Here is a 144,179-nt window from a genome sequence, read left to right as displayed (position 1 = left end):
TGTTGGAAATTGAATCTGATTTACTACCCTGGCAATGAAAAAAATATTTGAGAAGGTCGCGTGAATCTCAGTTAATTGGACAACAGTGTGAATCTTTGAACAATCGACAAACTTGTGAAGGTAATTTAACGACGACTTCACGCATCTTTGTTTAAGAACAGGTTTCGGTTTCAAATCTCTTTAGACGGCCTACTATAACGAAGAGACGAGGTCAACAGTTAATACCAAGAATGTCTTCCATTTTATTACATGTTGCTTTTAAATTCGCATTAAAATGACAAAAATCGGGGTATAGCTAGAACAACACGTCTTTACCTTTTTGGTTGTGTTCGAGCCTGCAGTTCAATCCCACTACTGCCAAAATTACAAATAATAAGATTATAGGACATGCAATTATCAATCCTACAAATAAAAATATGTATAGTCAGCATGGGGGCAATGATGTAGTTATTTGCAGCATCAATAGTACCGTGCTGCCATACTATGTGGGTGGGTGGGTAGTCAACGTGCCCGTTGCAGCAGGGACATACCTGCACAACATGTGTTTGCAATTGGAAATGACCCGCGCTGGGTAGTTCTACCGTAATCCAGAGAAAACCATGGCTCAAGGGCAACAGCATGGGACAATTAGTCAATGTAACTTCCACTTTAACATTCTAACGGTGCCTGATTTTCCGGAAGTTTAGAAAAGACCTCTGGTATTAAAGTTCCCCTACTAGTAATAAATAACGTAAACGTATTTACGGTTTTTCAAGAAAACATGCGTTAAAACACTCCGATTTCGATATTGTTTTCCGGATACATTTTATATCCGCACATTGTTGAATCACACCACAGAGGAGACCTTTTACGGTGGAATTGTATGTCTATCTAGTCGCAAATTAAATTCGGTAAAGGCTCCAGTCCGTGCTTTAGTAGCATGCAGAAACCGCAATCTTCTACTGTTTGACGTTCACTTTCTCCCAACCCGCTCGATAGAAATGTAGAAACAGCGGAAAAGCTAACCTATGAATCTTGACGGCGGCTAATCCATGCCACATGTGAAAGCCACAACGGATAAGAATGACTTGTTTCTTTAGAAAGGTGTCCCTCCTCGGGCTCCCGACTTCAGGAGTGGGAAGATAAAGAGAGAATGTCGGTTTGAAAACCGCAGGTATTAATTGTATCTTGAACGTCCCTTTTAATGTGAGAACTCAAGATGATTTCTCTTGTCCCATGGCAGTAACTTGAAATTTTAGGGAAGTGTGCATATAAGCACTGCACCCAAGTAAGAGCCTACAAAGGAAATTACAATTCATTCGTCAGCGGCCAATTTAACATGAGTTTAAATAGTGTTCCAGCTTCTTTCGTTTCACAGTCGTTGACTATTATTTAATAATCTGCTTTGTTTCTGTTTCCCTTGATGACTTCAATTCTGTAAATCTAAATGATTTGGCAATTTTACGCACACCATGAAGTAATGGCTAAGATCTACTTATCTGAACCAGAGTAAAACTGGAAGTATTAAAGTTTTATCAAATGGAACTTGTGCGTAGTTGGGCCTGTAAACATTCCCCATTGTGACGCAAGTCTACTACACAGAGAGAATGCTACCGCCGCTTGGTCCTTGTTGAGACAGCAGCCAGGTTCAGTTACATTGCAGCCTATACTTTCCACTGACTTCAGTTCCGAAGGACACTTCTTACATTCGTACGCAAGTGTCTGCCCATTACGTGGAGATGTATTATAATCAGGAATACATGGGGACATTTTCTTGTCTTCTCGCATGAAAATGTGAGTTTAGGACTCTTCCAGGACAACCCCGCTTCACTTCGGCAGACACAACAGAATCTGCATCCTGTGTGATGTTCCTCGTGTCTCTGCAGCCTCTATATTGTTGTAGCATGGGTTCAAACCTGACCAATGACGGATGCAGAATAAACTTCTTAGCGTCACCTGGATGGCAATCCGAAGTGAGAGGTTATACCTAATAGGAAACGTAGTTCGAGCTAGGGGGTTTCTTCCTCTAAAAAAAAAGGCAGATTGAGATGGTGACCCACTAAAGGACTTCAAGATTACGCAAGGTAAAGAAGATTGCATTTGTGGTCAAGACCGGATGTGGAAGCCATAAATGAGAGTCACAAATACCTGGAATAGGAAATACAAGAGAAACGTGTTTGCCCAGAAAATGCTTAGACCGAGGAATACCACATCACAGGGGTTGAGACGAATAAAATTTTATGAGAGAGAAAGGAAGGAAAGACGAGGACGGGGTGTGAGACGTGGATGTTAAATAGCGGCTTGCACCAGATGGGCCGATTGGATTGCGCCTGTGCTCCAAATATTTCGCAATTTTTTAATATTGCACACGTCTGGTTGGACGCCCCGTTCGCACAGATATGTCCAAAACCTATTCTGAGTTCACTAGGAACGTTTGGCAGCGCGTTACCTCGTGACCTCACAACCCATTCTTCTTTGTTTTGTACCATTTGTAACTACATCCCTCAAACTTTGTCTTCAACTAGAGTGATTCTAGACATTTATTAAAATAATCTTTTGGAGGTAGTAAACGCCTCCCCTATTCACGTCGTTGAGGTCTACAGGTATGCGTCTGAAACCACAAGTGTTAGATTTGAACACGTCGATATGGATACTGTATCAATATGCCAACAATTTGGTTTACTTATCTTTTGCGTTGTTTTACCGCAAAGGGGAGCTACTTCACAGACATGCTAAATAGGGTGTGTAAATGTTCTGTAATTTACTTGAACTAAAAATGTTGCTTGGATGGTTTAGAAAATCTTAGTTGCAGGAATAATAGCGCGGACTCTGTCACCCACTTGAAAACTGTTGAACTTACACAGCCAACGGCGTGTGGTTTACAGGCGGAGGAAAAATAGCGTTGCATTCAGACGGGAGCTAGGAAGTGTCAACGGGATGCAAACTCTCCCGGCCATGTACTGCTAATACTGGTTTGAGATTAAAAGTTGGAATATGAATGTAGTATTGGAGATGTGGAATCGCAAATCATGGTAAAATTATAATACAGTAAAATGTCATTCGATTCATGGAACCCATTACCTCCGATGAGCTGTGCATCATTTAGCTTCTTAACTGTAATTACGGTAGGGAATTTAAACAAGTTAAACCTTCAAGAACCCGGGCCTCCAAAAATAGGACTATCTGAATAATGCGCCTCAGTGTTAGGTAAACTGTTAAGTTACACAAGTCCCACTGTAGCATGACTGGCAAGCCCATGACTATCCACAGAACTATCCAACTCGAATTGGGAATTTTTTGTGAATTACAATTTTGAAGAAAATTATCTTTAAAGTGCTGGTTCAGGAGTTGGTCGGTCACGTGTTTATATGTCCATACAATGTCTGAGGGACATTTTCAAACATAATGCATCCTCTGAGAAAATAAGCCATATTTTAAAACACAGCTTATCAAATGACCAGAATTGACTGCGTTTGATGTGACAAATGGCATTAGATGTCATTAAAATTCTGAATAATTGTATTATAGTTGATAAAAATGACCTCCCGTTCCTGATTCGCTTTTATGCAGGGACCAGAATATCCGTATATTGTTAGAAATGGATTTCCACCACAGGGCCAATATTTACATGGTCGCACAATTTTATGGCAAGGAATTGAAATCCCAATTAATTTGACCATCTCTCTTCGTTCTGTGATTATTAGTAAAGAAGTTTATTGGTGAGTGCCATTAAATTTAAAGATAATATTGGGATTTTTTTGCATTAATATAAATGATCGCTAAACCATAACTCCAAACTCTGAAGCTCCTATGGCCTTTCAATCATTTTTGTTATATAAGATTTCTTTATTAGTCACGTGTACATCGAAACACACAGTGAAATGCATCTTTGCGTAGAGTGTTCTGGGGGCAGCCCGCAAGTGTCGCCACGCTTCCGGCGCCGACATAGCATGCCCACAACTTCCTAACCCGTATGTCTTTGGAATGTGGGAGGAAACCGGAGCACCTGGAGGAAACCCACGCAGACACAGGGAGAACATACAAACTCCTTACAGGCAGCGGAATTGAACCCGAGCACTAACTGCTACACTACGAGACTTTGGCATTCTCTTCCTCCTTAGGCAGTCCCTCGGGATCGAAGAAGACTCGTCCACTCCAGTTCCTGGGTGGCTATGTGGGACCTGCAGCACACATTCTCTCTCTCTCTCTCAGATGGGGCAAGAGATGTCTGAGCTACTTCCACCATTTATGCAGGGCTTCTGTGCAGTCCCAACGAATGGTCTGTGTGTTTCCAATGTCATCCTGAATGGTCCTCCTCCATTTTGAACGGTCTTGGGCCAGGGGCCAGTCGAAGGGGATATTACACCTTTTCAAGGATAGTTTGCGAACATCCTTGAATCATTTCCTTTGTCCATCTGGTGATTGCTTACCTGACAGAGTTCAGAATAGTGTGTCTCAGTAATTAGGCGATGGGAAAGTGAACAATATGACTTGTCCATCTGAGCAGTACCAGTAAGAGTAGGACATTGATGTTGGCCCCAGAGAGGACACTGACATCGATTTGTTTATGCTGCCTGTGGATGTTTGTGGAAAACACATTGGTGCTCCCTCTTCAGTGCCTTGTTGATAATCCATGTCTCCAAAACATACAGGGAGGCAGGAATCTCTGCTGCCGAGTAGAATGAGCTTTGTGCTGGGTTTGAGATATTGATCCTAAAATATTCTTTTCTTAAAATAGCCAAAGGCTGTGCCAGCACAGTGAAGGTGATAGTGAATTTCATTGTCTATATAAGCCTTTATTGAAGGGTGGCTCCTGATATGAGTAGAGGACCCAGTTTTATAGAGTCTTGTCATTGACATTTATTGTTGAGAACCAACGTAGTACAGCGGGGTTGCATTGGGAGAGGACCTTTGTTTTGCAGATGTAACATACAAGAGAAAGTGTAAGATTCATTCTCATTGTTTCAGTAAATGTTGCCACAATGCCTTGAGCTCCAAGTGTGTATAAATGCAAGGGCTACTGGATACTGTAACTTGATGACTGAAGTTGGGGTGACCTTGGTTCGGAGTGGAGATGATGTAAGATGAGCAGTTTACCATATGTCCTGTAGAATAGCTCCGTTTCAGCGGGATGCTTGTTGCAGGTGAGGTATGGCATTTCTGCAAGTAAAATTGAGAAAAATTTTGGAGTGAGGACACAGCCTTGTTCAACAGCTGGTAGAGCTGATGCCTCACAGCTCCAGATGCCCATGTTCAATACTGACTTCCGGTGTTGCTTTTGTGGAGTTTTTCTATGTGATAGTATGGATTTCTGAGTGCTCCAGTTTTCTCTCATATACCAAAGATGTGTGGATTGATATTAATTGGCCACTGTAGATTGACCCTCGTGTGTGGATGGAATCGGGGGAAATTGATAGGAAAGTGGGGAGGATAAAATGGCATTAGTGTAAATAGGTGGTTAGTGATCACCAGCGTTTTGGTGGGCTGAATGGCTCATTTTCATGCTGTATGATTCTATGATATCGAACTTCAATGAGATTAGGACTATTGGGGACCTGTTGGTTAAAACCATGACTTGCCTGTCATCATGTAGCAGATGTAAGATGGAGATTAATTTCACTGGATAGAAAAACTTGAGTTGGATGCTCCACAGTCCCTTAACTGATTAAGTTCAAGGGTTTTCCTATGTGAAATTAAAAAAGGCCATGTACAATGGTTGATCATGCTCTAGGCATTTCTCTTGGAGTTGGCGTGCTGAGTATGTTATGTCCAATATGTCCCTAGATAGTTGTCAGGGTGAGGCCAAACATAAACTAGAGGAACAGCACCTCATATTCTGCCTGGGTAGTCTACAACCCAACGGCATGAATACTGAACCCACACCCCCTCTCTCTCCCTCTAATCCACTTTGATCCTCACACACACACACACACACACACACACACACACACACACACACACACACACACACACACACACACACACACACACACACTTCTTTCCACACAGCCCCCATTACCCAATTTCTTTTCTCCTCCCCCACCTGGTTCCATCTGCCTACCACCCACACATTCAACCCACTGGACATCCTGTCCCCTCCCTTGACCGTTCCATCTGCCCACCATCCCTCCCTTATCTGTTTCCACTCATCATTTTCTTTTCTTATCAGATTTCATAATCTGCAGCCCTCCGTTGTGTCTCCATCACCCCACCAGCCTCTGTTGCTGTCTCTATCCTTCCCTCCCCCACCTGGATCCATTTGTCCATCAACCCCTCCTCACCTGGATCTACCTATCACTTGCCACCTCCTGCCTCACCCCTCCCCTCTTCTCTTTATATTGAAGATCTCCCATTTATACTCTTATTCCTGATGCAGGTTGTCAATCCAGAATGTCGACTATCCCTTTACCTCCACAGATGCTGCTTGACCTGCTGAGTTCTGCCAGCAGCTTTTTTTCTTTGCTCCAGATTCCAGTATCCACAGTCTCTTGTGTCTCCAGATTGTTGGCATCCACATGCAGTTCAGGCAGCAGTGCTTCATTTCCTGGATAGCTGAGGAGGACCCTAATGATAACTTCCCTGCGACAAGCAGTAAGGAGACCTCTCTATAGTTATGCAGTTGTATTTGCTTTCATTCGCAAAGATGGCCAGGATCACAGTGCTCCTGGCATCTCCTCTTCTGAGACATGGGAGATGAGGTTGTGAATTTGCAAATGGGACTTCTCTCCACCAAGCTTTAAGCTTCAGCAGGAATGCCATCTGCTCCTGGGGCTTTTCTTTATTCCAATTGCCAGACGATCTTTGGTACTTTCTGTTTGATTTTTTGCAGCAATGAGGCTGGAATAATTGGCTGTTGTGGAATGGAGGTAGAGAGTGTTCATGTATTGGGCAAAATCGCGGCTGAGGAGCACTTTGAACTGGTCCATCCAGTGGGCACCGAATGCTTCTGTCTGTAATAGATTTGCCTTGATACTTGGGTCTCAGCTGGGTGCTTGAGTGTTTGGAACGTAACTGAGCTTGACAGCACTAAAGAATCAATTGTTGGATCTCCCGTAGTCTTCCACCCACCGTCTGTTCTTTGGGTCAAGTGCTTTCTGTTGGGCTTCACCCTTCAGGTATCTGTAAAGCTGTGACTTTTCCCATGATGCTTGCTGGCTTCCAATCCAAGAATATTTTGTGCGGGTGGGTAATTAGCTCCTGGATCTTTCTCATCTTAAATTCGTTGCAGATTGAGAATGGTGGAGAAGTAGAAAGTTTCCTCACATGTTAATTATGGTGGACTTCAGGGCAGTCTTGATGCATGGACACTCTGCAGCTTCTGCTGCTTGAGGGTGACCAGGTCGACTGTAAGGTCTGCTTTTCTATGTTGCTGTCACATGACAAGAAAAAGCAAGAAAATATTGTTCAAATATAACATTCTATTATGGACTGTCAGTGTGTATGATATAATATAAATCATTTCTTTGTGGCTATTATAATTTGCCTTTGACATTTAGAGCACATTTAAAAACATATTTCTGGTAAATGTTTTTCCTCGGAAGTAACAACTATATGCCATTAACCGTTGTAGACAGTAGAAAATTAACACTGTCAATATGATTTTTATGTTGCAGGGATATGAGGGTCTTTCTTACGCAAATCGATTGCGGCTAGTGGCCTTAAGAAAGGATTTTTTTGTTTGTTATGAATCGTAGTTTTGTTCATTTTTCGATGGTATCTGGTAGATACATGAAAGGTATTAGCGATTTAATACGAAGTTAGCCGGTGGATTCAAAAATGTGTCAGGAATTGTAAATTCAATAGACACCTTGATCTCCAAATTTCTACAGTAAGCCGAAATGTTCGTTCCATTCACAGCAGCAAGTCCACGCCTTGTTCGGATTTTCTAGGAGCAGGGGAAGATCTTACTGAAAGTATTATTACAGTGACACTGCCGTAATGAAGTAACATGGTTAGTTAAATTACTGTTTACTAAACGATACTTAAATGTTGAAGCGCCCTGGGGAAAAATAAATGCAATCCTTCGGAACAGTGGCTAACTATTTAATTATTATAGCAAAATACATCGTGATGTAATAAAATGGCGTTTACTTAAGTTTTCTGCTAGAATATTTATATGGCAAGTTCCCCTCAATCCTTGAACACATGTTTTCTTTGTATTAAGTCATATCGATAAAGTACCTCATGTACTTCCACTAATCTACAAAAACTTACTTCCTGCTGATATAGTTCCCAGGAAAGTCCAATCTCGTGTCCATAAGCTTACCGGTATATTATGAAATTTATGGCTACCAACTAATTCCTTCCTAGCATAGTTTCTCAAAAGCTGGAATCTGTTTGCAGGTAATGGATCATCATTCCATAATGTCTTTCACCCGTCCCTCCTATCCTGAAAATTCTCTTCCGTTGGTTTTATTTTTATTATTAGAATCCGAGTTTTTGTAAGACTGAGACTTCATTTCATTTTTCTCTAAGGTTGAATGATAATCGTATTTCGCGCGGTTATTAAGCAGAACCTGGTTGTTACAAAGATTCCGGAAACTCACTGCACTTCGCGTATTTTTACATGATGATTTTATATCTTTTGTTCTTTGCTGCTAGGTTTAGATATCAAAGCGTCAATCACTTCACCGTGTAATTATATTCAAATATTTCGCGCCTTGCCTACTAATCTCTAAATAGAACACTGTTCGTCATTATTAGCAGATGAATTGCGAATTGGATGCCTGGTAAAAGGGGCTGTAAAATTATTGCGTTTCGGACTAGCTGCCAATTTAAAGGGTATTAGACAATGCAGTCATCCTTAATGATTGACAATGGTATTTCATTTGCGCACTTTTGCTGACGATACCATCTCTACTTAAGCACCAATACTCACCCAAAAGTATGTTGCCTCAGATCAAACTAAACAACCTACAAATAAATGTTTCCAAATCAGTAATTGGGATGCAGCACGGAATATTGATTAGTTACAGTTAAGATTACAATACTTCCGATAAAGGTGAACCTTTGTTCATTGATATTTCATGGAACTACTTTGTTTGCTTCGTGATTCTCCGACCGGATTATCTAATTGAAATAAAACATCGGCTGAGTTTGTTAAACCGTTTAATTTCATTGGTCTAATACACGAATTTCTTTTGTCATTATCAGTTCAGTAATAGTTCTTGCCAATATTGTTATTAAAATCAAACCAATCAGACGATAATAGTAAAATATGTAAAACACGTTTAAAGTGTGCCTTTTATAATCGTATCAATTTGTGTGGACCATATCGACATCCGGAAAATTTAATAATTCTTATTCGGATGATTTAGGATTTCTAAAAATTGAAAATGCCAAAACGTGTATTCACGTTTACTTGATTTGTTTGCTAAATTTGCTAAAATAATGACGCATCATATTAAACACCCAGTATTTAAATGCTCTGCCTTATTTTAATCGCCAAATCCATCGAATTCTTTAAGAATCATTGCATTACAACATTTGGATGTCGGAAGCTCTCGCTCTATTTTCACTCGCACGACTAAAAATAAAACAAGAATTACGATCGCCTCCGATGGGCACCGGTATGCCACGTGTAAACAGTTTCTCATCAACGTTTTCTGGACTTTCTAATTACCGTGCTTCTCACAACCAAATTGCTCAGGAACTGTAATATTTCACAGTAACGAGTTGTTTAACTTTTTTCTTTAGAAAAGCCCCGTTTCTAATGCGCATGCAAATTTCAGCACACGGAGGTTTACCCTAAATGCTAATTTTCTTAGAATATTGAAGAAGCCAGAATTGCCAATCTTTGAGTGACTCATTGGGTGTCGCTGCTGGGATCCGGTTATTATATTCAATTAATCAATTTATTGGGGACTTGGAGAAATCAATAGGCACCAGACAAAAAGAGGCTTCTCTCTAAACGACGCTTCTAGGAAGCGAGCCCTGACCTTGGATGAATACTGACAAGGAAAATAAAGACCATCCCTGTTCTCCAGACTTTTTTTTCCTAAATCTGAAAAGCCCTTAACGAATGAAAATTGAACAAATTTAAAATCATTTTTGAAATTGCTGTTTATTTTCGATGCTCCAGGGAAATCTAGAATTTTTAACTCTGAATCTCTTCATTCAACATCAGATTTGACGAAAACGTATTTTAAATTCCGAATATTCCGCAATAAACCGGAGTTTATTCAGTGCATAATTAACTAAATTAACTAATTAACTGTAACTAAGTCACAAATCAAAGTAATTTGGATAAATAAGAACTTCCTTTGGACAAGGTATTCAATGAATTTTGCTTCTAATCCATAACTTGAAAGAGTCAGTAAAAGAAAAATAACTTGCCTAAACATTTACAAAGTGTTTAGCTATTGGCTGCTGTAATTGTTAGTTTCTGTCCAAAATTTACATTTAAGCACAACATAACTTGGTTGGAAATGATCACATTCTCAGATGGAAGAATGTGTCTTTTGGTACCATTACGTTCACGTCTTTTATGACATACGGAACTGGATGTTTTGAAGCATCTTTGGTCCAACAAGGTAGCAAAACAATCGCTGCTGGTAACTGATCAGAGTGTCTGTTTTAAACCCAAACGGACTTGGGTTAACTGTTGTATATATCATCCCTGTGAAATTGTCCAACTTTGATTCAAACCGATCCTTTAAATACGGAATGAGATTTCAGCGTTACTGCAGGTGGCAGTTGGCACCTTTCATTTTATTTTCTTTAAATAAATAAAGGAACATGTTTACGTATAGCAAATAAAATGGCATTTGAAAATTAAAGTGAATGAATACATCATATAAAACGCATAAGTAGCAAGGTAAACATGAAAATCTGTAACAATATATTTAGGCGTTTACATAACGGTTTAATTCATTCGTTTACCAGTTGTACAGTATGTAGACTATTGTTTGCAGTGCTAATGGTTGCTTACGTTGCTATTAGCCTTTCCGGTTCTAACCCTTTCGGTGAATCACCTCTTCAACGTTTAAGATCGAGATGTCCAGTTAATTGGTTTGTAATCACAAACTATCTGTAATTATTTTGCCCAAACACCCAGGTGGCCCTCTAAAACAATACATCTCTGGCAAAATTAATTGGAGAACCAGATGATGCTACTGTAACAAGAATGAATAGTAATTTCTTATTTCCTTACGACATAGACCGAGGCCATATCAGCCAATCGAGTCTACTCCGGCTCTCGGAGCAACCCCAGCACCCGACTAAATTTTCCTGTAAAAGAACACAGAACATAGAACGGGTTAGCACAGGAACAGGCACTTCGGCCCACGATGTCTGCGCTGAACACGATGCCGAATTAAACTAAATCTCTTCTGCCTTGACATGATCCATATCCCTCCATTCCCTGTAATGGTCAATATGTTTTTCTTTCTACAAAACAAAATCCTAAGTTTCATGATGCGTTTTTTATATATTCCACTTGCAGAAAATATTCTTGTAATCAAAATGAAGCATAGATTAACAACCACGTCCTAAGTACAAATCGTTTTCATATTTTTGGCATTGAACATTCTAAAATAGAATTTACAGAAATATACAGTGAACGTCTTGATTCAGATCATTTCACCGTCAATAACAATAGAGTTTGACATTTTCAAATGTAAACACTTTTGAGTTGGAAAAGTGCTGAAGGCACTGTCTCAAGAAAAATGACTGCTCTGAGCTTTCCAGTGTCATAAACTTTAAATGATTGCAAGTGGTTCAATGATGAGACGTGTATTTCAATATAATGTTGATCACCATCATATAAATCCTGAGTTTTCTAAAAGCATTGTTGGAGGTTGATTTCAGCAAAATATCTAACTTGCCTTTAATTACTTATGGTGTGCATTTTGGAAAGACTCAAAGAATTAAAACCAGCTGTGCTACATTATTAATATTTCATGAACAAAAAATAAAAGGGAATGCTGCAGAGATATCAGAGGTGCTTGGGGCCAGTGAAAACAGAAAATATAGAATCAAACCAGGAGTATGTAGTTGTTTGTGTTTTATAATTTCAACCTTAATTTTAACTTAAGTATGATTTTCTAAAATACTGCAGCATAACTGAAAATATCTATTATGGTTCTGATTTTGGATGATTTAATGATTAAATCCAGCATGCTATCTCAGTCAGTAACTTATTCCTATGCCTGTCTCTTCATCCTCTGCTGTTATGGTGTTGTTAACCAGAATAGAAGTCTGCAGTGTTATTTGGCTAAATGAGGCGGGTCTAATTATGCCAATATTGACAGATCCTCATTGTCAAACAGGGCAACAGCAGGATTTTAGATGGCAGAGAGCTTTCGACTTTATACTGAAAAAAAAATCCTTAATCACAGAAGCATTAAGGAGAAAGGAAAATCCTCAAAATACTCCCAAATTTGTAATCTCAGTTTTGCAGATTTTAACTGCTTTCACTTATTTGAAGCATTTCATTTATTTGTATCATTGGGTCCATTATTATCTTGAAGACTTTGGTTAGGCAGAAAAGAAAATAAGCCCATGTATTGCTAATAAAACAACTTAAGGCACTGAAACAGGTATATAAAATGTGCATTATTATCTTTTGTTGTAGCTGATATTCTTGATACTATTTTCTGAGGCAATGGTTATGCATTAGCTCATGATACTTGACTGGTTACTGTACTACACATTTATATCTGGCAGCACCATTCTAGACACTCCCAAATCATTTAAAGAAGCTCTGTTTATACTTTTATCCTGGAGATCAAATGGGTCTCTCAGATAGCATTGATGTCCAATGAATTATTTGTGCAGTATCAAAATAAAGAATGAAATAGCTCGCAAAAGAGAGATGGAATAACCTGTCACCCTAGAGTCATCCTGCTCACTTCTGAAGTCAGGTTTACTCATCTCATCAGTGGGGACTAATCTGCAGTGATGCAAAAGTAGACATGTAATGGCTTCCTAGGATACACAATATATTTTACCATACAGCCATTCCTTGATTTATGAAAGGGATGCCTTTCTGAAAACATTTTAATCAGCAAAGTTTCATAAATCTAAAATACTGAGCAAAATGCAGTATGGGAAATTTGGTACAATGTATTCCTATGCATGGAGAATGATGTGCCACTGTTTATAGCAAAAAAGATAGCTTTGTAGATCAAAGAGGTCAATGGCATTTTAGCAAATTTGAAAATTGAGGAATACCTGTATAAATATATCACTCTAAGTTGAGTCCAAATGTTATGTAACAATATTACCAACTGTACATTAGATTTTTCCCACCATAATTCATGTCTCCTTCAAAACTAGGTTGCCTTGGGTTACTCTTCATATCTATTAATTCCATTACATTAATCATGTACATAACTCAATGCTTTTAGTGTTTTAATATGTGAAGTGTGCTTTTGGTTTGAAATGAACATAGTCAGAAATATCAACAAACACCCTACGTGATTCCAAATAGTATATTGCCACTTCAGTATTGGTAATAATGATTTATTGTTTGCAGTTTCCTTTTATTGTTGTTAGAAAACATCGTCTTATTCATGTATACAACAATTGGTTCAGTTATTTTAAAGTATGTGTATCATTTTTAAATCAATGACATGCTAATGTATTTTGTGAAATGTAGCACATATTTTCCCCTCATTTCCAATATTGTCTCATTCATGATTTTGTTAATTTCAAAGTTGTCCACTTCAGTTAATTAGTAACACTGTTGTCTTTCAGGTCAGTAAATGCTAGTCTATGATTTCAGAACATAATTTAGGCTTACACTTGAATGTAGTATTGAGGAGTAACTGCAGTCTCGAGGCACTCTATGTTAGCTAAGATATAAAAATGACCCAAAACCTACCTTTCAGAGGAACATAAAAGATCCCACGTCACTGTTAGAGGAAGGGAATTCTGCCAAAGCAAACCTTAACTAAAATAAAAAAAATAACAAATTATCTCGTCATTTACTTCATTGTGTTTGTGGGACACTCTTTAAACACATTGGAAACAAAGTGAGGAGTTGAATGGGACAAAATTCAACTTTCTTTCATATCTTTACTTGTCTTCCAACATCAGGAACAACATTTTTAGAAATGGAGTGGAAAGTTAGAGTTAGCCATATTTGCTGAAAAAGCCAAAGAATGTGCTAAGGAAAAAAAATGTCACATTTTATATTTCAACACAATTTCTTGAAAGCTTTCTCACTGTTTGTTCAGTTTGGAATCTGAGATCAACACATGTGAGCCTGTTCCTCTAATTTATATTACTAAATCAAGCTAGTCACATCATCCTATTTCTCCTCAATCTCCATTTTTCCTTTTGGGACAAAACAGTTGGATTTTCTGCTATAAACTCAAAGGCTAATCGCATAGACATCAGTTCTTAGGAATTTAAACTAAGTGAGTGCCAGCAAAGCAAGGGGCTCAAGTCCCAGTATCCACCAGAGCTAATTTGATATCATGATAATATTAGTTGCAGTCATCTGCACGTAAAGCTTGCCATTATGGAATGGATGAAAACAATTGACTAGTTTTGTTACCACAATGGCCAACTGCAGCAACTTTCATGGAGACACAAGCAAGGTTTCAATTGGCCTTAACAAAAACTCTGTTTTAGTTTTGCTTCTAAAATGAGTATTGTTGAAAATATTAAACATTAATGCATTTGGAACCTCAAATTATCTCAATATTTTGTTTTAAAATACTAGATGACTTTTGCTTGTTCTTTGCTCAGAAGATTGAAAATGCTGACAAGGAAATCAAGGCTTGCCTATTTCAGATTATCTGTAGCTTTATATCAAATAAATGTCCCTCAAAGTTATTTGCTTGAGAACCTTGGGGATGGAATTTCGGGGGCTGGGTCACAAATGACTGGGAGGCGAAAACATAGTTTACATTAAAACTTCTTTTGCAGATTACTAAACCAGTAAACAATGACTTACTGTCAATTAAAGTGATCACTGTGCAACCATTGTATGAAATGAATAATGTTACCTGACTCACAGCTGCATGATCTTGAAAATATCAAATATTTGTTTATAGAGAATAATTGGCAAATCTCACTAAACTCTCGTAATCTTTAAAAGCCCTGCATTTGGAGGAAAAAATGACATCAGTGTGTCAATAAATTATAAATGACATTTTGAGTGCTCGTATGCCTCAAAAGTTTTTTTTGCAGAGTTGCCATTATAAATTGAAGTAAGCCCCAATGATATTTTGTGTTAATGTTATTTGCAGACATTGTGTTAACAGATAATTAATCCCTGAATGTTTATTTTTCCCATATTCAAAATATGTTCCTTATATAACTTTATCCACACTTATAACATTTTTTGTAATTAACAGAGTATTTTAAAAACTGGCACATAAATATTAGTATAGTTCTCAAAATTCTCACAAAGACAGTCCAAAATATAATTGCAAAAAAAAATGTCACACTGCCAATTTATTTTCTCTAATATGGAAGTAACTCTGTAACCATTTCATTCTTCACTTGGTGATGAAATAACAACTCTGGAATGTGAAATTTACCATCTTTAGAATTGTGTGATGCTAACATTTGGGTTAATGTTCATCTTCAGTGCAGCCAGTAGAGATTTATGCATATGTAGTACATTTCAGAATCCAAATGTATACACCTAATGATTTCTGTCCATCAAATATGGTTGGATAGTGTGGGCCTGGAACTTGCTGAAGAGATCATGGTTGCAAGGCATATATTCATGATATGCACTCTGAACAAAGGAGTGGATATGAAAGTCACATACCATAAAAAATTATGAAAAGATTGAATCTAGTTGTTCTTTCTACAAAAATCTCCAACATTCTTTTAGAGTGCTCAATATAATTTTACTGTTAAACAATAGATATATTTCCAGAAAAAAAGATATTACTGGAACAAGATAAGAATTCTTTATCTTGCAAATAGGCTTTCACAGTAAAGTTACATTGCCTTAGTTTAAGGAAAATATCTTCAGAATTCTATCAGTGCTTTATGTAGACTACTGTTAATTAATAGAAATTAATGTTAAGTGTAAAGTGTGTGCAAAAGTATGGAATCTGGTTGATGATACTTATCAGTCCAATTAAAGTGGGAAAGATAACTAAAGGATCTTCTTTCATAACATTTTGCTTTTTCAGATGTCCTATTTCTAAGTGAAAATGTCAGGAAACAGGACAGGACATAATTTATTGACTGTTCTCCCTGTATGCTGCTCTGGATTACCTGGAGCTTCCCTGCAAGAGAGAAGGGAAGAAGGGAATGTTAGACCTGGTACATACCCATTTCAATCTCTGTTCAGAAATTTTCTTGGATGCTAATCATTGTGGGAGGGGAAAGGGGTAGAGTGGTCAAAGGGTGGTTCTGATGTACCACTTGCAGATCATAAACCTGAGTTTACATTTCTACCGAAGATGTTTTCATACAATTATTGGGCTCTAACTGCTTGTCCCCATCATTAGCCAAGAGGCTCCTCAAATTTCTGCACTTCAGTTTAAATGAAGTGCACAAATTTGAGGAGCCTCTAGGCACATCAGTGGCCAAGAACCTGAAAGAAAAGAGCCTATTCACCTGGACAGGCACTCTGGATTCACCCTTTGTGCAGTGCTGGGGTAAGAAATTTCAGGTTATTTCTTCCATTATTTGCCATTAGGGCAATGACCAAACTGATTTTAATACATTCTTTGATCTGTACTTTAATTATAACCCTGATTTCTCAACAACAGCTTTTTAATAAACCTGTATTCTTCTTGATACACACCTTGCACTCATTCTCCTGTCACACTATTGTGTGCCGTTATAATACCTAATCATTATATTTGAAGGACTGGGTAATCTGGGTAAGGAAGATAATTATCTTTGGAGATTTGCATCTGTGGCAACTTTACCTACCCTCGATACTCAATCTTATTGACTGGCATCCTTCAATCTACATGAGAAGTTATATTACACTTCAGTCAATAACTAAATAATGTGAATTTTGAGATGATTGCACGTGCTACAAATAACTGTGTCATTGACCATTGATGTAGAGTAAGTAAAAAACAGAAAAAGTGCTGGGAATATTCAGCAGGTCCAGCAGCATCTGTGGAGACACAAAAAGAGTTAATGTTTCATGTCGATGACCTTTAAAGTAGAATGATCTATATATCCATGACCTGACAGCGCTGGCATCTACTATGGACCTGTTGGAGTCTCTGTTCTCCATGGTGATACATCCCTTCCTACAGCTAATAATGCCATTTGTTTGTCACTAGGTGCAGTTTCTCATGTCGCAATCAATGTTTAAGCTGGTCATATGTCTTTTATTAACATCATTAAAAGGTTGCTTTAAGCACCCACCCTGTTGCGTTTCTGGCTCTGATTACTTTCCATACAGAATATCTTTGGGGATGTAGATATCTGTGCACAAGCCTGAGCCAACAAAGTCTTAGCTTGATGACTAAAGGGATGCTTGGCTTCTGAAAGAAGTAATGTGTTGGAAACTTTTTTTCCTTCCATAGGATGCCAAGAACACACCACAGACATTATAGGTGGAAGCTGTAGAGGTTCCATTATTGGCAGCTTCATGCAACCCCTGTTTCATTATCATGCAGCAATATTGCTAAGAATGCAGGCTTTACTGATTAGCATCTTAGTCCTGAGGGTGAATTTGTTATTTTTCCATGCCTGTTTTGATAATTGGTCAATGTTGGCAGTTGCCTTTCCAATGCAAGTATTGAGTGCTTCATCAAGAGAATTGTCTGTCACTAAGGAGCCAACATTCCAAAGTCTGATGGCTTTTCCAGTGGCAAGTTGTTGAGTCTGGTTGCAGAGAGAGACACACATGGCCATTTGTCCCACAATACAAGAGTGAACAAGACCACTAATAATGAATGAGAAGATGGTGGAGGAATAGGATTAACAATCCGGAAGCTGCTAAAGTGGATCGTCTATCTGGACAACAAGTGCAGCACTCTCAGCATAGAGTTCTCTGATCACTTTTGTCTTAGCCTTCAGTTTGAATAGATTGAAAAGCTTTTCATTTGCTTGTGTAATGTACACTCCATAAATAGGTACTGGGAATGTATAAATCAGGAACACAGAGAAATAAATACCGATGAGAGTTAGGGCCTAATCACAGCCCCTGCTTCACTACATAATTCAGTTCAAATTTATCAAAAGTCAAGCTGCCAAACTATGCGCTGTCATATATGTTGTGATGAAAAGAACAAATGCGTTTTGGGCACAGTATGAGGTCCAAATCACCAACATGCTTCTTTTGAGGTAAACACAAGCAAGTCTACATTGATCACACTCCAGAGTATGAGACTGATCACACTAGCTTTAATAATAGGGTGAGAGTATTGTTATAAAAGCTACATGAATATAATCATGATGCACTGACAAGCATCAAAATTCCACATAAAAGAGATAACAAACGTAAACAGTTTCTAGAAACATTCAAGCAGTCTCTTTCAGCTGAGGGCCCACCAGATAACACTGAAGCAATCATTAAGGTCATTCATTTATGAAGCTGCCATAACTATTTGGTAAAGGAACAAAACAGGAATGAGAATTGGTTAGACACCGACTTAACAGAAATGCCACCTGCCTTTGAAAGGAAAAGCACTGCCTACTCATCACATAATTTAACTCCTAACTCTAGAACACTGTAAGATCCAAATCTAGCCAAGGGAGCTGTGCAAAAGATAGCAAGATACTGTGATAATCAGCATAGGATTGATTTATGCCTGGAAATTCAGATTGCTAACTACAGCAGAACCCTTTGCACCATGTATGATGGCATATAGAGAGCACTTAGCTCTAACTTGCCCCTTTGAAATCTACAGATGGTGAAACTGCTTTGAACTGTACTGGAGTGAGATGGGTATCTCCCAACCATGCTTGATGCTCTCTGCAGCTGGAATAAAAGCAGGAAATGCTGGAAATTCTCAGTAAGTCAGGCAGTTTTTATTCCAGATTTACATCATCTGCATTTTTCTGGGATTTTTTGCTGCTTCAGCTACTGGGTATTTCTAGCATTATCTGTCTTTATGTCAGATTTCAATTGAATGACATTCGAACAGATGCAGCATAGTTTCTGCAACTCCATGAATCCTTAATTCTTATCTTCTCTATCTTTATTAGTCACATGTACATCGAAACACACAATGAAATGCATCTTTTGCGTAGGGTGTTCTGGGGGCAGCCCGCAAGTGTCACCACGCATCCGGCGCCGACATAGCATGCCCACAACTTCCTAACCCGTACGTCTATGGAATGTGGGAGGAAACCAGAGCACCTGGAGGAAACCCACGCAGACACGGGGAGAATGTACAAACTCCTTACAGACAGCGGCTGGAATTGAACCCGGGTCACTGGCACTGTAATAGCGTTATGCTAACCACTACACTACTGTTGTTTAAGTAGAGTTGCACTGAGGTAGAGTATAACAAATATAACATTTAAATGTATAATTCTCCATACATTTTATAACTCATGCATACAAAATTATATACTAAACAGTTGTTTATCCTACTCTGTATCATATTGCACTAAAATGATATTAAGGTAGATGCAGAGACTCATTCTTCATTAATTTAAACACTATTCAGTTTAGCTTTCTCAAGGCCCTTTGTTACCTCTGCTGCAGTCTGGGATTCATCAAGCCAGCAATATAGGCTGTGTATTTCTGGTCCATGTAAGAAGTATTGCCATGGGATAACCGTAGGTAGCAATTGCAGTCAGTGCACCTGAGCTAGCATGATCTGACCTACCATCTCAACGTATTCTATCAGCTTATCATCCAATCTACTTTTTCTTATGATGGAGGATGATTGCATGATAATTTGAGCCACCAAAACCACTGCTTTACTTTTGCTACATTCTTATCTACTTTTTTTGGTTATTTACTTGCAAGATATAGTCACCATCTTAAATGGCCTTGGAATTGGTGGTGAACCACCACCTTGAACTGCTACTACCTTTCTGGTGAAGATGCTTCCATAAAACTGCCAGGCAGGGAGTTCCAGGATTTAGACCCAGTGGTGATGGATCTTTTTCCTGTCTGTCCCAATGCCTTTTTTCCTTTTGGCTTCTCAAAGCCATGAACCATTGAATACTTAATTCCCAATCTTGTTCATTCTATGACCAACTTTAGTGCAAGTAGACACATATCTTTATCTCTGTCTACAATTTATTCATCTACCTTGATACATTTACTTTGTAAGTATTGTTAATTTTAAGATTTTTTATACTTCTGATATGGCCTCAGTCAACATTCATGACTGCTTTCTTACTGTTTTTAACAGAACCTTCTTGAATTTACTTGAGTCACTAGTCTGCTCATCAGCCTTTGTATTTCTATCCAGAAATGAAGATTTACCCTTCTCTGAAACATCCCTTTTAATTTAAATGTCCATCAACTACTTAACTATTTGATTTAACAGAATATTGGTCACTAGTTGGTTGAAGTGGAGTTCATCCCAATGGAATGGCTTCTGGTTTCTCTAGTATTATTAGCAATGCCTCATGACTCCTACTGCTACTGCCATTAATGTAGTTTTTTGATTTACATTCATGCCAAATTCTACATAGTTTGGTTAGTAATCCAGATTATTTCCCTTTGAGATTTGGCATTTTAATTTATACTCTAGTTCCTCAAATTCCCTCAGCAGGACTCATTCCTTATACAATCCTTGTCATTGGTTTGTACACAACTAGGTTCTTTTCCTCCTTCTCCAGCACCATGTAAGTCTTCTTAACCCTGGTAATAGGGTGAGCAAGGAAGCCTTTCTGTATCAAGGTCATGTCTGCAGGAACACTACCTAAACCCTTGATTTATATCATTATGTCTTGAATATATTCAAGACTCTGCTTCCATAGCTGCCTATACACGTGTAAAGGAGACAGAAGAGACTGCAGACGCTGGAATCTTGAGCAAGAAACAAATTGCTGGAGGAGCTCAGCAGGTCAAGCAGCATCTGTGGAGGCAAAGGGATGGTTGACATTTTGCAATGGCCATTTGAGCTTTCAGTTTCATGTCATTTTAACTCCGCCTTGCCATTCCCACACCAATCTGTCTGTCCTCGGCCTTGCCACTGTCATGGTGAGACCAAACACAAACTAGAAAAACAATGCCTCAAGTTCCATTTGGGTAGCCTACAGCCCAATGGTATGAACATTGAATTTTCCAATTTCAGGTGACCCATACCCCCTGTGTCCTTTTTCCCACTCCTACCTGTCCACCTGGGTTCTCTCTCCCTTTGTTCATCTTTTTCATTCCTGCCCCCCTTCCCCAGTTCCTTTGATTCATTACCCTCCACCACCTGGTTCCATCTGCCCATTTGGGTTTCTTCTCCCTTGGTCCACCTTTACTAACCCCATTGTTTTCACCTCAAACTCGCCAGCCTCTATTTCTAAACTAACCCCTCCCTCTCCCGCTCTCCCACCTGGCCATCATCCCTCCCTTATCTGGTTCCACCTGCGACTTTCCAGTCTCTGTCTCTACCTTTCCCCTCCCCTCCCCACACCTGGCTCCATCTGCCTTTATTTTATCCTTGTCTGTTTCCACCTATCACCTACCAGCCACTGTCTCACCCCTCCCTCTCATGTCTTTATATTGGCTATCTTCCCTCTACTCTCTCCATCTTGATGCAGGGTCTTGACACAAAACATTGCCACCACTGATGCTGCTTGACCTGCTGAGTTGCTCCAGCAGTTTGTTTCTCGTGTTAAAGGGATCTGGGAGTCCTAGTGACTGGAACACAAAGGGTTGGCCTGCATATAGTTTGGAATGTCAGTCCTTCTCATGAAGTGGCTGAGCAAGCCATTGACAGTGAAGCCAAGTCCTCAGTTTTGCCATCTGTCAAAGCCGTCAAACTATTGGAATGCTGCTGAATGATTCCGACAGTTAAATAATAAAAAATCTGACTGCAAGATGTAACTTCTCATATTCCTGTTTTCTTTTCCTTGCTGTTACATCAGATATTTGACACTGGATCTGTAAGGAGGTTTCCCTTGTGCAAGTGCTAAAGAATTTCAGCACGTTTGTGCTCTGCTGCTGGGTCCACCACAAACTTCCTTCCATTCACATGGGAAAATGCTGGCAATTCATCAAGAAACTTCTAATATTTACCAGTAAGATTCTGTCCAAAGATTTTCTTAGTATGCATTCTTGTAATCAGCCTGTTGAACAGAGTCCTGCATTATGGAATTGCTTTTGGATGAACCTTGACACACACCACTATATTGTTTCCCATTAATTCTTTGCAACACCCTAGGAGGAGTTGTGTGATAGTCTCTTCCTCACTGTAACACCTCATGGACACCATGCAGTGGAACTAATACTTTTGTGCATGAAGGACCTAATGGCGAAGACCATTCTTTCCATCAGCCATGGAATGTCTTGGTGCTTTTTGAATGCTGGAGCAGTCATGCAAAAGAAGTCGAAGTGCTGATGGGGAACCTTTTGACTATCTGACAAGATTTACCATTAGTTTTCATGATTGGGGCTCAAGAATGTTTCATGCTGACCACTGTTGAATGACGTATGCTGAAAGGTGTTATGGTTCACAAACCTTTCCACCAAAGTGAGGTGGTACAGCACAGTTTAACCAAAGGAAATATTCAATGACAATGTGACCAGCCCCATACTTCACAACACTGAGATAGAATCACAGCACCTCATTTTCATATGCAATGTCTATGCATGGTTTTCTGTAACTGCATCCAAAAGTGCGTATTGGGACAAGGAGACATTAGGTTTTCTGATTTGTCTCCCCCTCCCCTACATCTGGAAATTAAAATATTATGCCATGCAGATGCTTTAAGTTATAGTCACAGTCTGTGAATGGTGAGGGGCCAGTCCTGCATTACACATAGCACCACTAACAGTACTTCATACCTGAGGACTTTTCCAACAGTTTAGAGACATTATTACTCCAAAATTCCCAGCTTTTGCTTCATCTTTGCTTTACTCACTTTGCACTTCTTTGATTCTTGAAAGTACACCATCTAAACAATGTTCTTGGTTCCTTCAGATAATCTGACAAGCCTGCAACAGCCAGTTATCCAAGAACATGCTTTGACTGATACCGACCATGTCCCCTTTACACTCTCAGTTCTGATGCAGGGTCTCAATCTAAAACATCGAATATCCTTTTACCTCCACAGATGCTGCTTGCTGTGCTGAGCTCCTCCAGAAGCCTGTTTTTTTTTGCTCCAGATTCCAGCATCTGCAGACTCTTATGTCTCCTTTTGACTGAAATTAGTCTGAACTATTTGCATGTGATGAGCAATCTTTAAACTAGTAGTGGATTTGAGAAGGGGAGATGCCTCAAATTACAGAGCGGTCATAACATGAGTGCTTCCATAGTTTGCAATCATGAACTCTCTTATGCCCTATTCTTCCTGATGGGCTTCCAGAAAAGGCTCTTGATGTATCACACCAACAAGAGAGAACAGTACATTTCTTCAAATTTGATCAGAAAGCTTTTAGTTAGTATTGATGATAGGGCAGAGTAATTGTATTCAGTTGCAGATTCTCTCTCCAAACCCCATTTTTTTAGAGAGCTTCTCTTTCAAGTGTGTATGTGATGTCTTCTCCTGGTCCAAGCTAATTAATAGTATGTCAATTAAACAAACGTCCACCCCTTTGTAAACATAAACCTGACTAGAGAAATACTATCGGAGATTTTCCTTCTGGCGACAGGGCACGTCTGATTTATGTATCATCGACTTCAGAGGAGACTCGATCTTGAACATAATTTTGTCATCTGTTTTATTAGTGAGATGGATAGGTAATTTCTGAACTCTTTCCTCTCTCCCTGTTACTGGTAGATGGAATTAATGTTGCTGCTCTAATGGATTATAACATGGTGTCAGAAATAAACACCGTTCCACGTGATGTGGAATTTCAGAGTAATTACACACCGAAGACGAATTTATTCTCATTTTTTCCCTGCTAGTTCCAATCTCTTTATTGTATACTTTCCTGCACAGAAGGGGTACTGCACTATCTGAAGTATTGACCTCCGGATGAAATATAAAACCAAGGCCTGATTCGCTTTCGGATGAATGTAAAAGATGCCTCGGGACTTTTTTGGCGAAGAGAAAGGGATTTATCCTCGGTAATAACATATGCTTAGTCTTTAATTATTATTACTAATGCGGATTATGTGGTCATTATTATATTGCTTTTCGTGGGAGGGAAATTTGCTATGCACAAAATATTTGCTCTGTTACCTTCACCTGAGCCTCCAAAGTGCTTTGGAACATTATGAGAGAGACATACAAAACACTGTATAAATGTACACCTTTCCTGTGGGGCTCATTCTTTCTCATGTAACAGTATTTACGAGTATATTTTAATTAGCTGTTTGTATTTACAGATAAATCCTTCCGGATGCGATCATTGTATTTGAATACTTCAGTGGATTATGCAACTATTATGAGAGAGTTCTGGTTTGCATACACATGTATTTAAAAAGCCTTTCGTGGAAAGTGCAAAAAGTTATGCGGTTCCATCCCCCGCCCCTCCCGCCCAAGAGCTTTCCTTGGTCACGTGATCAGATACAGCTCTCAGCCCGGTTGCAGCGGGACCGGTTCCGACAGCGAAGCGGCCGCCATTGCGACCGGTAACAGGGAGGCGGTGAGGGTGGCTGCCGGGTGATCGCCAGCTGCTGTTGAAATAACGGAGCGGTGGCAGGGAGGTAGGTAGGCAGGCAGGCAGGCAGTCTTTAGTGGGGGTGGTCAGAGCCGTCGGCGGCGAGCAGCGGCTGTGGTGTGAAGGCGCAGTCCGCTCAGGATTACACCGGGGCGGCCCCGTCGAAGGGCAGGCTGGCCTGCACCCCCAGGCCCGTCTGCTTGGTTGCTCCTGAGTGGCAGCCTGCTGTGTTTTTGCGCTCCTGCCATTTCTTAATGCAAGCACCTGGGTTACCGCATGTTTAAGACGCTGGCAGTCGTGATTTTTAACCCTCTTTCTCCCCTTTGATTTATCCTTCAAGTTAAATGAACTGTGTGATGATTCTCTGTACCTAAATGACCGCGACAAAGCGATTTTGAATTTCATCTGTTATTTCCCTGTTGAAACTTTGTAAATACCGTCAATAATGTTATGTAAATAGACCCTTTTTTGGTTTCTATCATATTAGAATAAGTGAGATTTTTATTATGGAAATGTAACCCAAAACTGTACAATAGATGGTTGTAAACACGACTGTATTGTATGTACTGATGAAATATTTATGTAAAGGAAATTTGAGAAACTGCGACTGTATTTATGGAGGACGTTAAAAGGTGCATTACTCCAGTATTATATTTCAACTCCTAAAAATAAAACTCAATTTCTTTTAACCTGTGATAAAGCTGAATTCAGTTGCATGCAGGTATCCTGAAATTGATTTTTACTATGGACTTAAATGGCTGTCTGATTGATAAAATTAAATAAACGACATTTTTACAGATCTTATCTCAGCAATTGGAAGCTTGTTTTAAGCCATAAATCATGACTTGGAAGCAGTAAAGTGGCTGTTCATTAACAATTCACATGATGAAAATTCAAGAGTGAAGGAAAAATAACACCATAAAAATTCCCATGATCAATTAAAAAATTATTAATTTACATTATTTCCCTGAGGGAACTAGATGGGGATCAAGAATAGGAAACTTTTTTTGTTTTCCTAACATGGGTTTCTCACATTATCTTTCTCATTGTGGGGAAAGTCTGGTGCCTGGGAGATGAAGCATATGATATTGTCCAAATGGGCAAGGACAATGGGGAATGAGTGAGGATTATGTTAGTTTTCTGCATCTGGTCAGATCTTTTGAACTTTTGTTGTCTGAGAAAAGAAGTAGTTGGCAATGATTGCCAGTGTTGTCTCTCTCCTCTGACTCAGAACTCTTTGTAACCTGAATTTAAGTCAGAAATGAACAAAAACAATGTGCGGGAGAAGATCACAGAAACGGCTGTGATGGGAGAGTGAGCAGGCGCAGGAAGAGAAGCCATCAGATCCTCTCAGACTCGGTGAGTGAGCGAGTGAGTCTGCTCAGCACTCTCAGCTCTGCTCGGCTCAACCCAATCCCCCAGTTGTTGCAGCTCAGGTGGGGGGGGGGGGGTGCGGGTGTCGCATGATTTCGGTGGGGAGAGAAGGCAGGCGGAAATGCCCCATTCCCACTTGGCAGACGCTGCATGCAGCCCCACGGTATCCAGCAAATCCATCCCCATCTATCCCGCCAGACTCCCAAATGCTTGTTCGTGTGTACAGGATGTCCATAAGCCAAGCATTTGTAACCTGGGGAGGACCTATATAAAGGTTTATATAGGAAATTAGCAGCTATCAACAGGAATAGTGGAGCAAGAGCGAGGGCTGGAATGGCCAACCCCTGCTATTTATGTTCTTTCTGAAATTCTCTTGTAGCAATAAGTTGAAAATTCCTTTTAAAAATGCTGTATGATCACATAACCTTCCCTGTAATCAGTTTCATATTTGGCCAATGTTCTGATTCGTCATTTCTCTTCCTGCATTTGTTTTCTGGAGAATTTATTTACTGTTTCTATCATACATCATTATTCACAGAAAGAGGAAGAAATTTACATCTTTGGGGTCTTAAGTTTTCTTCTTCTAAAGCTTCGCATTACTTTATAAAGAAGATTGACCAGGTTTTTCTCCCCCTAGCATTCATTTGTCTTTCAGTTTAATACAGCATTGTGTTCTAAATTCATGATTCTACAACTGAATGCTTGGGAATTAGTGTATAAAACACAAGGATTAAATAGGCAAAATGTGAAACACATTTTCATACAAGGTGCTTGCAGGTATTCATCATGCTAAATCTTTATAAATTGAATCCCAAATTGACCAACTTGTATCTAATACCTTTTTATCAACTCAAGGCATTCTTTAGCACAAATACAGGGATTCAAGATCAATGCCAATTTGTAAATTTGAATTTAATTTTCTTATAGCAATTGAAAGACAGTATCAGAAGTCACAAAGTTGTCAAATTTGAAAAAAACTCATCAGGCTCACTAATGTTCTCTCTAAAAATGGAATCTGACTGTCTTCATCTGCTGGTGCCTATATATGACTCAAGACCTATAGTGATGCAATTTATTTTGGCTTACTGGGCCATTTTAGAGGGCAAGTAAATTAGCTCTATCAAACCACTGAGAGATGTAATAAAACTTAAAACTTTGCATTGGATTTGAAAATAAGGAATTTCCAGTCCAGTTAATCTTTCAGAATATTCTTCACTGTCTAGAGATTTGTGCAAGGTTAAGTGCAATGCCATACAAAGTAGTTAATTAATAGGATGCCCTGGTCATAATTTTGTGGTCTGACCTTTAGCTGGAGTTGCTGGGTGGATGCTGAAGGATGTAACAGTTCCATAAATTATGGATGTTGGTAGAGAGCTATAAACACGATGCATCTCCACAATATTGGAAACCTCCCAGGAACATCTTGTCTGTGAAAATCTGAACAATATCCATATCTGGGCTGACAGGTGGCAGGTATCATTTGTGTCATTCAGGTGCCAAATAATGACCATCATCAATGTAAAAATTCTCAGCATTAGTCATATCCATAATTGCATCACCTTTGTCAATTTACCCAGTATCAACATTCTTCATCCTAATTGACAAGGAACTTAACAGGACCACCCAATCCACTGGCTGCAAGAAAAGGGCAATGGCTAACTTAACACCTCAAGGCCCCTCCACCAGTCTTATGGAGGTTCAACACTTAGTGAATGTACATAAATGAGGTCAATGTTATGTGGAATGTTAGAGTCCATGCAGTTTGTGCCTAGTCACTAAGCTGCAGAAGGATGTAAAAACAACAGGGTTGTAATAGTTGGGATTTTAACTTTTACAATATTGACTGGGATTGCCTTAGTGCAAGGGACTTGAATAGGGAGGAATCTGTAAAATTCATTCAAGAAGGTTTTCTGAAGCAGTATGTAGAGAGTACTACTAGGGAAGGTGCTGTACTTGACCTTGGGGAATGAGGACAGACAACTGATTGAAGTGCCTGTGGAGGAATCCTTTGGAAATGGTTTCCATTGTTTGGTAAGCTTCAAGATAGTCATGGAAAAAGATAAAACTGGCTCTTGAGTTAGGGCCCTAAACTGGGGCAAAGTGAATTTCCATAGTGTAAGATAGGACTTGGGAGAGGTAGATTGGAAACAGCTGCTGGAGGGGAAAACAACATCTGATAATTGGGAGGCAGTTAAAAATGAGATGGTAAGAGTTCAGAATCAGCCTTTCCTGCAAGGGTAAGAGGCAAAGTTAGGGAACTTTGGTTAGTGAAAGATATTGAAGGTTTGATGAAAGAAACAAAGGAAGCATATGTCAGGTATAAGAAATTGGTATTGAATGAGTCACTTGAGATTCAGACCTGATGCAGGGTTTTGACTCAATGTCAACAGTTCCTTTCCTCCTACAGATGCTGCTTGATCCACTGAGTTTCTCCAGCAGATTGTTTGTTGCTCCAGATTCTGGAGCAGTCTATTGTGGAGCCATGAAATAACCTTGGCAAGTCAGATTAAGGAGAATCCTAAAACCTTTCATGTTAGAAGCAAGAGGGTAGCTAAGGAAGGGATAGGACCTCTCAGGAACTAGAAGGGTCATCTATGTGTGGAGCCAGGGTATATGAGAATCAGAATCGGGTTTATTATCACTGACGTATGTCGTGAAATTAGTTGTTTTACAGCAGCAGTACAGTGCAAGATGTAAAAATTACTATAAGTTACAAAAATAAATAGTACAAAAGGGGAATAACGAGGTTGTGTTCATGGACTGTTCAGAAATCTGATGGTGGAGGGGAAGAAGCAGTTCCTAAATCGTTAAGTGTGGGTCTTCAGGCTCCTGTACCACCTCCTCGCTAGTAGTAACGTGAAGAGGGCATGTCCCAGATGGTGAGTGTTCTTAATGATGAATGCTGCCTTCTTGAGTCACTGTCTTTTGAGGCACCACCTCTTGAAGATGGCCTTGATGGCGGGAGGGTTGTGCCTGTGATGGAGCTGGCTGAGTCTACAACCCTCTGCAGCCTCTTTTGATCCTACGCATTGGAGCCTCCATACCAGGTGGTGATGCAACCAGTCAGAATGCTCTCCATTGTACATCTGTTGAAATTTGCAGGAGTCTTTTGTGACATACCAAATCTCCTTGAACTCCTAATGAAGTAGAGCTGCTGGTGTGCCTTTTTTGTGATCAATGTATTGGGCCCAAGGTAGAATCTCTGAGATGTTGATGCTCAGGAACTTGAGGCTGCTCACCCTTTCCATCGCTGACCCCTCAATGAAGACTGGTGTGTGTTCTCCTGACTTCCCCTTGAGTGCAAGGTTGTTGTTGCAACACCACTCAACCAGCTGATCTATCTCACTCCTGTATGCCTCCTCATCGCCATCTGAGATTCTGCCAACAACAGTGGTGTCATTTGTGAATTTATGGATGGCATTTGAGCTGTCCTAGCCACACAGTCATGAGTGTAGAGAGAGTAGAGCAGTGGGCTAAGCACACATACTTGAGGTGTGCCTGTGTTGATCCTCAGCGAGGAGGAGATGTCGCTACCAATCCGCATTGACTGTGGTCTCCCAATAAGGAAGTTGCGGATCCAGTTGCAGTGGCAAGTACAGAGGCCCAGGCTTTGAAGCTTGTTGATTAGTACTGAGGGGTGATGGTGTTGAACACTAAGCTGTAATTGATAAGCAACAGCCTACCGTATGTTTTACTGTTGTCTAGGTGCTCCAAAGCCGAGTGGACAGCCAGTGAGATTGCGTCAGCTGTAAACCTGTTGTGGCAGAAGGCCAATTGCAGTGGGTCCAGGTCCTTGCTCAAGCAGGAGCTAATTCTCGCCATGACCAACCTCTCAAAGCACTTCATCACAGTAGATGTGAGTGCTACAGGTTGATGGTCGTTGAGACAGCTCATCCTGCTCTTCTTGGGCACCAGTATGATTGATGCCCTTTCAAAGCAGGTGGGAACCTCCGACTGCAGCAATGAGAGGTTGAAGATGTCCTTGAACACTCCAGACAGTTGGTCAGCACACATTTTCAGTACCCTGCCAGGTAATGTACAAGATTTGGGGCCTGACGCCTTGCGAGGGTTCACCCTCCTGAAGAATGCTCTAACGTTGGTCTCTGAGACGGAGATCACAGGATTGCCAGATGCTGTAGGGATTCGCATTGGTGTAGTTTTATTCTCTCTTTCAAAGCGTGCATAAAAGGTGTTGAGCTCATCAGGGAGTGAAGCATCACTGCCATTTATGCTGTAAGGTTTTGCCTGATAGGAAGTGATGGCATGCAAGCCCTGCCACAGCTGTCATGAGTTCGATTGTGTCTCTAACTTCACACAAAATTGTGTTTTTGCTCTCACGATGGCCTTCAGTTGGTTGTACCTGGACTTCTTGTAGGTTTCTGGATTGCCAGTCTTGAACGCCCAGATCTAGCCCTCAGCAGACTGCGAATCTCCTGGTTCATCCAGGGCTTCTGGTTTTGAAAACTCAGTATGTCCTCAATGGCACACACTCATCCAAGCAAGTCTTGATGAAGTCGGTGATGGCCATGGCATATTCATTCAGATCTGAAGATGAATCCCTGAATATGGCCCTCACAGTCCTCACCACTGGTGCTGTGGTCCTCAGTCTCTGCCTATGTGCCGGGAGTAGAAGTACAGCCAGGTGATCGGATTTAACAAAGTGCAGGTGCAGGATGGCACAGTAAGCGTTCTTGACGGTGGTGCAACAGTGATTGAGTGTGTTGGCTCCTCTAGTGAGATCCTAAATGAATACTTCTGATTTGTTTTCACCAGGGAGAAAGGTATGGAGGCTTGGAGGATATGGGAGAGTTACAGTGATGTTCTGGCAAACATCTGTAGGAGGAAGGAGGAAGTGCTAAAAATTATTGGAGTTTATTAAGGCGGATGAATCCCTAGGTCCTGAAAAGATCTATCCCAGGATGCTAAGGGAAGCAAGGGAGGAGAGTGCTGGGGCTCTAACTGAGAATTTTGTATCTTCATTAGCCACGGATGAGGTACCAGAGGACTGGAGGATAGCTAATCTTGTCCCCTTGTTCAGAAAGGGCAGCTTTCAACAGGGTCCCTTTGGTGGGCTGATCCAGAAGAATCAGGTTTATTATCACTGATTTGTTGTTTTGCGGCAGCAGTACAGTGCAAGACATAAAGACATGATAATTACTATAAGTTTAAAAAAATAAATAGTGCAAAAGGGGAATAATTAAGGCAAGTGGGATTCATGGAGACTTGGTAGATTGGATTCAAAATTGGCTTGGTCATAGAAGATGGAAGTGGTGGAGGGTGTTATTCTGAATGGAGGTCTGTGACCAGTGGTGTTCTGCAAGTATCAGTGCTGGGACTTCTGTTGTTTGTGATTATATATAAATGATTTGGATGAAAATGTAGGTGGGCTGATTAGTAAGTTTGTAGATGACTCAAAAATTGGTGGAGATGTGGATAGTGAGGAAGGTTGTCAAATGATTCAGCAGTATATAGACCAGTTGGAAATGTTGGACAGTGAGATGACAGATGGAGTTTATTCTGGACAAATGTGAGATGTTGCACTTTGGGAGGTAAAATGTAAGAGGAAAGTATACAGTGAATGGCAGGACCTTTTTTTTTGGAGCATTGGTGTACAGAGGGATCTTGGGTTGCAAGTCCATAGTTCCCTGAAAGTGGCAACACAAATTAGGGTGGTAAAAAAGACATACAGTATACTTGCTTTCATTGGTCAAGCTGTTAAGTATGAAAGTCAGGAAGTCATGTTGCTGTTGTATAAAACTTTGATTGGGCCACATTTGGAGTATTGTGTGCAGTTCTGGTCACCATATTACAGGAAGGATGTGGAGGCTTTGGAGAGGGTGCAGAAGGGATTCACCAGAATGTTGCCTGGAATGGACGTCTTTAGTTAGAAGGATAGATTGGATAGGCTGGGTTTATTCTCAGTGGAATATAGGAGGCTAAGTAGTGACCTTATTGAAGTTTATAAAATTGAGGGGCATAGATAGTTAGAATCTTTTTCTCAGGGCATGAGAATCTAGTAATAGAGGGCACAGGTTTAAGGTAAGGGGGGCAAAACTTAAAGGAGATTTGAGAGGTAAGTTCTTCACACAGAGGGTGGTGATTCTGGAATGAGTTGCAAGAGGAGGAAGTAGAGGCAAATATAATTACAACATTTAAAAGGTGTTGGGTAGGTACTTGGTTAGGAAAGGTTTAAGACACATGGGCCTAATGCAGGTAAATGGGATTAGCATAGATGTGCATCACAGTCGGCATGAATGAGGTGAGCCGAGAGAACCAGTTTCTGTGCTGTTGGTTTGTATGATTCTATGAACTATGTGACTTTGTAATAGGCACCTGTGAGGGACAGCATACCCATAGGTGTGTCGTGGTAATAATGTAGCACACTGTAAGCCTCTCATTTATCTTGTTGGATTGTAAGTCTTCCTCCACCCTGCAGCAATATATGATTAAAAGTGATCAAATCAAAATAGAACGCTCTCAGTATGTCCCTTCTTTAATGCTGCACCAAATTTCAAGGTTGAGTAATGAAAAGAAAACTGAGCATGGAAATATTTTTTCAAATCCACATCATTCTGAAGACAGCAAATAATAATCCCATAACAGCATTTTTTTTCTTTCCCCACTCTCCTCTGTAATATGTGTAAAGCTGAAAATAACATTTATTACAATATTTCACCAAAATAATTGAAGGAAAATTCTCTAAATTTGTTTATAAAATTTGCCATTTTATACTGTTTTGTTTATTTCTTTTAGAAGACTGCCCCAAAGTTTTTGGGGTCTTTCCCACATCAGTACAGTAAAACTCTGGTAATGTGGCATGCTTGCGATTTTGGTGAAGCTGGATTGACAAATTTTCCAGATTATTGGATGTTATTCCCTATTAATACTACATCACACTTTTAATTAACTTTTTTAGATATTATACATTATTAATAAATTTTCTGGTGTACCCTGTGAGTTAAGCTGGAGAATGACAATTATCACTTGGGGAGCCACAAACCCAACCATCAGGATTTTTGAATAGTCGAATTGTGGATTAATGCTGTTTTACTGCATTTACTACTTTAGTTGGACTATAGGAATGGATTTGAAATGTTAAAAAGGTTGTTATCATAAACTGCAGTGGACAAATACTGTATGTGTGTGTCAGATGTTTTGTTATCATAAACTGCAGTGGACAAATACTGGATGTGTGTGTCAGATGCATGATATGTTCCTGTAAAATGGCAATGATAGTATAATATGACAAGTTGGTGAAAATATTACAAATAACCTGGGTAATACAAGTATAACAAAGGAGATCCAATTTTAATTAGTGTTTTCAACAAATAGACTGTGAAACAATTTTGTCCTCAATATCCAAGCCCAATAAGTACTTTAGTCACTGTTTTAATGTACTGAAAGATTCTTGTCTTTCAGAAGAGGCATTTAACTGCGGTCCCAATTGCCCCCTTGAGTGGAAATAAAGGATGCTATGCTATTCAAAGAAAAAACAGTGAAGTTCTTTTGATCTCCTGGTCAACATTTCCTCCTCCATCGACACCAGCTAAACGTTATTTTGGTTGTGCTGTTCACTTGCTGTTTGTGTCTTTGCCCCACTTTCCATTCTCTCTGAATAATACATTTGGATGTTCATTTTGGAACATACTGTGTATCTTTAAGTAGTGCTTGAAAGTAAGTTCAATCATTTTTTTTTCTATTTTGCCTTTTTGAAGGTTTATTGTACATTTTAGCAATTGAATTAGGAATTTTTATTTATTACATATAAAATTGGATGCAATTGCATGTAAAATGTAGGTGCTTGGTTTATTTACAAATGAAACATTCATCACATTGTATAAATGATGCATATCCATTAGGAAAATGCTCAATTTGTATATTGTGCCTTTCTTAACAAGCTGACGATAACCTGTATTCGTATTCATAAAGTTGGCATTCTAAAGTTTGTTGTTAACAGTTTATACAAAGCTATTATTGTCTGGTATATATATATTCTGTTTTTGGTGACATTTTCTACTGCTATATGCCACAATCTGAATGAAGCTGGAGCTTGTTGAACTTAAAGTTGTATAAGGCTTTCTTTGTTAGATTTTGCAGGAATAAATGAGCATTTCCACAAATATATTGGACTGTGTTTCAAGTGTTTAACTAGCACCATTCGCATTGCATTTTAACATATTACTATTTTGGCACTTGGAGATCATGATCCGTTTTCACAGTGTCCTTTCAAATTTTTCTGTGCACGTACCAGTTAGCAGACACTAAGAAAAGCCTTGGTCTCTTTTGTCACTTCTGTCATTTCAAATGGTGTACATTTTCATCCAAGTTAGGAACTTGCTTGCACTTTTTTCTCCTTGGCTTGCTTTTGATGAATGGTTGTTTTTAATCATGTGTCCTTTGCTCTGAACTAGTGCTAGCCAGATTTCCTAATATAGGGAGAATAGAGCAGTTAGAATTTCGGGAGAAGAAAACATCTTTAAATTTGTTGGAGGGAGCTCAGTATATTCAGCTCTGTAAACCTAGCCAAACTTCCAGAATAAAAATAAATCTAATTTTAATGGGAAAGTAACAGTATGGAATTCCAAACCCCCCACCCCAAATGATGCAGATGATGGTTGTGCTGTCTGAGAGGTGGTGGTGAGAGTTTGTTAATTGTAGTTGATCTGTGTGAAGGAGATGCAAATAAGAGATAAATGAACAATGGAGAGGGGTTTAAAATAAAAAAGTTGCTGGCACTTTGTGATATAGACATTGCAGTTTCTGGAAATCTAAAATAAAAAAAACAGAAGTACCTTACAAGTTGGCAGCATCTGCGGAGAAGGGAAAACTGAGTTAACTTTTACAGATTGATCTTTCAATAGAATTGGCCAGTTCTGACAAGAAAAGAAAACAGGAGCAGGAGTATGCTACCTGATCGCTCAAGCCTACCCACCATTCATGGCTGATCTACACTGGCCTCAACTCCCTTTCTGTGTCATTTCCCCAGAGCACTCAGTTCCCTGATTCTTTCCAAAAATTATTTAATAATACAGTTTCCAGAACCCTCTGGGATAGAGAATTCCAGAGATGCATGACTCTCTGCAAAAATAAATTTCTACGCACCTCCATTTTAAGTGACTGCCCCTTATCCCCTCATTTGAGATTCTCCCAATAGAGAAAACATCTCAACATCTACCCTGTCATGCTTCCTCGGGATCTAAAATCTTATTGTAGTCACTCCTCTTTCTTTTAAACTCCAGAGTGTACAGACCCAAACTGTTCAGCCTCTCTTGATAGGGCAACCTCATTATCTCAGGAATTAGCCTGGTTATTCTCCTTTGGGTGGCCTCTAATGCTACTGTAAAACTGGAAAGATTGGTTATCTGAAATTGTTGAATTTGGGGGTTGAATCCTGAGGGGCGTAACATTCCTTGGTTGGAAGATGAGATTCTATTCCTTGAGGAGAACTTTGCTGGAAGAATATAAGAGGCCAAAAACAGGTTGGGTGGGATGGAAAATTAACATGACACATACCAGGAAGCTTCAGAGATGTTCTATGAAGTGATCACTATTTTGAGTTTGGTTTCTCCTATTTGGAAGAGACCACATCAGGAGCAACAGATGCTAAATTTGAAGTGGAACTATAAATGTAGCTACAAGAACTGCTTGGCTCCATGCTTTTACCTGTCTCATTGTGATATAAATGAAACCATCCTACTTGTTGCAAATCCTACTTGGGGGTTGGGGGGCCTGATACGTTGATTGGAAGTATTGGTGCTGCGTCCTGCCTAGTACAGAACTTGAACTTCATCACCTTTTGCTGCCAATTTCCACCATGCTTTCACATGATGCATCCCTGATTCTTCTCTTTTTGATTTCTCCATCTCAAGGAATAGGTAGGTGACCAATATCCATTACAAGCCCATAGATACCTTGACTACATTTCTTGCTTCACATAAGGATTCTCTGGCTCTGTGACATCTAATGATGACACTTTCCACATGGTGTTTCCAATATGTTTTCCTTTTTCCCTCAACTGCATCATCATTTCCATCATAATCAAAGGGGGTCTCAAATGCATCTGTTCCATTTCCTGTAATTCTGCCCTCCTCCTGAGCAAGAACAGGGATTCCCTTATCCTTGCTTTCCACCCACCAGCCTCCACAATGAACAGACCATTTTCCATAAACTCCTCCACATTCAATGTGATGCCAACACCAGGAACATCTTTTCTCCCCTCCCCCTCCCCACCTCCCCTTTCGGCATTCAAAATCTCTGTGACTCCATGATTCATACTTCCATCTCCAACATTTGCCCACCTTCTTGTGGTACTATCTCATGCAGCTGCAAGAGATGCAGCAAATGCCCTTTTTTCTATTTCCATCATGCTGATGCCCATGCAGCCCTTCCAGGTGAAGTACCAATTGTACAACTCTCCATTCAGTGTGCTGCATTCAGTGCTCAGTACGGGGGAAAGAAAGAAACACAGAATGGGTGATTGCTTAGCAGAACACAAGGATGACCCAGAGTTCCCAGTTGTATGTTTAATTCTCCATTCCATTCTCACTCTGACCTGTCTGCCTTTTGATCTCTTACAATGAAGCCCAATATTAGCTTGAAGAACAGCATCTAATCTTCAAAGGGTGTTAACGTGCCTGGTTTGGACTCAGCAAAGTTGTTGAATTCAGCCTTTCTTGTTTGTATCAGAACTGGCCAGTTTTAATAAAAAGATTATCACCTAGTAAAGTTAACGCTATTCTCTCTATTCTGATGCTAGCTGACCTGTTGGATATTTCCAGCATTCTATTATTTTGGATTTCCAAATGCTGCAGTATTCTGTATATATAGCATCTATGGTTTCTGCATGTTTTTCTTTCTCTCTGTTTTCTTTCATTTCCACTAGATAGATCAACTTTGATTAATTGCCTCCATCACTATTTGCATCATAAGTCTCCCTTGGTCTCCACCTTATCACAGACATTCCTTTTGTTCCCTCCACCCTTCTGCTTCTGCAACAGAAAACTGTTAATTTCTATCATCAGAACTAAGGAAAGTTTGTTCACGTGCACAAATGAAGTGCTTGAGATTCATCTCATGGGATCTGTAATATAAAACATTTAATCCAACTCTGTCTGGAGTACCGTACATAGTTTTGGACACAATCATTGGAATAATACATTGGTCTCTGAACAAAGTAAAGTGCAGATTCATGAGGTTAAAATTAGGGCTTACAAGGTTCAGTTATGAAGACAGATTGCTTAAACTTCTATTCCCTTGAGTGAAGATGTTTGAGGGGGGACATAATCAGTATTTTTCAATGATGAAAGGAGGCTATAGATTGGTAGGTACTGAGAAACTATTTCCTCTGTTAGAGTCTAGAATGAAGATTCATACAGGTCCTCCTCAGATTATGAATGCCTGACTTACATAAAATCCCTATGTACGAATGGGTGTTTGGGAGACCACCGGTTTGCCAGCTGCTGCGGGGCTGCAGGCATCTTCTGCTGCCTGGGAACTCAGTTTGCGACCACATTTCTGACCTGCAAACTGTTCTAGTTACCCGGGGACAGCCTGTACTCTTAAAATAGTTCCATTATTTACCGCATAAAGGTGTTGCTCATGAAGGCAACTATTATTCTCCATCTGTAATTATCTTTGAATGGTGAGATGGCTTCTGGAACTGTTCTAGTCCTTTTGGTAAAGGTACTCCCAATGTGCTGCTGGATAGGGAGTTTTAGGATTTGGGCTCAGTTAATATGAAGGAACAGCAGCTTACTTCCAAGTCAGGATGATGTGCAACATGGAGGGAAACATCCAGGTGCTGGTGTGCTCCTGCATCTGCTACTCTTCTTCCAGATAGTAGAGTTTTGGAAGATGTTTCAAAATGGGCTTGGTGAGTAGAGTAGCTACAGTGTATTTGGATGAACTAGACTTTCAGGAATGAACTCTGGAAGCAATTCTTCATATAATGAGTAGTAGACATCTTTGTTATTGCAACTTTGTTCAATCTGCTGTAGAGGAGAAAAGGCTTTACATGATAGGCCAATTTGTGGTACCAAATTTCCTTGATTGTTTTGGCTTGCAGCTAAAATATCAACCTTGTCAATAATTTAAAACGGTATACACTTAAGCAATGAAAAGTGACAAGTCTATTAGAAAGCAAAAGACAGTAATCTGAAATTGAAACAGAAAATGTTGGGGATACCCAGCATTATAAGTACCATCAGTGGAGAGACAAACAATTAATGTTTTGCATCAATGACCAGCATCTGCAGTGTTTTGGTCTTCAGTTGTTGTTTAATTCCAAGAATTCCCACTGGAAAGAAGCACTTGTCTCCCGACAAGATTTCTGTCTGTTTCTTTTGGCTTGCTCACCTTCAATGGTTTCTGTTTCCCTTCTTGATAAGGTATCGCCCAAACTTGCTTCCACAGTCACAATTCTTTCCTTAGCAATGTCTTTATCTCAATTTACTCCACGTAGATTACAACTGAAATCTGACCCTTTACAGTTCAGATCCACTGATGATCGCAGATGCAATCTGATCTGCTGAGTATCAAAAACAAGAGGGTATAGATATAAGGTGAGAGGAAGAAGTTTTAAAAGGGATCTGAGGGATAAGTTTTTTTACACAGAGTGGTTGATATCTAGAACACGCTGCCAGAGGAGATGGTGGAATTGGATACAGTTACTATGTTTAAGAGGCATTTAAACAGGCACTTAAATAGGCAAGGCATAGAAGGATACAACCCTAATGCAGGCAAATGGTATTAGTGTAGATGTGCAAAAAGGTCAGCACGAATGTGATGGGCTGAAGGATCTGCTTCTTTCCTGTATGACTATGCCTAATGATTCTGTGGCTCCATGAGTATTTCCAGCATTCTTTTTTATTTTAGATTTCTGAGATTGTTGTCAGAGTCTGTCATATGTGCAGGTACAATGAAAAACGTACTTGCAGCAGCATCACAGGCACATGGCATGACATAGTATCATATAAGCAGCATTCACAAGCAAATGTAAAGTAAACATAAATTATACAGAATTTTTACAAGAAAGAATACAATTAGAACAAAAAAAGCAAAGTCCATTTTAGTGCAAAGTGATCTAAGTGGCCACAGTGTTGCTAAACTGTAGTGATTAGGGTTGTGCCAGTTGGTTAAAGAACTGAATGGTTGAACGGCAGTGGCTGTTCTTGAACCTGGTGGTGTGGGACTTCAGGCTTCTGTACCTCCTGCCCGATGGTCTGCATTTCACTTTTATTCACTCTAACTTCCCTCATTCATTTTCCTTTCATCACATTCCTCCAGAAAGATCCCTCTTAGACGGCACCAAAAGCAATTAAAAATCTCCCACTTGCCAAATGTTCTTTACCTGATAACAGCCTTTCCTAATCAACCTTTGCAAATTTCTGCCTAATGCCATCAAAATTAATCTTGTCCCAATTTAGGACTTTAACTTGTGGAGCAGTCCTATCTTTTTCCATAACTATATTGAAACTAATAGAATTATGGTTACTTGTCCTGAAGTGCTCCCCCACTGACACATCAACTACTTGTCCAGCCTCCTTTCCTCAGACAATTTTGATCTCCAGAATATCACAGGCATTTCCTTTAGTTCTCGCCGCCTTTCCCCATATCTACAGCTTAAAACATGCTTGTTTTTGTTTCACTTCTCTGGTTCTTATGAAATGTCATTGCTCTGAAATGTTAACTCTGTTTCTCTCTCCATGGATGCTGGCTGACCTGCTGAGTATTTCCAGCATTTTCTTTTCCAATAACTGCAAGCATAAATCTGAAATTGTTAATGGAGTGGCCAGAACCATCTGAGTGGGTGAAGGTAGATGAGTTTGTAATAAAGTCATCGATATTTCATTGTAAAATATATTAAATTTATGAAACTAACTTGCTACAAATTATGTAGCAAATACATTGTTCTGTTGACATTGAACAGGGCTAATATCCTGTCTGTACTAATGAAAAACATGATTCAAATGCATTTTTTGGGAAGGCTAGTTATGGCTATCCATGTGGATGTAAGGATCACTGCTTTTGTGATCCTACACATTGCAAGCTGACAGCTAGTGTTACAAGCATGATGCTGAAATATTGGGTGCCATTTTTGTGTGGGGAAAATTTAAAACACTTAACAAAATTGATTGCACCACTTAGTTCATTTTAAAAATGTAGTTGAATCTTAAAGTAGCTAGTTTGATTGCATTCTCCACAACTTTCTACCAGAGAGGAGCTTGTGTTTTTGACACTGTAAAGATGTCTTCATCACTCTGTATACTTTAACTGTTAACAGCTATACCAACAGGAAACACATGCAAGAACTACCAGTTTCAAGAGACATTGGAGACTATGAAAACAGTGGTAATAAGTCCGAAGCAAATTAATGTCTGGTTTCTTACCTCCTACCTAAACGATCCTCTCTGTTTTCACTGCTATTAGTACTTGTGCTGCAAAATGATAACACTTGCTAATCAATTAACTTTAAGGACAACTAGGTCTAATTATCATTCTGGATAAGGTAGTAGTATCCTCCGTGCAGTTATAGGGTTGATTTATATATTAAAAAAATTATTCTGCTGAAGTATACTTGGCTTTTTGCCAGCAGTTCAGGAGAGAGCAACCGACGGGATTCTACTTGTAGGTCAAAGTGCTCCTGACTTCTGTGCCTGCAAATTGCGCTGGATGTTAATTCAGGGATGGAGTACAAAGGTCCTCGTCTGAGGAGCCAACTCCCTTTGTACCTGACATGTGCCTAGTGTATCTAGCATATACTCTTTTTTAATAGGATCACTGACTGGGATGCAAGAGATAAGTTAATTTTCTTTTACGTTAATTAAAATGTAAAATTTTAAAATTATTTAAACCTATTTCAATTGTTTTGTAAGCATCTTTGAGTAGCTGAAAAGGCCTTTGACAGCATGAGCTGCCAAAAGACCGTCATGACAGTCTGGGAGGCAGGGCCTCATGTTCTGTCAGGAGGCCTAGTCACCAATCATGGACCCCTCTGCTTCGCAGGTCAGCAGCATCAGCCAAGCACTTGAACTCAATGAGAACTGTGAGACTAGAAGAGATGTATGCACTGTGATTTTGGGGTGGTGGTGGGAGTGAATGCGAGACGGGGTCAAGCATTATTGGACTAGTTTTGTTCTTGGCCTTTATCAATAGCTCTGGTTTGCCATTTATATTGATGGACACAAGTAGATTTTTGCTCAATTCAACCCTTAATAAATATGAGGAACTTTTGCTTATATTGTTACAATTTATTTTGTAAAGTGCTACAACATTTCGTGAATTACATCATTCTCAGTGGACGTTTTTGGAATTTGATTCAAACTCAACTGATGGCAAACTAGTTTCTGTAATAGATTAGTAAGTTATCTGTGAACTTTCGTGATGACAATAAGTAAAATTGGAAGGTAGGTTGTGGATGAGCGTTGATGCCTATCTTCAGTTTGTGCATGGCTCTATGTGTTAAAATGATTGGTACTTTGTTGATTTTTTTTTCTGTTACAATGATTCAAAACATGCTTTTCAGTAATATTGCAGGCCAGCCCTGGTTTATGAACACTCAACTTACAGATGTAATGTATGGGTGAACTCCCGTAATACTAAATTCAGAAGTCTGATGTACATACATATGTTTGTTCCTACAAATGACAGAACTAGTTTCCTGTCTCTCTTTCTTATCAGTCTTACTTGTTTTTGGTGCCATTCGTTACAGTACTGTGGAGGTATGGTTACCATATCGAGTGATTTTTGTGTATTTTCCAACTTAAAGATGTCAGTACAAATGGAACCTGCTTGTTACCAGGAGACGGCCAGTATATGTTTCAGTGCCATTCCTTAGAGGGCTTCTCATTCTCTTCGGGAGTGTATTGGGAAGAACAATAAATCTATTTTTCGCTTGTATAATTTGAGCCATTACCTGACGTGAATTTGTTTTTGTTGTTGATCTGATGTTTGACACAAGTGACCTGATGGAAAGTGGAACAGATGACAAAATTACCCTCTCAATTTCTAAGTGCCACATTATTGTCCAAACTAAGAATTATATTAAAGATGTGAAAGATCAAAAACACTTATGGTTGTCTAATAGAGAGGTTTTATGTTTGCTCTTCTGCAGCTTGACTGCAAAATTATCTATTTTACTTAAATGTAGAATAAAGTTAAATGTGAACTGTACATATCCAAAGCACGTGACCTATGCACATGTTCAACATCGAATAAATTGTTCAGACTCTAGTGACACAAAATATGGCTACTTTTTTCATTGATTGTTCACAATAGCCTGGGGTTTTCACTAGTGGGTGCTGTTTTCTTTGGGCTGTAGTTTGACTGAACTTGGCCAAACTAGTGCTGAAGATCAATTAAGTTCAAGTGCAAAATATGTATAGCTGTATTTCAGTTTCAGTAACCTTTTGCATTTGTTTTAACAATAGCATTGTGCTCAAAGCAGTCCTGGGCTCTGGATCGAGTTAGACACAACTGTGAGTTTCTGCTAATTGGGTCTGTGTACAGGCTTTCGGGAAGGTTCATTAAAATTGCTTTTTCAGCCATAAGGCATATTTTTAGTGGGTTTTAATAATAATTTTACTATTTAACTCTGATCATCATATTCCAATAGGACTAGCAAATGATTCTGTGTTTTTTAAACTTGGGTTGCTCACATTTTGTCTACTGTCTGACTAAAAGTGTCCAGTTTTTTGATTAAACAAATGTTCAGTTATATTAATCAAAATGCATGAATTAACTGCTCAAGAATATCAAGTAGAGTAGTTTATATTAAAAGGTTATTGGAATCGTTAATGCTCTTAAATGCTGCTTGATTGTATTAGTGATAAGATTTTAGGTTTGGCCAAATTCAAATTAGTTTAAATAGAAATGGTGGTGACAAGGAAACATCTCAAGCCTATTGCATTTAAGGGGTGATTAAGTTTCCTTTTACGGCCAAAACAAGAACTCTACCCTGTTATATTAAATTCTGTTTAAAGGGGAGATTGCATCACTTCCAGTGAGGTGGTTTCAAATTGTCCAAATAACACTTGACCATGACTTGCTTCAGCAAGAAAAATGCAGCGTTGATAATTTTGGATTTGTTTTGCCAAGATAACCCCAGGCTGTTTTGCTTTGCTTCTAACTGTTTACATTAAGCTCTTTATCTGGGCCTTTCCATCTTCACTGCAAACAAGTTTAATGGGTTCATGTCAAATTTGTGACCATCCGTTCTATTGACTGTACTGTCTTCTCTTCTTCTATCAAGACTAATCTGTGGCCATGAACCTAGTCTAGTCATGAACTGCTTTCTGTTTCACACATAATGTACCCTGTTTAATCATCACTAAGCCCATGTCTGCACCCTGGACTTAATTCTCACTAAATTGATTAATCTGGTTCCCTTTCTGGTTCTGTGCTGATTATATTACAAATGTTTTTATTCTTCTGTAGAGTCCCCAATTGAGCTCTACTAGTTGAAGTGGGTACACTTGACCTCCTCTTAGGAAATGAGGCTGGGCAAGTGTTTGATGTGTTGGTGGGGGAGCACTTTGGGACCAGCAGCCATAATTCTATTGGTTTCAAGACAGTCATGGAAAAAGATAAGACTGGTTCTCATTTTGATGGCATCAGACAGGAACTCTCAAAACTTGATTGGGAGAGGCTGTTTGCAGGTGAAGGGACATCTGGCAGTTGGGAGGCTTTTGAAGAGTTCAGGGCCAGCATGTTCCTGCCAGATTGAAAGGCAAGGCTGGCAAAATTAGGGAACTTTGGTTGATGAGGAACATTGAGGGTCTGGCCAGGAAAAGGAAAGAAGTGTATGTCAGGTATAGGCAGCTGGGATTAAGCAAGTTCCTTGAGTATATAAGGTATAGAGGAGTACACAAGAAGGAGGGCAAAAAGGGGCCATGAGATATCCCTGGCAGATAAGAAAAAGGGGAATCTTAAAAGGTTCTATATTATGCATCATGCTTGGCCCAGACATTGTGAGGTGAAGGGCCTGTTCATGTGCTATATTGTTCTATGTTCTATTTTAAGAATAAAGGGGTAGCTAGGGAAAGAGTAGGTCCCCCAGAATCGGTCTGGTGTTCTATGTGTGGAGCAATGGGAATTGAATACTTTTCTTCTGCATTTACTGAGAGAAGGACATGGAAGCTGGTGAGTTCAGGGGAGGGAACAATGATATCCTGGACTAAATCCATTAAAAAGGTGTTGGAGGTGAGTAAGTCCTCAAGGCCTGACCAGGTGTTATGGGAAACAAAGGTAGAGATTGCTGGGGCCCTGGCAGAGATTTTTGTATCTTCAATAGCCATGGGTGAGGTACCAGAACACTGGAGGATGGCTAATGTTGTGAATGCACAACATTAGAAGGACAGTAGGGATAAGCAGGTGAGCCTTAAATCAGTGGTGGGAAAGTAATTGGAAGGGGTTCTGAGGCACAGGATTTATTTGCATTTGGAAAGGCAAGGACTGATTAGGCAGAATTAACATGCCTTTGTGTGTGCCCTTACTAATCAAGAAGCTATCAGTCTCCGCTTTAAATATACCCAATGACTTGGCCTCCACAGCCGTCTGTGGCAATGAATTACACAGATTCACCACCTTCTGGCTAAAGAAGTTCCTCCTCATCTCTGTTCTAAAGGGACGTCCTTTTATTCTGAAGCTGTGCCCTCTGGTCCTAGGCTCTCCCACTACTGGAAACACCCTATCCACGTTCACTCTATCCAGGCCTTTCAGTATTCGGAAGGATGAGATTCCCCCCTCATCCTTCTACCTTCTAAACTCCAGCAAGTACAGGCCCAGAGCCTTAAAATGCTCCTCATATGTTATCCCTTTCATTCCCAGGATCATTCTTGTAAAACTCCTCTGGACCCTTTCCAACGCCGGCGTATCCTTCCTTAGATATGGGGACCAAAACTGCTCACAGTACTCCAAATGTGGTCTGACCAACACCTCATAACGCCTCAGCATCATATCCTTGCTTTTATATTCTAGTCCTCTCGAAATTAATGCTAACATTGCATTTGCCTTCCTTACTAGCGACTCAGCCTGCAAGTTGACCTCTACGGAATCCTGCATTAGTACTCTCAAGTCTCTTTGCACCTCCGATTTCTGAATTCTCTCCCTGTTTAGAAAATAGTCTACATCTTTATTCCTTCTACCAAAGTGCATGACCATACACTTCCCTACGCTGTATTCCATCTGTCACCTCTTTGCCCATTCTCCCAACCTGTCCAAATCCTTGTGCAGATTTCCTGCTTCCTCAACACTATCTACCCCTGCATCTATCTTTGTATCATCTGCAAACTTGGCCACAATGCCATCAATTTCGTCATCCAGATCATTAACATATAGTGTGTAAAGTCGTGGACCCAACACTGACCCTTGCGGAACACTACCAGTCACCAGAAGCCAACCAGAAAAGGCCCCCTTTATTCCCACTCCTGGCCTTCTGCCAGTCAGCCAATCTTCTATTCATGCTAGTACCTTTCCTGTAATACGATGGGCTCCTATCTTGTTGAGTGATGAAGTTGATTGAGTTTTTTGAAGAGGTAACCAAGAGGATTGATGAGTGCAGGGTAGTACACGTTGTCAATATAGACTATACCAAGGCCTTTGACAAGGTCTTGCATGTACACTGGTCCAGAAGGTTAGAACATATGGAATCCAGGGTAAACTAGCCAATTGGATACAAAATTGGCTTGGTGGTTTTTTCTCAGATTGGAGGCCTGTGACCAATGGTATGTAGCAGGGATTGCTGCTGGGTCCTCTGCTGTTTGTCTTATATATTAATGATTTAGATGAGAACGTAGGTGGCACGATTAGTATGTTTGCAGATGACACTAAAATTGATGGTACATGGGCCACAAAGAAGGTTGATTAAGGTTACAACAGGATATAGATCAACCACGAAAGTGAACAAGGGAATGGCAGATGGAATTTACCTCAGACAATTGTTGGGGAGTTAAACTAGGGCAGGACGTACACAGTGAATGGCAGGGCCCTGGGGACTGAAGTTGAACAGAAAGACCCTGGGTTACAAGTACATAGTTCTCTGAAAGTGGTGACACAGTATTAGCTCATGAGATCTGCCCCATTATTTTGAGATCAGTGATATTATAGCACTGGAATCTAAATGTTCATCACCTGTGGGGACATATATTTACATTAGCTTACATCTTCAATCTATTTGTTCATTCCAATAATTTGATATTTTTTCTCAATTCTGCTCACTCCTAAACTTACTTCTGTTTTATCAGTAAGTTGAGGTGATACTCTTGGTGCCCCTGTCATTTGCAAAAATTACTGGAGCCCATCTAACATTTCTGTTGTCTGAGCAGCATCCATTTGTCTTCATGCCACCCTCTTAAGAATCTATATATATGACTTCTGCATTTTCCTTAGCCACATAAGATTCTACTAGGAGGCCAAATTTGACAAAAGTAACAAATCTAAGTTTGTTGTGCATGATTATCCCATTTATTTCTGAATGTCCACTAATTTTGCCTTGAATTATGGAAAATAAAGGTTTTGGTTATGACTGAAATTGATCTTTAAGTGAAATTGATCCTTTGTTGCAAGGTTGATCCTCAGCAGAGTGGTGCACCGGTTCCAGAGACCCTGTTTGATCTCGACCTCTGGTGCTATCTAAGGGGAGTTTGCATCTTTTCCATGTGATTGCAAGGGTTTCCTCCTGCATTTCAAAGATGTGAGGATTGATAGGCTACTGTAATTTACCTGTAGTACGTGGTAGGAGAACCAAAGAGGTGAAGTTGATGATGAGAGAGAAATAAGTGGGACAGTGGGATTGATGAGATGCTCTGAGAGGCTGCACAGATTTGAATGGCCGAACGGCCTCCTTTATCATAAGGAAATATGATAAATGTCATCATTCATTGGGGGTGCTATGTTTCAGTATATGATAAATCTATCAATTTTGATGCTCTGACTCCCATGTGTTACTTGTAATGCCAATGGCAACATGTCGTTAGAGTACCATATGTTGTGAAGGATTTGCAGGATTGTCTATAGATTAATGCAGAATACCTTGTTTTTTCACCATATCAAATAAAAATTAACTCTTTGTGAAGATAGATTTGTATTTCCTGTTTGCTCTGTGTGCAATAATAAACATGAATTGTTATTCCAAATCACTTTGAAAATTTGTCTCTCCATACATTTAGAATGATGATTGCACTTTCATTGGCTGTAAAATGCTTTAGAATGATATAAAGCTGTGAAAGACGCTGAGTAAATGTGGCAAACTGTTTAGGTTCTGTTTAAGAAAACCTCTATTAACAAGTACTCAGTGAATAAAATTAACCATTGACTTTTTTGGTAATGCACATGTGCACCTAGGCTGTACATTACTGAAACCTGCTATTGAAAAACTTTTTTTTTAAAAAAAGTAGTCTTGTACATGGCTCTGATTTTCTTGTAGCGATCACAAATCTTTTATCCTTGTGGGACAGTGGCCATGGTATGACCTATACAAGCTTAATTAACAGTGTACTTCAGAAGTTCTAATCTATTACTTGGTCTTGATCTTGTTTGCTTTCACATGGCAGAGTTCTTCTCCAAGTTTATTGTAATTGATTTAGATGAGGGAACTAAATGTTCCATAGTTTACAAACTCCATAGTTTGTAAATGACACAAAGGCTGGGAATTTTGAGCTGTGAGGAAGATTCAAAAAAGCTCTAATGTGATTTACACAAGTTGCTTGAATGGTTCTAAAAACAGCAAGGTTTTTATCTGAATGGTGATAGTTTTGGAAAAAGGAAGGTGCAATGAGACCTGGATGTCCTTTTACAGTAGTCACTGAAAGCAATCATTCAGGTACAAGCAATCATTCAGGCATCAGTTGGGAAGGCAAATGGTATGTTAACTTTCTTGCAAGAGGATTTGAGTACAGCAGCAAGGATGTACAGAGCCTTCTGGAGATCCCATCTGGAGTTTTGCATGCAATTTTGGCCTCCTTATCTGAGGAAAGATGATCTTGCCATGGAGGGAATGCAATGAAGATTTACTGGACTGATTCATGCGACGGCAGGACTGACATATGAGAAGAAATGAAGAGTGGAGGCCTACATTCACTATATAGAAGTATGAGAGGGGATCTCAGAGAAACCCATAAAATTCTAACACGACTTTTATGTGGAGAATGTTCCCAATGGCTGGGGAGTTCTGAACCAGGGGATCACAGCTACAGGATACAAGGTGTGCCTTTTAGACATTTCTTCACTCACAGGATGGTGAGCTGTGGAATTCCCTATGCAAAAGGCAATAGAGGCCAAGTCATTAAATATATTCATGAAGGAGGTAGATGTGCTTTTTAATGCTAATGGGATCAAGGGATATGGAAACTGGGTACTGAAGTAGAAGATCAGCTATCATTGTGTTCAAATGTGGAACAGGCCCAAATGGTCGAATGGATCTTCCTGCTCCTGTTTTCAGTTTGTCTGTACCTAATTAGGAACTATTGTATATTTTGGAACATTTTTTTTAAAAAATGGTCCAAACAAAACATTGAAAGAAGTTGGTATGCACATTGAAAACTTTGAAGGTTTGTCACCTCTGTGGTAAAGGGAAAAAAAGGCAGCTGGTAAAATATTTGTAAGGCTGGGGATGGTGTGCGGCTTTACCATCTGGCAGCTTGTATTATCAGAGTTATGTTTCTGCCACTGTGAATTCACCTAGAGCACCTGTCCTGTGTATCACAGATGAAATATGTTCTGAATGATACTTTAATCAAAGTTTTTGGTCTGAACTGGCTAATAGCTTATGATACAGTAAGGATGCATCAATAGTGTCTGCCATTATTTAAATATTAATATACCAGCAAATAATTAAGAAAATAAAGTGTGTCATGAATTGCATCATACTGTTTCCTGTGCCAGCTACTGAGCTGATCTTACTAAATGCCTGCAACTCCTGTCACTGGAACTACGTAAGTGAAGACTACATTACAACAAGGAAGAACTTGGCTTTTTTTGTGAAGCTGTGAAGCTTTTTTTATGAAGACTCTTCCTTACAGTCAGCTCACCGCAGATTTCTTAAGTCAGCGAAGGAGTGTGTGAATCTATTCAAAAAGTGGTTAGGTGTCCAGTTCTGAAGTGTCCTACTTTGTTTTCTTTTTTGATTTGTATTTTGGCATGTGGATACAACAGACAAGACGAACATTTTTGCTCAATCATAATTGCCCTTGAAAAAGAGGTGGTGAGTAACTTGGATCTTGAATTACTGTAGTTCTTCTGGTGAAGGTACTTCCACAATGCAGTTGGATGGGGAGTTTCAGGATTTAGATCCTGTAATGATAAAGGAAAAATGATACATTTCCAAGTCAGAATGATGTCCAACTTGGAGGGGATCCTGCACGTGGTGGGGTTTCCATGCATAGCTGCCCTTGCCATCCTTGGTGGTATAGCTTGTGGCATTGGGAGGTGCTGTTGAAGTAGCCTAGGAGAATAAATGGAATTTATTTTGTGATTAGTACACATTGCTGTCACTGTACACTGGTAAGGGAGGGATTGAACATTTAGGATGGTGGGTAAGGTGTCAGTCAAATTGACTACTTTGTCCCGGATGCCATTGAGCTTCTTGCATATTTTTAGAGTTGCAGTTGTTTAGGCAAGTGGAAAGTATATTGTCACACTACTGACTAGGACTGTTTAGATGGTGGAAAGATTTTGGTCTATAAAGAAATGAATCACTTGTTGTGCAATGCCTAACTAGAGTATTTATGTGGTTGGTTCAGTTGAGTTTCTGGCCGGTGGTGAACCTCAGGATGTTGATGGCATTGGAGATGGTGGCACCATTGAAAATCAGCGGTATGTGGTGAGAATGTCTTCTGTTGGAAATGGTCATTGCCTGGCATTTCCATAGAATGGATAGTATTTGCCACCTATCAACCCATGCCTACTTGGTTTGTACATGATCTTGCATGTAGGCAGGATCAGCTCCATTTCCTAAGGCATTGCAAATGTAGTTGTATGTTGCGCAATCATCAGTAAGAAAAAATTTCCACATCTGACCTTATGACAGGAGGAATGCCATTGATGAAGCAGCTGAATATGGTTGGGTCTAGGATACTGTGCTTTGAAACTCCTGCAGCGATATTTTGGGGCCTCCAGTAACTGCAGCCGTCTTTCTTTGCATGAAAATTATCCCTTGATGCCTATTAACTTTGGTTTTACCAGGGCTCCTTAATGCCACATTCAGTCAAATACTTTCTTAATACCAAGAACAGTGAGCTTCACCATACCTCTGGGGTTCTGTTCTTTGGTTCATATTTAGGCCAAGGCTGTAGTGATGTCTGAAGTCAAGTGTTTTGGCAAAACCAAACTGGATATCATGAGCAGATTATTGGTATGTAATTGTCATTTGATAACACAGCTAATGACACCTTCCATCACTTTGTTGATTGTTGAGAGTAGATTGACTGGGAGGCAATTAGCCTGATTTGGATTTATACTGTATTTTGTGGATAGGACATACTTGGACAATCTTCCACATGGTTGGGTAGATGCCACTGTTATAACTGCATTGGAAGAGCTTGCCTGCATGCATGGCTAATTCAGTGGGGCAAATCTTCCAGTACTACAGCTGAGTTGTTATTGGTTTATTATTGTCACATGTAGCAAAATACAGCAAACAGCTCTTGTTTGTGTGCCATCCGGGCAGATCATTCCATACATAGGTACATTGAAGTAATAAAAAAGGAAAGCAGAATGCAGAATAAAGTGTTATAGTTATAGAAAATGTGCAGTGCAGGTAGACAAATAAAGGGCAAGGGCCATGACGAGGTAGATTGGGAGATCAGGAGTTCATCTTTTAGTTTATGAGAGGTCTGTTCAAGAGTCTGATAACAGAGGGATAGAAGCTGTCCTTGAGCCTGGTGGTATGTGCTCTCAAGCTTTTGTATCTTCTGCTCAATGGGAGATAGGAGAAGAGAGAATGACTGGGGTGGGAGGGGTCCTTGATTATGTTGGCTGTTTTCCTGAGGCAGCGGGAAGTGTAAACAGAGTCAGTGGAGGGGAGGCTGGCTTCTGTGGTGGACTGGGCCATGTTCACAACTCTCTAATTTCTTGCAGTTACCATACCAAGGTATTGCAGTTACCATACCAAGCTGTGACACATCCAGATCTGTAAAAATTGATAAGAGTCATTGGGGTCATGCCGAATTTCCTAAGCCATCTGAGGAAATGGAGGTGCTGGTGTGCTTTCTTGGCTGTAGCATCCATGTGGCTGATCCAGGACAAGTTCCTGGTGATATTTACACCCAGAAACTTTGAAGCTTTCAACTGTCTCCACCTCAGCACCATTGATACAGACAGGGGTGTGTACTCCACCCCGCTTCCTGAAGTCAATGGCCAGCTCCTTCGTTTTGCTGACATTGAGGGAAAGCTTGTTGTTTTGCACCATGCCTCGAAGCTTTCTGTCTCCTTCCTTCACTCTGTCTTATCATTGTTTGAGATCCGGCCCACTATGGTGGTATCATCTGCAAACTTGTAAGTGGAGTTAGAGCAGAATTTGGGCACACAGTCGTGAGTGTATAGGGAGTATGGTAAGGGCTGAGGATGCTGGTGTTGAGAATAATTGTAGGGGAGATGTTGTTGCCTTCTCTTGCTGATTGTGGCCTGTTGGTCAGGAAGTTAAGGATCCAGTTGCGGGGTGGGGGGCGCAGAGTTGTAGGTTTAGGAGTTTGGAGATGAGTTTGTTTGGAATTATGGTGTCGAAGGCAGAGCTGTAGTCAATAAATAGGAGCCTGATGTGGGTGTCTTTGTTACCTAGATGTTCCAGAGGTGAGTGTAGGGCCAGGGAGATGTTGTCTAGTCACCAAGCCTTTGCTATATTCAGTGCTCTCAGCTTTTCTTTTGATGCCTTGTGGAATGAATTGATTTGGCTGAATACTGGCTTCTGTATTGGTGGGGATCTCAGGAAGACTACAAGATGAATCAGCCTGTTGTCAGCTGTTTAATTGCTTACCACCATTCATGACCAGATGTGGCAGGACTGCAGAGCTTTGATCTTATCCATTGGTTATTGGATTGCTTAGTTCTGTTTCTTGGATGCTGATTTTGCTGTTTAGCACACATGTAGTCCTTCTGCTACATCAGCAGGTCGCACCGCATTTTTAGATATGCCATATGCTGCTTTTGGCATACTTCCTGCAATCTTTTCTGAAATATGATTTGTACCCGATGCAGAAAAACAGCTCCATCAACTTTCATGAGATTGCTGGCTTCTCTGCCCTGTAGAAACATGGACAATGAATTTTAACATGCAGTGGTCCATTACTGACCCACCATTTGTCTCATCCTTTTGCATATATTTGCCCAGAAGAGAAAAGAAGAAGCTCTCTAACTTATCCACTTGCAGCATTGTGGTACTTGCCGTGGAGGATTCTTCTGTCCTTCTGGATCAGCTTCTGTGTGCTACACACCAGCTTGCTTGTGGGAAGGAAATAATTAAAATAGTATTTAGCTGCCTCCAGTGAAGCATAAATGTTAATCTGAAGGACTTTTCAGGCATTGAAGTCTTTTCTTTGTCAGCATTTAGACATACAGATGAACAGGCCGGCAATGCCTGTTTTTTTACACAGAGTGGTGGGTGCCTGGAATGCACTGCCGGGGGTGGTGCTAGAGGCTGATACAATAGGAACATTTAAAAGACTCTTAGATAGGAACATGGATGTAAGAAAAATGGAGGGTTTTGGGCTGTGTAGGAGGGGTTAGATTGATCATGGAGTAGGTATTTATATAGGTTGTCACAGCTTTGTGGGCCGAAGCGCCTGTACTGTGCTGTACTGTTCTATGTTCTAATTCAGGTCATGGAGGGATATAGACAATGTTCAGGCAGATGTGCAGTTTAAATTGGCATTGTGGTCAGCACAGATGTCATGGGCTGAAGGGCTTGTTCCTGTGCTGCACTGTTCCATGCAGAATCTGAGGAAGTTGCATTAAATCAGTCAGCCTATTTTTCTAAAAAAAATTGTATCCTTGATGACATTTCTTTTTAATAATTTTCTTCATTTCCACCACATTATCACTTGTACCACACTTTGCTTGTGGAAGGATGACTGTTATCAGTACAGAGAACAGTAAGGTTATGAATTGAAGCAGTGAAGATGCTTATTTAGCCTGATTTGGCTGTTAGGTAAGTTGCATATTATATATGATCTGATCCCCCTGTTGTGGGGCCATGACATGGACTCAGTACTTCTGCCATTTCCATCCATGTTGGCTGGCTTGCCTTCAAAGGGAGCCCCACCCTCTCCATCTGCAATAGTGACTTTCACCTTATCCAAAAGGACTCACAGATCCTTGTTCCCAGAGTAATCCTTCCAAATTTTACTAAGTCCCACATGGTAGGCTGGTCCAGAAGGTTGAGAACAAAGAATCCAAGGCACGTTGGCAAACTAGGTCCAAAGTTGGCTTGGTGATAGGAGGCAGAGGGTAGTGGTGGATGGGTTTTTTTCTGACTGGAAATCTGTAACAAGTGGTATTTCACAGAGATTGGTGCTGGGACCTTTTGTTGTTTGTAATATGTATAACTTAATTGAGAATGTAGGTGGTATGATTAGTAAGTTTGCTGATGACATTAAAAATTGGTGGAGTCCCAGGTAGTGAAGAAAGTTGTTCCAGGATACAGTGAGATGTAGATCAGCTGGAAGTTTGGGCAGAGCAGTAGCATATGGAATTTAATCCAGACAAGTCTAAGGTAATGACTTTGGGAGGTCAAGTTCTGGTAGGACATATACAGTAAATGGCAAGATCATAGGAGCATTGATGTACAGAAACACCTTGGAGTGCAAGTCTATAGCTCTCTGAAAGTGGTGACATAGGTAGATAGGATAGGGAAAAAGACATATGGTATGCTTTGCTTCATAGGCCAAGGCATTGAGTGTAAGAGTTAAGACATCATGTTGCTGTTGTATATAACGTTTGCTAGACCACACCTAGAATATTGTGTATAGTTCTGGTTATCACACTGTAGGAAGAATGTGGTAGCAGTAGAGGGAAGGAAGAAGAGATTCACCAGGATGTTGTCTGGAATGGAGAGCTATAGTTATAAGAAGAGATTGGATAGGCTGGTTTTATTCTCACTGGAATGTAGGAGGCTGAGGGGTGACCTTATAGAGGTTTATATAATTCTGAGGGGCATAGATGGGATAAGTAGTCAGAATCTGTTTCCCAGGGCAGGGGAGCCTTGAACTAGAGTGCAAGAGTTTAAGGTGAGGGAATAAATTTAAAGGAGATCTGAGGGGTAGGTTTTTCACACAGTGTAGTAAATACCTGGAACGAGCTGCCAGAGGAGGTGGTGGAGGCAGATACAATTATGAAGCTTAAAAGACATTTAGGCAAGTACTTGTATAGGGCCTAATATAGGCAAATGGGATTAGCGTAGACAGATATCATGGTTGGCATGAACAAGATAAGCTGAAAGTGCCTATTCTGTATTGTATGTTTCTATGGTTTGACGATTCTAACAGAAAAGGGAACATTGAAACGTGGACAATTGACTTTTTCAGCATTTTGCTAAGCTAATGGATAACTTGTTAAGGTATGTTTACAAATTTTAGCTTGCTTACCTCTTGATGACACCATTCAATCTGAGTTTTGGCATGTGCTCAGGGTATTTTATGGTGTTGTGTGGTTTATCTGTGAGATAGGCGATGGGTCATGCAGTATATGAAGTTCTTGATGCACCATTAACCTCACTACTCTACTGAGTTTCCAGGAAGATGAGGAACTCAGACCTGCTGTGCTAAACATGTAATTCTAGCAATTTTAGGCCCAATCACTTTTCTTATGGTAACTGTTAATGCATATAGGTACAACATCTGTGCATGAACTACAGATGCTCATTAGGAGCTAATAAATATTACAGGCATGAGGCTGACCCACTATTAATCAGCAAAATTCTTCAATTCTTTGGGGATTATGGAACTGGATTTCAGTTTAAATATGACCACAGCTACATTCACAATTGTACTCAGTTCTAAAAGTGTAATCTGACATGCATGGAAGATAAAATGATAGATGCCAAGTTCTAAAGAATTCAGTGCATTTTTTTGTTACTGTGTGAGTATATATAACATGATTTTGTGCTGTGCGTGTGTATTTATAATGCAGTACCTTTTATAGAAAAGTGACATGCTAAAGAAAGGCCATTCTTTTTCCTTGAAATGCTTCCTGTGGAACAGGTTAAGAATCAGAATTGGTGTCGGGGGATACTATGTAAATAATCAGATACTAATAAATAAAACCAAGGTGCTTTGGATACCATTTTCAAGTTCAAAGGTCATTTTGTAATAGCACTGAATATGAACAAGATACTAAGTAACTCCATGGGATACAAAACTTTAGGTAAAAAGGCATTTTGAAACAGAACAAGTATTTGTAAAGCATCTTTAATATAGTAAAATGACCTGAAATGATTCACAACATGCATTCAAATTAATGAGGGCACACATATTGTTCCCAAAAGCAATTTTAATGCTTACAATAATGCTCCTTCATAGAATTTGTGGAGATGCTGTTATTTTCAAGTGCTCAAAAGCAACGGAGGTGCAATGCAGAACTGGGCTTAATGAACCAGGAAAGTTTGTTTTGCATTGAATGACCATTGTGCTGGTAGTGGGAGGAGGGGAAAATATTTCCTGCTCTCTGAGTTTTTTGATTGGTATTCAGTTTTAGAAGTCTGTTTGATTGGTACGAACTTGAAGACAACAAGCTTGGTTTTGATATTCTCATCCCTTTCTTGATCAATGAACTTGCTGGCACTTATTTGGCGTTCTAACATAAAAAATGCTAGGTTGGTTGAATTATTAGATGGCTGCTGGTAAAAGTGTACATTGGCTTTGATTGTTAACCAGAAACAGGGTGGTGGAAAAAATGTTGAGTAGAAAAGAAAATGCATCTGTGTCTTGTATTTTTCACATTTCCACATTTGTTGGCCGAAGTAATGTGCTCCAGTTGTGACTTATAATGTTCTACTTTAGGAAATCAAAGTTGATCTTGCCTATCTTCTCAAAGTCTTTTTATGAATATTTTGCTGCAGTAGTTTCTGATGATAACTAAAAGTAGGAAACTGGTTTTCATTTTTGTCCCTCTATCTCTTCTTTCTGTCCTTGTCTCAAGCCAAGCTGGTTGCAGTTCATTACAACCAATGTTCTGTGGACCTGTTTGAAATTATCTGAATTTACACAATGTTTGAACTTGGGGTATCCTGGTCATTGTTAGTATCTTTATCTACTAAGCCGCCAGGAGATACCGAACAATTCCTACTGGAAATTTCCTCCTATTGGAAGTATGCGATGAGTTGCAGCAAGTAGCAATGAATTAATTTGGACAAATGAAATTTCAACTGAGTATGCTATATAAACAATGCAACATTAACTAGCTGTAAGATTTATTATTAGATTGTAAGGCAATCAAGGCTCTGAAGGGGAAATTGTACGAAGCAAAAATGGCCCTTAAGATACATTTAAAGTACTATATAATTTAATTGAAATGCATTTCTAAGCGTGCATTTTAGTTCAAGTGCTAGAACTGCTGTTGTTAGCTACAGCAAAGTACTAGTACAGTCAATGCCCTGGAAAGAGGAATTCATGTATAATAACTTCATGTGAAAAAAATTATATTGAATAAGTAATCAAGAAACTGTTGTATTGACTGGAGTATTATCACAATGTAGACAATTGGATTAACCATATAATTTGGTCACCAGTTGTACTAAGCCGCAGCCCCATCTTGGAACATGAAGAAACAGAAAATAATTTTCTTAGTAATTGAGCTAAATTGAGACATAAGGTATATGTACTGTGGTGGGCTACTCACCCCTCCTCCACCCTTCCCTCTTGTTTCTGTATTGAAAGGCTGAGACTCCAATTGGACTACAGTTGCATCAACAGCAGCAGTCCACTGGCATATTTTGTACTTGAGCTTGGCAAGTGAACGCCAGAGCTATTGAAACAGGACAGTGTCTCAAATGAGCCTGATCCTGCCATGTGAACAGATGGTTTGGTGTGGGTTGGGGTTGTTAAGGCATGATTGTGAGAGGTATTTGGCCATTTTTCCTTTTAGGTTCGTAGAATGAGGAAGAGGAAAAATGCATTAGTTTTTATAATTTACCGATGTATTGGTACCAGTCATTTAAAGAATATTTTGAGTAATTTTTGATTTATGCTTAGTTTATATGAACAGCAAAGCTGCATCAGGTTTTGCATTGGGAATGTTACAAATATGTTTTAATAATGCATTTAAATAATAATATTGGCATGTCTGTTGTAACATATTATAAGCATTTTGCTGTAAAGGAAAAAAAAGATTTATATCATGAAGTGTAACTAAACTTCACTGGCGAATCAAATTGTTTTGTTCACGTGATCCATACAGCTGTAAAATCCAAAAAGACTGTGCAAAATTTCCAAAAGATTTCAAATGGATGCATATATTCAGTCTAAAAAGTTACATTTTGGAATATTTTGTCAAGGATTTCTGTGTTCTTACAAATATTAATGCCAGAGTGAATTGTAAACCAATTCTTAGGATTGCATTTTAAAGAATAGCACATACGACGAAAAAATAACCACAATTGTTTTTATGTCTTGGTATGAATTATTTGCAGTAGATTGAATATAACCCTTACTGAATTGGGGCTAAAAAGGTGTGGCATAATTATCCACTAAACAGATGCAAGCTCTTTTACTGTCAATCTGTACAAGTAAAAGGAGAGTTTATTTTTTTGGCCAGAGCCATGTGTGGTAATTACTGACTGACCCATTTCAAAACTTTGTATGAATTAAGGTCTTTATGAGAGTCTTAAATACTTCAGTATGGTTGAAAAGCAGGAATAGCTTTGAGCATTGGACCACCTCACTAGATGCTGAAGCAAAACTACAGGTTTTTCCAATTTCAAATTGATTTATACATTGCTAGTAACACAAGAAAGTTGGTTAAAATGTGTATTAGAAGCATAATTAGAATACAAGGTATAAAAACTAAACTTATTCTCAATTTATAAAATAATCTAGAATGCTGTAATAGGGTTGATACTAATATTGTTGCATATGTGTAGTTTAATCAGTAGGGTGTATTTGGATCGATGCTGTATTGAAGAAATGCACAGAGTGTGAATTAATTTTTCCAGGTTATTTTTTTCTGATGTGAATTGGGGTGATTTCATTTTATTCATTTTTTTTCCTGAATTTGATCAATTCAGCTGTTGATATTATAATAGTTAATACACAATGCTGCCTTAACTAGATAACTTGGGCCATTAAATAATCTGAATCAATGTGACCTTCCATATGGATAGAGAAATACTGTCTTAAGGCCAAAGCTTGGGTTTACAGAATATCCAGAGCTTGAAACTTGATGTTACATCTTTAGGGGCTGCTCTACATGTATGATCTGGGAATTTAATACATTTTCAAGTGCTATTGAATATACTTTGGCATTTTAAGTCCAAGTATATGGGATATTTTTTATCAGGCTGCAGCCTATTGAAGAACTATGGAATTAACTAATAGCTAGCTTTCATAATTGAAAACAATTTTGACAGTTAAAAATATAAGGATTCCCCTAGCAGTTATGGCTCAAAATCAGATATAGAATATAATTCGATTGTTAAGTAAGGAATATCTTTCTTGTTCTCTAATGAAAGCGCTTACTACCTATTTGAAGGTACATAACTTTGATATTAAATGTACTGATAAGACAAAGTGATGAAGTCAGATGACAGGCAAAAGAGTAATTCCTAGCATCCATAAATCTGGATTGGTTGACAGACAAAAGAATTCAAATATGTTTCTAATATTGTCAGATAGGCTGGTTTATTTGGATGTAATTGGGCTTTGTCAGTCCATTAAGAATTTTTTTTATAACAAGAAAAATACATCATATTATCAGTTTAAAAAAAACTGAAACTCTTCAGGTTAGAGTTTGAAAGTGCCATCACATTTGACAAGGAATCCATGTTGTGCTGTGTGACCTAATGCAGACGCCTTAAAAAAATGCAGATACCATGTGCCTATGCTTTAGAGTCACTTAAGAGGATATAAATGAAAATTGACCATCTGTTAGAGATGTCCACCAAAAGATATAAACTTTGCCATGCTTGAGAGCAAATCCAGCAGAGGGATTCTTTAACCTCTTGCCTTAAATATGGATAAATGTAAAACAATTTATTTTGAAATGTGAAACCTATTCATGTTTAAAGGCTAGGCAGTAAGAGTGGGGGAAAAGGATTTTGGGGTGACTGTTGGCCAAGTATTTGCTGTATACATGAAGCCATTATTAGCAAGTCTAATTAAATTTTAAGATGTAGTTCAAAAAATTTTGGCTAAACTAACAGGTTAATTTTGAAAATCCAAAAACTGCCGATGCTGGAAATATGAAATAAAATCAGAATATGCTGGGATACCTGGCAGGTCAGGCAGCATTGTGGAAAGAGAAACAAAATTAGGTTTAAAGTTAATGATCCTTTGTCAGAAGAGTCACCTTAACCTCAAATAGATTGCCTTGGGAATGCAGGAATATGCTATGCTATCTATGCTTTTTTGAATGTAGCAACAAAAATCAGTGGGTTGAACTTAATCAAAACAATACTAGTACTGTCACGAACCAGCAACAAAAGAAACACACTGAGCATGATTCAGTGTTAAAACCTATTTTATTAATCACTACTTATGATAATACATAAATTGAAAGTAAAAATGTTAGTATGTCAGAATTCAAAAATGTTAAACCTTGAACGTTAACCCCAAAACTAAACTCTTCGTGTGTGTGTGTGACAAAGTCCCAAACTCCAAGTTCAGGAATGGTTCTTAAAGTTCAGTTCCACAAGCCATAAGGTGAAACATGAGCAAGGGCTTCTTCAACAACCACCGTTGTCTGAAGATAAGACGTAGATGTAGAGAACATAGGGAGAGTAATTACGAAATCCAAATGTTCCAGGATGGAACCCAAACGACACTTCAGTGTTTACTCGGTAGTGACTTCCTCACCCTGAAAAGCATCCAAATCGTGGTCATCCACACACAAATACCTGTTTCCTTCTACAGGTCAGCAACAAAGTGAACTCCACCGGATTACTTCCAACTTCCATACATGGATTTCAGTGGCAGACACAGTTATTGTTTCTCATCCATCGATAGAGAAAACAAGCAGGCTGGTGTCTCTCACCCTTCTCTCTCTTTCTTCTTCTTCTGCTTCTTCAACAACGTCATTACGTCCTTTATCTTCTATTGACGTAAGCACGCCCCATACACACACACACACACACACACACACACACACACACACACACACACACACACACACACACACACACACACACACACACACACACACACACACACACACTCTATCTTAAAGGGACATTCACTGAGTCCGTAACAATACAGAAAAGGGCTCAAAGAAGAGTACCAAGAGATTTTGTGAAGAGGAATAGGGAATTAAACTTTTTAATGGCAGGTGTTGTCAACTGAGGTTTGCTGGGCAGTATGCTCACCTGAATAAGATGGTTGTAGATATAGGTCCCACTCCAGAAACTTGAGAGCAATTATCCAATTTGAAATTCTTGTGTGTTACTGAGAAAGTTGGAGGAGCTAACTTTCAGATGAATTGTTGAACTCAAGTTATGTTAAATCGAGGCCCATTCTGCTCTCTTAAGGTGGACATAAATCAACTAAGAATTTTTCTCATGTGCATCATCAATTTCTTTTCCTTAAAAGAAAGTGTAATAAAATTAGAACAAAAAGAATCCTAAGGCTAATTTTGGACATGTTATTTAAGGAAGCAGAACAACTATTTGGACTGATACCAACTCTTCGTCAAAATCTATTAGTCTGTTTTGGCTTCTGTGGTGTCCTGGCTAATATTTATCCCCCCAGTAACGCCATTGAGAACATTCACACTGCTTTTTCAGGCATCTTGTTTTGTGCAAGTTGATGACCTGCTTTCCAGTGTTGCAACACTTCAAAAGTACTTTGTTGGCTGTAAATTGCTCTGGGATGTGAATAGTGCAGGTATTTCATTCCTTTAATGTAGCCTTTGCATCAAAGTATGTTAAAAGGAGTGTGGGAACCTGATGAGCCAGATGCTGAACCATCATGATTTAAGAACAATCAGATAATGGATTATCAGTTTTACTGTACTTGTATAATTAGGAAGAAAGGGAATGTATTGTTACCTTGGTTCTTTTCTCATTACCACCCCTTCTGTCACTGGAAACATTTGTGCTTTCAAAATTCTTCCTGATTAGAAGTTCTGCTTTCTAAACCATTAACCTTTTCTTAGACTGCTCCCAGTCTTTGTAATTGTTCTGCCTCTTCTGACTCCTTAACTTACTCCAGAATTTGCCAGGAAGTAGTACTTCTCTCATTTTGTTATCCTTTCTTGTTTTTTTAAAAAAATGAATTTGGTGAGCCATGCAGCACAAATGTATTTGGGTATGTGGGCACATCCCCAGAGATCTCATTCTCCAAACTGTACTAGAATAAAAATATGATTTGATGAGGTGGTTTCCCTGCCAACCATGCCCCACCCCCAATGCATACCCCAGTGCAAACATGCTCAGAAGTATATCAAGCAACAATAATGATTGAGCTAATTTATATAACCTAGGACAACCTAGTTTTGTGTAATAATATAAAATTTAAAACGAACCTCTTTCCTACATCATTTTGTCATTTTGCTTGAGATTTTTAATTGCTTTCCTGAATTTTTAAATGTCTCCTCTGATCACTGGCAATTTTTGTTCATTTACAAAAAACTGAATTTGGCAACGTGAATGAAAATCATGAAATGGTCACATCTAAAACCTTCAAACTCCCATAGAATCCTACGATTCATATGAGAGTTTTCTCTGTTGTGGATTCATATAGAAGCCAGTGATGTAAACAGTAAGTGAAACAGGAATCGGGATCCTTCAGTTTAAGATGTGCACCTTTTCTATTATGATCTATGATAGTAATTTATGATCATTAGGCAACATGTTTCTTTGGAGGTTTTGTGCTTCCTAGTAAATGACAACTTGTGAGCATGGCTTGGTATGAACTGTTTATAAATGAACCTCAAGGCACTTGTAAAGTGTCTCTTGTTATTGGCCTATTTATGGCCTAACAAGCTTATTCTAGGCAGGTGATATTGCTGATTTTATATTGATTTATTTTAGTAATGCTACTATTGTCAGTCTATGTAACTCTGTAAATAATCCAGAAGCCTGGACAAATGATTGAGATACAAATCAAGAGTTTAAATTCTGCCAAAGAGCTTGGGAATTTAAATTTAGAACCTGCAATTAAAAATTTGATATTGTCAATAGTGCCAGTGAGCAACATTTTCTCGTCAATATATTTCTCACTGAGTTTTTATCAGGAGCATGTGGCTCCAGACTTCATTATAGCTTTGAATCCAAACATTTCTGAAATTCAGCTCATTTTATCATTGTGATGAGGAGGGCAATGGATCTTGCCATCAAGTATTTTACTAAATGTGGCATGAAGAATCATTAGTAAAATTGAAATCACTGGGTAAATTCTCCATTGTCTGTCATCATTCTGGCATGAAGGAAAATGCTTGTGGTTGTCATGATCAGTTATTTCAACTTCAGGGCTCTGCAGGGCAATATCTTGAGCCCAACCATCTTCTTTTGCCTCAGATATCATCTGCATCCATCATAAAGTCAATAATTTGGATTTTGGTTTCACTTTAAACACCTCAGATAATGAAGTAGTCCATGTCTGTGAAGCAAAACTTGGGCCAATGTTTAAGCATAGATGATAAATAGAAAGCAAAGTTCTTGTTGTGTGACAAAGGCCAGACAATGACATCCCCACAAGAGAGAGCCTGTCACACCTCTCTCTGATATTAAACTGGAATGTTGTTGTTGAAATTTGTACTATAAATGTTCAGGGAGTCATGATTGATCAGAAGCTGAAGTTGACCAACTACATAAATACACTAGCTACAGGAGTCTAGGAATTCTGCAGCAAGTGATTCACCACCTGACTCCCCAAAATCTTTCCACACAAGGCATAAGTCAAGAATGTAATTGTATATTTTCCACATCCGGATGACTTCAGCTCCAACAACTTGACGCCATTCCAAAACACAGCAGTCTACTTGATAGCACCCCACACAGCATCCTACAGTCACTCTGTCCCTCTACCATTTGTACACTGGCTATCACACTAACAATCTGCAAAATGTATTGCCTTAACACCACCTTCTTAAGGGTAAATGTGAATGGGTTTTAAAGGTAAGTCTTGCCAACCACATCTCTGGTATGATTTTGTTTAGTAAGTATTACATTTTCTTTTGAAATGCTGGTGTTAACAATGTTTAACATCAGTTTTAAACTAAAAACTCTCATTTTTATTGCAGAAGTACTCAGCTTTTGTCAGGCCAACTACAGCTGTGTTTTACCCATCAACAGTCTGATCCCATTTCCTAGAAAGTGTTCTGTGTTAGGATTGCTATGAAACCACACACCTGATCCAGAGTCAGCATGGTAAAGATGGATCTGTTGTGTTGGTGGGAAATTTGTAGCTATTAATCATCTTGAGGGGTGTAAAAACATTAAAATTATATTTTAATTATATTCACAAACTCTAAAAGCTTAAGTGGAGAAACTGAAAACTATTTTGTTTTTGTAAGCTGTTATTCCTTTAGTGGATTATACCGAATATGTTTCACTTTAGTCAGCCTAGTAGTTGGCGTCATTCATGTTTTGACCATTTCCTAAAACTATGTTACATGTTGAGTTTTAGTATTGTGATTTTAGCAGTTGAGGTGAACATTCTTTTAATTGCCCTATACCAAAACTTTTCAGTTTTCAGATTCAACAAGCTAAGAGGCACAAACCTTTAGTTCCAGTAGTGGTCAATCATGAAATTAAATGTTCAATGTAGTAATATTACAGCTGTACAGGAATTAGGATGAGGGATGGAGAAATATTGCCATTATCTTTATTGACTTAATAAACCTTTAAGCTTCTGATGTTCCTAAATGTTGATCAAAAAATATTTAATTAGATCATTATGTTGTACACTTCTAATCTAGGCAAAATTGAGCATGCTCACAAGGCATTGAGATGTACATTTTTGTCAAGATGAAGTTAATTTGATATTTGCAAATTGAACCGTTGCAGGTTTAGCCTAAAAACAGTATTTCCCCCATATGTACATTAAAGGGATCTAGTTTTCAAAATCTCTGCCCAATAACAATTACTGTGCTTGTATTTTATGTATTTCTGATGTTGCTGACACAGCCAACGCATATTCCCAATCCTTAATTGTCCTCTATGATATCAGTGACAAGTCTTCATGAACTGCTGTAATCTGTTGAAGGTACCCCTGCAGCATTCTTAGGTGATGAGTTATAGAATTTTAACTGAGCAACAAAAAGGACTAGCAGTATATTTCCAAATTAGGATTGTTTGATTTGGATGGGGACATGTAGGTGGTAGAGTTCCCATGCTGTCCTTGTCCTCCTGAATGGCTAAATAAATAGCTATTTAGTGGCCTTCATTGCCATGTCTCATTTAGTGTCTCAATTCTCATTTTAGGCCTTTCAGCCATGTGAATACAGACAACATTGGATAATAATATTATTTATATGGTGAGTATTATTGTTTTTTTAATTCTTGCATTTATGGCTGGAAACTTTCCAAATTAAGTGTACAACTTTGTTTTTCTCCAGTGAAATTTTAGTGGCATATATATAGATTAATTCTTTATACAGACCAGCTAATCTTGGATTGTATCTATAAATCCGTCATTAACCTCCTCTATCAACTACTTTATTCTGTGAAACATTGTGCTTACATCTGCAAGTATTGATTTCAATCGAATCTTCAATAGCACATCACTGAAATTTCTTCACTGGAAATTAAGGCTTGCTGAATGACTTATTAAAGTCATTTAATTGGAATTAGAATGAATGTTGGATTGGTGCAGGTGGGACAGGACAGAAAAATTGGTTAATCTGAGCTCTATTTTCATTATGACTACAAATCCAAGATTTAAAGAAGCAAACTACTAAGCAACAAATTTATGTGATTTTGAAATGGAATGGTGCAATCCTTGTAGTATGTGAACATGAACAGAGGCTTAATTTTTCCTGTTTCTGATAATGGCTTTTCCTCTAAGGCCTTATTAATTCAGAATTTTACATAATTATAATTGCTTGTTTGACCCTTCTTAATGCTATATCCAAATCTAGAATTGTGCAATAAGTTTCTGACATGCAAACTCACATGATTGACTGAGACCTCCCTGACTGTTAACTGTTTTTACTATTAATGCAGGTTGCAGACCTGAGCAGAAAGGAAATTCTTGCAGTACTGTGGGTAGAGTTAGGTCATTTTAAATTGTTTAATATTAGTAAGTGGCTGACCTGCTCTTCCTGTATGTTAAATTAACACGCTGTCCAGTTAAAGGGAAAGGAACTTGGACAAATAAGTAATAATATCTGGTAGAAAAAGTAATGCATTGTATAATTTGCACATCTGCTACTTGTAATGTCTTAAAACAAGAAACAATTATGGCTGTTTGAGGAAATGTTTTTAATTATTTTTTTCAGATTGGTTGTACCAATCTTGTTTGTAATTCTTAGATCTAAATGTAAAATTTTAATCACTGGATGGGGAAAGAACGGGTAATTTCCTTGAAAAAGGTTCCAATTTAAGATTGAGATTTATAGCTCTTTTTAATGCCGGATATAATACCTTTCTGAAACCAGTTATCCTGATCCATATTGAGTACTCATTTGCCTTTTCTCCTGCCTGTCCCCTTTTGTCCATCCATCCACCCCACCCTGTTGTCCCCTATCTCCTGCCTGCCTTAAATTATGCAGCTTTACTATTTTTATTCTCCTACAATCTAAGGCTTTTAAGCCAAATCTTATCTTAATTTAGTCACTGCCTTCTCATTTATCTCATCCTTTCTATCTTTAAATTTGTTGTCACCGTGTTCTGAACTTTGCCTTTCTGGGTGGATTTATCCAAGAATCCTACTTTCCAATATACTGTAGCACTCTAAGTCCTCTACTATCTTTGTAATTATGTAATCCTACCCCCCCCCCCCCCCCCCCCCCAACTTCATTTCCTTTCTATCACGGCGATAATGGCTTGCTACAGCTGTCAGGAAGCAAAGAAACAGAAGGGTTACTTGTAAAGTGGAACATGACTATATGAATATATTTTGGAAGTTCAGTTTGCCCATAAATCACTAATCGTATGAAGCCCAATATAGGACGTGAACAAATTTGCACTGGCTCAGTGTAGGAATTCCTTTGAAGCTGATGCAGTAGATGTGCTTTAAATGGAATAACCATCATATTTAGGGACACCAGAGACAATGATGTTTAAATTACACCTGTCTTCTGCCCTAACTCTGGCAGTAAACTGGCAAACATCAGGTAGTGCCTGGGGGAAGAGGAATGGAATTGAAGCAACTTGTTAGTACAGGGCAGCACAGTGGTGCAACAGTCACTGTTGCTGCTACACAGCTCCAGCAATTGGAATTCAATCCTGACCTCCGAGGCTGTATCTGTGGAATTTGCACACCCTTATGTGACCATATGGCTTTCTTCCAGATTTTTGGTTTTCTCCCATGTTTTGAAGACATGCCGGTTGGTAGGTTTTTTGGCTAATGTAAATTACCTCCCACTGTAAATGGGTGGCAGCAGAATTGTGGGTACGATGGGGGTGAGATTTACAGTAGTAATAGGGTAGATGGACCTGTGAGAGAAGATAGGTTACAAGAAAATAAGTGGGAAATAAATGGCCTCCTATGTTGTAAATAGATAGTGAATTTTCCAGCATGCCTGCAGTCCATCCATCCACAAAAGGGCACAAGTAATCATGGAAATGGAAACTTGTACTCTGAGAGGTTCTTCTCCCCCAGAGACCAGTGTGGTATTAGAGGAATCTAAACCAAGTGAGATGCACTGCACAAGTGAAGTTAGACACAATTCAAGGGACACTAGAAAAGGAGACAATATTCGTGTGCAGGTAGGAGGGAGAAAGGGCACAAAGGCGGATGAATAACTAAAGTTGAAAATCCACTGTCTTGATTTCAACATGCTGCAGCTTAGAGGGAGGTAAAAGACAGAGGAATGTTATTCAAATTTTGGGTGTCATCCTGATTTGTAGAGAATTGAGATTTTTATAAATGTATTCATTTTCAAGATGTGAGTGTCGCAGACAAGGCCAAAGTTTTGCTCTTGAGGAGTTGATGGTGACTTTCTCGAACTGCTGCAGTTCTTCCAGTGAAGGTTTCCTCCCACTGTGCTATTGAGTAGGATGTTCCATGGTATTGATCAAATGACAATAAAGGAACAGTAATATATTTCTAAGTTAGGATGTTGAGTGAGTTGGAGGGGAACTTGCTGATGGTAGTGTTTCCATGTGCCTCTGCCCTTGGTGGTAGAGATAGCAGCTTTGGGAGTTCCAGTTGAAGTAGACAAGGTGATTAATTGCAGTACATTTTGTAGATGGTGCATACTTCAGCTAAGGTATGCTGACTGTGGAAGAATGACTATTTAAGGTGGTAGATGGGTTTCCAATCGGTAGATGGGTTTCCAATCAAGCAGACTACTTTGTACTGGATAATAATGGGCTTCATGAGTGTTGTTGGAGTGTTAACTCATCTAGACTGTTGGAAAGAATTCCAACGGACTCCTGACTTGGTACTGATGGAAAGGTTTTGAGATATCAGGAGGTGAGTCATTTGTTGCTGCATGTGTAGTGTCTGATCTGTTTCTGTGGACTTGACCTCGATAATGGTCTTGAATGCTAAAGGTAGGCGGTTAGAGTAGTTTTTCGGTGTTGTTTATTGCCTGGCAGTTGTGGGATGAATGTTACTTGCTTACATGTTGTCTAGCACTTCTTGCTTGCAAGAGGGGATTGTTTCATTTGCCGAGGATGGAAATGAACATTGTGTAATCATCAACAAATAGATCCACCTCTAATATTATGGAAGAAGGGTCATTGCAGCAGGGAAGATGATTGGCTCTAGAACCTAGTTCTTAAGAACTAATCCAGTGATGTCCCGAAACAGGAATGATTGACCTCAAACAATCATAATCATCTTCCTTTTTGCAGGGTATGGCTCTAAATTTGGAGTGTCTCCCATTGATGTCCTTTGACTGGTTTTACCATGGCTTCTTGATGCCACTCTCTGTCATATTCTGTTTTGATATGATAGGGAAAGACTCTCACCACACCTCTGGAATTCAACTTGGCCCAGGTTTGGATCAAGACTTTGTCTGGAGCCAACTGGTCCTTAGGAAACCCAGACTGGGCATTGTTGACAACACCTTTCATTGAGAGTACTCTGATGGATTAGGTGTAATTAGCCAGAATAGATTTCATCTGTATTTTGTGAACATGACATACTTGGGCTTCTTATCAATAAAAAAATGATGAAAGGTACTTTTTATCTTGTCAATTACAATGCTTTATTCTGTTGCTGAGAATGTTAATGTGTATCCATACAAGACTACAAAGTCCAACAGATAATTAAATGTGAAATGTGCAGGGAAGGAGCTATTTGCTGTGAAATGGCTATTTGCCATGAAAAGAAAACCTGTTTTTTCTCATATACTCTAACATTGGAAGAGTTGTGAACATTTTTCTTGAAACTGAGAAATAGTGAGGTTATTAAAGTTGACCTTTGAATCAAGTATATCACCTTCAAAAGTAAGAAGTGATGGCTGTGGTAAGGACTTCCAATAAACTTTAAAAAATTTAAAAGAATTGGATTTTTATTTTCCAACAAAAGATGCAATCAGGACGTTATAATTCTGTGATTGCAGTGGGAGAGGATTGGGAATTGTGTTTAAAAACATGCAATGTGTGGAGTTTGTGAATATTGTTGATTAGGATCAAAGCTGTCACAGTTAAAGTTAGCAATTATATTTGATGCGCCTAAATGTGATTATGCAGTTGTAAAATTGAAAATGTAATCAATCTACGAGGATTGCAGTTAATTGCACTTGAACTATAAAACGTGTCTTACATGTCTGCTTTCGTGAAATGTTGGCAAAGCTTATAGTAACATGTAAAATAATAGCTGGAGCATTGACATGGAAAACAATCACATTATATGGAAGAAATTAATGGAGAATGATTTGGTAGAGAGATTTTTCTACTTTTCATTGGAAAATTTATTATTCTTGTTTCTGCCTATAGGCACAAATATTTTGAAAAGTATTATCCATGTAGTAAGTATTTTCTGAACTTTTACTGTATTGTGAATAATTGGTACACAAACAGCTGCATTAATATATGGTTAAATATATCATGCATTTAATATCATAATATGTTATAAATACTGAGCAGATCAGGCAGAATCTGCAGAATCTGTGGAGAGAGAGAGAGAGAGACAGAGTTTTGGGTCAGTGACCTTTTTGTTTGAATTTCAGATTTACAGCATCTGCAGTTTTTTTTGCTTTTTTTTTAATACCTTAAATGATTTTAATACAAACATAGCTACTTGTGATATTTCCCACTCAAGTTTGCAACTCAGTCTGGCAACGCAATATGAAGTTATTTCTGTTTGTATTAATTAATATCTAATTGTCAATCCGACTAAAACCGTTTGCTTCCCATCAAAATAACTTTCAGCTTTCAGAGAGCTCAGAAGCTAATTTTAAAGTTTTGTTTTGTGAACCAGTGGTACCAATGGTTGCTTAGAGGTAATCTGGAGCATGAATATGATGCTGAAGTACCAAACTGCTCTTTCCTTTAATGTGTTGGTCATATATACCTGATATCTTCAGTTAATTATTAGATGAAATAAAATGAAAATAAGATCAGTAAATTCTGATCTTATATTAAAAAACTCCAGGATGAAGTGGTTGACTTTTTTTTTCTCTTTTTCCTCTGTGACATGTGGATCGTAATAATTGGATATTAGACACAATATTTATATATTCCTATCTCCTGGCATGTTGAATCATGTAAATTGAGGATGGCAAAACGTACATTTTATCCGGTAAAATGCAATGCTTTATTCAAGTACTGAAATGCAAATGCATGACCATGTAAGACTGCAAATTCTAGCTGATGATTAAATGCAAGATGATAAAGTTAATTACTGGTCTCACAGAAAACTAGCTTTGTTTGGGGGGGTGTGGATCAGTTGGGGGCTTATAGATTCCCTTTTCTATTGTCCACCAACACAACCTCCCCTCTGTTGACTCCCCCTTCTCATTTAGTGAGACTCCTTATTCATTTCCGAAAAATGCATTTACACTACATCTTGCTGTATTTATCCATCCATCCAATCAAACACTCCTGTTCAGAATTATATTTGTCACATGCTTGTTATTAACTAATATGCTCTTGATTAGCTCATTTTTAACTTAATCAAAGATAATGGATTGAGGTTCATATTAATTGAAGTTGGGCTAGGCAGTAGCCTTGCATTATGCCAACATTCCATATTTATTGAGGAAAGAAAAATTGCGATTAATTTCTATATTTTCCCGATTTTCAACAGCCTCTGTTGCAATTCATTAACATCTGTTTCTGTATGTTTAATTTGCATTTTTTCCAGAATCAGTTTCTTTTCAGCAATTAGTTGACCTATAACCTCCATTAGTACATCTACATCCTTATCTTAAGCATCAGTTTTCCTTTAATTCCCAGAATGTTGCCATAGGGAAGTCTGGCATTTATTTCCATCTTTTGAAAAATGGTGGTGGTTAGCAGTTGGCTCAATTCCTTGAAGGTATTTGATAAGACCTGTCTTGATAAGCAACTTGAGTGGGTATTTAAAATTAACCTTAATGTGGAATTGGAGTTGCATTAAGGATAGTCCAGGAATATTAGGTTTCCTTATTTAATATTTCCACCATACATAAGAGGAAGGTTCAGTGTTTGAGTTGCAAATAGCCCTGTCTTTTTATTTTTGCATACTTTTAAAAGCCCTTTTAATGTTGCGTGCTAGAAATTTTATAAATTTCCTTTAAGCTCATCTAATCTTTAGTTACTTATCAAACACTCTTTCTGTTTCTCTTAAATATAAAAAAACAATGTGGGGCAGTTTATAATTGCAAAGAAACGTGGAAGTGCTAAAAATTATATTTCTATAGATGCTTCTATTTAACTTGTTGACTTGTTCATATGAAACTTTATTTCAAAATTATATAAAAGTGCATCTTCCAGTGTTTTGACCCGATTGGGAAAACTAATATTTAAATTATTGCATTAGTATGCAATAGGTCTTTCACTGATTTTCTTTCCAGCTAAGTTGTTTGTTTTGGATGTTGGGCCCAGGGAGGAGTTTCCTCAGGCCCGGCAGGAATGAAGAGGATGGCTTGAAACTTTGGAGGTACCGTTGGTTGGAATGCCCAATGACAGTAAGAATAAGAAATTGGCTTAGGGATCAAAAAGAGCTGTAGTGATTTTCAGTGTGGAGGATGATATTCTCCAGGAGTCACCGCTGTTTTTCCTTGATGTACATTAATGGCCTGGATTTGCGTTTAGATAATTTCAAAATGACAGATCTTGAAAGTATAGTGCACAATGAAGACATAGATTGGTTGAATGGTTCATCATATTGCAGATGAAATTTAAAGTAGAAAAATTTAAATGGTATATTTTTGGCAGGAAGAATAAGGAGAGGCAAGATAATATACAAGATACAGTTCTGAAGAGATGTGAGAACTGTGAGAATCTGAAGTATATGTGCATAAATCTTGGGACAAGTAAGGCAAGTTGAGAAACTAGTTAAAAATACATATAGGATCCTGGGGAAGGAGTATTAAAACACAGAAGTTATGCACAGGATCAATCATACCTGAAATACTGTATACAATTTAGGACATAAAACTTTAAAAGAACTAGAAGACCTTAGAGGGAATGTAGAAAAGATTTACTGAAATGGTTCTATGAATGAATAACTTAAGTTACAGAGAAAGGCCAGAGAAGCTATGATTTACATTATTTTTCTTTGGAGCGAAGAAGGTTAAGAGGAAACAAGATGGATTAAGGTGGATCTTTTACCTCAGCATGAATTTCCTGTACTAACCCCATATCTTTTGATTCCCTTAATATCTAAAGATTTATCAGTCTCTTATCTTGAATATACTCACTCAAAGGGCTGAGTGGCCTCTTTCTGCATTTTCACTATTCTATGTTTTTATGATTTAATGATAGGGAAGGACTGATTGGAATCGGATTGTAGTGGGGAAGAATCTGTGTGCTGCACCTTTTTAAAGAGTTATTCTTACTTCATTTGGAAGTATTGCAAGTATCCCAGTTCTAATATAATATGATCTGGTTTGGGGCTTCTGATGGGTTTTGTTCTAGTTTTTGGAAATATAAAGGTCCCTAGCCGATAAATTTTCATTGTTTTATAGTATTTTCCAACTGTTTCAAGCTAAAAGTTTTTGTGGCACCTACCCTCCTCCCATTCAAGGAATAAATATTTAAACAAAATACAAATATTTAAACAAAACTTCTAATGTATAGATTTATATTATGCAGACAGGAATGGATGGCAGTACAACTCTAAGTGCTTGCTCTATTGATCTTTTCAGTATTCCTTTAATTGTTGTTAATGCAAATCAGGCTTAAAAAACTTAACATGCAGAGGTTTGTCGTGTCTCGTGTTCTGAGGAATCAGGACATTTATTAGCAACAGTGGACCAGCACGAGTCCAACAGAAGGTTACCAAATTTAATTTTAGAATTGTGATCCATCCTTAATTTTCATTTGTTGTTCTTGAGCCATTATTTGAAATATTCTTAGCACTTTACATGGCAGATTAAATTCTCAGGATCATAGATGCTGTTGAAATCTTCAATCTGAACTGATACAGATTAAAGTCTTTATACATGGTTAGATCTGCCAAAATCACCAGCGGGATTGTATCTAATTTGCCTTTTGCTACATTTTCATGCCCAGGTTCCTAGCTTTATATATAAACTTGTGTAGTTTATCAGTATCAGAGAGAAGGTTTTAGTTTCTTTCTTGAGTTTTCCTGCTTAGAACATTGAAATAGCAGTATACATCACTCAAAGGAGCAAGCTTTGTACACCACGCAATTGAGTCCATGAATACAGGTTGCTTCACATTTGAGGAAATATTTACTCTGATTCTCAGCTAATGGAAAGTCAAAGTTATTCCAAAGTAATCGTGAGAAAGGAAACTGACGTTTATGCTTCCACATCTTCATGTGACAATGAGAAAAAGTGACTTTTCAAGGGCTGTGATTTGAAGTTAGGTATTTTTATTGCAATATTCAACACATTGTTCCTGCAAATCAATCTATCATTGCGCATAAAAGTATTGCATATGAAAATTCCAACCAATTTTTCAGCCAATATCTGATCAGTGGTTGCTTATGGAGCCCAGTTAGCAATAATTTTAGACAATGTTATCAAATTTATTCCTGTCATCCATAAAAAGTAGATGATCATCTTTGTTAAGGATATCATAACTTAGAAAAAAAAGTGGAGGAAGTCCATTGTGTCCATGTGAAAGGCCTGATCTGGTAGTTTGGTGAGCAAGTCTTTCAAAGTTCTGACTGGGATTATGACATTTGGATGAAAATTTGTAAGTAGCCCCTTATTAAGAGCTTATAAGCAATAAGAACAAGTGTATTTGTGAAAAAAGTAAATCAGCAATTCCTACAGTGTAATCCTTCAGCAGTAATAAGGGCAAAGGTCTACATCTCAACTTGTAAATAGAGTAGAAGGCCATAATATGGCTTTGGTGCATTTCTTACTGTAGAGTTTCTGAAAAAAGCTAACCAGGACCTGAAGATAAGACACAGCTTATTCACCAATCAGGGAATTATAGGGATATGCTGGCATAATAATTAAAGACTCCAGACATGTAACTCTGCTAATTTGAAATGTGTACAACTAAAAATACTGGTTTGGAGACCACTTAAAGATTAAAAAAAACCTGATTGCCATTTAAATATATAGATGCTGCAAAGTTTGAGATGAACTTAAACATTAAGAGGCTTTACTTTGAGGTATAATTAGGCACCGGAAAGAACAGACAATAATGTATTTTGGAACTTTATTGCATTTTATTACTTTATTTAATTTATTATTTATTGCTTCCATATTTGCTAATACATTTACATTACCCTGTGTTGCAGAAGAAAAGCCAGAAGTTGGATTAAGGCTTTTGTGCGATTTGGGTCTTGACTACTTCAGGTTGTTTCCAGAGGTGCATGTTATGGACAGATTCTTCTTCAATCCTAAGCATAGCTCCCAAGGCAGTGGGCCAAGAAGTCAGGGTGCTGTTGGGAGGGATGAGCAAACGAAGAGCAGAGAATTCACAGGTTAGGATGCTCATGCATGGCCTGGATATGTTGAGTGGTTGGGATCAGTATAGTTTTCAGTTCAAAACTCAATAATTAATTGTGGTGTGCTTCAAATACAACACACAATTTTGGATGCAGTATATTGAAATACCCTTTGCCTTTTTAATGTTTGTGGGTTGTATTATTTTGTGACTATTCAGGACTTTCTTTTCATGCATAGTCGAGGAGAGCTTAATTTAAATTTAAAAAGTTAGTCATATTGCTGTCATGTAATTACTTGGAGGTTGACTCTTCCTTTTTAAGATATTGCACCAATATCATAAAATGTTTTGACATGGATGTAAAGGTTTAATGTTGGTGTTACAGATCTTATTGTTAACCGTTATTGTAACTAAAGAATAGATGTGCTTTCTATGCCTCTCCACTCATTTTTCTGGGAAACAGATAGATATGTGTGTCTTAAGTACTTATCAAACATCTTACTTTAATGTAGGCATTGCAAGTTCAACGCAGATTTTGTTTAAATATCTATATCATTGGTGCACAAAGGGCTGCAGTTGTGAAATTATATCAACAATTGATGGTTTTCCAGGAATATTAGCTTTCATTGAGATTCAATTTTTTTTAGATCCTTTTAGATTTCATTGCAAACAGCTGACATTGAAATTTTCTTCAAAGCCACGATGAGGTAGATTGTGAGGTCAGGAGTCCATCTTGTTGTATGAGGTCTGTTCAATAGTCTTATAACAGCAGGATAGAAGCTGTCCTTGAGCCTGGTGGTATGTGCTTCCAGGCTTTTGTATCTTCTGCCTGATGGGAGGTGGGAGAAGAAAGAATGGCTGGTGTGGGAGGGGTCTTTGATTACGTTGGCTGCTTTGCTGAGGCCATGGAGAGGAGGCTGGTTTTTGTGATGTGCTGAGCTGTGTCCAGCACATCATGAATACCAGCCTCCCGTCCATGCTTTGTATGCTTTGTCAGGCATATATTGCTACTGTACTGCAACTAATTAATATTGAAAATGGATGGTATACTAGTGAATTGTCTGTTTTAATATGTAGAATTACTAATTACAGTGTAATCAAAATGTTAGATTGTTGTTAAATATTCTGAAGATTAACATCTCATTTTTTAAGTTAGAGATAATTATAGCTTTTCTCATCTGGAAAAAACTGATTACAGAAAATGGTGAAATAAATAATTAAAGAGTAACTCCAAGGCCAACTCCTTTAGTTTTCTCATGTGGTCATATATCTCAAAAGGATAATCCAATGCTTTTTGCCTATTTGCGATATCTGACATTTTATAAATTGTAAGTTTTTCAAAATCTTTACCATGCTGATATTTTGCTGCTGAATTTCTGTGCAGAGCCTAACTACACAGATATTTTGGATTTCATTTTGTATACCATTACTAATCTATGTCATAAAGATGTTTTGAATAAAAACATCTGTTTCATTTAGAATTTGAGCAGTCTTGTTGAATTCATTTTAATTCACTATAATTTGTTAGTGGAGTTCATACTTTTTCCAGTACAGGGACCTGTGACTTCTATACAACAATGAAGTTTCATGCAAGCTGAAATATTTTGCCTTTACTCTTTTCTCACTTTGACCTAAGAAAGCTGGTATATAAGCAGAAGTATTTTTCTTTTTGCCATTTATTTCCCATTCCATTAATTTTCCCTTATCCCTCCACTCTTGACTTTTTTATCTTTGAACTTATTAATATATTTCAAATTAAGATACTTGCTCTGCTGCCTTTGTTTCTGGAAACTTGACATATTGTTGCATTTATAAGTGATTGTTCAGGCCCCTTTATACAGGAAATTTAGCAGGTCAATCAACATTTAGATTTTTGAAGCAAAAGCTATTGCCTTGTGCTATTTCATCATCTATGAGTTTGATTTGATTTCCACTATACTTGAAATGCAATTGATGGAATGCATATTTAAAGTGACCATATTCGTTTGAGATGAAACGTGGAAAATATATGAATTCTTTTGTATTTTGAACTGTAAAGATATTCTAAAGCTGATCTCACATTGGGTGTCTCATTATCATTGGAGATAAATTTAGCAGAAAGAATGCTTAAGGTTTGTATAATCTCACATTATTTTCCCAGCATTGTCATGGAAAAAAGAACATCTCCAAACAGTTAATAAGATAATCTCAATGACCACCAGCTGCTTTATATATGTGGGAGATCACAAAGACAATTTTTAAAATTCATTTCTTGGGATGTGAGCATTGTTGGCAAGATCATCATTAATCGCCTATCCCTAATTGCCCGTGAGAAAGTGGTGATAAATAAGAGACACATGAGACTGCAGATGCTGGAATCTGGAGCAAAACACAAGCTGGTAGAGGAATTTGGTGGGTTAGGCAGCATCTGTGGAAGCTAAGGGATGGTAAACATTGGTCAAGGCCCTGCATGAGGACTGAGAGTTTAAGGGGAGAGTGACAGTATAAAGGGGTGAGGCAGGAGATGACAAGTGATGGGTGGAGGAGGGGTTGATGGGCAGATGGAGCCAGGTGGGGGAGGAAAGGGTGGAGGTAATGATAGAGGCTGGGAGGTGATGAATGGAAACAGCAAAGGGCTGCAGGTTATAGAATCTGATAAGAAAAAAAGGTGATGAGTGTAACCAGATAAAAGAGGGATGATGGGCAGATGGAACCAGGTGGGAGAGGGGGAAGAAACTGGGTAACAGGGAGCTGGGGAGTGTTTTGGAAAGACGAGTGTGTGTGAGAGGACATGGGTGGACCAGGAGAGAGAAAGGAACAGAAGGGGTGCAGGTTACCTTTAGTTAGAGAACTCAATGTTCATTCTGTTGAGCTGTAGACTAGCTAGGCAGAATATGAGACTTTGTTCCTGTTTTCTGGTGTGCTTGGCCTCACCCTGGCAGCGGAGGAGGCTGAGGACAGACAGGCTGGTGTGGGGATAGGGTGGGGAGTTAAAATGACTTGCAACCGGGAACTCAAGATTGCCATTGAGAAAAGAGCGCAAGTGCTTGGCAAAGTTGTTGCCCAGTGACAGAGTGAAGGTGCTTGGCAAAGTGGACTATGTTCTTGAACCACTGCAGTGGAGAGTTCCAAAAGTTAGACGCAACGATGATGGTTGAACAGCAATTATATTTCCAAGTCAGGATAGGGTGTGACTTGGAGAGGAACCACGGGTAGCAGTCTTTACATGCCTTGGTTGCCCATGTTCTCTTTGGTAGTAGAGGTCCAGGATTTGGGAATTGCTAATCTTTGTAGTCCAGGAAAGTCCTTGCTGGAACATGGGTGCCTGATGTTGAATGATGCAATCTTATTGGTATATGCACAGGGTGTGTGGTTTTAATGTACATTGTTTTTGGAGGAGGAATTGTAAAAGTGTGTGTTCAAAACAAGTTCATGAAATTACCTCACAAATTTAGTGTTAACTGTCTAGAAATGAATCAATCCCAATTGATCAAGTGTGACCTTGCCCACCGGGAGCAGGAGGAAATGTGCAGAAGTAATGTGTAAGCAGTATTATGTATAATTTAGCTTGAAGATACACCGATATAATCGAGTGTTTATATGTCAAGATCAGATTTATTCCTGAAGTTCCTTCTTGTATACAAAAAGTAGAAGACAAAATAGAAGAAAAAGAGCTTAAGTTTATGTAATACTTTCAACGTTGTGAAACCTTAAAGGCACTTGACACAGCATTATCAAACAAAATTGGAAGCAGATCCACTTCTTGGAGAGATTGGGGCAGGTGGAGTGTCTTGAAAGAGGGTGGGGTGGAGAGAAACATTTTCTCCTTTGACCTTCAGACTGTGACAGGAAGAGAGTTTGTGTTGGGGAAGAAAATTGTTTTAGTTTCCCAGTAATTAGTTGGTGGAAATTACTGCACATTCATTACTGGATGTGAGATGAGAACTTCCTGAATAAGAGAGAGCAGTGGTAATGAGGTGGGGATGGATAGTTTCAGGTTTCACATGGCACCTGACATGTTTATGGATGTAGCAACCAAGGGGCAACGTGTAAGTAAGAAATAGGACTCTTGAGCTAATAATATGGAAGCTGGTAAATAGGATGGTGTTGTCAACCATGTCCAAGACATGAAAGGAGATGAGGAGGGATAGTTTACTGCACCTGCAAAGGTTGTCATTTGTAACTTTAATTAGGTCCACTTTGGTATAGAGACAGTGCTTAAACCTGATTCAAGTACAGAATTGTGGGTAAGAGGTTTATTCATGGCAGACAGAAAAATAAATCAATATGATCTGATATCCATTAAAGCAAGGTGACCTTAGAGCCACGTAGCATGAAAACAGGCCCCTTAGCCCACTGAGTCCACGATGGCCATCAAGCACCCATTTAGACTAATCCTACCCAAATCCCATTTTATTCTCCCCACATTCCCATCAACTGCCCACAGATTCTACCACTCTCCTAAGCACTAGGAGCATTTTACAGTGGCCAATCAACTTATCAACTCATATGTATTTAGGATGTAGGAGGAAACCGGAGTACCCTGAAGGAAACATACACAGTCACAGGGAGAACGTGCAAACCCCACAAGTTGGCATCCAATGTCAGATTTGAACCCAGATCACAAGAGTTGCAAGGCAGTGGCTCTACTAGCCGCACCATTGTGCTGCCCTTTGGAAGGATAGGCAGGAAAGGAAAGGAAATATCTCTGTTAATAAAAGATTAGATCAATACAGTCATAAGAATTAATCTTATTTAAAAGATCAAAGTAGAGATGAGAAAAAGCAAGGAAAATAAAGCACTCTTGGGAATGGTCTGTTGGCCCTATCATTGTAATGGTGTTGGATGGAGCATAAATCAAAAGTAATGAGGACTTCTAAGAAAGCTCTGCAATAATTGTGGGTGACTTTATTCTCCAAGTAGAATCAAATTTATAAAGGTAGTCTTGAGAAGGAATTCATAGTATATTCAGAACAGTTTCTTAGAAGAGTGTATTGTAGAATTAACCAGTGAATAGGCTAGTTTAGATATTCATGTGTAATGAGGCAAAGTTGATTAATGATCTCGTCCAGAGAAGAGTGATCAAAATTTAGAACTTCATACTTTGACGGTGAGAAACATGGGTCTAATCCATCTTATTCTTAAATAAAGCCAATTACAAAAGCATGAAGGCAAGAGTTGGCTAAGATGGACTGGGAAAATAGATTCAAAGGTAAGAAGGTGGATAAGAGAGGCAGATATTTTAGAAGTTATCTTCTAATTCTCAGCAAATATATATTTTATTGAGAAATAAAAACACCAGGAATATGCTGAGGCATTTGTTGATAAGTAAGGTAGTTAAGCATGGTATAATATTGAAATAAAAGACTTACCATATAGCAAAGATTAGTGGTTCAGCTCAAAGATTGGGAACCTATTGGAAAGAAGCAAAACATAACTTAGAAAGAAAGGAGAAAGTAGTTGGTGACAGGGAGAAAGCAAGAAATATAAAAAAAGGTAGTAAGAGCTTCTCCAAGTATATAACAAGGAGTATGGTAAAGTAAATGTTAGACCATTAGAGGATAAGACTGGAGAATTAATAATGGGAAATAAAGAAAAGCAAAAACTTTGAACAAATATTTTCATTTGCCTTCATTGTATAAGATACTAAAAGCATCCCAATAATAGGAGAAAATCCAGAGGCTAAAGGAAAGTCAAAACATAAGATGATCACTGTCACCAGAGAGAAGAATGCTTGATTTGCACCAATGACTCTTTGGAGTATCTGTTCTTGATTTACAAAACTATATTTCACTAATGATTAGTGCACAATTCTGCTTATATAAGTGTTTTGGTTCAGTATATTCTTCTGATGCACTTCGTCCAGTCTTTTTGCTTTACGATTTTTCACCTAATGAAGCAATTTCTAGGAACACAACCCTTTTGTAAATCAAGGAGCGTTGTGCTAATGAGACTTGAAAGCTAACTAGTCCCCTGGACTTGATAGTATGCATCCTAGATGTTGCTGCAGACAGAGTAGATGCATCCGTTATGATCTTCCAGTTAAGGTTGGTTAGCCTAACAATTGTTATGGGGAAAATACTTCAATCCATTATAATAGATGTGGTAGAAGGACATCTAGGGAATCATAATCCAATCAAGCAGAGTCAGCATGTTTTATGAATAGGAAATTATGCTGGAAATTTATCAAAGATGTTTGACAATGTAAGGAGTAAGATAAGTTCTGGGTTCTCAACTATTTACAATCTATTATTAATATTTAGATGAATGGACCATGTATATTGTAGCCAAATTTGCCGTTGTTACAAAGGTAAGTGGGAAAGCAACCTTTCCTTGCTTTGTGAGGAGGAAGCAAGATACTGCAAAGGCATAGAGATGGGTTAGGTGAGGGGGCATAAATTTGACAGAAGGATTACAAGGTGGAGGGGTGTGTGAAGTTATCCACTTTGGTAGGAAGAAAACTAGAAAAGCACAATATTAAAATGGAATGACAGCATAACACAGCTATATAGAGGGACCTGGCTGTTTCTGTACATGAAACACAAAATTAGCATACAGGTGCAATAAGTAATTGGGTATTGGAAAAAGGATGGAGTATAAAAGTAGGCAAGTTTTGTATAGGGTGTTTGTGAGGCCACATCTGGAATACTGTGTAAAGATCTGGTTACTGATTTAAGGAGCTGCATTGGAGGCAGTTCTGAAGAGGCTCACTAGGTTTACTCCTGAAATGAAAGGAATTATCTTATAAGGAAGGGTTGGGCTTCTAGCATTGGAATTTAGAAGGAGGAGAGGTAGTCTTGCTTAAATATAAGATTCTGAGAGGGCTTGACTGGGTAGGTGCTGAGAGGATGTTTCTTCTCAGAGCCAAATCCAGAATTGGGCAGAGTTTCAGAATAACAGGTCACCACAAGACAGAGGTGAGGAAGGACTTCTGAGGGCAATAAACCTCTCAAATTCTCTGCCCCAGGCAGTTATGGAACATGATCATTCATTGTGTTAAGGCAGAGATAGATTTTTAGTAAAAGGGGAGTCAAGGATTATTGGAAACAGGCAGGAGAGTGGAACTGAGACCAAGATCAGATCAGTCATGATTTTATTGAATGATAGAGCAGATATGATGGGCTATTTATCTTTCTGCTCTGTTCATGTTGCAAGATAGCCCGAGCTTCTGGTTGCTTCTCCTCCTCACTAAAACCTTGATCTTTCTGCCTTTGACTTGCTTCACTTTCAATAAAGCATTAAGCTCAAGCAGGACCCCATCTTTCATTTAAAAACTTCAGAGCATTACAGATCTAACAATGAGTTCAACTATTTCGAATCATTCTCATTGCCTCTATTTTATTTTTGGAGAACAGCTGTTGATGATAATTTAGCAATTCCCATTCACAGTTTCTCTTGACACATTTTGTTCCTTTATTTTCTCAATAATATTCACTTCTGCCTTTCATCATCATTCTTTTTGCTTTTAATCTTTCTTGCCTTCATGGACTTGTCCTTATGTTTTGTTCTCCCCTCCCCTTTTGCTACCATATTTTGTTTTGGCTTAAAGCTTGTTACACTTTACTTTTCCATTGTAATATAAGATAATTGACTTGAAATATATTTCTCTTTCCACAACCGCTGCCTGATTGGCATAGCGTTTCCAGCATTTTCTATTTTCATTGCAGATTTCCAACTTTAGTGGTACGTTGCTTATGTAATCTATCATCATGATTACTACTACTGGGATATAGACTGGATGGGAGATTAAAGGGTATGGGGAGTGAGGGAGAGAGTGATTAGACTGGATGGGGTATTAAAAGGTGAGGAGAGTGATGGGAGAGTGGGATTAGATTGGGCAGGGTGGCACAGTGACATAACTAGTAGAGTTGCTGCCTCACAGCACCTGGGACCTGGGTTCGATCCTGACCTCGGGTGCTGTCTTTGTGGATTTTGTACTTTCATCCTGTGACCATGTGGGTTTTCCCCGGGTGCTCTGGTGTCCTCCCACATTCCAAAGATGTTTGGGTTGGTAGGTTAATTGACTGCTGTAAGTTGTCCCTAGTATGTAGGTGGGTGGTAGAATTGAGAGGAATTGATGAGAACATGAGGAGATTGAAAAATGAGATTAATGTAGGATTAGTGCAAATGGGTGGTTGTTGATTGGTGCATACTCACTAGGCTGAAGGGCCTGTTTCCATGGTGTATGTTGCTATGACTCTACTGCTAATGAACCATTCCATCACTGGAAACTGTCAGCTTGTTGGAAACTCTCAACTCTTGCCTTATCATTTAATAAGTTTGAACACCTCTATTAATTTGCCTTAAGTGCAGGAGGTCAATACATAAAGATTAGTGCAATTCATGTAAATACCTGGTTGCTCTTCTTGCAATGTAGAAAACACGTATTTCAAAAGAAAAACAGTGTTCCAGTGTCACCCAGTGACCAGAACTTGAAACTGCACACAAACACTACACACTTTTACTCAATATAAGAAAAAGCATATTATGGCACTAGGAGTGGCATCTCTAACTGTTAAAAGCCCTATCACAGAGTCACTTCCATGAATAATGATCAATTACATTCTTCTTTAATGAGATTTTTTGTAAGAGCAGCCTAGCATAATTCCAATGCAATCTGATTAATATATATTGATTTTTTTTTAATGGTCCCAACATTGCTAGCCCTGCACCAACCAAGCTACAGCAGGCACTGATGCTGGGAAAGGGGGACTTTATAATAAGATGTCAGCAGGGAGATTTCCAGTCTAGATGAAGGGTCTGGACCTGACACATTGACTGTTTGACTGTTTATTTCCCTCCATAGATGCTGCCTGACCTATTGAGTTCATCCAGCATGTTGTGTGTTGCTCCAGATTTCAGCATCTGCAGTCTCTTGTGTCTTCCTTTCACAAATGTTGCTCTGAGCCAGTGCAAACAGACACTTCTAAATCTATAAACAAAGGTAAATGTATGTTGTCTAAAAGACAATTTTTGAATACAGTTGTGTTGTTAAGGAAGCTGGGGCAGCAGATTGATACTGTTAAGATATGTGAACGTTGGCTCATGGCCATTATAATATATGCTGTTTTGTGTGGCAGTCCATGAATGAATAAATAGCAGGATAGTCAATAAACAGTTGGCTGCTGGCGTCAGTATGCCAAAGATTTGATACATTAGTAATGACAGGTTACCAGGCTGCATGCATCTGTGTAATCAGAAAAGGTAGCTTACTGATCCCTCAAGATTGCCACACAGGTCGATAAGGTTGATTTGAAGGCGTATGGTGTGTTGGCCTTCATTAGTCGGGGTATTGAGTTCAAGAGCCATGAGGTAATGTTGCAGCTGTATAGAACTCTGGTTAACCCACACTTGGAGTGTTGTGTTAAGTTCTGGTCACCTCATTACAGGAAGGATGTGGAAACTTTAGCGAGGGTGCAGAGGAGATTTACCAGGATGCTGCCTGGATTGGAGAGCATGTCTTATGAGGATAGGTTGAGTGAGCTAGGGCTTTTCTCTTTGGAGAGAAGGAGGATGTGAGGTGACTTGATAGTGTACAAGATGATAAGAGGCATAGATCACGTAGACAGAGACTTTTTCCCAGGGCGTAAATGGCCAACACAAGGGGGCATAATTTTAAGGTGATTGGAGGAAGATATAAGTCTGTCAGAGGTAAGTTCTTTACACAGAGAGTGGTGGGTGCGTGGCAGAGGTTGTGGGGGCAGATACATTAGGGACGTTTAAGAGACTCTTAGATAGCCACATGAATGATAGCAAAATGGAGGGCTATGCAGGAGGGAAGGGTTAGATAGATATTAGAGCAAGATAAAATGTCGACACAACATCGTGGGCCGAAGGGCTTGTACTGTGCTGTGCTGTAATATTCTATGTTTACAATTTGACTTGAAGATGCAGTTCAAGACTGGTCTACCAGTGATGATTAGTTGCACACCACAGCCAAATCCACCTTCTTCCAAGCCTCTTGAAGTGGTGGCCTTTGTGATGTTTCTGTGGATTGGCTCATCAGGTCATGCTACTTGCAAGCACTTTACACAGCACCATTTTCACTTCAGTGGCCTTATGTAGGGATTGGGGAAATGGTAGGCACACCTACTTGATCACGCTTATAGATTTGTGTCTGTAGTATCAGTGTCTTTCATTTATTTTTTTTGCTACTTTCAACCATCTTTTTCTTTTCAACTATGGAAAATCTTATCAGGGACTCAATTATCTTGTGAGCTTTCTGAAAGGTTTTAGACTTGCTATTCTATAACTTCCTTCAGATGTCTGCAGTTCTTTTAAGTTCATCCAGTGACTTTCAGATGCCCACTGCCAGTTTGCTGCCTTCACGTGGAAGTTTTAGATAACTGTTTAAATGGCCAATCCTTTAGAACTAAGCCCTATGAGTACATTGTCATTCTGCTATGATTTGCATCGCTTTGGAAGCATTCAGGAAGGGTACACCAATAATGAAATTAGTCACTGGAAATCTAGGTAATGTGATGGTAGTTTCTCTCATTAACTCTCTGATTAGCTGAAGTTTTTATTGACCCTCAGAATCTGTTTTAAAATCAGACATTGCGTCTGCAGGCGTATTGCTGTTGCAATGACTGTTGTCAACAGGCATAATTAGAGGAGGAAAGAATCACTGGATTTGGCTGGAGCTCCTTTACTGATTACTGATTGACCAATAGTATCATGGCCGCTTTCAGTTAATAACTCTCTGAAATTAATAATGTCTTTTCTGAACAACAGTAAGTTTTGCCTAAAAACATATTGGTGCTGGTACTTCCACAAGACTGAATTTCTGGAGACAGCAATATCAAAGAGGCCATATTTTGTTGACATTGTGTATCCATTTTTCTCTGCATTCTTGTTTCCAGTTTTTTTTCCAGAAACTTTGAATAGTAGAAGCCAAACAAAATTGCTTTACTTTTTTTTGAACTTGAATTTTAAGAGATTGTTAAGAGACTTCATGCAGGTTTACTGAGTGGATTTGCTGATATAGATGTCTGAGCAAAAAGTTGTTAACCATCTCTGGTTATTCATTGAATATCTTTCCCTTCTGTTTCCTGATCTGGTAAATAGTTTAGTGCTTCTATTTTGGTTGATTAACTATTCTTAAATTTAAATTTTTAATTTAGTTACAGTGGTGCTGTCTAGACCATATAATTTCACATCACCAAGTGGAAATATCTAAGTAGTTGGAATGTAGGGAAAGGAAGAAAGATGTATTGCGTGCACACAGTTCTGATGTGGTTTAAATGTACGTGAATGCTGAGTCAATCAAAGAATACAGATGCTGTATAATCTAGTTCACAATCTGGGTTTAGAAATGCTACTTCCCCATATGTCATTGTGATTTAAAATGACTTAAAGATGCTTTACAGAGGCATAGAAAAATAATCATAAATTAGATAAATTGGGGTTGCATCAGACTGGAAGTGTCATAAAGATGGGTTCAATTTTTTTTTCCAAAATTGCATTGTTCAGGATTATACAGAGGAAATTTCAAAGAGTAAAGCTGAAGTGTCTATAATCAAGCAGAAAACAAGGCCACAGCTGCTAGAAATCTAAAATAAAAGCAGAGAATCCTGGAAATACTTGCTTTAATGATGCATTTGTGGGGGAGAGAGAGATCGTTAGTGTTTCAGATTAATGTCTTTTCAACTGTGGATAAGAACTCTGATGAAAATTTTAGCAAATGATTTCTGTATTTGATTGGTTGGGAGTGAGACCCTGTAGCTAGATTGTGGACAGGATAAACCAAATTTAGAAAAGTAATATTGACTTTTTATTAAAAACAGTAATTTGCAGAAATTGGCATGCATATTTGTTCCTGGATTAAATAAAACAGTTTAAACCACATAAATGCTCTATATTTTTCAAAAAAAACATTTTATACTTGCTGGGATGGCACTTGGCAGCAATGTCTGGGAAGTGGGGTTGGATTCTGCTTTGCTCCCTGTTGCACAAGGCTGGGGATACATGGTTTTAACACTTGGCCAGATCTAGCCTGAGGAGCAACTTCCACCAGCCAGTTGATCGCTCTAACCAGCTGGGCAGGCTGACTGCCTGAAATCTTGATACTTGGCTTTTTTTCCCCTCTCTGATGGTCACTGACCCCTGACTCAGGCCCACATGCACCAATCCCTCTGCATGCTTGCCCCTTGTGGTGCCACTGCTCTTTTCACCATCTAGTTCACCATCTAGATGTCCTGAGTAGTAAGGTTTAGTGTGTAAGAGGTAGGCTGCATCATTTTGTGAGAGAATGGCTGAGGCAGCATTGATGACCTAAGCCAAAACTAAAATCCCGGAAGAGATGTATTATTGTGGAGTTTGCACATACTATAACATTGCAACTTAGGTAGGTTCTTAGTTACGTGTTGCTTCTGCAGTGTGTTTCTTGAGTCATAGAGTCACAGCATAGAAATCGGCCTTTCGGCCCACCACGTTCATGCCGACATTGTGCCTATCTATACTGATCTCATTAGCCCATCTTAGGTCAGTATCCTTTTATGTCTTGCCTATTCAAATGTGTGTCTAAGTGCCTCTTAAATGTTGTGATTATATCTGATTCCACTACCTGCTCTGGCAGTGAGCTCCAGATATCAACCACTCTCTGTTAGAAAAACCTTCCCCTTAGATTCCCTTTAAGTCTCTTCCCTCTCACCTTTAACCAGTGCCTTCTTGTTTGTGACATCCATACAATTGTTAAAAATGATTCTGAGTATCTACCCTATCTAAAACAAACCCAGCCTACAAAATCCCTGTTTATAACTAAAGTCCTCCAGTCAGACAACCTCCTGGTGTATCTCCTCTGTACCCTCTCCAGCATAATTGCATCCTTCCTATAGTCTGTTGACAAGAACTGCACACTATACTCCTAGTGCAGCCTAGACAGTGTTTTGTAAATTTGCAACATGATGTCCTAACTCTTAAATTCCAGGGTAGTGTGTAAAAGATGGATTCATGGCATCAAAGATTGATGTATCTTTTCCCTGTGCCTAGCGCTTGGAAAATAAGCATTTCCCCAATATAAAAGGGAAGGGCAATTAGCCACATATTATAGTACTTTGTGAAAGACTGCTATTAAATCTTCACTTTACCCTGCTAGATTCCATTAAAGATGTAAACAAATGAATTTAGAGAAAAATTTTCCAATGAATAAAACTGTGACATCAGCAGATGAAATGAATTATAGATATGTATGTGTATTTCAACAGATGCTGCCATGGCTACAAGGATTTCTTTGCATCCTGAGGCATCTTACTCTTCATTGGAACACAGGAGGTATATTGTAACTTCAGATAAAGGTAAATTTAAATTAAACTAATGTTATTGGAGATTTGTTTGGATATTTTGATACAAGACTAGCACATCACTGGTTACATTCAAACCTCTTCATTGCACATTGTGGACTGCAGCAGAAAAAATGGTCATGAAAATGATTGATTTATAATGTCCGACATAACATAATTTAATGAGAGGAACCTGACATCCATAGTGGGCTAGCCTGTGCTTTAGGTCAGAGGTGTGCTATGTGTTTGCCTCTTTGTGTGTAATGACTGAGGAAATATTTTGAAAGGAATATTTATTAAGGTACCAACTACGTATCGTCTATCACAACAACTAAGAATATTCGATGTTTGCAGTTCATGGTGGTAGTACAACATTCATAGAAATTAAAAGGTAAATTTATAATTTGGAAACAAAATAATGTTGCACAAAGGTTATTTGCCAAATGCCATTTTTATGACTTAAATTGGTGATTGTTAAAAATCATGTTGGAGATATCCAGCCATGATCTCATTTTAGTGTTTTTAACAATTCCGAAATAAAGCTGCTTAAATTTTAACAGAAACTATGAAATTGTAACACAAACAACACTGAAATGAATTGAAAAGCTCAACTGCTGTGTTGCAAAGATAGAAGCAGAAATGCAAGTTATTGTTCCAACAGGTTTTATTTTTGCTCACCTTGTGGGGAAATTTAAATGTTTTTTTAAAATCTCAATGCATTACAAAGTTCAGAGTGAACCAGAAAGTAAATTCTGAAACTTCTGTAAGATAGAAGACTATCAATAGAGAATTTCTGATAACTGTACAGCAATATGCATACATGTACTTTTGGTAGAAAAAAGCAACTCAAGATGGTTCACTAAGCATGTGGATGCTATACATTATGCAGATTAAGAGCAGAGATCTTAGGTTATGTTGAAGAACAGAGTTTTCAAATGACACTGGGGGAAGAGTAGCTAAAATCCCTGCCACCAAATGTAGAGCAGATGGAGGGGGAAAGGTATTAAAGTCCCAAGTCATTGGAAAAGTGATGTTTTAATATTGGTAAGGTTGCAGATAATAGATGAGCAAAGGTCATGGAAGGATTTGTAAATGTGGATGAGGGTTTTGGTTTCAAATGCGGAAGCAAAGATGAAGTAATGTCAATGGAATGAGGAGATTTAATAACAACGTAAACTCACAGCAGCTATTAATGTCTATACATAACAAACAATAGTTTTTCTAAAAATGCTTTATAACGTCTTTGACTAATATCCAAAATATGGTAGTGGTTACAGCTTATAAGGTATTGTGTTTGGGTTGTAGAATATGATGACAAAGTTGTTTTCCCCTGTACCTGGATCATTGCCCATGGAGTGGATAATCGATCAATATCCATATTTTCTAAGATCCAGGCAGAAATATCAGGATTATATTTATTATTGGCACTTATAACATTCCTGTTTCAGAACAGAATACAGAATTCACTTTCAATGAAATATTTTTTAAAGTAATAAAGATGTTTTTAAGTAATGCAATAACTGAGATGGATATTTTCATCAGCTTTATAATTAAAACTAAAGTTCATTACTCTGAGTTTGTAAAATAAATCCCACTTAAGGAGCTTTCATTGTCAGTCATGGAACTCATGGCTGAGGCTAAAAATAGAACTGTTTATGACCGAGGCTTGTGTGATGTAAATCCCTTCATGGACGATTGTTACAACATGCACAATGGCTTGAAAGGTCAAATTATTTTTATTTTTCGCCATGGTTCTGCTATATTTTCTTTGGTCCAAACTTGTCAACTATTGTGCTATTATCAAACTGTGCTCAATTTATTTTCCTCAATTATGTGTTTTCATTCTTTGTTTTTTTTTCTCTTATGATATTGCACCAAACATACCTCATTTTAAAATTTCACATTACTTATTTTTGGAGGGGTGGAGTATGTAGAAAAGTTTCTCACATTGTGTAGCCAGTTTCAGTTTCTGATTCAGCACAGTGTATGTGGCATGACGTCTGGAAGTGGCTAGCAGTTTAAGGCAAGCTGGTCTATCAAACTTGTTGCACTTTAAAGCCTGGAACATCAGAACCAGATAACTAGCTATTCTCCAACAGCCATGTAATCTTCTGAGAAAAACAAAATCCAAGGTGAAAAATTGGAAAATCCCTCTCCCAATTTTAAGATGATCAAAAGCTGTACAGGAGTCCACATGTCCACATTAACCATGTCTATTTTAACTATTAATCATTTGCCTTTCATAAATATGGGCAATGCACTTTATCTGTGCCACTTTTCCAGTGTTAAAATGGTTTTAGTAATTTCCTTAACTGTTTTTAAAGTAAGTACTTTCAGAAAAGAAATTCTCAAAATTCAATAATGCCAGTTCCAAAACAGCACTGCTGAGCTCCCTTGGAGCACGCTACCCTGTTCAGGAACAGTGAGTATTAGGAGTTGAATTTTGCGAATTAGTAGCTCTGTTCTCAGGAAGCAGCTCTTAAAGGGATACATCCAAATTCAACCAACACACTTTTAACTCCTTATAAGTAAATGCAAGCTATATTGACAGGAAGGAGGCTGGAATAGTCCTCCAGGCAGCAGGGGACGGGTGGGATTGGGAGTGATGATAGGATTGCTTTGGAACCTATGCAAACTTCTGAGGAATGGTGTGTTGGCTTTGCAAAGGGCACTCATGATAGTAAGTTGCTGTGGCTGTGTCAGTGAGGCACAGATGTTTTCTGAATTGTATACATCTGTGTATGTTTGAAGACTAAAGAAATTGTAGATGTTGGAATCTGGAACAAAAAACGGAACATTGGAAGAACCTAGCATGTCAAGCAGCATCTATGCTGGCAAAAGTTGTATATAGATGTTTCAGTTCAAGACACTGCATGTTTGCTAGATGAGTCTCAAGAAGCAAAGAAATGATTAAGATGGGTAGAGCAATGACAGATAGAATTTAATCCTAATAGGTGTGAAGTGATGCATTTTCAGATGACTAATAAGACTAGGACATACACAATGAATGGCAGGACCCTAGAGAGTATTGAGGAAAAGAGTGACATTGGTGTACAAGTCTGTGGCTCCCTGGAGGTGGTAGCACAGGTAGATAAGGTGGCAAAGAAGACTTCATTAGCCAAGGCATAGAACCTAAGAGTAGGGGCATTATTGTGCACAAAATTGCTTAGGTGCAACTGGTGTACTGTGTACAGTTCTGGTTGTCACTCTATCAGAAGGATATGTTTGCACTGGAGAGAGTGCAAAGGAGATTGACAGAATGTTGCTTGGGAGTGGAGTGTTTCAGTTAAGAGGTGAGAGTGGATAGGTTGTCTTTGTTTTCTTTGGAATGGAGGAGGCTAAGGGGGAATCTGATCAAGGTATACAAATTTATAGATAGTGAGAAACTTCCCCAGAGCAGAATTGTTTAAAATCGGGAGGCTTGGGTTTAAGGTAAGCCTTAGGGGGTTTAGAAGGAATCTAAGGAAGAATTTCTTTATCTAAAAGGTGGTTAGAATCTGGAATGCACAGCCTAGTGGAGGCAGGGACATCTCATAACATTAAGAAGTATATAGATGAGCACTTGAATTGCCATGGTACAGAAGACTACAGAACAAGTGCTAGTAAATGGAATTAGTATAGATGGGTACTTGATGGCCTGCATGGATGTAGTGGGTTGAAGGGCCTGTTTCTGTGCTGTGTGACTCTGATTCTATAAACAGACGAAGTGTCTGTACTGCTGTCAGAGTTGGGATCCTGCTCAGCCACAGCGGCTCTCTGTTTTGATGTGCATTGCACTACATTGCAAAAGCCAAGAATAGCCCAACTAGTAAAATGGGGAAACAGGAGAGACCACAGATGCTGGAATCTGGAGCAAAAAACAAGCTGCTGGAGGAACTCAGCGGGTCAAGCAGCATCTGTGGAGAGAAATCAACAGTCGACACTTCAGGTCAAGACCCTTCATCAGGACTGCAGACTGAAATGTACTATAAAATGGGGGTTCTTCCATTTTTGATGAAGATAACTTTTGCATTCACAGCTGGAAGCAGCATTTGGCACAGTACAGGGCTTCCAGAAGTGCACGCATTAATACAGAGCTCTCATGCCCTAATAAGCACCTCCCTGGCAGCTTCCTTCCTTTAGTCAGATGTCTTTCTAGAGTATTTTTTTACTCACCACTGATGTGATATAAGTGGTTCCATGTTCATTGGAACCAATTTTACAGGAATTCCTCTTGCATTTTTGGCCATTTAGTTCTGTGGACAACCTGGCTAGGTTATGTCGGTCCACCTGATGTCAGGTGGACTGACATAAACTGGGACACTAGACACCTAGCCAGGTCTGTTTTCAAGAAGTGCAAATAATTATCATGCTTTGCAGAAAATATCAACATATCTCAGACATTCACTATTTTTTGTTTTTTTTTCCTATTTACACATAGAAGTTAATGTAAAATAGTTCACAGACTTACCAATAAATTGGGTCTAACAAATTCCCAAACTCCACTATCCCTTTCCACAAATTAGATGTGTAGTGTCAGCACACTGTCCCTTTGCTGACTTTCTTGTTAACTTAATCCAGAACTGACAACAGTCTCAAATGCACTTTCTTTGCCACTGGATTTTCCTTTGTTTCAAATATTAATTAAAATTTTCCCTAAAAGCTTTAGTTGTCACGAACCAGCAACAAAAGAAACACACTGAGCATGATTCAGTGTTAAAAACTATTTTATTAATCACTACTTATGATAATACGTAAAATAAAAGTAAAAATGTTAGTATGTTAGAATTCAAAAATGTTAAACCTTGAACATTAACCCCAAAACTAAACTCGTCGTGTGTGTGTGTGGCAAAGTCCAAAACTCCTAGTTCAGGAATGGTTCTTAAAGTTCAGTTCGGCAAGCCATAAGGTGAAACATGAGCAAGGGCTTCTTCAACAACCACCGTTGTCAGAAGATAAGACGTAGACGTAGACGTAGAGAAACACAGGGAGAGTAAATACGAAATCCAAATGTTCCACGATGGAACCCAAACGACACTTCAGTGTTTACTCGGTAGTGACTTCCTTACCCCGAAAAGCATCCGGATCGTGGTCGTTCACACACAAGTACCTGTTTCCTTCTACAGGTCAGCAACAAAGTGAACTCCACCGGATTACTTCCAACTTCCATACAAGGATTTCAGTGGCAAACACAGTTATTGTTTCTCATCCATCGATAGAGAAAACTAGCAGGCTGGTGTCTCTCTCCCTTCTCTCTCTCTCTCTCTCCTTCTTCTTCTTCTAACTTCTTCAACAATGTCATTACGTCCTTTATCTTCTATTGACGTAAGCACGCCCCACACACACAAACACACACACTCTCTATCTTAAAGGGACTTTCACTGAGTCCGTAACATAGTAATATGTCTCAGTAATCACCAGTGGCAGTATCCCATGCTTGAACAACTATGGGTATAAAGAATTACGGTACAATGCACCTGCAAGTAGGATTCTGAACATGAAACAGAAAGCCCTAAAATTTTTCTTCATGTATTTTACGGATGAAGTGTGAACTCACTGGCAGCAGCAGGCTGAAGTGCCAATTCATTATATGTGGAGAGAAAGATTGAGATTGCCCTATGGCATGCAGTCATTCCAAATTTTAAATACGTTGGTGTCAAAGTTCCACAATAATTTTTACTTTCATGGTCTTATTCAGATAATCTGGGCAGTTGAAGGCTCCTGAGTTTTTGCCTTCTTAGGTAAATGCTTATGTAGTTTTCTAAGACCTTTTAATAGCTTCTGTCTCATTGCATTTGCACTCAACAGTCATGTACACACAGCCTAACCTTTTGACAGACTGCTTAAAGAGGGGTTACGAATGTTACAAAAGTGAATGCTGCTTGTCTCCCAAATTGCCAGAGCAAGAAATCATATGTCATTGGTTCAACTCTAATACATATATGATATTTTCATAAAACCAGTCTAGAGTGCATTTAGACATGCTGGAACAAATCAAATTGCTTTAAACGTCTACGTGCATACAGTAAGATTTTCTTTGAATTTAATGAAAAGAATGTAGCATAGGACTGCCACACATATTGATATTTAGTCCAATATCAATAAAATACTGTTATCTGTGTGTGAATATGTTTTTTGATAGAGGATTCAAAATGGTGGAAAATTATTCTCAAACTGGGTTTATTGAAATAGTTTGTCCTTTCATCATTCATACATTCTGATTCAGACAGCATGCATATTTTAGATTAACATAATTTCAGTACTGCCTGGATAAACAGAAATCAGTTTTAGAAAGGTTTAAATAATTGAAAGAACATATACATTTTTTTGACTGAGCTACCTTGTCTAAAGAAATTAGCTTATTTTGAGTAAAACACGTATTTAACATTGATTGCACTCAAATTACATAAAGGACCTGGGAATAATGATTAGTTTTACTTCACTTGTTATATTGGTATGTAGAAGTGTAAAGCTTCTGAATGTGCTTCAAAGCCACTGCAAAATTTTCCTATTCGACTGTGGTACTCATTGGCTATTACTAGAATGGTAACTGTCCCAAGCTGCAGCACTGCATAGAAGGTTGCAGCCATTGGCTAACATAATTGGCCTCACGGTTTGTTACTATGGAAACTCTATCGACTCTCCAAAGGAGCTGATGTACTGGTATCATAATATCATCAGATTGTAATTCAACATTGTTGATTTCACAAGCAACTCTTGTTCACCGGCAATTTCACATCTTGAGTATTTGAAGCACATCACCATGCAGCGATCATCTAGAAGGCATTCTGCAGTGGAGTATTTGAGCAGCTTCATTCAGAGTCGGAGACATTCTGCTTCCGATACCTTGGTTCGGGCTTTGCATAGACGTCGCAGCTCAGCTATAGAGATGCTCTCATCTTCCACTCACCAGGTTATGGTTGCTGTATCTTCAGTTAGCATTGAAGAGGCCAAAACCACCTTGTCGCCAAGAAAAAGTAAATGATGCTATGATATAGATTTTCAACAATGTAGAAATGTGCATAATTTTAAAACTACAACATTGTTAAATTCATTACTCTTCATTGTTTCAGAGTTTGTAGTTTTACTGGATACGCCATTTCATTTTTCTTGACTGATATAGAGGTTGAGACTGTTTATCTTTTAAACCAAGTTGGCACCTGTAAAATAGCTGTTTGTAAATTTTACCTCTGAACTCTGACCTAAATTAAGTATTAAAGGGCATATATTTCAAAGAAATTGAGACTTACACATGTTGTAAATTTTACTAGACAAAAAGTCGTGGGGAGCACAAGCTTGAAATAATGGTCTGTGGACTCGCACCTCTAGACCAGTATTGTGAGTTTGTAGATTTGTAACAGTACTAATTCTATTTTTAAAAATTAATCTTGTGACTTTTTTGATCTTTGCTTGTAACCTTGCCAATTACAGTAAAACTCTGATAAACCACTATCCAACTATTCAGAAATCCCAATAATTTGGCATCTGGCCCACAAGGTGATATTTCTCATGCTCCCCTGAAACTTATTGGATTCACTGGGGAATTTATTATAATACTGTGTAACAACTTTTAAAAAAAAATTAGAAGTGTGTTGGGGACACAATAGGGAATAACATCCAATAATCTGGAAAATCTCCTGCACCACAAAATTCCCACGCATGCTAGATTATCGGAGTTTTACTATATGTCCTTTGATATTCTGATTTCTGTCTCTTCAAATGATGTACATTCACCATAAAAATATTTCTAATTCAATCATTTTTGAGAATGTATGCATTGTATAAACACATTTTTAGAGGTTGCATTGTTTTTTATATTTGAAATTTGCCTGATTACCTCTGCTCCATTATCTTAGGCAGTATGAGACGCCCAACAGCCAAGTATACTAAAGTGGGAGAGCGATTACGACATGTTATCCCTGGTCATATGCAGTGCTCAATGGCATGTGGTGGTCGAGCATGCAAGTATGAGAATCCATCCCGATGGAGTGAAGAGGAACAAGCTCTTAAAGGCTTATACTCTTCATGGTATTATTTATTAGTTTCTTTATTTTTAAAGATACACTTCAACACACTCCTATACAAATAAGACCTTTTATAGCAGTAAATTTTAATACATTTATTTGAAGCAGCATTGTTGTGACAAACGTAGTTTGCTGTGTAAGCAAAAATAAATGAATTATAATTTTTGTGCATTTTGATGACTAGCCTTTTAAAACTATATTTTGTGGTTTATAAAAATTTCTATGTAACAAAAGAGATTAATATTCAAATATTTAAAACTTTAGATTTGGTCAGAAGCATTTATATTCAGAAGTTTGTTTTATTTGGTTATTAAGATGCATATTAATTGTTTTTTATGTAGATCTTAGAGTGTCACTGTTTGCAATTTGAAGTAAATTGTAAGAATGCTCTTCATATGTATATTTAAAATTTCACTTTAGAAAACAATCAGTGATATAAATGAATGAAAAGTAAGATGGCTGTGTTAATTTTATTGCATGTTTTTTGTAAAATAAATTTTCATTTCAGTGTTTCCTCTTTATAGCCTGACCCTGAATGTTTTGGTTTCAAATCATTCTCCAGGAATTTGAGAACAAGAATCCAGGATGCCACTCCCACTGTATTAGTGTGGGTATGCTGCACTGTCAGAAGTGCCATTTTAAGGAAAGCAGTAAAACCCAGGTCCTGTCTACTCCTTCAGGTGGATTTCATATTTCAAAGAGTGGCAGAGGAATTATCCTCAGTAGTCTAGCCAATAGTTATCCTTCAGTTAACATCTTTGAAACAGGTTTTCTGGTCATTATCACATTGTTATTTGCAGGAACTTGCTGTGTGCAGTGATTGCTGTTTCTTACAGTGGCGAAGCATCAGAGAAGTACTTTCTTGACTAAAACCTGCCAGGGTGTCTTGAGGTCAAATAATGCTCTATATGATTGCATGGTCTCTGTTCCATTTTAGATACAACATGCATATTTCATGATGTTGAACTGATATTTAGTAATTTGTTTAAAAATACTGGCCTAGAATTTGTCGGAGCAGCATTTTGCACTATGAGCTCTTTTGTTGGACTTGTTCATTCATTCTTCACTTCAGGATATATTTGTGCTGTAAGCTGTTGAAGGTCAATGCTGTTATCAAATAAATGGCAGTTATAGCACATTCATTGAGGCACAATACTTCCTGGAACCTTGCCATTGCTCAGGTTCTCGCAGGTTCTTTTTTTTGGCCATTTAAATGGAAGCAAATCTGGGACTTAAGTGCATGAATTGTTGGATGTTGAAGTCCTGAACTTAAGATTGCATCTATCAGTTGTCCCAGAGGCCAATACCAGCCTCACCATAGTGAGAATCCACAACATTTTTCTGGGGAATTGTCTCTCAGCTCCATGGCATACGATTGAGACCATATTAATTTCCATGGGGTTTGTAGAGCTGTGATTATAAGGCAAAGGGGAAGATATACTTTTTAAAAAACATATTGGTTTAATTAAAAACAATCCAATTGTTTTTAAAATCTTTGTTTTTTATTTTTTCATATTTAGAGGTTTTAAATATCTGTCAGATTTTTTTTTACTGTAAATAATGGCTCATCTTTGATGGCCAAGAAAGCTGGGCATGGCAGTCCTGATGCAGGGTCTCGACCCGAAACGTCGACTGTTTATTTCCCTCCATAGATGCTGCATGACCTGCTGAGTTCCTCCAGCATTTTGTGTGTGTTGCTCCAGATTCCAGCATCTGTAGAATCTCTTGTGTCTGGAAAAGTTTTAAGAAGCAGGTCATCCTCAATATGCTGCTGAAGGACTTACCACTGCTCAGAACACATAGCTGGAGTGTAGGTAGCTTCAGGTCATGAAGATAGAACCAACACATCCAGACAAGATAAGCAAAGTGTAGAGAAATCAGGTGGCAATTTCAGCCATTGGGGCCAGGTAAGTATTGCTGTCATTGTCTTTTTAACCTAAGGATAGTTCATTAAATGTTTAAGTTGTGCCAGCTTGCAAATTCTGCAATGATTATCAAGGAAAAGACTGCAGCTAACTGCTTGGAAGGTGGAGCAGGAATCATTTGCAGTAATTTTTTGATTTCCACATTTAACTTTGATTGGGATGCACCAGAAATTGCTGTTGAATTTCTTCCATTATAATGGTGAGCACTGTTATCCTTCTTGTTATTATTTCAAATTTTGGGTCAATATCTCTACAAACTTTGAAAGGTTTAATGGCTTTGGTGAGAGTACAGAAGAGATTTACTGGAATAGTTCAAAGGATAAAGGTTTACATGTAGTCGGATGTACTCAGGAAGCTGGAGGAAAGCTCAGAAAATTTTATAGGTCAATGGTGCACATTTTTGGGGGCAAAACCCAGATTAACAACCCAAATAACTCTTAAAGGCCACTTGCATGGAATTAACCATACATAGCCAATTTCTTAAAAGCAGATTTTTTCAGCATCCATAAAAGCAGAAAATGCCTGCTTTATGCAGAAGGTCTGGCAGAACGTGTGGAGAAGAAAACAGTTAATGTGTCAGTTCAGTTATCCTCAGGATTCCAATTCAGTAAAGAATGAACGTTTTTGATCTCTTAAGAAGGCCTAATGATGATCTCATGAAGGCCATTAAAATTGTTGAACTAATTCAGAGGCAATTTTTCTGTATCTGGGGAAAATCATAATTAGAGCCTTCTATATAAGAGAGTTACCAAGAATCCCACAGGGAACTTAGAAGAAACTTCTTTATCTAAACATCGATGAGAATGTAGAACTTACCATGATGGGGAGCAGTTGAAGTAATTAGATTTGATGCATTTCAGAGGAGATTGGATATACACAACAGGGAGAAAGAAATGTTTTGAAATTGGAATGTACTGTCTGATTAGGATAGTAGATGTTGATTCATAAGCAGCCTTCAAAAGAGAATTGTATAAACATCGGTAAGAGAAAGAAATGAAGATGCATGAATTCCTTTAGTGCTGCAGCCTTTGTATACATTGCCATCTACAAGATATGTCTACTCTCCAGCACAAAATACACATTTGTTCTTATGCCAATGAATTCAAACGTCTGTTTTTTGTAATGGTGTTAACACATCACTCGGTTACCATACCTGCATTTTTTATTCCACTACTTGCGTGAATGAAGATCCAGACAATGGTGTAATTGAATAGTACTGAATATGAGAGTGTTTTTTTTTCTTATTTTTAATGCAGTCATACTGTAATTTCAACCCTGGCCTTTGTCTGTAATTGACCTTTTGCTATGTACATATAGAGTCATAGAGCCACACAGCACAGAAACAGACCTTTGACTATGTCAACCATCGAGAACCTATATATACCAATCCCATTAACCTGCACTTGGTCCATAGTTTTATAAGCTGTGGTGATTCAAGTACTTGTCTAGATACTTTTAATGTTTGAGTGTGCCTGCCTTCACCACCCACTCAGGCAGTGTCTTCCAAATGTCAATCACCCTCTGAGGGAACATGTTCTTCAGAACTCCTCTGAAAGCCTCAGTGTTATCCTAAACCTGTGCCCCCTAGTTTTAGATGTCTGTTCTCCTCATACAGTCTACCCTGTACATACTTCTCATAATTTTGAATACACCTAACAGGTCCCCCTTCAGCCTACTCTGCTCCAAGGAAAAGAAACACAGCCTATCCAGTCTGTCCTGATGACTGAAGCACTTCGTAGCAGTAACATCTTGGTGAATCTTTTCTGCACCCTCGCCAGTGGAATCACATCCTTCTTATAGTGTGGTGATCAGAATTGTACACAGTGCTCTATTTGTGGCCTAACCAATGTTTTGTAATGTAACATAATCTCCCTGGTCATATATTCTGTGCCCAACTAATGAAGGAAAGTATCCAGTGTGCCTTCTTATCTACCTATGTTGCCACTTCAGGGATCCTTGACTTTGTTCATGGAGGTCACTCTGTTCCTCAATCCTCCTTAAGGTCTTACTCCTGAGGTATATGGCCTACCATTATTACTACCGTCATTACCTCACACCTATCAGGATTAAATTCCATCTGCCGTTGCTCTAACCAACTTATCTGTGTCATCCTGTAGCCTTCATCTATCATCCTCACTGTTAACAATATTATAAACACTGTCAGTTTTCCTGTCATATATTTTAAGGTCCTTGTTAGAAGTGATGCAAAGACATAAAACTTGAATAAAGTTTTATAATATAATGGAGTAATAAAAACATAATTAAGTCAAATGGTTCAAGTAATGCCACAAAACATGAGAAGAAAGCTTGAATTTCTGACCATTATCTGATTGATATTTGCTAAATTAACATTTTGGTCAGAATGGTAGTGATTTTTTTTTAAATAGTGAGATATTGAAAAATGTTTGTGTTCAGAGACAATCACTGCTGATTCAGCAGGGCATTAAGAAGGCAAATGGTAGGTTGGTCTTCATTGCAACAGGATTTGAGTATATGAGTAGAGATTCCTTGCTCCAAATTATTGGAATCTTGGTGAGACCACATCTGGAATATTGTGTACGAGTCTGGATATACTGCGAATGAGAGAGTACAGTGAATCCTCATCAGATTGATTCCTGTGATGGTGAGTTTGTCATCTGAGGAAAATTTACCTAGGCCTGAACTTTCAAAGAAACATAAAGATTTCTTGGGTGAGGTGTCTAGGACCAGGGGTCACAGTCTCAAACTAAGGAGTCGGCCATGCAGAGCAGAGATTCCTATCTTCAGTCCCAAAGAGGGGTCCTGACCTGACATGTTGACAGCTTGCTTTTCTCCCCAGATGCTGCCTGGCCTGCTGAGTTCCTCCAGCATCATAGTTTTTTTCATCTAGATATTCCAGCATCTGCAGTCCTTTGTTTCTCTAGAAAAATTCCTTTACTAAAAGGTTATTGAATCTGTGGAATTCCTTCCCCAGAACGGCATTGGAGGCTATTTGCTGGGTATATTCAAAACACAGATAGATTTTTAAATTCTAAGGGAATTAAGGGATATAAGGTTTGTGCAGGATGGTGGTACTGAGATACAAGATCAGCCATTAACATTGAATGGTTTAGTAGGCACGAGGGGCTGAATGGCCAATTACTTCTGTTTTCTTATGAAATTCAGACTATCTCTGAAGAAAAAAGCTGGGTTTCAATGTTTTATAACTTTAGTAATTATTAAAAGAAGTTGATTAAGTCAGTATTTCAACATCTTATAATGCATGATTGCAGCTTGTATTTCCACTGTATTTAACCATCAGATCAATAGAACTCATGGTAGGCTGTTAATAAAAGCTTTTGATGTGATGGCAGATTAGTATCAAATTATCACATTTTAATTCTGGCACCAAATGATAATCTTACTTGAGGGGTATTGTTTTCTCTGTAATAAGTACCTTGTTTCCTTCTCCACTGCCTTCAGAAATAGCATTGAGTAAGATTTTACTTTTGTTAGCATCAGGAGATAGGCGGAGTCAACCTAATAAAATGAAAATGAAGGCTAAAGAATTGACTCACTTGAATGATCTCCATTCTGCTGAGTAATTCTGCCCCCACCACTCCTACCCCTGAGCTTAATGCACAAGTTCCTCAGGAGAGGGAACCATAACTACTGTATATGCCAATTGTATGTGATCATTTGCTCTTTTGAAAGGAAGGATGCCTGAGTATGCAGAAAGATACTCAAAGTTTTGGACGAAGCTTGAAACTTAACACGATGGCTAGTTCAAATACTGCTTCACTTGGTCATGGCTTATGCTGTTATATTATCTTAGTCTTTCTTATGTAACTCTCTTAAAAGCATAGTAGTTCATTTGCTCAATATTTTAAAAAACTTATAAGTATTGTTATTAATGAAATGTATATCCTCTTTGTGAGTAAATCTAGTTGTTGGTGATTTGCTGAGTTTTTTACAAATAATATGCAGCTTGTTGAATTGTTGCCTTTTAGTAACTAATTGTTGTCTAAATTTTTTAATTACAGGATTACGGACAACATATTGGCAATGGCTCGTCCCTCCACTGAAATTATTGAAAAATATGGGATTATTGAACAATTTAAAAGGTACCTTTTTAATGTTTCAACTATGCAGTTTTTAAGGAGGAGCTTTTCTCCCCAATTCGTTGTGCTTTTCTGTAAGGAATAATATATTCTATAGTTTATTCCAAAAGGCCTGTAATCATTCATTCCTTTGCACTAAGTTGCTTTTCTTAAGGCTGTTTAATCAAAGGGACATGCACCCAATTCCCACATTGCCCAAACATTTTGCACAATTAATGCTAAGTAGACAGTCCAGCCTAAGCAGTAGATCTCTATATATGAATCCACTTTGTATTCATCACATACAGCAACTGAATTAGTAATAATTTTTTGGGAGGCTAAATTCCTCATGCTGCAATCAGCAGTAGAAATAGGCATGTTGTTGCAAAAAAACTTGCGGACAGTGTGTAATGCAATGAATCATTTCTCTCAGAACAATAAGTACCCACTTTGCATGAGCAATATTTGTGAATAAATTAATGCCTGTTTTTATTTTTAAAATATCTTAGTTCATTGAAAATCTTCATGCTAAACTCAAAGTATTTAGAAATAGGGAAATGAGAGTAATGAAAATATAAAGCAGAAATGTATACTTGGAATATAAAGCAGATGTCAACACCTATAAAGAAAAAAAGATTGCTTTACGTTTCAGATGTCGATCTTTCATCAGAAGTTTAATATTGCACATATTTTGCTACAAGCAATTTGAACCATGTTTAGGTGGAAGTGTTAATTTTAAGGGATTACCTTTATGATATAAATTGCCTGCCTCTAAATATAGATGGTTATGTTTGTGCTGGATTTCATTTCTTTAAACTTACTGATGTTACCATAATCATTGTGAAAATTATTGAAGCACAGGTTTAGTTTTTCTTCAATATGTAATTTCAAAATGTCACCAAGATGTATAGAATTTCCTTTCCTTTCATAAGGCTTGTTACTTTGGATTATTAGTACAGGCACACTTATGGAAATCCAGCAGGTCTGCTCTCCTCTGGTATTTGACCTTGCCTTAATGACTGCACGAATTTGTGATAAATTTGCTACATTTCCAAACACAATTTAAAGTCAGCACCTGAATTACAATATGAATGGCATGGTAGCGTAGCGGTTAGCGCGACGCTATTACAGCGCCAGTGATCGGGGTTCGATTCCTGTCGCTGTCTGTAAGGAGTTTGTACGTTTTCCCATGTCTGCGTGGGTTTCCTCCGGGTGCTCCAGTTTCCTCCCACATTGCAAAGACGTACAGGTAGGTTAATTTGGGTTTAAAATGGGCGGCGCGGACTCACTGGGCTGGAAGGGCCTGTTACTATGCTGTAAATAAAATTTAAATTAAAAAATTTTTAAAAATTTAAAAAATTTATATCTCATTTTGAGGGTGAATGGTTTAGAGGTTTTGTGGTTCTCAAATTCTACACTAATGTGATATTTTTAGAATAAATTGTGAACACAATTTTGTATATTTATTTAACATAAATTTGATCATAACATTTTCAGTTTTAGTAACTTGTCTGGTGTTTCAATTAACTCCCTACTTCAGGCATGGCATAAAGACAGTAATTAACCTTCAGCGTCCTGGGGAACATGCACGCTGTGGTAATCCCTTGGAGATGGAGAGTGGCTTTACTTACCTACCAGAGGTATTCATGGAGGCTGGAAGTAAGTCTCCTGTTGTTCGTTCATAATTAAAAGAATTCCTATTGATTTGTGCTGGTTTGTAGTCAAGTGCAAGACTTAATGATTCGTTTGAAAGAGAAACAAAAGACTGCAGATGCTGGTTTATAGTCTACAGATAAAATGAAACAGTGTAAGCTGGAAATTATTTTTAATTTTAATGCTAAACATATTATTAATGTTGTGGATACATATTTTTCTGGGGTTAGTAATATTTTTAAAATGCTTTAATCCTTTTGGTTTATGGAATTAGCTTTCCTCTTTAAGTCTCCTTTTAGTTTGTTACTGATTGTAAAATGTCACTTGAAATAAAATCTTGATCAATACGTCACGAACACTAGGAAGGCAGTAGATTTTAGGTAGCTAGTATGTTGAAGGCTTGAGCTAAGCAGGGGGCTATCACTGTCATATGCTATCAATTACAGCAAATGGAATCAACATTTAAGATTGCAGCACTTTTGGTAAATATTACTACAGACTTGACCTTTCTGGCACCCATTAGGGTGCACCACCTGGCTTCAATTAATTTGTAGTTCATCAGTGATGTGAAAATGCCTTGTGGAGATGTTAAGCTACAATCAATGCCTTGCACAGCAGTGGGAAAGCTATCAACAGTTTCTTCTCCACAAGATTTTTCTAAAGTCCTAATGCAAAATTTTATAAAAAGTAGGAGTTGGCCATTCCACTCCAAGCCTTTTCCATCATTCAGCATCATGACTGATTGCCTACCTTGATTCACACTTCCTTTATTAACGCATGCATCATGCAATCTTCATAAATCTGGTGGTCTCTCTCTTGATTTTACTCAGTAACTCAGCCCCTAGAGTGCAGTTTCTCAGGTGTGATCTCTTGAAGACTCTATATTAATTGCAATAAATCTTCTTTTATAATTACTTTTCTAATTAACTTATAATTTGCTTTCTTAATGTCTTACTGAATATAGAGTCAAAGAGTTGTACAGAACAGAAACAGGCCCTTTGGCCCACCATGTCCATGCTGAACTTTTAGCCCATCTACATGAATCCCCTATGCCTTGCCTATTTAAGTGCCTGCTTAAATTTAATGATTGCAACTGACTCCACCACCTCATCTGGCAGCGAACTCCAGATATCAACCACTACAAAAAGACTTGCCCTTAACTTCTCTTTAAAACTCCTTTCTCTCACCTTAAACCTGTGCCCTCTTGTTTTTGATATCCCTACCACAGGAAAAAGATTCTGACTACCTACCCTATCTATTCCTATTGTAAGTTTATATTCCTTTATCAAGTCATCCCTCAGTCTCCTTTGTTCTAGAGAAAATGTACCCAGCCTGTCCAATCTCTCCCCATCATTAAAGTCCTTCAATCCAGGCAATATACTGGTGAATACCCTCTGCAAACCTCTGCAGTGCAATTGTATCCTTCCTGTTGTGTGGCGACCAGAACTTTACACGGTACTCCAAGTGCAACATAACGTCCCATCTTCTATATTCAATGCCCCTACCTATGAAGACAAGCATGCCATATGCCTTATTCACTACCCTATCTACTACCTGCGTTGCCACTTTTAGGGAAACTATGTTCCTGAACCCCAAGGTTGCAGAAAATGCACGTTAACTTTTTATGATTCATGCATAAGGACACCAAGGTCACTTTGACTACCAATTATTCCTAGCATCTTACCCATCTTTAAAATAAAATCTGCTTTTTGCTTATCGATTTCATGAGGAAAACTTCAAATTTTTGCACAATATAAACCATCTGCCACATTCTTCGTCATTTACCTCACCTGTCTATTGCAGCATGAAAGATTTTCCTCATCTCTCTTTTGGTTCTTTAGCCAATCATCTAAAATGTACATTCTCTAGTTTTTGGCCCTTCTGTCTATGATTACAAATTCCCGTTATATATTTTGTCTAAGTCCTTCACGATTTTGAACCCTTTTATCAATCATTTAACAACTTTACTTGAGGAGGACACACCAACTTTTCCAATGTGTCCACTGTTCAAAATTAAAGTGGTTCAAAGTGCAAACCTACCTGATGAGAGGGAAGTCGAGAATCAGGTTATTTAATTTATCTTGATAGTTGCTTAATATAGACATGACATAATCCAGATGAGTATAACATTACCAAACTGGATCAAAGTAAACAGCTGGCAGCTTTGTATCTCTGCATCTATTATGAACCTGTCTTCCCGACCACAGTGATTCTTCTGTTTTACAGTACTGTATGTCTGCATTCAGAGTGTCTGCCACTGTTCAGTAGACGCAATATCTCTCTGAAAATATTTATATTCTTTGAGGTTAGGATATCGTACATAAGATAGGCACATAGGAGCTGGCTGATCTATATATTTTGAAGTTTAATTTTGCAGCAATGGACTTGGGTGGTGAGATAACACTTCCTGAGGGGTGTTGATTTCAGTCCTGGCTGAAGAAACAGTTGTTGTCAGCTATTTACTCAGTTTGAGCAGCTTGTAATGTAAGCTGACCAAGTCTGTCCAATGCTAATGAAAACAAATAGTTGGCATCCTCCTTGTACTGATAGAAGGGAAAGGTAGGAAAAGTTAGAAATCAAATATATTTTAAATTACAGAAAAGAGGATGGGTGAAGAGAACAAAGGGAATGCCTATGATTAGGTAGATACCAAGATGATTGAATGATACAGGTGGTGTCAGTGGAGAGAGGGTCTGAAGGCTTCATAATCACAGCTGATCTTTCTGGAGGTGATGTAAATAGGAAATTAATGACAATAGGGAGGAGAGGAAAAGGGTGCATGAACCGAGATGCAGAACACTGCAGTTGCTGGAAATTTCAAATAAGTGATGGACGTATTCAGCAGGTAAGTAGGCACCTCTGGGAGAGGAAAATGGAGGTGGCATTACAGGTTGATGTCTAATCAACAGAGCTAGGCAGTTCTGATACAAAGTGGAAAGACTGGGTATCTTAAATTATTGAATTCAGTGCTGGAGTTCCAGTTGCCAGTCATTTTAATTCTTCGTGCCATTCCCATTTTGACCTCTGTTTTTGGTTTCTTTCACTGAGATGGAGTGGGTTGGAGAATTAAAGTGACAGGCAATTGGAAGTTTTGGGTCACCCTTACAGAACTGCTCTGCAAAGTGGTCATCCAATCTGTTTGGTTTTCCCAATGTACATGAGACCAGATTGTGATGACCACTAAATTAGAGGAAGTACAAGTGTATTATTGCTTCTTTTGGACAGAGCCAACAAAGCCCAGCTTTAAGCTGAAGGACCAGCACTTCATCTTCTTACTTGGTACATAAAAAGCTCTCGGAGCTGGGTGAGGAATTCAACATTTTCAGATAACCAATCTTTTCAGTTTGTGCAAAAATAGCCAGTTCTAAAGGACATAAACCTGTATTGTTAACTCTGTTTTTGTCTCTCCACAGATGATATTGGAGTGACTTACTATCTCCAGTGTTCTCTTTTATTTTGGATTTTCAGAATCTCCAGTGTTTCATATCTTACAATTCCAGCAGTTTTTTTTTCTCTACCTAATCCTCATTCATCTCCTATTTATTTTCTTCCAGACACATCAGCTGTGTATAATAAGCCTTCACTGTCCTTTCTTAGTTAGCACCATGACCACATGTGTCACTCAGTCTCCCTTGGTCTCCCCCATCACGGACTTTCCATTTGTTTTCTCCATTCTATCCCCATTTCTGCAACTTAATAGATGTTTGATTTCTAAATCTACAATAGTCGGTCAACAATCTAAAATGTTAACCCTGTTTTGCCTATCTGCAGATGTAGCCTGACCTACAGAGTATTTGCAGGCTTTTCTGCTTTTCTTTCAGATTCACAGCCCCTGCAGTTTTGACTTGTCCTAACTTTTTCCCTTATAAAAATCTACCCAGGCTGTACTTAAGCCATCTTTTTAAAGGTAGTTTATTATTCTATTGCAGCTTTGTTTGCCATTCTTTGATTCTAGTTCATCACTGCCATCTGATATTGCCCCCCCCCGCAATTTAAAATATTTTCACTTTTGATTGTTCCTTATTCTTCGTAGCCCTTCTATATGTTACATAATGATAATTCTTCCCTAAATGTCTCTCTGTGCTAGAAAGTATAATCCTAGCTTTTGCACGAAACTATGTGTAAGAATAGAGCTGGATTCCCCCAGACACCGTGACATACCAAGCAGGTTTGCAGGCAGGCTGACCGTGTCCCAATCTTTCAATATGCATCATATATGCATTGACATATAAGCTATCCTGTTTTTTCTTAGCCTGGTTGCAGACCATGTTCCTGGTGAGTCACCACTTGTGGATTCCACCTCCTAACTATCCTCAACTGTACATGAATTGCCAGCATCTGTACTGAAGGATACAAGTTTCAAAAGTGGTGATTATAGTGTTATCTTCTATCTCTGGCAACCCTTCAGCCAGGTCTTGTCCAGGGTTACTACTTGGCTGTCTGAAATGAGAATGGTACATGTGAAGAAGACAACAACTGAGCTAGACCAGAAGAGTGAGGTTATTAAAAAATTTCTGGCACTGGGCTGCATCCTTGCTACTAATTTCTCTCACTAGCACTCCACATTGACCATTGGTAGCTTCCTGAGCTCCCAGGTGGTCAGGACATCTTCTCTGGACTCCTTTTCTTCAGCCAGGGTGTTAGGGTCAGTGAAAAGATTCTGTGCTCCATATCTGTACAACTTCCACTATGATAGGATTTGGTGAGGTTCAGGCATGATGTAAATTAGTTCAGGTTGGTTCCATCTGGTTCTTAGGAGTCAGAAATTACTCTCACTGAAGGTGAGCTAATGGAGGAAGCATCATGATTGCTGCTGTCTAAGTGCTCAACCTGGCATGAGGTGAATGCATGAAAATTACACACCTTCAGCATCATGTGATGCATCATTTTGGTGCGTTTTTGTAGGAAATTGAATTCCTTGAGCTCTGTGGATTGTAATTTGTTGTAGCCATCACAGTATCTGCCCAGGACACAGTTATATGTTGATCGTCAATAGTGACCCTCCAGAGAACCAGGTCTAGGCCTGTGACATATATTACATGGACTCCAGTGCCTATCATGGTCCAGTATGGGGCAGACCCTATGCTAAAAATTATAGTAACACTCAGCTGATGCTTAAGAATTAACTCCATTTCCTTTCTGGCATGCTGTAATGCTGATGATGTTGTGATGGAGCACAAAGATCAATTTTCAATGGTACATCATCACCACAAATTATTTAGCAATCATTGAATAGGGGATGGATGTCGGTCTGCTGTTACATTTGCTTTTAGATTTGTCTGTGCACCCCAAATTCCCATTTCCTTTGTTTTTGCCTGTTACTATTTAGTTCCTTTATTGTTTAACCTTGTGAAAATGTGGCACTTTCCGAGTTTTCCAAAAGCTTTCAGTGCCTTTATTTGATATCCTTTAATTGCCCCCTTCCTATAAATTTCCTTTGTATGCAATTTCCATGTGAACTACTACTCTGCTTCCTGTCACCACATGACCAACATCTTGGACATGTTCGTGCAAATGATATAACTTTTATTCAAATATTAATATAATTTCCATCACTGTCTAAAAGGTAACTACATTTCAAAGTCAAAGCACATGGATTCCTCTCCATTTGACTTCAAATTCAATCTGAAAACAAAAACTTACTCTGTGAGAAAATTAGAAAGAAAATTTCTGTTCTGATGTAAATGAACATTCAATAACAAATTGATTACCTTATCCACATTTAACATTTACTCATCTTAAAATACCTTCTAATTTACATTTTCAGTATATTTTTATAATTTTGGATGGAAGGACTATGGTGTGGCTTCTCTCACCACTATCCTTGATATGGTCAAAGTTATAGCTTTTGCCCTACAAGAGGGAAAAGTGGCTATTCACTGTCATGCAGGACTTGGAAGGACAGGTAAGAGATAAACTGGTACTGTTCGTGTCGCTTATTTTCTCTGGATGCATTTTTTCCCTAATATTCAACATAAAATCAAATAAACATTTATTGAATTGTTTCCTAACCCCAAAAAGTAATTGAAGTTTACAGTGGAAGTAATTATTTACTTAAGTAAGTGGCAAACAGCCTGGATAAATACAGCACAGTATAACTTTATCTTTTCTATAATCTATCTTCGGTCCCAATAAGTAGAAGATCCAACTTTGAACATTATTCTTAATGGAAAAACTCAGTAATCCAAGTAGCCAATTTGGGAGTGTTGGGGGCAACAGGTAGTATATTGTCAAATTTTAACTTCAGTTTCTTCCCTTGTTTCAACAGAATATATTTTCCCTTGTGACTGACAGGGTTGACAACCTGTGGGCCTCTGGCTGTTATTTATGCATTGGGTATAAAGAGATATGTAATCCCCTTTGTGCCTGATTTATCTTCAGTTTTTCTCTACTCATTCTATACAGAGTGGAACTGTCTTTATGAAGTTCCACCATTTAATGTTAAATTGTTATTTTCATTTCTTGGTTTAGAAATGGTTTATTCTGAATAACTAGAACTTTATGTGGCATGCTATTCTATACTTCAAGTCTGAGTCATTGAAGGATTTTCTACTGAATAACATTATTTAACTTTGAAACTCCCTGATGTCATCCTAGGAGTCTTAACAGCTTGCTACCTGGTCTATGCAACAAGGATGAGTGCAGACCAAGCGATACTCTTTGTTCGTGCTAAAAGACCAAATGCAATTCAGACCCGTGGACAGTTGATGTGTGTCCGGGAATTTTCCCAATTTCTAATTCCATTGCGAAATGTATTTTCCTGCTGTGACCCAAGAGCGCACGCTGTTACAGTTTCTCAGTATCTCATCCGTCAGCGCCACCTGCTCCATGGATATGAAGCCCGCCAACTTAGACATGTGCCAAAAATAATTCACTTGGTTTGTAAGTTGTTACTGGACTTTGCAGAAAACAAGCAATTGATTGAGGAAGACAATGTTGAGATCCCTGATCTTTCAGCAGAAATTGAAAAGACTGTCTCACAGTTGGCCATAATTCAACTGGATAAAGAATTAGATAGCCAAGGCTTCGACATGGGGGATCATTTTGAACACACTGTGGTATCTGCAGCAGAACTTATTCCTAATGATTCAGTACTGGTTAGTGAGCAGGAATTCGACCCTCTCTGGAAACACAGTAATGCTGACCTCCTTCAACCCATGTCCCATCTGAAAAAGCGCCTCAGCTACAGTGAGTCAGACCTTCAGAGAGCCGAACTTTTTGCTGAGCAAAGTGAGACACCTTTTACAGCACCTACACAAAATGCTTTCTCTGGCCACTTCCATCAGCAAAGTTTGTCTCAGCTTAATCTCAGACAACCCAGTCCAATACCGATGGACACCAACCAGATCAGCTCATCTGTTTTGAAAGTACCAGAACTATGTCTTATTAAGCAAAGTCCATCCATTACTGTAAAATCCAGTCCCTGGGAATGTCAAAATTCATGTAATGCTAATGACCAAAAAATAGAATCTCCTCTTTTTTTCAGGAGGAAACTGCCAAAGGAGATCCATAGAACATTTTCCTTAAGGTCATCAACTACGGCTGCTGCACTAAAATATTTGATATCTGAGACACCTGATACAGTTATCTCTTCTTCTCATGGTACTAATAACATTAATGAGGAGGAATGTACCAAGGTAAACACACCCAGTAAACAGAATGCCAGTGCAACTAAGGAAAATATTTCCCTTTCTTCACTCTGCAAAAAAACTACAGATAAAACCTCAGAAATTTATAAGAATGTGTTTCTGATTGGGGATGAAGAAAGAAAATCTAACAGCTCCAATGAAGGTATTCCACATATTACTTTACACTCAGAATTGAGCGTTGAAGGAAGAAGATTAGCAGCAGGAAAAGCTCTGGCATTTTGCATGGATTTTGATGAAGATCTCATAGATAAAGTTGAAACCTGGCAAGTGAGTTATTTTGCAAAATGTTTATATTATGAAACTCAAATAGAAGATTAGCAATTGGTGTATAAACTAATTTGATGTAATTTCAGTGACCAATGCCTATCCCTTGACTTCCTAAATATCAACCACACTTTCAATTCAATACAGTCTCTTACCAACACATCCATCCTACTCGTCATTGCTCAGTAGCACCAAAAAGGAAACCAAATAGTGATGATAAATCCAGGGCGCACAATCACCATTATCAAATGCCCACAGCACCAAACCTCTAACTGCCTTTACAGCATTCTGATGGTAGAAATCTTTAGCTTGTACTTCTCAGTTTCTATTGCTAACTGTGAAACTAATGTTTCATTTCTTCTTTGAACTGTGAAGATGTGGCAAGTATAGAACCCATTTGAGATTCAGGCTTGTGGTTTATGATTTCCAGTTTCATGCTACATTATTGCAGGACAAACATTGATGCATGTATAGAGGGCAAATGAATTAATGGCCCAAGCAAGTCCATGGAGGTTGTAATTACACAGTGCTACAGATAATTAAACCACTAATGGCCAGAACAAAAGATATTTATTGCCAGTTCTAGGAACAGGTAACATTTCAAAAATGACCAAAGCCTTCCATAATAACAACACTTTCTACCAACAACAGTGTTGTACCTGAAAATATTTAGGCATTTATTATTCAAACAAAGAGAGCACTAATGATTTTGCTAATTTTTATTTTAGTCCCTTTGCCCCTTTGAACTTTGGACATTTTTGTATGTAATGTCAGTGATGGGAAAGTTATTGTAGGGGATTATGAGGAACAGGACCTACCAGCATTTGGAAACGCAAGGACTGATTAGGGATAGTCAGCATGGCTTCGTGGGTGGGAAAGCAAGTCTTACAAATTTGATCGAGTTCTGTGAAGAGAATTGACTAGGGTAGGGCAGTTCTCCATGTGAACTTTAGCAAGGCCTTTGACAAAGTTCATCCTGGTAGGCTAGTCTGGAAGATTAGATCACATGGGATTCAGGGTGAGCTACCTATTGGCTTGGTGGTTGGAGTCAGAGGGTGGCAGTGGAGGGTCTGTGACCTGTGGTGTGCTACAGGGATTGGCGCTGGGTCCACTGTTGTTGGTCATCTTTAAACAATTTGGGTGAGAATGTAGTTGGCATAGTTAGTAAGTTTGTGGATGACACTAAAATTGGCAGTATAGTGGACAGTGAAGAGGGCTGTCTAAGATTACAGCAGGATTTAGATCAACAGGGAAAGTGGGCCAAAGAATGGCAGATGGATTTTAACACAGACAAGTACAAGGTATTGCACTTTGGTAAGTTAAATCAGGGCAGGACTTGTGCAGTAAATGATAGGTTCCTGGAGAGTGTTGTAGAATAGAGAGGTCTGTGGGTACAGGTACAGGTACATAACCTGAAAGTTGTTACATAGGTAGACAAGTGGTGAAGAAGGCAATATACATAAAATGCTATGGTATTTGCCTTAGTTTTGTCTGCCAGTGATATTTCATTTCCCCTCTTTTCTCTCCTAATTAATTTTTTTTCTCCTGTATTTCTGTACTCTTGCAGGGCCTCAGATATTTTCAATGCTCGAAACCTACCACAATCTAAGTACTGACTCATTTAAAAAAACTCTGCTAGGTGCACTTTAAAAATGTTGCCCCTCCAAGCCTTCCATATTGTTCCCCAGTTAATAATGGGGAATTTGAAATCCCCTATGTTGCTATCCTATGACTTTTACATTTTTCTATGATTTACCTACATACTTTCTCCTCTAATTTTGGTGACTGTTTGGAGGACTCGTGATTATTCTGTTTCTGAGCTCTGCCCATATGGCCTCATTTCAGGAACTTTATAGAATATTCTTCTTTACTGCAGTAATGGACTCCTGGACTCCTCTTTTACATTGCCTCCTGTCCCACTTGAAGATACTATATCTTTGAACATTGAGTTGCCAATCCTCCCCATCTTCCAACCTTATTTCCATGTTTGCAATAATTGCATAGTCCCGTAATCACTGCCCTCAGTTCATCAGCCTTGCCTGTCAGATTACTTGTGTTAAGATACATGCAATCCAGTCTTGCATTCCTCCCATGTGCCTGGAGACTTGAGTTTTACCATATATTTCTGTTCCTCACCCCCTACTGGACTCCTACTGTATGTCCCATTTCTTTGCCAAATTAGTTTGGCCTCTCCAACAGGGAGGGAATTCCAGGATTTAGACCCAGTGATGAGGAAAGGCAGGTGATATATTTCCAACTCAGGACAGTCATAGAGTCATGTAGCACAGAAACAAGCCCTTGGCCCACCGTTCGCACCAACCAACAAGCACCCCATTTTCCCATTTTATTCACGTTATGTTTCCAGCAACTCCCTCCCCCTCACCCCGTCCCAGATCCTACCACTCACCTGCACATTAGGGGTAATTTGCAATTAACTCACCAACCCCACGCATCTCCGTGATGTGGGAGGAAACCAGAATAAACTTGCACATTCACCAGGAGAATGTGCAAGCTCCACATATATGGAAGCGATGTTTAGGATTGAACCTGGATGACTGGAGCCATGAGACAGCAGTTGTACTAGCTGTACCATTGTGCCGCCCTGGTCTGCAACGTGGAGGGAAACCTGCAATTGGTAATGTTCCCATGCACCTGTTGTCCTTGTCCTCCTTGATGGTAAAGCCTGCAAATTTGTGAGGTGCTTTCAGCATTTTATAAATGGTACACAATGCAGCCACTGTCCCCTGGTGGCGGAGGAAACAAACATTTTGTTTGTTTGATGGGCTGCCAATTAAGCAGAGCGCTTTGTCGTGATAGGTGTTGGGTACTTTGAGACTTGTTGGAGCTGTGTTCATCCAGGCAAGTGGAGAGTATTACATCACACTGTTGTGCCTTGTAGTTGGTGGAAAGTCTTTGGGGTGTCAGGAATTGAGTTGCTCACCACAAGATACCCAGCTTCTGACCTACCCTTGTAAACACAGAATTTATATGGCTGGTTCAGTTATGTTTCTGGTCACCGTTGGTGGTGGTGGTCACATGTTGATGGTGGGGAACTCGATGCTTAGAGTCCCTCTTGTTGGATATGGTTACTGTTCGGCAGCTTTGTGGCATAAATATTACTTGCCTGAATGATGTCTAGGTCTTAATGTATGCAGGCATGGTTTGCTTTATTTGCTGATGAGTTGCAGATGGAATTGACCATTGTGCAATCATCAGTAAACATTTCCATTTTTGACCTTAAGATGGGAAGAATCATCATTGATGAGGCAGCTAAAGATGGTTGTGGGTACTACCCTGAGGAACTTCCACATGGATGTCCTCGGAATGCGATGAGCGACCATTGTACAAATACAACCATCTTCCTTTGAGTAAGGCATGACTTCTATCATTGGAATGTTCTTCCCTGGATCCTATTGACTTCAGTTTTACCAGGACTCCATGATGTAGTCTTAACATCCTCAGCTCTTTGGTCCATGTTTGGACAAAGGCTATGATGAGATCTGGAGCTGAGTGGTCCTGGTGAAACCCAAAGTAGGCATTGGTGAGTAAGTTATTGGTGAATCAATGCAGCTTGATCGCACTATCAGTGACAAATTCCATCACTTTTCCGATGAATAAGAGTAGACTGATTGGGTAGTAATTAGCTTGATTAGACTTGTCCTACCTTTTGTGAACATGTCATACCTGAGCAACTTTCCACATTGTGTGTTAATTTTTGTGGTGGAAGTTGATTGACAAGCTATAACTAGCTTGTCTGAAGGGTAGATTAAGTGAAAATATGACACCTTGCAGAGCCAGAGCTTTAACCATGGTGAGATTTGGGTGAATAATATGGACAAAATAAGTGCTAAGTAATGTAAACGAAATGACTGTAGTGAACTGAATAAATATATAAATCAATTTTATGAGTTACATCCAAAGAGACAAAATTAGAAATAACTAATTAAAGGATACCAGCATGTTAGATATAAGAATTTTGTTTAATAAAATCTGGTTTGCATGAATTTAAATAATCTTAAAATTCATGCAGGTGTAACTGGGTATCTGTACACACAGGTACCTGCTACTCAAGTACTTATAAGATGTTTTTATATTTAATTACAACCCCATTACTTCACTTCGGTGCCACATGGGAATTCTAGGGTATCTCATGGGTTCTGCATTATGGGTCATGCAATAAGTTTCTCCAGACACTCAAACTCAGTGCTTCTTGAAATTGAGGAGTGGCTAGAATCACTGCAGAACAGATCAAGAGCTGTAAGTTGCCTGGAATGCTCGTTCTAGGATATGGTCAGCGTGCAATTACAGGAGCTCAGGAGAAAAGTTAGTGAATGGTCATCTGGCAATGCAGAAACTCTTCTGGGACTATGACACTTTTTTTTTTAGTGATGACAACTGCTAGTTAAATGTGCATTCCCATGGTTGATTCTTGGTACCTGCCCAACACCATGCTTTTATCTGAGCTCAAATCAATGAAGCCAGTCCAACAAAATATGACTGAATGTTACTGGGTTACCTTAAGAACTCCCAATGCTTCAAATTATGTATGAGGTACCATCCTTGGCAAATGCTGCCTTTCTTCTCACTTAGTCTTACATTTTCCCATCTCTTACATTTACTTTTCCCCTTTTCCTACATCTTTCAGCCTTTTCTTGCTTTTCTGTATTTAATAGCTAATATTCACATTATTTGAAATATGCTTTCAGCATTTTATATAATCATCATAATAAGCAAAGCTGCTGTATTTTCCATTCTTGCATTGTCTTCATAGAGTCATACAGCACAGAAACAGGTCCTTCAGCCCACCCTGTCCATGCTGACCATCAGGTACCAATCCATATTAATTTCATTTACTAGTACTTGGTCCATATCCTTCTGTGCCTTGATGATTCAAGTGCTCATAAGAACATAAGAAATAGGAGCCCGTTGTGCCTGCTTCGCCATTCAATAAGATTATGGCTGATCTGATCGTGGACTCAGATCCACCTACCTGCCTTTCCCCCACAACCCTTAATTCCCCTACAATGCAAAAATCTATCTAACTGTGTCTTAAATACTGTATACTTAATGAGGTAGCCTCTACTGCTTCCCTGGGCAGAGAATTGCACAGATTCATTACTCTCTTGGAAAAGCAGTTTCTCCTCATCTCCATCCTAAATCTATTCCCCTGAATCTTGAGGCTATGTCCCCTAGTTCTAGTCTCACCTACCAGTGGAAATAACCTTCCTGCCTCTATCTTACCTATCCCTTTCATAATTTTATATGTTTCTATAAGATCCCCTCTCATTCTGAATTCCAGCGAGTATAGTCCCAGGCGACTCAATGTCTCCTCATAGGCTAACCCCCTCATCTCCGGAATCAACCTGGTGAATCTCCTCTGCACCGCCTCCAAAGCCAGTATATCCTTCCTCAAGTAAGGAGATGAGAACTGCACGCAGTACTCCAGGTGTGGCCTCACCAGTACCCTGTGCAGTTGCAGCATAACCTCCCTGCTCTTAAATTAAAGTCTCTTAAAGTCCTTGCTCTTAAAGTGTCATCTGGTCACTTCTTAAACATTGTGATAATCTCTGCCACCACCATTCTCTCAGGATGTGAATCCATAACATCAACCACCCTTGACTGAAAAAATATTCTTCCTTATATCCCCTCTAAACCTTATTTCAAACATGTGCTCTCTGGTTAAAGACACCTTTGCAGTGGGAAAAGTTTACTGAGGTCTACCCTACCTATACTGCTCAGTTTTGTACACTTTCATCAGGTACCCGCTCAACCGCCTTACATCTAAGGAAAACAACCTCAGCCTATCCAGTCTCTCCTCTTAAGAGAAACATTCCATCCCAGGCAGCATCCTTGTGAATCTCCCCAGCACCTGCTCCAGAGTAATCACATCTTTTCGATGCTCTGGTAACCAAAATTTACATCATATTTCAGATGTGGCCTCACCAATGTTTTATAAAGCTGCACCATAACTTCTCTGCCCTTAAATTTTATGCCCTGGCTAATGAAGGCTAGCATCCCGTATGCCTTCTTTACCACCCTATCTAGGCTGCCACCTTCAGGGATCTTTGGACTTGTACACCAAGGTCCCTCTATTCCTCAATACTCCCTGGAGCATACCATTCATTGTGTAAGTCCTACCCTTACTTTACCTCCCAAAATGCATAACTTTGCAGTTATCAGGATTAAATTCCATCTGCCATTGCTCTGCCCAACTGTCCAGTTGTAACTAATTTTCAGTCAGCCACTTTGCTGCATGTTATGGGTAATTCCCTATTTCATTGGGTCCCTTGATTGTCATTATTCTCATCATCATCAGTATTGCCAGGATTGACAATACTGGGGGCATGGAAGGGGCAAAGGTGGCATGCTTAAACTGGTATGTTGAGCTCTGTAGAATCACAAAATTGTCATTTCAGCTTAGGTATGCTCTAAAGCTTTGAAGCAAAAAACCTGTAAGTGCTTCAGGAGATCTGACTCTGTTTGGTTCCAGCCCTGAAAAGAAGGAAGTAGTGCTGACTCTGGTTTTAGGGAATTGAGTAGGATGAGTGAAGCACTTTACAGTGGGAGAACATTTGGAAAATGGTCACTTTCATTCAGTTTTGAATAACATACTGAAGGAGGACTATTTTCAGTTAAGTTGAAAAGTGTTCTGGCCCTGATGGATTGAAATTGAAGGCAATCTGGTAAATCAGTAAAAGTAAAATGGGAGCTTTTCTATGTTCAACCAGGCACATTTATATCCAAAACAATTGGCCCCTGAATGACTAAAGATATAGAAATTAAAATGAAACACTAAATGGAAACTTGTGATAAATCATGAAGGGCGGCACAACATGGTGGGCTGAAGGGCCTGTATTGTGCTGTATTGTTCTATGGTTTTATGAGTTTATGATTCAGTACAGAACCAAATTAAAGTACGAATAGTACAGAAGGAAACTAAGAGATAAGAGGGGCAAAGAATATGTGTGAAAATAGTTTAGTTGGCAATGTAAAAAGAGAACCCAAAAGTGTTTTTATAAATATAGAAGTATTAAACAGATTTTTAGAGGAAGAGTAAAGCTAATTAAAGACCACATGGAAGCCCTCGTGTAGATATAGGACATGGCTAGCATCCAAGTATTTTGCAAATCTTTTTACCTTAAAAACATAAGATGCCATCAGTGTTACTGTGGAGGAGGAAGTGGTAGAGAAATCCAAGAGGATGTGATCATTTTGTTGGGCAGCTGAGGACGACTTGTGTTCTCCCAGTTCTATCCAGTGTTTCTGATGACTTTGCAGTTTGAGGGCCAGGTCAATGGGGATGACAGACTGGGTTAGGTGGAGGTTGGTCCAGCAGAGATCAGTATGTGTCATGGCGCAAGTAATGAAGATGTCTTGCATTTTCTCTCTTGCATGATGATGTAATCTAACAGGTGTTGGTTACATGGTTCTAGATGATGGTAATAAACTAAAGGAAAATGGATCAGATGGAATACATTCTAAAGGGAAGTAGAAGGAGAAGATTTTGAGTCTCTGGCCAAAATTCTCCAATCCTCTGGAGGACTAAAAATTTTATCCCACTCAAAAATGGGATAATCAAATGTTTAGCATGGGGAAACTTTCAGAAATACAAATACAGAAAGAAATTCGCACTTGGAAGAATATGGGTTAATGTAGTAAAGGTAGCACTAATTTGTTAAAGCCAAATTGTGTTTGACTAACTTGATTGAGGGTAGTTCAGTTAGTGTGTGTATGGACTTTTGAAAGAGCTTGATGATTTACTACATAATAGACTTATTAACAAAATTAAAACCTAATGGATGAAAAGACCAATGCCTGCATAGATAGAAAATTGAATAAATGAAAACAAACGGTAGTAGTGGACAGAGAATTTACAGACTGAAGTGTCCTGTGAGGCTAGATTAGTGACTAATTGATTTAAATTAATCACTAATTTCAAGATGAATCTTTACAGCTGCTGGTGAAAAGAAATGTTTGACCCATAAATCTGGGCTGAATTGAAACCCTAACCTTCGTTATTTTATCATCTGAAATAGCAATGGAACAATTGTCTTCAATCAGTCCAATGACTTGTTATGGTCTAGAAATTCTTCTCGATTTGCTAAGCAGCTTTAAATAAATTTCAATCCATAGTTTTCCTAAAGCAGGCATTATGTTAATAAGGATGATTAAGCAGTGTTACCCAGTTGATGTACATCAATCATATATAAGTAATGTTAAATGATAATTCACAGTAGGAAGATAGGTATGTACATTTTATATTTAAATATTTTAAAAATAATAATTAAGAATTATTGAATGAATTGCTGTTGAATTGAAAGTACCATTTGTGACTTTATGAATTTATTTCTGAACTTAAGAGTTCAATCTCAAAATGTCACCATGTCTTTGATCTCCAGAAAGACATGGCAAGAAGTTATTTGAAAACCAGCATCCTGAAAGCATAAATTATTCATGCACTCTTCTGGTGATTGCACAGATTGTGTTTACACAGTTTGACAAATGTTTTGACAAGTCAAACCCCTTCACATTTAAGGCTGAATTCTTTTCAATTGAATACATTTTGGAACAGTTCCATGGTGAACCTGAAAGTCATTATTTTTTAACCCTTTAATTGGATTATAGATGATTGGATGAAATTCTGGATCTCTCAGTGGGTGAGCATTTGGGAGACAGTGACCTCTGCTCCCTAACCTTTAGCATTGTCATGGACAACGATAGGACCAAAGAGGACAGGGAAGTATTTAATTGGGGAAGGGCAAATTATGAGGCTATAAGGCTAGAACTTGCGAGTGTGAATTGGGATGACCTTTTTGAATGGAAATGTACTAAAGAGATGTGGTCGTTGTTCAGGAATCTTTTGCAGGATGTTAGGGATAAATTTGTCCCTGTGAGGCAGAGAAAGAATGGCAGGGTGAAGGAACCATGAGTGACAAGAGAGGTGGAACATCTAGTTAGGAGGAAGAAGGCAGCATACGTAAGGTTAAGGCAGCAAGGATCAGATAGGTCTCTTGAGGAATACAGGGTAGCAAGGAAGGAACTTAAGAAGGGGCTGAGGAGAGCAAGAAGGGGACATGAAAAGGCCTTGGCGAGTAGGGTTAAGGAAAACCCCAAGGCATTTTTCACTTATGTGAAGAGCAGAAGGGTGACAGGAGTAAAGGTAGGACTGATTAAGGATAAAGTTGGGAAGATGTGCCTGGAAGCTGTGGAAGTGGGTGAAGCTCTCAATGAATACTTCTCTTCACTATTCACCAAGGAGAGGAGCCTTGATGATGCTGAGGACAGTGTTGGTAAGGGTAATGTTATAGAGCATGTTGATATCAAGAGAGGATGCGTTGGAGCTGTTGGAAAATATTAGGACAGATAAGTCCCCGAGGCCTGATGGAATATTCCCTAGGCGGCTTCGTGAGGCGAGGGAAGAGATTGCTGAACCTTTGGCTAGGATCTTTGAGTCCTCGTTGTCCACAGGAATGGTACCGGAGGATTGGAGGGTGGCAAATGTTGTCCCCTTATTCAAAAAAGGTAGTAGGGGTAGTCTAGGGAATTATAGACCAGTGAGCCTTGCGTCTGTGGTGGGCAAACTGTTGGAAAGGATTCTTAGTGATAGGATCTATGGGCATTTAAAGAATCATGGCCTGATCAGTGATAGCCAGCAAGGCTTTGTGAAGGGCAGATCATGTCTCACAAGCCTTATAGTGTTCTTCGAGGAGGTGACCAGGCAGATTGATGAGGGTAGTGCAGTAGATGTGGTCTACATGAATTTTATTAAGGCATTTGACAAGGTTCCACATAGTAGGCTTCTTCAGAAGATCAGAGGGCATGGGATCCAGGGAAGCTTGGTCATGTGGATTCAGAATTGGCTTGCCTGTAGAAAGCAGAGGGTTGTGGTGGAGGGAGTGCATTCAGATTGGAGGGCTGTGACTAGCGGTGTCCCACAAGGATCGGTTCTGGGACCTCTGCTTTTCATGATATTTATTAATGACTTGGATGAAGGGGTAGAAGGGTGGGTTGGCAAGTTTGCAGACGACACAAAGGTTGGTGCTGTTGTGGATAGTGTAGAGGATTGTCGAAGATTGCAGAGGGACATTGATAGGATGCAGAGCTGGGCTGAGAAGTGGCAGATGGAGTTCAATCTGGAGAAGTGTGAGGTGGTACACTTTGGAAGGACAAACTCCAAGGCAGAGTACAAAATTAATGGCAGGATTCTGGGTAGTGTGGAGGAGCAGAGGGATCTGAGGGTCCATATCCACAGATCCCTGAAAGTTGCCTCACAGGTGGATAGGGTAGTTAAGAAAGCTTATGGGATGTTAGCATTCATAAGTCGTGGGATCGAGTTTAAGAGCTGCGAGGTAATGATGCAGCTCTATAAAACTCTGGTTAGACCACACTTAGAGTACTGTGTCCAGTTCTGGTTGCCTCATTATAGGAAGGATGTGGAAGCATTGGAAAGGGTGCAGAGAAGACTTACCAGGATGCTGCCTGGTTTAGAGAGTGTGCATTATAAGGAGAGACTAAGGGAGCTAGGGCTTTACTCTTTGGAGAGAAGGAGGATGAGAGGAGACGTGATAGAGGTGTACGAAATATTAAGAAGAATAGATAGAGTAGACAGCTAGCACCTCTTTCCTAGGGTACCAAAGGGTGTGGCTTTAAAGTAATGGGTGGGAAGTTCAAGGGAGATATCAGAGGAAGGTTTTTTACCCAGAGAGTGGTTGGGGCATGGAATGCGCTGCCTGGAGCGGTGGTGGAGGCAGGTACATTGGTCAAATTCAAGAGATTACTAGATAAGCATATGGAGGAATTTGAAATAGAGGGATATGTGGGAGGAAGAGGTTAGATAGTCTTTGGCGAGTTTTAAAGGTCGGCATAACATTGTGGGCTGAAGGGCCTGTATTGTGCTGTACTGTTCTATGTTCTATATTTTGAAGTTATGTTCAAAGCTTAACTTTTGCTCTTTAGGGAAGTTTTCTAACTTCTAAAAGTTTTAAACCCATTTTGCCTTTATCAAAACTGATTAGTCCATTTGTAATATTGGCCCAGTTTTCCTCTCTCCATTAGCACATGCTGAACATGTCCTACAGCTCTGCATTTCACAACTTTCACATTCCAGTGTTTGTGTTCTAACTGCCCTCATTTCATTGCTTTCATGTTTCTTTGTTCATATTGTAATTGATTTATTATTGTCACATATACCAAGATACAGTGAAAAGCTTTGTTTGCATGCAATTCAGACAGATCATTGCATATGTAAGTACACCGAGGTAGTACAAAAGGGAAAAAAATGTAATGCAGAATGGTGTGTTACAGTTACAGACAAAGTGCAGTGCAGGTAGACAAATAAAGTATAATGTCCATGATGAGGTAGATTGAGAGATCAAGAGTTTATCTTCATCGTAATAGAGGTCCATTCAAGAGTCCTATAACAGTGGGATGGAAGCTGTCCTTGAGCCTGATGATACATGTTCTCAAACTTTCTGCCTGAAGGGAGGGGGGGAAAGAGATAAGGACCAGTGGGGAGGGGTCCTTGATTATGTTTGTTGCTTTCCTGAGGCAGTGGGAAGTGTAGTCGGAGTCATTGGAGGGGAGGCTGGTTTTTGTGATGGACTGGGCTACGCTCAAACTCTTCAATTTGTTGCTGTCTTGGGCAAAGCAGTTGTCATACCAAGCTGTGGTACATCTGGATTGGATCCTTTCGATGGTCTGTCTGTAAAAATTGGCGAGGATCATCGGGGACATGCTGAATTTCCTTAGCCTTATCAGGAAGTAGAGGTGTTGGTGTGCTTTCCTGGCCAATGTCTGGATAAATTGTTGGTGATATTTACACCTGGGAACTTGAAGCTCTCAACTATCTCCAGCTCAGCACTATTGATACAGACAGGGGCATGTGCTCCACCCCACTTCCTGAAGTCAATGACCAGCTCCTTTGTTTTGCTGACATTAAGGGAGAGGTTGTTGTCTTGACACCACGTCACTAGGCTCTCTATATCCTTCCATCTTGTCATTGTTTGAGATCTGGCCGACTATGATATTGTCTCCTGCAAACTTGTAAATAGAGTTGGAGCAGAATCTGGTCACACAGTCATGAGTGTATAGGGAATAAAGTAAGGGGCTGAGGATGTGGCCTTGTGGGGCACCAGTGTTGAGGATAATCGTGTCAGAGGTGTTGGTTCCTATTCAAGGATCCACTTGTAGAGGGGTTACCAAGTCCTAGGTCGATGAGTTTGTTTGGAATTATTGTATTGAAGGTGAAGCTTATAGTCAATAAATAGGAGTCTGACATGGGTGTCTTTGTAATTTAGCTGTTCCAGAGATGAAAGTAGGGCCAGGGAGATGGTGTCTGCCATCACCTGTTTTGACAATAGGCAGAATGCAGTGAGTCGAGGTTGTCTTGAGAGGATGGAGTTGATGTGTGCCATGACTAGCCTCTCGAAGCACCTCATGAGGATGGATGTCAGAGCCACTGGATGGTGGTCATTAAGGCACCTTATTTTTCTTTGGTTTTCATAAAGCAAGTGGAAACCTTTAGACTGGAATAAGGAGAGGTTAAAGATGTCTGCAAATACACCCTCCAGCTGATCCATGCAGGTTCTCAGGGATTCCATCTGGGCCAGTTGCTTTCCACTGGTTCACTCAGGCAGGCTGATCTGATGTTTGGGATGGTGACCGGGGGTACAGGTGCATTGAAGGCTGTTGAGGTGAGTGGTGTCATTTCATTGACCTTCTATTTGAAATGTGCATAGAATGCATTGAGTTCATTGGGAAGGGATGTGTTGTTGCCAGTGATAATGCCCAACTTTTTTTTTGTAGCCCATTATAGCATGCAAGCCTTGCCATGACTGACGACTTGTCTCATACTCTGGTTTGGTCTGGTATTGTCTCTTGGTGTCCCTCATAGCTTTATGAAGGTCATATTGAGATTTCACCTGACTTGAAAACCTGAGGTGTGGACTTCAGTAGGGAGTGGATTTCTTGGTTCATGGTTTCTGGTTGAGGAACACTCGGATTGACTTCTTTGGTATGTAGTCCTCTACACACCTGCTGATGATGGCCGTGATGGCAGTGGCATTTAGATTAGTCGCTGAGTCCTTGAACACGGACCAATCCACCAACTCAAAGCAGTTGCATAGGAGCTTGTATATTTCCTTAGACTAGCACTGTATGACTTTCTGTACTGGGTCCCAACGTTTCAATTTATGTTTTTAAGTAGGAAGAAAGAATACAGTCTGGCAGTCTGATTTTCCAAAATGTGGGTGGGGGATGGTTGTGTAGCGGTGGTCAAGGGTGTTTGGGCCCCTGGTGGGACAGGAGACTTGCTTGACAGTATTTTGGTAGCACATTCTTGAAGTTGGCCTTGTTGAAGTCCCCGCACATGATGAACAAGACCTCAGGATACACTGGTTGAAGGCTATTGATCACAGAATATAGTTCATCAAGTGCAAGCCTCACATCCGCCTGGGGTAGGATGTAGACTGCTGTTAGGATAGCAAAAGTGAATTCCCATGGCAGTTAGTATGGGCAGCACTTGACCTACACTCTTCTCATTCTCTTTCTCTAACTACCCTCATTAACCCATTGACTGGATGACCCTGTTTACAGTTTAATCCCATGGTAATTCTGACTTTACCTTATCAGAGATATCCCCTTTGTATAATCCATTCATCTCCCACCTTTTCTGCCATTTAATACCAACTTGTTTTCTCTATTTTTCCCAGTTCTGACAAGAGGTCTTTGACTGGAAATGTTAACTGTTTCTCTTTCCATGGATGCTGACAGACCCGCTGAGTGTTTCCAGTATTTTCTGTTTCCATTTCTCATTTCCATCATCTGCAGTGTTTTTTTTAAAAATTTTTTTCCTAACTTCCAGTTGTGTAATTAATGCTCCAGTGCATTCTCAGGAGTGAGAGAACCAGTGGAATCGGAGCTTAAGATGGTTCATTGCAGCATTCGTGATGCATTATTGATTGCATTGCTGTGTGAGTAACTTGCATAAGCCATCGTCCTCCCCACTGTGTGTGCTGGGATGCCAGGAACCTGATTGAGGGTTTACCCCTCTGCTGGTATTCTGGCAGCAATGAAACAGTTAAAATGATGTCATTACTGCCCTTCTCCTTGTGGAATGAGCTACTGAGCAATGTCAGAAATTGCTGTGAGGGCTGGGGTGAATGGTGCAGCTGCTCAGCAGTGAGATGTGGGGCTCAGGGTGTACTCTGGTTGGTGCAGATTAGCAATACCTGCTCCCTGTGTTGAAAACTGCCCGGATTTTACTGTCTTTCTCATCACTTCATGTTGGATACAATGGAAACCACTGCCTTTCTCTCCCTTTGGCAGCACTGCTTTGCCCAGCCTGGAGACTTCTCAATGTTAATGCATTCAACAGTCAGCTCAGTGGCATAGAAACACTTTTGTGCTTATGACATGCCTCGTTGTTTACTGACAGCATTATAACCTGCTTATGTCGAGTACTCATAATAATATTTCTAATTTTTTTATAGGCCACAATCTTGTTTAATTCATGCATAACTAATTCTATTTTTAATTTCAGTAACATTGTATTTATCTTGTAATATCAAAATATATAGCCAAAATCTAATCAATTTATAAAGTTAAAAAGTTAGTAACGTAGAAGTGCATTAGGTAGGAGGGGCAATACTGTCAACATAAATGTTTCAAAATCTTCTATGAAGTCAGTTTTCATCACTTATACAATTAGTAATTAACTTTGCACGGTATCTCCGTGCAAGTCCAAGAAACGCAAGTGTTCCAGACCTATTATTACCAGTTCAGCAATTGCTTATGGAATCATTGCTGAGGTAATAAACTGGTCAATCAGGTCATACATATCTCTGTAAGAGAACCTTCCTGAATTTCATTTTTACCTGATCTTGTCCACCAATTCATGCCCAGAAAATTGAAGGTGAAGATTACCCCTGCAGTTCCTCATGTTTATGTTAGTCGATGTTCTTCAACTGGAGATGTCTTCTATGATTATGTTTCTCTGTCCTCAGTGTGTATTCTTCTAAGCTTTTCCATTTTAACTAAGTTATTTATTCTACTAGTAAATACATTAATCTTTGACTGAACAGCCAGGTGTAAAGCATTCCATCCTCTAATATCTACTGTTTGAAGAAAGATTTGTTTAACTTTCCCTCTCAAGTTGGCCTCTATTGGCTAAAATTTAGGAACCATCTCAAGCTAACTTATGAAAATTTTAATCAGATTATTCTTTACAGAGCAAAAAATTCAAATTCTTAACTACAATTATAGTTGTTTGTTTGTAGATCTTTATCCTCTTGCCTTTTTATAAAAAGGTGTCATTAACTCTAATATTCCAGCTGTGGCCTTGTATTAACTCTTAGTAGCAGAGGTATGAGCTAAAGTTAGAATTTTAAATATTTTTTCAAATATCAACATTGACATGTCGACGCCTTTTTATATAAGAATAAATTGATTTTATTCTCATATGTACAAAGGTGATCCCTCTACCTATCTATTTATTTAAGGTAGTTCACAAAAGACATGGCTCTGCCAATATACATGGAACATACAAGCAAACCCTGTGTTACAGGGAAGATGCATTCCTTGAAAATAGTCCATATTGTGATTTTCTTTAACATGAAGCTGGGCTATCTGCACATGCGTCAAGAAATGCAAGTTGAAAAAGAAATTGTGTTTATTTAATTGGTCGTTAGATTATCATTGTCACATATACCGAGATGCAGAGAAAAGCTTTTGTTTGCGTGCCATCCAGATAGATCATTCAAGGTAGTACAAAAGAAAAAAAAATCAGAATGTAGTGCTACAATTACAGAGAAGATGCAATGCAGGTAGACAAATAAAGTGCAAGGGCCACAGTGAGGTAGATTGAGAGATGAAGAATTCATCTTTAGTGTATAAGAGGTCCGTTCAAGAGTCTTATATCAGTGGGATAGAAGCTGTCTTTGAGCCTGGTGGTATGAATTCTCAAGCTTTTGTATCTTCTGCCTGATGGGGGAGAAGAGAGAATGTCTGGGGTGGGAGGAGTCCTTGATTATGTTGGCTCCTTTCCCTAGACAGCGGGAAGTATAAACAGTCAAGGGGAGGCTGGTTTGTGTGATGGACTGGGCTGCATTCACAACTCTCTGCAGTTTATTTACTTTTCACATAAATTTCTTAAGAGCAAATTTTTATTCCCAATCCCAGATTTTTTGGTAGTGATTTCTGAATTTTGTATGGGCAAATTTCCGTTACCCAAACTGCTGTTATGCAGGGGTCGATTGTACATGGAACTGCAAGCCAATATAAGATCAGTTGCCAGAAGAGTTGTCAGGCTTGCACTCTGATATACTATAACTGGTATGCTCTCATTTACATATGTGCATTAATTTATTTATTGAAGGCTTGAAATTTGCAAAACCTGATAAAGATTATTGCTACATTTAATATATTCATTTTGTTTTAGCATGAATTAAATGTCAGAGAAGGAGCTTGGGAAAGGATTTGTACAGAGAAGAATCCTTATGTGTTGTGCAGTCTTATGTGGTCCTGGCTTGAACAGCTGAAAGAACCTGTTATAAGTAGGGCAGATGTGGAAGCCCTAGCGCATAAGTATATGGATCCCAATAAAGCTTTTTACTCACTAGAAAAGGTAATCTAACATTTTTTTTGCATGGGTGTCTGTGGATTATCATAATAAATTAAAATTTTACTTGCCTTTCTATTACACTCGTTAACGCACCGGGTGGATTTTGCAATCAGTGGAAAAGTGGGGTTGCTCATCATTGACCTTGAAGGATATTGGCCAATGATCCCTGGTGTGCATTTCAAATTTTCCAGTGTCATTTTCTGTAAAGCAACTATTCTGGGTTTTCTTGGAGTGCAGCAACAGTGATGTTGTCAAACTGGTTGAGCAACTGATCACAGTAAAGAATTCTAACAAAGCAATCAAAGAAATTTTGGTGGAATGATAAGCCACATAGAAGATTGGAATATATTTTGCAATTAAAATAAAAATTGAAGTATATATATAGGCTTTAAAAACACAATTACACTAATAATTATGGCTTAGTAAACTCACTTGCATATCAGCCAACAATGTATAAATATTCAGGGGTTTTTTTTGAGTGAGAATTTTAAACTACCATATATTCTTGCCAGTTCACTGACTAGCCACTGTAATTTTGGACTATTATTTTGATAGTTATGACTAGGAAATGTTGAATCACAAATCTTTTGAAGTTTTGGTGATGAGGTGAGTGAGTGTGTATTTGTATTTGATACATAAATTAAGACACTTATTGAAACCTATAGGATATAACTTTCTATATCGTAGCTGGTGTCAGGTAATTATTTTATCCATTGTGTGATGTATTTAAAATGTGATTCATTTGCATGAAATGTAGAATAATGCAACAAAATAGTATAATTATGCATGATCATGCAATATGTTTAAAAGCACAATAATCTTCACTTACGTAGTATTTTATTACTTTAACCAGAATCAATATCAGGCACTGCTTTGCATTCTTGATTGTATGGCACAATTGCGTGACTTGCCATTTGATGTAGAAGATGCTATACTTACTCGGGCAATTAGAGCTTTTACAAAGGCAAGTACTGCATCTTAGAAACAAAGGAGAAAAATATTTTGTGTGATTGAATTTACAGAAATATTGTATTTAGTTTCAGTGTTTAATCCCAGCTATCCTTTTAATTATTTGCATAGAAAATAAGAGCTTGTATTTGTGTAGTAACTTTTTATTTCTCACTGTCCCAAAATATTGCAGATCTGATAAATTATTTCTGAAGTTAGTTATTTATGGAGGCCAGTGAGGAAGTAATTCATACACAGCAAGGTCCCTCAAATAGTAATGAGATAAATGAACATTTGATGCTTTTTTGGTTTTTTTATATGGTGGTTGAGGAATAATTTGGCCATGTTATGTACAGTTAGCAATGTGTTGTATAATGTTGTTTAACATTACAAAGTAACTAATATTTTTCAGTACAAGCTTTTGAATGGAGGGATTTGTCACTGGTAACTAGGTTTCTTCCACCCTTGTATGACTTTGGTGATACTCTACTCTGTGACTATGTGATATATTATACCACCTATGCAAAGCAATATACCAGATTCCCTAGCCAAGGAGAGCTGGGGTTTGCATAAGGTGGTGACTGCATGGGGAGAATAGCTTATTGATCCCAATTGACTGAGCTTATCCACCAACAAATGGTGAAAAGTCTCACCAGGATGGGAAAGAGCAGGCTGTAGGTGATGTTTTTACATCGTGCCAACTGTAGAGCTAAAACAATCTACAGATGATGACCTCGAATGGACATGCAATCTGTAAGAATAATCGTAGAGCTAAATTTTTTTTAAGTTTTCAAGTTTTCCATTTGAGACGTGAAGAACTCTTCCAAAAAGAATAAAGTGGAGGTGATATTAAATGTTTCTGGAATATCTATAGAATTCAAAAACAATCACAAACTGAGAAGTTTCAACAGCTCTCCATGTTACTAAATTGTATCTCTTTGGATATGTACAGATTTCTCTTTTAAGTCACTTTTTATTACTGGGTCATCACAGTCATGTGTATTACCAATAAATGGGTAATTACTTCCTCTATATAGACACAGTGCAATATTAACACTGGTGTCATCTGAAATCAACCATTTTCTGGGAAGGCAAAATATCTGAAGAGATAGTTGTTCAGTATGGATACAAGCCCTTTGGCCCAACTCGTCCATGCTGACTTTGTTGCCAAGCAAGCTAGTCCCATCTGCCCACGTTTGGCCCATAGCCCTCTAAACCTCTCCTCTCCATGTACTTATCTAGATGGCTTTTAAATGTTGCTAATGTGCCCGCTTCAACCACTATTTCTGGCAGTTCATTCCAAATATGCACCACCCTTTGCATGAAGAAGCTGCCCCTAATGTTCCTTTTAAATCTCTTGCCTCTGATCTTAAACCTATGCCCTCTTGTTTTTAGCAGCCGTCCCTGGCAAAAAGACTATGTGCTTTCACCTTGTCTATGCCCCTCATGATCTTATATACCTCTATCAGGTCACCCTTTGATCTCATACGTTCCAGGGAATAAAGTCCTAGTCTACGCAACCTCTCTTTGTAACTTAGGCCCCCGTGTCCAGGTAACATACTGGTAAATCTTTTCTGCACTCTTTCTAGTTTAATAATATCTTTACTATAACAGGGTGACCAAAACTGTACACAATACTCCAAGAGTGGCCTCACCAATGTCTTGTATAACTGCAACATAATTTCCCAACTCCTATATTCAATGCCCTGACTGATGAAGGCCAGCATGCCAAATGCTGCCTTCACCACCTTATCTACCTGCGATGCCGCTTTCAATGAACTATGCACTTGCATTCCTAGGCCCCTCTGTTCCATAATACTCCTCAGGGCCCTACCATTCACTGTATGTCTTACTCTGGTTCGATCTCCCGAAATGTAATAGCTCACATTTATCTGGATTGAAAGCTATTTGCTAATCCTCAGCCCACATACCTAGCTGATTAAGATCCCCCTGTAATTTTTCATAACCTTCTACACTATCTACAACACCACCTATTACCATCCGCAAACTTACAAACCAGGCCTTGTACATTCACATCCAAATTGTTTATATAAATTACAAAGAACAAAGGTCCCAGCACCAACCCCTGTGGCACACCACTAGACACAGGCCCTCAGTGCGAGAAACAACCCTCGACCATCACCCTCTGCTTCCTACCACTGAGCCAATTTTGAATTCAATCCGCTATCTCCACTGGATCCCATGCGATCTAACCTTCTAGACTAGCCTGGCATGATGGACCTTGTCAAAACCCTTGCTAAAGTTCATATAGACAACTCCACTGCCCTACCCTCATCTACTCTCTTAGTTACCTCCTAAAAGAACTCCAAGAGATTTGTCAGACATGACTTCCCATGCATAAAGCCATGCTAACAGTCCTGAATCAGACCCTGTCTCTCCAAATGTTGATATATCCTGTCCCTCAGAATCCCCACCACTGATGTCAGATCCACTGGCCTTTAGTTTCCTGATGTGTTTTTGCTACCCTTTTTCAACAATGGTACCGCATTAGCCACTCTTCAGTCCTCTGGAACCTCACCTGAGACAAGGGATGAAGCAACAATCTCTGTAAGGGCCTCTGTAATTTCTTCTCTAGCTTCCCACAAGGTCTGAGAATGCACAAGGTCGCTTTAAGGCCTTCAATACCTCCTCTCTGTTAATTTGTATGTGGTCCAAGACAACACCACTCATTTCCCCCATTTCCTTAGCTTCCATTGCTTTCTCCACGGTAAAAACTGAAGAGAAATATTCATTAAAAAATCCTTCCCATTTCCTTTGGTTCCACACACAGATGGCCATGCTGATCTTTAAGGGACCTATTCTCTCCCTAGCCAGCCTTTTACTCTTAACATGCCTATAGAATTTCTTGGGATTTTGCCCTGCCTTGCCTGCCAAATCCTTCTCGTATCCTTTATTTTTCCCTCCTGACTTCTCTCTTAAGTGCACTCCTACATTTCTTGAAATTATCAAGAGATTCACCAGTTTCCAATTGCTTATGCGCAGTGTCTGCTTCCCTCTTTCTTAACCAGAGCCTCAATATCCCTTGTCAGCCAGGGTTCCCTGAACCTGCCAGCCTTGCACTTCACCCTAACAGGAACATGGAGGTCTTGAACTCTTGACATCACACTTTAAAGGCCTCCCACTTGGCAGATGCTGCTTTCCCTGCAAACAACCTCACCCAATCAATCTCTGCAAGATCCTGCCTAATGGCTCCAAAATTTGCTGTGCCCCAGTTCAGGACCTTAACCTGTGAACTGGTCGTATCCTTCTCTGTAACTATTTAAAAACTAATAGAATTATGGCCACTGGACCCAAAGTACTCGTTGGCAGTCACTTTGTCCTACCTTATTCCCAGTGATATACCCTCTGCAGTAGTTCCCTCTATATATTGATCAAGAAAGCTTTTTTGGACACATTTCACAAATTCCACTCCATCCAAGCCTTTTACACTGTGGTTGGCCCAGTCAACATTAGAGAAGTTAAAATCTCCCACTAATACTACCCTATTATGTTTACAACTAGCTGCAATGTCTCTACATAGCTGCTCCTCCAATTCTCGCTGACTATTGGGAGGTTTATAATACAATCCCATCACAGTGACCATCACCTTCTTATTTCTAAATTCTACCCATATGGCCTAATTGGATGATCATCCACAAATATTTCTCTAAGAACCATTGTTATGTCCTCTTTCATCAAGAATGCAACTCCCATCCTCTTACCTGCACCTCTATCATGCCTATAGCATCTGTATCCTGGAATATTGAGTTGCCAGTCCTGCCCTTCCTGCCCTTCCTAGATTCTAGAACAGAACATAGAACGCCTTGAGGATTCTACTCTACTACTTGAAATGTTAAGTTTTTCAAATGTTAAGTTAAAAGTAGGTGGATTTAGTGTCATTAGTCTAAAGATTTTGTTGTAATTGTGGAGGTGGTTATTGAGTATTTTTTACTCCTGTAGGTTAATATACTGAATCCACTTCTGTTGAAGTTCCCCTTTGCCTTCTCCTCCTCGCAACCACCTGGTCAGCAAATCTTACAGAAGAATTAATCAAAAGATTCAAACAAAGGCAATCACCAACGTTTGGTGATTCATTGCTTTATGCCTGTGCAAACAGTATCATTTGATTCTCTACACCTGACTTTCAATGGATGTGACCTGGCATTCAATACCCTTAGCATTCTAAATGATTATTTGACATTCAAGCACATGAATTATATATTGATGCCTCTGTTTGATGGTGTATCAGCAGCCAGAACAACTATTTTAATGCAAAAAGTGACAGGGCTCAACAATCATTCTTTTCATAGTTGAGGATCTTCTGCAGTATTGCTCAGTCAATGTATTTTTTTTAAAATTTGGTTATCATATTCCTTTTGCTGCCAACCTCTATATCTCCATGTGTAAGGGGGAAGTAGTGGTGAATACCTAAGTGGTTGAAATTAGAGAATCACTGAGTTCTTGGGGTATGGACTAGGAAAAGGTTACAGACCTGTCTCAAAGTAAGGCCATGAGGATTTGAACCCTGGGACGAGAATTTTAAATTGGATCAGGCTTTGGAGGAGGATTGAAAGACAAAAACAAACTGTAGATGCTGGAAATATGAAATAAAAATGAAATGCTAGCGATATCACTTCTGATGAAAGGTCATTGATCTTAAACATTGACACTATTTCTCTGAACGCAGATACTACCTGCTATTTATTTCCAGCATTTTATGATTTTATAGGAGGAGGATGCTGTGGCTGACCACACCAAAGCATTTTTGTCAGTGAACTCGGCAGGATCAGTTGTGTCTCCCTTGCTAGCGCTCTTGTCAGTCAAATGTGGGTTCAAGTCTTACACAAAAGAATTAAAGTTAATCCTTTGCTACAATACAGAGGGAATGTCTTTGGATGAGATATTGAATCAAGGCACCACCTGCTGTTCCAGAACATATTTGAAAGGAAAGGGGAATTCTCCCTAGTAACCTGCCCGATAGTTATCCCTCAATCTAGTTCCTTAAACAGATTATTTGGTCATTATCAAGTTGCTTTTTGAAGGAGCTTGCTGTGGACAAATTGGCTATCAAATTTCCTACATTGGATGTAAAATGGTTTGGGACAACTGAGGTTGTAAAAGGTTACATAGATGTATGTCTTTTACATCTTTGCTCCACTCACTTTTCCCTGGCTCCCTTGCATCTCTTTTCTCCTTATCTTCTGTTTCTCTAAAACTTTAAAACCACAGAGCTTGGGAAACATAATGGCCCTTATTCTGATGTAATATCAATAGCAGTGCAGTCGGTGTTTGACCTCCTTACGTTGTGAAACTGATGGTAACTTTGGGATTTCCCCGCATGCGTAATTTAACATGGAAATCTTAAAGTAGTTATAACCAATTCAGTGATCCTGTTCTTAGTAGCAGCTGTGAAAAGTGTTTAAATGTAACATTAAATGTGAAGTTGTAATCATTAAACATGATTAATTAATTGTATCTTGAAATCTTTTGAATTACAAGTCCAAATGGTTTATTTTAACCAGTTGGTCAGTTTACTTTAAAAAGGAGATTAACAATTTAATGTGGCTTTGAGAAGTGCAACAATCTAAGAACTAATTTTAAAGTGAATTGATTTTTGTTTGGAAAAATCTTTGAGAGAGGATACAGTCCATACCTCTAAAATGGAGAAGATTTAATTAAGATTTGGGTAATCCTTACTTTTTATAGACTTCTGCTAATACCATTTAGGGTATTATAATATTGAGTGACTTGCATTGCGAGATGATAGTTCATTATACTTCACAATAGCAATCAGGATTAAAAAGAGAGTAGATTAATAGAAGACATGACCATGCTTTTAAAGCACTAATAAAAATAATACAGATTTGTGGGTAATTAAAACTATGAGAACAAAAACTAAAGGATGTGTAGAATTAATAGTCCATAATCAGAACATAGTGTTGGAAAGCTTTTCTTCTATGCCATGGAATACTGCATATGTGGAATAATTCGATGACTTGGAGGATAAACTGGATTTGTGGCTGCTTAGGACCATATTGGGCTAATGTATATGTATAAAGTTGTGATAAAGTGGGAGTTGGAATACACTGTGTTCAAACCAAATTAAAGAAGGAATTGAAAATGAAAAGCCACTGTATAACATATTCCAGGGTGTAATTTTGTAAACTTTTAAAGAGCAGAACAAAGCCGTGGGAACTTTTCCTTGGAAGATGAAATAACTTGGATGCTATTTGCCATTAAGTAGATCATACATAATGACCTACCTTTCCTCTTTCAATGTTTTTGACGTATTCTGAGGTCACTAGTCTATATAGAATAGATGCTTGGGTGTCAAAAAGTGTTAGGTATAGATTTTTACCAATAACATGTTTTTTTACATAGTACTCAGTTGCTTTTTTTTTAAGTGTGTGTTTGATGAATTTTGTTCGTTAACCTTGTATGTGAAACTGAAATTATGATGCAATTGGCTGGGCTATTTTTTTTACAAATTAAATAGGATTACTTTCTTTAGTAAAATGGAGTAATTTGAAATGAGTGTTTTTTGTATAGAGACTTAATTATAACTGAAAGTTTCTTATAAATAACTCGGGCTTGAACCAATAAATAAATGAGCCACTCAAGTCAAGAAGGTTCATGATTCTAATCTAGATTTACCGAATAGTTTATTGGATATACAACGTGTTTGATAGTGAATATCTGACCAAGGTTCAAGCTCCTGCCTGCTAGAGAGGAACTGCTGCTGGAGTTATGCATATGTTAAGTCATGACAATTCGTTAGGACAATTGTGTCCTGTGGCCAAGTTACCTGCTGATGTTCGTTGTCAAAGCATTCACTTAATTAACAGCCCTTAGGGCAACTGATGTACATGGGACTGTATTTCAATAACCAAACAATGGGATAAGAAGAAAACTAAAAGGAAAGTGATTTATAAGAAAAGCAAGTTTTGATTTTTCCATATGGCAATTGCTCATTGTTATAGTATTTAAGTCTAATGTCATTGTGACTATCTGCTCCAGGAGTGATATGAACCTCTGCATTAGTTTTTCTAATTTATTATTTGGCTAACATTGGGTGTTCTGTCGTATTTTTCCCCAGGTCAGTTTTGATGCTGATGACAGTCCTAAGGTTTACAATACGCTCAAGACAATATTAAAGCCAATCTTACAAGAAAAACAAGCCAAACTTTCAGATTGTGAAATTTCTAATAATTGTGTATAAAATATAGGTTTGCAGATTCCTTGAGTAAGAATTTAGGAGCATTCAGTTTTTCTGTTCCTGTTATTATCATTCCCCAGAACATAAAAGACTAAAGTGAGTATTGGAGCAGCTCTATATTGTAGAATAGGGGACTATAATTAGGCAATATGATTTAGATCAGAGTAAATTAGTAAGTATCACACACTTGATTGTTGTCATATTATAATTTTAGAAAAATTATAGTTTGGTTTTAAAAACCAAGGTTTATAAATGAAAAAAAATAACTTGATCTTGAACTTGAACGTTAACTAGCCACCAAATTATAATGAGGTATATTTGTTTAAAGAAACGGCCATGATTTTAAGTGCCATGTATAAATGTGGCAAGATGTTTTCATTTTAAGTTATTTAATGTTTACACTAATATTGTCTGAAATATACCATGCTTTATGTGCAAAATATTTTTGTCTACATCAATTTTGTTTTATTTGTTTAATGCTATAATTCAGTGTTAAATAAGTGATTATATTTGGAAATGTATGAAGAGAAAATTTTTGATGGTTTAGACTGGTTTTCAGAATTTTTAATAAGTGCATCCCAAGCAACACTGATTTGTTCTAATAATTAGATTCATAGTTTATTTAAAATATCACCAAAACATGTAATTAAGATATTAATAAATGGGCTTAAAATGTCCTGTGCTTCACGCATCATGTTGCACTGAATTATTTTTACTGGTGGGATGAATTAAATTGAATTCTTCTTGAAGCATTTTGAGCATCGCTGAAGTTAGTGTGAAGACTTGAACATAACACCATCTATATTCGTTCACAAGTAAGTATAGTGGATATGTGATTTATATTAATTTTAGCCTGATCTCAAGAAGTACTAGTTTGCAGACTGTGTAAGAATTGTGTGAAAACATTACAATTTAGCAATTTTACATAATATAAATGTTAATTAAATAGAAAATAGACAAAATATTTATCGTTTGAAGTCTTTTAATGAATTGGACTGAATCTTGCTGGTAAATGTTGGCAGTTATATGGTGGGCTTGGGTACATGCAAATCCAAACACAGAAATCCCAAACTTGAAGATTTCCATGGCAGACTATAAATTTGCTGAAATTGTCTCGCACATAATATTGAGGAATCTACTCATAATGCTTAGAAATCTTTAAGTGCTTTAGAGTCATACAGAGATACAGTGTGAAGACAGGCCCTTTGGCCCACTGTCACTGCCCATTGACAAATGCCAAAATTGGGTTGCAACTTTGATATTTGTCAAAGCTGTTCTCAGCAGTTTATGGGTAGGACTTGTTCTGACCCTCCCATGTGACTTCATTAGGTCACCTGAGACCCTGGTACAATGCAGCAACTAGCTAATCAGGTCCAGAACCCTCCTGATCAATAAGTTTGGCCTTATGGATCCAAACCAAGTTAACTGTGCAGTAATAGAGAAACCAAATGGTAAGTGTGGGTAGCAAGCAAGACTTATCAAAATCTAGGCCATTTTGTGGGTGCTAATCATAATCTGAATATAGTTTGATAAATAATAGATATTTTGTACCATTGACAGCATTGCTACTTTCACGCAGGTTAATGATTACTGATGTAAAAAAAATGATTGCAGATTTTGCAGAAGTTGGATCACAAAGATATGCAATTTATTTAACTTGTGGAGTAGCCCTGAAAATTTTTTGAGGAAATCTCAAGTAGGATGGATAAGGGAGAGGCTGTGGATGTTGCGTATTTGGATTTTCAAAAGGCCTTCAACAAGGTGCCGCACAAGAGGCTGCTTAACAAGATGAGAGCCCATGGAATTACAGGAAGGATATTAGGATGGGTGGAGCATTGGCTGATAGGCAGAAAGCAAAGGATGGGAATAAAGGGATCCTGTTCTGGTTGGCTGCCGGTTACCAGTGGTGTTCCGCAAGGGTCGGTGTTGGGGCCGCTTCTTTTTACACTGCATAACGATGATTTGGATTGTGGAATAAATGGTTTTGTGGCTAAGTTTGCAGATGGCACCAAGATAGGTGGAGGAGTAGGGAGTATTGAAGAAACAGGAAGGTTGCAGAGAGACTTAGCTTAGGAGCGTGGGCAAAGAAATGGCAGATGAGATTCAATGTTGAGAAATGTGCAGTTGTACACTTTGGAAGAAGAAATAAATGGGCAGATTATTATCTAGATGGGGAGAAAATTCAAAGTACTGAAGTGCAAAGGGACTTGTGGGTCCTCGTGCAGGATACCCTAAAGGTTAGCCACCAGGTTGGATCGGCGGTAAGAAAAGCGAATGCTATGTTGACATTCATTTCGAGAGGTATAATGTATAAAAATAAGTATGTGTTGATGAGGCTCTATGGGGCACTGGTGAGACCTCATTTGGAATGCTGTGTGCAGTTCTGGGCCCCTTAGGAAGGATGTACTGATGTTGGAGAGGGTTCAGAGAAGATTTATGAGGATGATTCCCAGAATGAAAGGGCTTACATACAATGGGCGATTGTCGGCTCGTGGACTGCACTCATAGAAACATTTCGAATGTTGAAGGGACTGGACAGAGTAGATGTGGCTAAGTTGTTTCCCTTGGTGGGTGAGTCCAGGACAAGAGGGCACAGTCTTAGAATTAGAGGGTACCCATTTAGAATGGAAGTGAGAAGAAAGTTCTTTAGCCAGAGGGTCGTGGATTTATGGAATTTGTTGCCACATACAGCTTTGGAGGCCCGATCATTGGGGGTGTTTAAGGAGATTGATAGCTATCTAATTAGTCAAGATATCAAGAGATATGGGGAAAAGGCCGGAAATTGGGGCTAGATGGGAATAGTTTAGCTCATGATGAGGTAGCGGAGCAGACTCAATGGGCCGAATGGTCTACTTCTGCTCCTTTGTCTTGTGATCTTGTGAAAATGTTTCCAATTTGGTAGGATCCTTTCCCACTATTACTGGGACTTTTTTGGCAACTTGGGGATTGATTTATTGACTGTCCTGCAATCATCTCCATTTATGAACTCCAGTTTGTTTGGAATGATGCAGCCCATCTTATTCGTGAAAAAGCTCTTGAACCTGTTTCAGAATGCTTGCAAAAACATTGGGGACTGTATGAGATTTGTCCTTTTGCATTTCCCAAGAAGTTTGAACTCTCTCAATTCTGTCCCAGAATAGGTGCATCTGTATGTAACATTTTGTCTTTGATACTGAGGTTTTTCTATGCATCTCCATAATAGTGTTCTGGGGCACTGTAGATGTACATGTGATACTGTCATACCTACACATCCCATTCTGTCCTATCAGCTTTGAGTTTGCTGCCAAGTGGATGTGCTCTTGCATTTGGGGATGGAGAATGGATATCTTACAGGATTACAGGATGTGGCTGTTACCAGCAAGACCAACATTCATTGCCATCCCTAATTCAGCTTGGTGAATTGCCGTCTTGAACTGTTGCAGTCTATCTGATGAAGGTACAGTACTTCCACAGTGCTGGTCAAAAGTAAGGAGTTATATAGATCCAGCAACCATGAAGAAATGGTAATATATTTCCAAGTCAGGACAGGATGGGGAATTTGAATGTGCTGTCATTATTATACGCTTGCTATCCTTTTTCCAGTTTGTGGATTTGGGAGGTGCTGTTGAAGGAGCTTTGGGGAATATGTGCAGTGCACTTTGAAGATGGTACCCACTCCAGTTTTAATATGCCAGAAGTGGCAGGATGAAAGCTTAGGGTGGAGGTTGAGATGCCAGTTAAGTGGAGTGCTGTGTCCTGCATGCTCGAGTGTTGTTGGAGTTGTACTCATCTGGGCAAGTGAGAGCGTGGTGGTTTGTAGATGGTGTAAAGGCTTTGGAGTTTCAGAAGTCACTCGTAACAAGATACCCAGCTTCTGATCCTGTTTAGGATGCAATGAAGTGTTAGCCCCAGGGTGTTGCAGGAACTAGCAATGGACTGCAGTGGAATGTCAAGGGAAGGTGGTTATTGCCTGGCATGTAAATGCTAAGAATGTTGCTTGCTATTCAATAGCCCATTCCTGAATATTATGTCTGGTTATATTAAGTGTAGTAAATGGAATTTAATCAGTTTCTGACGGTAAAATCATCTTTAGATCAAAATCATCCATTGAAGTTGCTGGACAACCTCTTTTAATGGGGTTGCTTTATTCAGTAAGCTTATACACATAGTCATAGAACAATACAGCACGGATACAGGCCTTTTGGCCCAACGAGTACATGCCGACCATGGTGCTCACCCAGCTAGTCCCAATTTCCTGCCTTTGGCCCATATCCCTCTAAGCCCTGCCCCTCCATATACCCATCCAGTTGCTTCTTAAACAATGACACTATTGTACCTGTCTCAACCACTTCCTCTGGCAGCTTGTTCCATATACTCACCACCCTCTGCATGAAAATGTTTCCCCTCAGGTCCCTTTAAATCTTTCCCCTCTCACCCAAAATCTATGCCCCTAGTTTTGGACTCCCTTACCCTGGGAAAAGACTGTTACTGTCCACCTTATCCATGCCTCTCATAATTTTAAACACTTCTATAATGTCGACCCTCCCAAGTAGGGTTCTCTATATGTTGACTCAGGAAACTTTCCTGGACCCATTTCACAAATTCCACCCTATCCAGGCCCTTAACACTCCTGGTAGTCCAGTCGATGCTGGGGAAATTAAAATCTCCCACTAATACAGCCCTATTATTCTTACAACTATGAGCAATTTCCCTACACACCTGCTCGTCAAGTTCCTGCTGACTATTAGAGGGTCTATAATCCAGCCCATTAGAGTGACCGTCCCCTTCTTGTTTCTAAGTTCTACCCATCTGACCTCAGTGATGGTCCCCCAAGAATGTCATATCTAAGTACTGTTGTTATGTCCTCCCTTATCAAAAAGGCAACACAACCCCATGACACTTACCTGTACCTCTGTCACGTCTGTAACATCTGTATCCTGGAATATTGAGCTGTCAGTCCTGACCTGACTATTTGCAGTTAGATCTATCATTCTGTTATTTCAACAAACTTTAGATAAATTATTACCCGACTGAATTCTCAAACTCTGATAATGTAACCTTGTGCTGAATTGTGTATTTGGAAACCTGTTCCTTCCTTTGCGTAGCTTCCTTCCATAAAAAAAACATTAAAACACATAGTGCAGAATGTAAAAATGCTATAAGAAACAAGCACATTCAGCACAATAAAGATGAAATAAACAGCTAAAGCAGACAATGTATTCAAGTTATAATTTGCAGCACCATATTTAACCTTTCAATATACTTCTTCCAACTGCTACATTTCCTACCTTTTTTGTTACAAAAATATATATCCTCTGATTCGCTTGGTTCAAAGTTTAATTTGGTTTCCTTAAAGAAATAAAATCAGTATCAAGAATGACACCGGGCATTCTAAATTCAATAGAATATAAAATAAGTTACAGTGCTACAGCTATGTAATCACACAAAAACACAAGAAAATACTAGCATGAGTCATCTACCACCACTTCAAGCCTGCCCCACTATTCAATATCATCATGACTGATCTATGGTGGCCTCAACTCCTCTTCTGCACCAGGCCCCCATAACCCTCAATTCCTTGATCTTTCAAATATTTATCTATCTCCACCTTAAATCTAGTGATCTGGCCTTCACCATGCTTGGGGGCAGAGAATTCCAGAGATTAACTATCCTCTAAGAGAAGAAATTTCTACGCACCTCAGAATGACCAACCCCTGACTCAGTATTGCCATTTTTGTTTCTTTTGCACTCTTGGGCAAAAACATCCCTACCCTGCTATAAAAACATACAGTATTTTACCTGAATAAAGGATTTGAGTTTTGCTGCAAATAACTTTAAAAGAAGAATAACTATACAGAATGTTGGATGCTAAACAAAAACATTGTTGTGGTTCAGCTTACTTGTTAGGCTACATTTGAAGTATTGGCCGCCACATCTCAGGAAGGATTTGAAGGTCCTTGAGGGCGCAAAGCAGATTCATCAGATTGGCTTCAGGGATCTTTAGTTATAAGGCTAAGTAGGAAAACCTGAGATTATTTGCCTTGCAGCAGAGGAGGTTTAAGGGAGAATTAATAGAGATGTACAAGATTAAGATAGTTTTAGGTAAGATAGACTAAGAAATGTTATTTGCATTAGCAGATAGTACAAAGACCGTGCGACACAGATTTAAGGTTTTAGGCAAAAGACAGTGGGGGATGCATAGAAGAACCTTTTCACACAGCAAGTGGCAATGATCTTGAAGTTGCTGCCTCTGATTTTACAAGGAAATTGCATTGGCCCTTGAGGGCAATAAATTTACAGGGCTATGGGGATAGAACAGGGGAATGAGACTGACTAGGTTGCCCTCTAGAGAGCCCATATGGACTTGATGGCCTTTTTTTCTGTAGCCTTGTGACTCCTTGAATTACATTGACGTATTCTGAGAAACCTCACTTGTGAGCTCTGGCCAAAAATAAGCCATAATATAATTATGCTATTGGGAAATATATAACTTTTAAAAATGTTTTAATTTTGTTTAAAATTTTTGAATTGGGTATTAAAGATTTTGCATAGGCAGTATTTTTTCACACAGCATTTTGTGGAAAAGATATTTCACCACTCTGATGAGGAATGGAACTGTGACCAACGAGTCGTAAAATTATTCTGCCGGGCACAACTTGTGGGTATTACAAGGAAACAATACATGGAATTATGGGCACTTTGACATAGGAATATATGTGTAATATTAAAGAAGTGACATAATTCAAAATATTCTTGCTCAGTACATCTGACTAATACAATGTAAGGCCTTCCGGATGGGAAAATTCATTTTAAATATGTCAACATTTACCTACAGTATCTGTTACACCTGTGGGTGCAATTGTGGTCAATATTTGTGGTCCTTGCTCCATTTTTTGTGTGGCTAATAATGGATTCTTTTCTTATTGATAAAACACCAATGTAACATTTTCACTCTATGTTAACCACAATGAATAAATGAGATAATTAGTTTAATACAGCTTTCCCAGTTGACACGAGCACTGAGAAGAATTCTCTTATATTAAATTGTAACCAAATCATGAACCTCTTAGCACCAATAGGGGTAAGGTTCTGTATTGGTTAAGTTATTGGATCAGGAACCAGAATGTCCCCTTGTTTGCTCAACCCCATCTTTCTCCTCTGGTTTGAATTCTAACTCTTTCCAGTTCTGATGAAATATCATTGACCTGAAACATTAATTCTGATTTTTTTCACTCTCAGATGCTGCCTCACCACCTGAGTATTTCTAGCATTTTCTGTTGTGATTTCAGATTTCCAACATCTGTAATTTTTTGCTATTTAGCAGCTGGGGTTCTGGACCATTGATTCAGAGACAGCTGAGGAATTTAAATTCAAACAATGAAACTTTTAAATAAATATTGAATTTAAAAAAATGTATCCTCACTTATAATAAGTGTGAAAGTACAGGATTATTGTTAAAAACCCATCTAGTTCAGTAGTCCTTCAGAATTCTGCTGTCCTTACTTGGACTGGTCTATATATAACCTACCAATGTGTTTAATTCATAATTGCCTCCTTAGTTCATGAGCAATTAAGGATGGAAAGTAAATGCCAGCATTGCTAGTGGCATCCTCATTGTAGGAATAAATAAATAAAAAAAAGACAACTTCATTTTTCCATCACTGGATTTGCCAAAGCCACTGCCAACCAAGTTATCAAAGCCCATGATAAATTTCCAAGCCACTTTGTCTGCATGGGGATCATTGATTCACCAAAAAGAGTGTCATGGTAAATCTGTAAGTTTTTATCTGCGTATAGGATCTATTTTCCTCTTCACCCCATCACTGTTACAATCTTTTTTGTTTGAGGGTGGGCAGATAATAATGTCTTTGGCTTCTGCAAATGATTGTCTCTGTGCACTAACAGATGTGGGGGGGGCAATCACCTTCAGGTTTTAATTGCTACACTCTGCATAATCACCAGTTCTTCTTCTGCAAGTCTACAGTTGATAAAGGAAACATCGTGGACAAATTGTTGGTGTAAACACAAACGTATTAATTTTTATTCTTGAACACCCTCGCTACCACCACCATCTCATCCCTCCCCGCCCTGACTGCTGATGTCAGGGATGCCATTGTTGCATAGCAGAACACTAACCACAACCACCTTGTGTTTTGCATAAAGATTTTATATATTTCAATAGCATTGTGAAACTCTTCCTATTCTTTTCCAATAACTAGAATTCTTATCTGCCACCCGCCCCCCCCCACTTGCTCTCATTTCCACTACACTATTATAGAGTGTTTTGTTATTTTGCTGTTTTAGTGGGACCCAGAAATGTTGATTCTGCTTGCCAATGACAAATACAAAGGTTGTTTATGTTGGCTGAAATTAAATATC

At 38.7% G+C, this 144,179-nt stretch overlaps 1 protein-coding gene across 2 annotated transcripts; it reads left to right on the top strand.

The window, feature by feature from the left end:
* The first annotated feature begins 24,476 nt into the window (after nt 1-24,476).
* ptpdc1a (protein tyrosine phosphatase domain containing 1a) lies at nt 24,477-136,511 on the top strand. 2 transcript variants are annotated; one of them, XM_052018156.1, is made up of 11 exons: nt 24,477-24,635; nt 64,521-64,573; nt 87,413-87,502; nt 95,323-95,494; nt 101,417-101,497; nt 103,014-103,132; nt 108,894-109,031; nt 109,724-111,042; nt 127,475-127,660; nt 128,511-128,621; nt 135,702-136,511. In XM_052018156.1, exons 3-11 carry the CDS (start codon nt 87,421-87,423, stop codon nt 135,822-135,824), a joined length of 2,331 nt encoding a protein of 776 aa, XP_051874116.1. In that variant the 5' UTR covers nt 24,477-24,635; nt 64,521-64,573; nt 87,413-87,420; the 3' UTR covers nt 135,825-136,511. The 2 variants fall into 2 exon arrangements, with proteins under 2 accessions (XP_051874116.1, XP_051874117.1); XM_052018157.1 differs by lacking the exon at nt 128,511-128,621 and having other exon boundaries at nt 24,504-24,635; nt 135,702-136,431.
* Nucleotides 136,512-144,179: the final 7,668 nt, after the last annotated feature.

The sequence above is a fragment of the Pristis pectinata genome, chromosome 6, assembly GCF_009764475.1.
Source record: "Pristis pectinata isolate sPriPec2 chromosome 6, sPriPec2.1.pri, whole genome shotgun sequence".
In the NCBI taxonomy this organism is placed as follows: domain Eukaryota; kingdom Metazoa; phylum Chordata; class Chondrichthyes; order Rhinopristiformes; family Pristidae; genus Pristis; species Pristis pectinata.
This window is presented reverse-complemented; position numbering and strand designations above follow the sequence as displayed.

Bases quoted from the DNA above. Each gene is read 5' to 3' on its own strand.
- ptpdc1a (XM_052018156.1), top strand. From the start codon at position 87,421: ATGGCTACAAGGATTTCTTTGCATCCTGAGGCATCTTACTCTTCATTG. The intron at 95,495-101,416 runs GTATTATTTATT...TTTTAATTACAG, and splicing joins AAAGGCTTATACTCTTCATG to GATTACGGACAACATATTGG. The intron at 109,032-109,723 runs GTAAGAGATAAA...ATGTCATCCTAG, and splicing joins TGCAGGACTTGGAAGGACAG to GAGTCTTAACAGCTTGCTAC.